Below are 144,179 nucleotides of genomic sequence, written 5' to 3' on the forward strand. Positions count from 1 at the left end.
ATATCTACACCCCCATCTGTATAAACATGGAAATATCTACACTGCCACTGTATACACATGGAAATATCTACACAGCCATCTGTATAAACATGGAAATATCTACACCGCTATCTCTATAAACATGGAAATACCTGCACCGCTATCTGTATAAACACGGAAATATCTACACCGCTATCTGTATATACTTGGAAATATCTACACCGCCATCTCTATAAACATGAAAATAAGTCCACCGCTATCTGTATAAACTTGAAAATATCTCCACCGCTAACTGTATAAACATGGAAATATCTACACCGCTATCTGTATAAACATGGAAATATCTACACCGCTATCTGTATAAACATGGAAATATCTAGACCGCTATCTGTATGAACATTCAAATATCTACATTGCTATCTGTATAAATATGGAAATATCTCCACCGCTATCTCTATAAACATGGAAATATCTACACCGCTGTCTGTATAAACATGGAAATATCTACACCGCTATCTGCATAAACATGCAAATATCTACAGCGCTATCTGTATAAACATGGAAATATCTCCACCGCTTTCTGTATAAACATGGAAATATCTACACCGCTATATATATAAACCTGGAAATATCTACACTGCAATCTCTATAAACATGGAAATATTTACAACACTATCTGTGTAAACATGGAAATACCTACATAGCTGTCTGTGTAAACATCGAAATATGTACACTGCAATCTGTATAAACAGGGAAATATCTACACTGCTATCTGTATAAACATGGAAATATCTAGACCGCTATCTGTATAAACATTCAAATATCTACATTGCTATCTGTATAAATATGGAAATATCTCCACCGCTATCTCTATAAACATGGAAATATCTACACCGCTGTCTGTATAAACATGGAAATATCTACACCGCTATCTGCATAAACATGCAAATATCTACAGCGCTATCTGTATAAACATGGAAATATCTCCACCGCTATCTGTATAAACATGAAAATATCTACACCGCTCTATATATAAACCTGGAAATATCTACACTGCAATCTCTATAAACATGGAAATATCTACAACACTATCTGTGTAAACATGGAAATACCTACACAGCTGTCTGTGTAAACATGGAAATATGTACACCGCAATCTGTATAAACAGGGAAATATCTACACTGCTGTCTGTATAAACATGGAAATATCTACACCAGTATCTGTATAAACATGGAAATATCTACACCGCTATCTGTGCAAATATGGAAATAACTACACCTCTATCTCTGTAAATATGGAAATATCTACCCGCTATCTGTATAAACATGGAAATATCTACACCGCTATCTGTATAAACATGGAAATATCTACACCATGATGTGTATAAAGATGGATATATCTCCACCGCTATCTGAATAAACATGGAAACATCTACACCGCTATCTGTATAAACATGGAAATATCTACACCGCTATCTGTATAAATATGGAAATATCTACACCGCTATCTCTATAAACATGGAAATGCCTACACTGCTGTCTGTATAAACATGGAAATATCTTCATGGCTATCTCTCTAATCATGGAAATATCTACAACGCCATATGTATAAACATGGAAGTACCTACAAAATCATCTGTATAAACATAGAAATATATACCCCACTATCTGTATAAACATGGAAATATCTACACTGCAATCTGTATAAACATGGAAATATCTACACAGCCATCTCTATGGACATGGATGTATCTACATCGCTATCTGTATAAACATGGAAATATCCACACCGCTATCTGTGTAACATGGAAATATTTACTCCGCCATCTGTAAAAAACTTGGAAATATCTACACATTCATCTGTATAAACATGGAAATATCTAGACCCCCATCTGTATAAACATGGAAATATCTACACTGCCACTGTATACACATGGAAATATCTACACAGCCATGTGTAGAAACATGGAAATATCTACACCGCTATCTCTATAAACATGGAAATACCTGCACCGCTATCTGTATAAACACGGAAATATCTACACAGCTATCTGTATATACTTGGAAATATCTACACCGCCATCTCTATAAACATGAAAATACGTCCACCGCTATCTGTTTAAACTTGAAAATATCTCCACCGCTATCTGTATAAACATGGAAATATCTACAAAGCTATCTGTATAAACATGGAAATATCTACACCGCTATCTGTATAAACATGGAAATATCTAGACCGTTATCTGTATAAACATTCAAATATCTACATTGCTATCTGTATAAATATGGAAATATCTCCACCGCTATCTCTATAAACATGGAAATATCTACACCGCTGTCTGTATAAACATGGAAATATCTACGCCGCTATCTGCATGAACATGCAAATATCTACAGCGCTATCTGTATAAACATGGAAATATCTCCACCGCTATCTGTATAAACATGGAAATATCTACATCGCTATATATATAAACCTGGAAATATCTACACTGCAATCTCTATAAACATGGAAATATCTACAACACTATCTGTGTAAACATGGAAATACCTACACAGCTGTCTGTGTAAACATGGAAATATGTACACCGCAATCTGTATAAACAGGGAAATATCTACACTGCTATCTGTATAAACATGGAAATATCTAGACCGCTATCTGTATAAACATTCAAATATCTACATTGCTATCTGTAAAAATATGGAAATATTTCCACCGCTATCTCTATAAACATGGAAATAGCTACACCGCTGTCTGTATAAACATGGAAATATCTACGCCGCTATCTGCATAAACATGCAAATATCTACAGCGCTATCTGTATAAACATGGAAATATCTCCACCGCTATCTGTATAAACATGGAAATATCTACACCGCTATATATATAAACCTGGAAATATCTACACTGCAATCTCTATAAACATGGAAATATCTACAACACTATCTGTGTAAACATGGAAATACCTACACAGCTGTCTGTGTAAACATGGAAATATGTACACCGCAATCTGTATAAACAGGGAAATATCTACACTGCTATCTGTATAAACATGGAAATATCTACACCAGTATCTGTATAAACATGGAAATATCTACACCGCTATCTGTGCAAATATGGAAATATATACACCTCTATCTCTGTAAATATGGAAATATCTACCCGCTATCTGTATAAACATGGAAATATCTACACCGCTATCTGTATAAACATGGAAATATCTACACCACGATGTGTATAAAGATGGATATATCTACACCGCTATCTGTATAAACATGGAAACATCTACACCGCTATCTGTATAAACATGGAAATATCTTCACCGCTATCTGTGTAAATATGGAAATATCTACACCGCTATCTCTATAAACATGGAAATGCCTACACTGCTGTCTGTATAAACATGGAAATATCTTCATGGCTATCTCTCTAAACATGGAAATATCTACACCGCCATATGTATAAACATGGAAGTACCTACACAATCATCTGTATAAACATAGAAATATCTACCCCACTATCTGTATAAACATGGAAATATCTACACTGCAATCTGTATAAACATGGAAATATCTACACAGCCATCTCTATGAACATGGATATATCTACATCGCTATCTGTATAAACATGGAAATATCCACACCGCTATCTGTGTAACATGGAAATATTTACTCCGCCATCTGTAAAAAACTTGGAAATATCTACACATTCATCTGTATAAACATGGAAATATCTACACCCCCATCTGTATAAACATGGAAATATCTACACTGCCACTGTATACACATGGAAATATCTACACAGCCATCTGTATAAACATGGAAATATCTACACCGCTATCTCTATAAACATGGAAATACCTGCACCGCTATCTGTATAAACACGGAAATATCTACACCGCTATCTGTATATACTTGGAAATATCTACACCGCCATCTCTATAAACATGAAAATAAGTCCACCGCTATCTGTATAAACTTGAAAATATCTCCACCGCTAACTGTATAAACATGGAAATATCTACACCGCTATCTGTATAAACATGGAAATATCTACACCGCTATCTGTATAAACATGGAAATATCTAGACCGCTATCTGTATGAACATTCAAATATCTACATTGCTATCTGTATAAATATGGAAATATCTCCACCACTATCTCTATAAACATGGAAATATCTACACCGCTGTCTGTATAAACATGGAAATATCTACGCCGCTATCTGCATAAACATGCAAATATCTACAGCGCTATCTGTATAAACATGGAAATATCTAGACCGCTATCTGTATAAACATTCAAATATCTACATTGCTATCTGTATAAATATGGAAATATCTCCACCGCTATCTCTATAAACATGGAAATACCTGCACCGCTATCTGTATAAACACGGAAATATCTACATCGCTATCTGTATGTACTTGGAAATATCTACACCGCCATCTCTATAAACATGGAAATACGTCCACCGCTATCTGTATAAACTTGAAAATATCTCCACCGCTATCTGTATAAACATGGAAATATCTACACCACTATCTGTATAAACATGGAAATATCTACACCGCTATCTCTATAAACATGGAAATATCTAGACCGCTATGTGTATAAACATTCAAATATCTACATTGCTATCTGTATGAATATGGAAATATCTCCACCGCTATCTCTATAAACATGGAAATAACTACACCGCTGTCTGTATAAACATGGAAATATCTAAAGCGCTATCTGCATAAACATGCAAATATCTACAATGCTATCTGTATAAACATGGAAATATCTCCACCGCTATCTGTATAAACATGGAAATATCTACACCGCTATATATATAAACCTGGAAATATCTACACTGCAATCTCTATAAACATGGAAATATCTACAACACTATCTGTGTAAACATGGAAATACCTACACAGCTGTCTGTGTAAACATGGAAATATGTACACCGCAATCTGTATAAACAGGGAAATATCTACACTGCTATCTGTATAAACATGGAAATATCTACACCAGTATCTGTATAAACATGGAAATATCTACACCGCTATCTGTGCAAATATGGAAATATATACACCTCTATCTCTGTAAATATGGAAATATCTACCCGCTATCTGTATAAACATGGAAATATCTACACCGCTATCTGTATAAACATGGAAATATCTACACCACGATGTGTATAAAGATGGATATATCTACACCGCTATCTGTATAAACATGGAAACATCTACACCGCTATCTGTATAAACATGGAAATATCTTCACCGCTATCTGTGTAAATATGGAAATATCTACACCGCTATCTCTATAAACATGGAAATGCCTACACTGCTGTCTGTATAAACATGGAAATATCTTCATGGCTATCTCTCTAAACATGGAAATATCTACACCGCCATATGTATAAACATGGAAGTACCTACACAATCATCTGTATAAACATAGAAATATCTACCCCACTATCTGTATAAACATGGAAATATCTACACTGCAATCTGTATAAACATGGAAATATCTACACAGCCATCTCTATGAACATGGATATATCTACATCGCTATCTGTATAAACATGGAAATATCCACACCGCTATCTGTGTAACATGGAAATATTTACTCCGCCATCTGTAAAAAACTTGGAAATATCTACACATTCATCTGTATAAACATGGAAATATCTACACCCCCATCTGTATAAACATGGAAATATCTACACTGCCACTGTATACACATGGAAATATCTACACAGCCATCTGTATAAACATGGAAATATCTACACCGCTATCTCTATAAACATGGAAATACCTGCACCGCTATCTGTATAAACACGGAAATATCTACACCGCTATCTGTATATACTTGGAAATATCTACACCGCCATCTCTATAAACATGAAAATAAGTCCACCGCTATCTGTATAAACTTGAAAATATCTCCACCGCTAACTGTATAAACATGGAAATATCTACACCGCTATCTGTATAAACATGGAAATATCTACACCGCTATCTGTATAAACATGGAAATATCTAGACCGCTATCTGTATGAACATTCAAATATCTACATTGCTATCTGTATAAATATGGAAATATCTCCACCGCTATCTCTATAAACATGGAAATATCTACACCGCTGTCTGTATAAACATGGAAATATCTACGCCGCTATCTGCATAAACATGCAAATATCTACAGCGCTATCTGTATAAACATGGAAATATCTAGACCGCTATCTGTATAAACATTCAAATATCTACATTGCTAACTGTATAAATATGGAAATATCTCCACCGCTATCTGTATAAACATGGAAATATCTACACCGCTATATATATAAACCTGGAAATATCTACACTGCAATCTCTATAAACATGGAAATATCTACAACACTATCTGTGTAAACATGGAAATACCTACACAGCTGTCTGTGTAAACATGGAAATATGTACACCGCAATCTGTATAAACAGGGAAATATCTACACTGCTATCTGTATAAACATGGAAATATCTAGACCGCTATCTGTATAAACATTCAAATATCTACATTGCTATCTGTAAAAATATGGAAATATCTCTACCGCTATCTCTACAAACATGGAAATATCTACACCGCTGTCTTTATAAACATGGAAATATCTACACCGCTATCTGCATAAACATGCAAATATCTACAGCGCTACCTCTAGAAACATGGAAATATCTCCACTGCTATCTGTATAAACATGGAAATATCTACACCGCTATCTGTGCAAATATGGAAATATCTACACCTCTATCACTGTAAATATGGAAATATCTACCCGCTATCTGTATAAACATGGAAATATCTACACCGCTATCTGTATAAACATGGAAATATCTACACCACGATGAGTATAAAGATGGATATATCTACACCACTATCTGTATAAACATGGAAACATCTACACCGCTATCTGTATAAACATGGAAATAGCTACACCGCTATCTGTATAAATATGGAAATATCTACACAGCTATCTCTATAAACATGGAAATGCCTACACTTCTGTCTGTACAAACATGGAAATATCTTCATGGCTATCTCTCTAAACATGGAAATATCTACACCGCCATATGTATACACATGGAAGTACCTACACAATCATCTGTATAAACATAGAAATATCTACCCCAACATCTGTATAAACATGGAAATATCTACACTGCAATCTGTATAAACATGGAAATATCTTCACAGCCATCTCTATAAACATGGATATATCTACATCGCTATATGTATAAACATGGAAATATCCACACCGCTATCTGTGTAACATGGAAATATTTACTCCGCCATCTGTAAAAAACTTGGAAATATCTACACATTCATCTGTATAAACATGGAAATATCTACACCCCCATCTGTATAAACATGGATATATCTACACTGCCACTGTATACACATGGAAATATCTACAAAGCCAAATGTATAAACATGGAAATATCTACACCGCTATCTCTATAAACATGGAAATACCTGCACCGCTATCTGTATAAACACGGAAATATCTACATCGCTATCTGTATGTACTTGGAAATATCTACACCGCCATCTCTATAAACATGGAAATACGTCCACCGCTATCTGTATAAACTTGAAAATATCTCCACCGCTATCTGTATAAACATGGAAATATCTACACCACTATCTGTATAAACATGGAAATATCTACACCGCTATCTCTATAAACATGGAAATATCTAGACCGCTATGTGTATAAACATTCAAATATCTACATTGCTATCTTTATGAATATGGAAATATCTCCACCGCTATCTCTATAAACATGGAAATAACTACACCGCTGTCTGTATAAACATGGAAATATCTACAGCGCTATCTGCATAAACATGCAAATATCTACAATGCTATCTGTATAAACATGGAAATATCTCCACCGCTATCTGTATAAACATGGAAATATCTACACCGATATATATATAAACCTGGAAATATCTATACTGCAATCTCTATAAACATGGAAATATCTACAACACTATCTGTGTAAACATGGAAATACCTACACAGCTGTCTGTGTAAACATGGAAATATGTACACCGCAATCTGTATAAACAGGGAAATATCTACACTCCTATCTGTATAAACATGGAAATATCTAGACCGCTATCTGTATAAACATTCAAACATCTACATTACTATCTGTAAAAATATGGAAAAATCTCCACCGCTATCTCTATAAACATGGAAATATCTACACCGCTGTCTGTATAAACATGGAAATATCTACACCGCTATCTGCATAAACATGCAAATATCTACAGCGCTATCTCTATAAACATGGAAATATCTCCACTGCTATCTGTATAAGCATGGAAATATCTACACCGCTCTATATATAAACCTGGAAATGTCTACACTGCAATCTCTATAAACATGGAAATATCTACAACATTATCTGTGTAAACATGGAAATACCTACACAGCTGTCTGTGTAAACATGGAAATATGTACACCGCAATCTCTATAAACTGGGAAATATCTACACTGCTATCTGTATAAACATGGAAATATCTACACCGCTATCTGTATAAACATTCAAATATCTACATTGCTATCTGTATAAATATGGAAATATCTCCACCGCTATCTCTATAAAAATGGAAATATCTACACCGCTGTCTGTATAAACATGGAAATATCTACACCGCTATCTGCATAAACATGCAAATATCTACAGCGCTATCTGTATAAACATGGAAATAACTCCACCGCTATCTATATTAACATGGAAATATCTACACCGCTATATATATAAACCTGGAAATATCTACACTGCAATCTCTATAAACATGGAAATATCTACAACACTATCTGTGTAAACATGGAAATACCTACACAGCTGTCTGTGTAAACATGGAAATATGTACACCGCAATCTGTATAAACAGGGAAATATCTACACTGCTATCTGTATAAACATGGAAATATCTACACCAGTATCTGTATAAACATGGAAATATCTACACCGCTATCTGTACAAATATGGAAATATCTACACCTCTATCTCTGTAAATATGGAAATATCTACCCGCTATCTGTATATACATGGAAATATCTACACCGCTATCTGTATAAACATGGAAATATCTACACCACGATGTGTATAAAGATGGATATATCTCCACCGCTATCTGTATAAACATTGAAACATCTACACCGCTACCTGTATAAACATGGAAATATCTACACCGCTATCTGTATAAATATGGAAATATTTACACCGCTATCTCTATAAACATGGAAATGCCTACAATGCTGTCTGTATAAACATGGAAATATCTTCATGGCTATCTCTCTAAACATGGAAATATCTACACCGCCATATGTATAAACATGGAAGTACCTACACAATCATCTGTATAAACTTAGAAATATCTACTCCACTATCTGTATAAACATGGAAATATCTACACTGCAATCTGTATAAACATGGAAATATCTACACAGCCATCTCTATAAACATGGATATATCTACATCGCTATCTGTATAAACATGGAAATATCCACACCGCTATCTCTGTAACATGGAAATATTTACTCTGCCATCGGTAAAAAACTTGGAAATATCTACACATTCATCTGTATAAACATGGAAATATCTACACCCCCATCTGTATAAACATGGAAATATCTACACTGCCACTGTATACACATGGAAATATCTACACAGCCATCTGTATAAACATGGAAATATCTACACCGCTATCTCTATAAACATGGAAATACCTGCACCGCTATCTGTATAAACACGGAAATATCTAAACCGCTATTTGTATATACTTGGAAATATCTACACCGCCATCTATATAAACATGAAAATACGTCCACCGCTATCTGTATAAACTTGAAAATATCTCCACCGCTATCTGTATAAACATGGAAATATCTACAGCGCTATCTGTATAAACATGGAAATATCTCCACCGCTTTCTGTATAAACATGGAAATATCTACACCGCTATATATATAAACCTGGAAATATCTACACTGCAATCTCTATAAACATGGAAATATTTACAACACTATCTGTGTAAACATGGAAATACCTACATAGCTGTCTGTGTAAACATCGAAATATGTACACTGCAATCTGTATAAACAGGGAAATATCTACACTGCTATCTGTATAAACATGGAAATATCTAGACCGCTATCTGTATAAACATTCAAATATCTACATTGCTATCTGTATAAATATGGAAATATCTCCACCGCTATCTCTATAAACATGGAAATATCTACACCGCTGTCTGTATAAACATGGAAATATCTACACCGCTATCTGCATAAACATGCAAATATCTACAGCGCTATCTGTATAAACATGGAAATATCTCCACCGCTATCTGTATAAACATGGAAATATCTACACCGCTCTATATATAAACCTGGAAATATCTACACTGCAATCTCTATAAACATGGAAATATCTACAACACTATCTGTGTAAACATGGAAATACCTACACAGCTGTCTGTGTAAACATGGAAATATGTACACCGCAATCTGTATAAACAGGGAAATATCTACACTGCTGTCTGTATAAACATGGAAATATCTACACCAGTATCTGTATAAACATGGAAATATCTACACCGCTATCTGTGCAAATATGGAAATAACTACACCTCTATCTCTGTAAATATGGAAATATCTACCCGCTATCTGTATAAACATGGAAATATCTACACCGCTATCTGTATAAACATGGAAATATCTACACCATGATGTGTATAAAGATGGATATATCTCCACCGCTATCTGAATAAACATGGAAACATCTACACCGCTATCTGTATAAACATGGAAATATCTACACCGCTATCTGTATAAATATGGAAATATCTACACCGCTATCTCTATAAACATGGAAATGCCTACACTGCTGTCTGTATAAACATGGAAATATCTTCATGGCTATCTCTCTAATCATGGAAATATCTACAACGCCATATGTATAAACATGGAAGTACCTACAAAATCATCTGTATAAACATAGAAATATATACCCCACTATCTGTATAAACATGGAAATATCTACACTGCAATCTGTATAAACATGGAAATATCTACACAGCCATCTCTATGGACATGGATGTATCTACATCGCTATCTGTATAAACATGGAAATATCCACACCGCTATCTGTGTAACATGGAAATATTTACTCCGCCATCTGTAAAAAACTTGGAAATATCTACACATTCATCTGTATAAACATGGAAATATCTAGACCCCCATCTGTATAAACATGGAAATATCTACACTGCCACTGTATACACATGGAAATATCTACACAGCCATGTGTAGAAACATGGAAATATCTACACCGCTATCTCTATAAACATGGAAATACCTGCACCGCTATCTGTATAAACACGGAAATATCTACACAGCTATCTGTATATACTTGGAAATATCTACACCGCCATCTCTATAAACATGAAAATACGTCCACCGCTATCTGTTTAAACTTGAAAATATCTCCACCGCTATCTGTATAAACATGGAAATATCTACAAAGCTATCTGTATAAACATGGAAATATCTACACCGCTATCTGTATAAACATGGAAATATCTAGACCGTTATCTGTATAAACATTCAAATATCTACATTGCTATCTGTATAAATATGGAAATATCTCCACCGCTATCTCTATAAACATGGAAATATCTACACCGCTGTCTGTATAAACATGGAAATATCTACGCCGCTATCTGCATGAACATGCAAATATCTACAGCGCTATCTGTATAAACATGGAAATATCTCCACCGCTATCTGTATAAACATGGAAATATCTACATCGCTATATATATAAACCTGGAAATATCTACACTGCAATCTCTATAAACATGGAAATATCTACAACACTATCTGTGTAAACATGGAAATACCTACACAGCTGTCTGTGTAAACATGGAAATATGTACACCGCAATCTGTATAAACAGGGAAATATCTACACTGCTATCTGTATAAACATGGAAATATCTAGACCGCTATCTGTATAAACATTCAAATATCTACATTGCTATCTGTAAAAATATGGAAATATTTCCACCGCTATCTCTATAAACATGGAAATAGCTACACCGCTGTCTGTATAAACATGGAAATATCTACGCCGCTATCTGCATAAACATGCAAATATCTACAGCGCTATCTGTATAAACATGGAAATATCTCCACCGCTATCTGTATAAACATGGAAATATCTACACCGCTATATATATAAACCTGGAAATATCTACACTGCAATCTCTATAAACATGGAAATATCTACAACACTATCTGTGTAAACATGGAAATACCTACACAGCTGTCTGTGTAAACATGGAAATATGTACACCGCAATCTGTATAAACAGGGAAATATCTACACTGCTATCTGTATAAACATGGAAATATCTACACCAGTATCTGTATAAACATGGAAATATCTACACCGCTATCTGTGCAAATATGGAAATATATACACCTCTATCTCTGTAAATATGGAAATATCTACCCGCTATCTGTATAAACATGGAAATATCTACACCGGTATCTGTATAAACATGGAAATATCTACACCACGATGTGTATAAAGATGGATATATCTACACCGCTATCTGTATAAACATGGAAACATCTACACCGCTATCTGTATAAACATGGAAATATCTTCACCGCTATCTGTGTAAATATGGAAATATCTACACCGCTATCTCTATAAACATGGAAATGCCTACACTGCTGTCTGTATAAACATGGAAATATCTTCATGGCTATCTCTCTAAACATGGAAATATCTACACCGCCATATGTATAAACATGGAAGTACCTACACAATCATCTGTATAAACATAGAAATATCTACCCCACTATCTGTATAAACATGGAAATATCTACACTGCAATCTGTATAAACATGGAAATATCTACACAGCCATCTCTATGAACATGGATATATCTACATCGCTATCTGTATAAACATGGAAATATCCACACCGCTATCTGTGTAACATGGAAATATTTACTCCGCCATCTGTAAAAAACTTGGAAATATCTACACATTCATCTGTATAAACATGGAAATATCTACACCCCCATCTGTATAAACATGGAAATATCTACACTGCCACTGTATACACATGGAAATATCTACACAGCCATCTGTATAAACATGGAAATATCTACACCGCTATCTCTATAAACATGGAAATACCTGCACCGCTATCTGTATAAACACGGAAATATCTACACCGCTATCTGTATATACTTGGAAATATCTACACCGCCATCTCTATAAACATGAAAATAAGTCCACCGCTATCTGTATAAACTTGAAAATATCTCCACCGCTAACTGTATAAACATGGAAATATCTACACCGCTATCTGTATAAACATGGAAATATCTACACCGCTATCTGTATAAACATGGAAATATCTAGACCGCTATCTGTATGAACATTCAAATATCTACATTGCTATCTGTATAAATATGGAAATATCTCCACCGCTATCTCTATAAACATGGAAATATCTACACCGCTGTCTGTATAAACATGGAAATATCTACGCCGCTATCTGCATAAACATGCAAATATCTACAGCGCTATCTGTATAAACATGGAAATATCTAGACCGCTATCTGTATAAACATTCAAATATCTACATTGCTATCTGTATAAATATGGAAATATCTCCACCGCTATCTCTATAAACATGGAAATACCTGCACCGCTATCTGTATAAACACGGAAATATCTACATCGCTATCTGTATGTACTTGGAAATATCTACACCGCCATCTCTATAAACATGGAAATACGTCCACCGCTATCTGTATAAACTTGAAAATATCTCCACCGCTATCTGTATAAACATGGAAATATCTACACCACTATCTGTATAAACATGGAAATATCTACACCGCTATCTCTATAAACATGGAAATATCTAGACCGCTATGTGTATAAACATTCAAATATCTACATTGCTATCTGTATGAATATGGAAATATCTCCACCGCTATCTCTATAAACATGGAAATAACTACACCGCTGTCTGTATAAACATGGAAATATCTAAAGCGCTATCTGCATAAACATGCAAATATCTACAATGCTATCTGTATAAACATGGAAATATCTCCACCGCTATCTGTATAAACATGGAAATATCTACACCGCTATATATATAAACCTGGAAATATCTACACTGCAATCTCTATAAACATGGAAATATCTACAACACTATCTGTGTAAACATGGAAATACCTACACAGCTGTCTGTGTAAACATGGAAATATGTACACCGCAATCTGTATAAACAGGGAAATATCTACACTGCTATCTGTATAAACATGGAAATATCTACACCAGTATCTGTATAAACATGGAAATATCTACACCGCTATCTGTGCAAATATGGAAATATATACACCTCTATCTCTGTAAATATGGAAATATCTACCCGCTATCTGTATAAACATGGAAATATCTACACCGCTATCTGTATAAACATGGAAATATCTACACCACGATGTGTATAAAGATGGATATATCTACACCGCTATCTGTATAAACATGGAAACATCTACACCGCTATCTGTATAAACATGGAAATATCTTCACCGCTATCTGTGTAAATATGGAAATATCTACACCGCTATCTCTATAAACATGGAAATGCCTACACTGCTGTCTGTATAAACATGGAAATATCTTCATGGCTATCTCTCTAAACATGGAAATATCTACACCGCCATATGTATAAACATGGAAGTACCTACACAATCATCTGTATAAACATAGAAATATCTACCCCACTATCTGTATAAACATGGAAATATCTACACTGCAATCTGTATAAACATGGAAATATCTACACAGCCATCTCTATGAACATGGATATATCTACATCGCTATCTGTATAAACATGGAAATATCCACACCGCTATCTGTGTAACATGGAAATATTTACTCCGCCATCTGTAAAAAACTTGGAAATATCTACACATTCATCTGTATAAACATGGAAATATCTACACCCCCATCTGTATAAACATGGAAATATCTACACTGCCACTGTATACACATGGAAATATCTACACAGCCATCTGTATAAACATGGAAATATCTACACCGCTATCTCTATAAACATGGAAATACCTGCACCGCTATCTGTATAAACACGGAAATATCTACACCGCTATCTGTATATACTTGGAAATATCTACACCGCCATCTCTATAAACATGAAAATAAGTCCACCGCTATCTGTATAAACTTGAAAATATCTCCACCGCTAACTGTATAAACATGGAAATATCTACACCGCTATCTGTATAAACATGGAAATATCTACACCGCTATCTGTATAAACATGGAAATATCTAGACCGCTATCTGTATGAACATTCAAATATCTACATTGCTATCTGTATAAATATGGAAATATCTCCACCGCTATCTCTATAAACATGGAAATATCTACACCGCTGTCTGTATAAACATGGAAATATCTACGCCGCTATCTGCATAAACATGCAAATATCTACAGCGCTATCTGTATAAACATGGAAATATCTAGACCGCTATCTGTATAAACATTCAAATATCTACATTGCTATCTGTATAAATATGGAAATATCTCCACCGCTATCTCTATAAACATGGAAATACCTGCACCGCTATCTGTATAAACACGGAAATATCTACATCGCTATCTGTATGTACTTGGAAATATCTACACCGCCATCTCTATAAACATGGAAATACGTCCACCGCTATCTGTATAAACTTGAAAATATCTCCACCGCTATCTGTATAAACATGGAAATATCTACACCACTATCTGTATAAACATGGAAATATCTACACCGCTATCTCTATAAACATGGAAATATCTAGACCGCTATGTGTATAAACATTCAAATATCTACATTGCTATCTGTATGAATATGGAAATATCTCCACCGCTATCTCTATAAACATGGAAATAACTACACCGCTGTCTGTATAAACATGGAAATATCTAAAGCGCTATCTGCATAAACATGCAAATATCTACAATGCTATCTGTATAAACATGGAAATATCTCCACCGCTATCTGTATAAACATGGAAATATCTACACCGCTATATATATAAACCTGGAAATATCTACACTGCAATCTCTATAAACATGGAAATATCTACAACACTATCTGTGTAAACATGGAAATACCTACACAGCTGTCTGTGTAAACATGGAAATATGTACACCGCAATCTGTATAAACAGGGAAATATCTACACTGCTATCTGTATAAACATGGAAATATCTACACCAGTATCTGTATAAACATGGAAATATCTACACCGCTATCTGTGCAAATATGGAAATATATACACCTCTATCTCTGTAAATATGGAAATATCTACCCGCTATCTGTATAAACATGGAAATATCTACACCGCTATCTGTATAAACATGGAAATATCTACACCACGATGTGTATAAAGATGGATATATCTACACCGCTATCTGTATAAACATGGAAACATCTACACCGCTATCTGTATAAACATGGAAATATCTTCACCGCTATCTGTGTAAATATGGAAATATCTACACCGCTATCTCTATAAACATGGAAATGCCTACACTGCTGTCTGTATAAACATGGAAATATCTTCATGGCTATCTCTCTAAACATGGAAATATCTACACCGCCATATGTATAAACATGGAAGTACCTACACAATCATCTGTATAAACATAGAAATATCTACCCCACTATCTGTATAAACATGGAAATATCTACACTGCAATCTGTATAAACATGGAAATATCTACACAGCCATCTCTATGAACATGGATATATCTACATCGCTATCTGTATAAACATGGAAATATCCACACCGCTATCTGTGTAACATGGAAATATTTACTCCGCCATCTGTAAAAAACTTGGAAATATCTACACATTCATCTGTATAAACATGGAAATATCTACACCCCCATCTGTATAAACATGGAAATATCTACACTGCCACTGTATACACATGGAAATATCTACACAGCCATCTGTATAAACATGGAAATATCTACACCGCTATCTCTATAAACATGGAAATACCTGCACCGCTATCTGTATAAACACGGAAATATCTACACCGCTATCTGTATATACTTGGAAATATCTACACCGCCATCTCTATAAACATGAAAATAAGTCCACCGCTATCTGTATAAACTTGAAAATATCTCCACCGCTAACTGTATAAACATGGAAATATCTACACCGCTATCTGTATAAACATGGAAATATCTACACCGCTATCTGTATAAACATGGAAATATCTAGACCGCTATCTGTATGAACATTCAAATATCTACATTGCTATCTGTATAAATATGGAAATATCTCCACCGCTATCTCTATAAACATGGAAATATCTACACCGCTGTCTGTATAAACATGGAAATATCTACGCCGCTATCTGCATAAACATGCAAATATCTACAGCGCTATCTGTATAAACATGGAAATATCTAGACCGCTATCTGTATAAACATTCAAATATCTACATTGCTAACTGTATAAATATGGAAATATCTCCACCGCTATCTGTATAAACATGGAAATATCTACACCGCTATATATATAAACCTGGAAATATCTACACTGCAATCTCTATAAACATGGAAATATCTACAACACTATCTGTGTAAACATGGAAATACCTACACAGCTGTCTGTGTAAACATGGAAATATGTACACCGCAATCTGTATAAACAGGGAAATATCTACACTGCTATCTGTATAAACATGGAAATATCTAGACCGCTATCTGTATAAACATTCAAATATCTACATTGCTATCTGTAAAAATATGGAAATATCTCTACCGCTATCTCTACAAACATGGAAATATCTACACCGCTGTCTTTATAAACATGGAAATATCTACACCGCTATCTGCATAAACATGCAAATATCTACAGCGCTACCTCTAGAAACATGGAAATATCTCCACTGCTATCTGTATAAACATGGAAATATCTACACCGCTATCTGTGCAAATATGGAAATATCTACACCTCTATCACTGTAAATATGGAAATATCTACCCGCTATCTGTATAAACATGGAAATATCTACACCGCTATCTGTATAAACATGGAAATATCTACACCACGATGAGTATAAAGATGGATATATCTACACCACTATCTGTATAAACATGGAAACATCTACACCGCTATCTGTATAAACATGGAAATAGCTACACCGCTATCTGTATAAATATGGAAGTATCTACACAGCTATCTCTATAAACATGGAAATGCCTACACTTCTGTCTGTACAAACATGGAAATATCTTCATGGCTATCTCTCTAAACATGGAAATATCTACACCGCCATATGTATACACATGGAAGTACCTACACAATCATCTGTATAAACATAGAAATATCTACCCCAACATCTGTATAAACATGGAAATATCTACACTGCAATCTGTATAAACATGGAAATATCTTCACAGCCATCTCTATAAACATGGATATATCTACATCGCTATATGTATAAACATGGAAATATCCACACCGCTATCTGTGTAACATGGAAATATTTACTCCGCCATCTGTAAAAAACTTGGAAATATCTACACATTCATCTGTATAAACATGGAAATATCTACACCCCCATCTGTATAAACATGGATATATCTACACTGCCACTGTATACACATGGAAATATCTACAAAGCCAAATGTATAAACATGGAAATATCTACACCGCTATCTCTATAAACATGGAAATACCTGCACCGCTATCTGTATAAACACGGAAATATCTACATCGCTATCTGTATGTACTTGGAAATATCTACACCGCCATCTCTATAAACATGGAAATACGTCCACCGCTATCTGTATAAACTTGAAAATATCTCCACCGCTATCTGTATAAACATGGAAATATCTACACCACTATCTGTATAAACATGGAAATATCTACACCGCTATCTCTATAAACATGGAAATATCTAGACCGCTATGTGTATAAACATTCAAATATCTACATTGCTATCTGTATGAATATGGAAATATCTCCACCGCTATCTCTATAAACATGGAAATAACTACACCGCTGTCTGTATAAACATGGAAATATCTACAGCGCTATCTGCATAAACATGCAAATATCTACAATGCTATCTGTATAAACATGGAAATATCTCCACCGCTATCTGTATAAACATGGAAATATCTACACCGATATATATATAAACCTGGAAATATCTATACTGCAATCTCTATAAACATGGAAATATCTACAACACTATCTGTGTAAACATGGAAATACCTACACAGCTGTCTGTGTAAACATGGAAATATGTACACCGCAATCTGTATAAACAGGGAAATATCTACACTCCTATCTGTATAAACATGGAAATATCTAGACCGCTATCTGTATAAACATTCAAACATCTACATTACTATCTGTAAAAATATGGAAAAATCTCCACCGCTATCTCTATAAACATGGAAATATCTACACCGCTGTCTGTATAAACATGGAAATATCTACACCGCTATCTGCATAAACATGCAAATATCTACAGCGCTATCTCTATAAACATGGAAATATCTCCACTGCTATCTGTATAAGCATGGAAATATCTACACCGCTCTATATATAAACCTGGAAATGTCTACACTGCAATCTCTATAAACATGGAAATATCTACAACATTATCTGTGTAAACATGGAAATACCTACACAGCTGTCTGTGTAAACATGGAAATATGTACACCGCAATCTCTATAAACTGGGAAATATCTACACTGCTATCTGTATAAACATGGAAATATCTACACCGCTATCTGTATAAACATTCAAATATCTACATTGCTATCTGTATAAATATGGAAATATCTCCACCGCTATCTCTATAAAAATGGAAATATCTACACCGCTGTCTGTATAAACATGGAAATATCTACACCGCTATCTGCATAAACATGCAAATATCTACAGCGCTATCTGTATAAACATGGAAATAACTCCACCGCTATCTATATTAACATGGAAATATCTACACCGCTATATATATAAACCTGGAAATATCTACACTGCAATCTCTATAAACATGGAAATATCTACAACACTATCTGTGTAAACATGGAAATACCTACACAGCTGTCTGTGTAAACATGGAAATATGTACACCGCAATCTGTATAAACAGGGAAATATCTACACTGCTATCTGTATAAACATGGAAATATCTACACCAGTATCTGTATAAACATGGAAATATCTACACCGCTATCTGTACAAATATGGAAATATCTACACCTCTATCTCTGTAAATATGGAAATATCTACCCGCTATCTGTATATACATGGAAATATCTACACCGCTATCTGTATAAACATGGAAATATCTACACCACGATGTGTATAAAGATGGATATATCTCCACCGCTATCTGTATAAACATTGAAACATCTACACCGCTACCTGTATAAACATGGAAATATCTACACCGCTATCTGTATAAATATGGAAATATTTACACCGCTATCTCTATAAACATGGAAATGCCTACAATGCTGTCTGTATAAACATGGAAATATCTTCATGGCTATCTCTCTAAACATGGAAATATCTACACCGCCATATGTATAAACATGGAAGTACCTACACAATCATCTGTATAAACATAGAAATATCTACCCCACTATCTGTATAAACATGGAAATATCTACACTGCAATCTGTATAAACATGGAAATATCTACACAGCCATCTCTATAAACATGGATATATCTACATCGCTATCTGTATAAACATGGAAATATCCACACCGCTATCTCTGTAACATGGAAATATTTACTCTGCCATCGGTAAAAAACTTGGAAATATCTACACATTCATCTGTATAAACATGGAAATATCTACACCCCCATCTGTATAAACATGGAAATATCTACACTGCCACTGTATACACATGGAAATATCTACACAGCCATCTGTATAAACATGGAAATATCTACACCGCTATCTCTATAAACATGGAAATACCTGCACCGCTATCTGTATAAACACGGAAATATCTAAACCGCTATTTGTATATACTTGGAAATATCTACACCGCCATCTATATAAACATGAAAATACGTCCACCGCTATCTGTATAAACTTGAAAATATCTCCACCGCTATCTGTATAAACATGGAAATATCTACACCGCTATCTGTATAAACATGGAAATATCTACACCGCTATCTCTATAAACATGGAAATATCTAGACCGCTATCTGTATAAACATGCAAATATCTACAGCGCTATCTGTATAAACATGGAAATATCTCCACCGCTATCTGTATAAACATGGAAATATCTACACCGCTATATATATAAACCTGGAAATATCTACACTGCAATCTCTATAAACATGGAAATATCTATAACACTATCTTTGTAAACATGGAAATACCTACACAGCTGTCTGTGTAAACATGGAAATATGTACACCGCAATCTGTGTGAAGATGGAAATATCTACAACTCTGTCTCTGTAAACATGGAAATATGTACACCAGTATCTGTATAAACAGGGAAATATCTACACGGCTTTCTGTATAAACATGGAAATATCTACACCACAGTGTGTATAAATATGGATATATCTACACAGCTTTCTGTATAAACATGGAAATATCTACACTGCTATCTGTATAAACATGGAATGTCTACTCCGCTATCTGTATAAATATGGAAATATCTACACCGCTATCTCTATAAACATGGAAATGTCAACACCGCTATCTGTATATACATGGAAATATCTACATGGCTATCACTAAAAACATGGAAATATCTTCACCATATACAGATCCACAACGCTATCTGTATGAACATAGAAATAGCTACACCGCGTTCTCTATAAACATGGATATGTCTACACCGCTATCTTTATAAATATGGAAATATCTAAACTGCCATCTGTATAAACATGGAAATACCTACACTGCCATCTGTATACACATGGAAATGTCTACAAAGTCATCTGAATAAAGATGGAAATATCTACACCGTTATTTGTGTAAACATGGAAATATCTACACCACAATCACTATAAACATGGAAATAACTTCAACACTATCTGTGTAAATATGTAAATATCTACACAGCTGTCTGTGTAAACATGGAATTATGAACACCGCAATCTCTGTGAGGATGGAAATATCTACACTGCAATCTGTGCAAATATGGAAATATCTACACATCTATCTCTGTAAACATGGAAATATCTACACCACTATCTGCATAAACACGGAAATATCCACACCACAATCTGTATAAACATGGAAATATCTGCACCGCAATCTGTATAAACATGGAAATATCTACCCTGCCATCTGTATACATATGGAAATAACTACAAAGTCATCTGTATAAAGATGGAAATATCTACACAGTTATTTGTGTAAACATGGAAATATCTACACCGCTATCTGTATAAAGGTGGAAATATCTACACCGCAATCTGTGGAAATATGGAAATATCTACACATCTATCTCTGTAAATATGGAAATATCTACTTCGCTATCTATATAAACATGGAAATATCTACACCGCTATCTCTATAAACATGGAAATATCTACACCACTATCTGTATAAAGTTGGAAATATCTACACCGCTATCGGTATAAACATGGAAATATCTACACCGCCATCTGTCTAAACATGGAAATATCTACAAAGTCATCTGTATAAAGATGGAAATATCTACACCGTTATTTGTGTAAACATGGAAATACCTACACCACTATCTGTATAAACGTGGAAATATCTACACCGCAATCTGTGGAAATATGGAAATATCTACACATCTATCTCTGTAAATATGGAAATATCTACTTCGCTATCTATATAAACATGGAAATATCTACACCGCTGTCTGTATAAACATGGAAATATCTACACCACGATCTGTATAAACATGGATATATCTACACCGCTATCTGTATAAACATGGAAACATCTTCACCGCTATCTGTATAAACATGGAAATATCTACACCACTATCTGCTTAAAGATGGAAATATCTACACCGCTATCTGAATAAACATGGAAATATCTACTCCACTATCTTTATAAACATGGAAATACCTACACCACCATCACTATAAACATGGAATTATCTACACCGCTATCTCTATAAACATAGAAATATCTACACCGCAATCTCTATAAACATGGAAATATCTACACCGCCGTCTGCATAAACGTGGAAATATCTACACCGCGATCTGTATAAACATGGAAATATCTACAACTCTACCTGTGTAAACATGCAAATATCTACATCACTATCGGTATAAACATGGAAATATCTACACCGCTATCTGTATAAACTTAGAAACATCTACACCGCCATCTGTATAAACAGGGAAATATCTCCATGACAATCTGTATAAACGTGGAAAGATCTCCACCGCTATCTGTATAAACATGGAAATATCTACAATGCTATCTGTGTAAACATGGAAATATCTGCACAGCTATCTGTGTAAACATGGAAACATGTACACCGCTATCTGTGTAAAGATGTAAATATCTACACCGCAATCTGTGCAAATTTGGAATTATCTACACTGCCATCTCTGTAAACATGTAGATATCTACACCATAATCTGTATAAACATGGAAATATCTACACCACTATCTGTATAAACATTGAAATATCTACACAAATGTCAGTATAAACATGGAAATATCTACACCATCTCTATAAACATGGAAATATATACACTGCCATCTGAATAAACATGGAAATATCTACACCGCTATCTGTATAAATATGGAAGTATCTACACCGCTATCTCCATAAACGTGGAAATATCTACACCAAGATCTGTATAAACATGGAAATATCTCCACTGCTATATGTATCAACATGGAAACATCTATACCGCTATCTGTATAAACATGGAAATATCTACACAGCTGTCTGTATAAAGATGGAAATATCTACAACACTATCTGTGTAAACATGGAAATATCTACGCCGCTATCTGTATAAACATGGAAACATATACACCACGATCTGTATAAAAATGGAAATATCGACACCGCCATCTGAATAAACATGAAAATATCTACACCGCCATCTGTATAAACATTGAAATATCTACACTGTCTTCTGTATAAACATGGAAATAGCAACACAGTTATCTGTATAAACATGGAAATATCTTCACCACTATCTGTGTAAACATGGAAATATCTACACCGCAATCTGTGTAAACATGGAAATATCTACACCGATATATTTGTAAAGATGGAAGTATCTACACCGCAATCTGTGCAAAGAGGGAAATATCTAAACCGCTATCTCTGTAAACATGGTAATATCTACACCACTGTCTGTATAAACATGGAAATATCCACACCGCTATCTGTATATACATGGAAATATCTACACAGCCATCTGTATAAACATGCAAATATCTACACAGCAATATCTATAAACATGGAAATATCTACACCACCATCTGTAAAAACATGGAAATATCTTCACAGTCATCGGTATAAACATGGAAATATCTACTCCTCCACCTGTATACACATGGAAATATCTACACTGCCATCCGAATACACATGGAAACATCTACACCGCCATCTGTGTAAACATGGAAATACATACACAGCCATCTGTATAAACATGGAAATATCTATAACACTATTTGTATAAACATGGAAATATCTACACTGCCATCTGTATAAACATGCAAATATCTACACAGCAATATCTATAAACATGGAAATATCTACACCACCATCTGTAAAAAGATGGAAATATCTTCACAGTCATCTGTATAAACATGGAAATATCTACACCTCCACCTGTATACACATGGAAATATCTACACTGCCATCCGAATACACATGGAAATATCTACACAGCCATCTGGATAAACATGGAATTATCTACACCGCTATCTCTATAAACATGGAAATACCTATAGCGCTATCGGTATAAACATGGAAATCTCTACACCGCTTTCTGAATAAACATCGAAATATATACACCACGATTTGTATAAACTTGGAAATATCTACACGGACATCTGTATAAACATGGAAATATCTCCACCGCTATCTGTATAAACATGGAAATATCTTCACCGCTATCTGCATACTCATGGAAATATGAACAGCGCTGTCTGTATAAACATGTAAATATCTACCCCACTAACTTTATAAAGATGGAAATATCTACACCGCTATCTGTATAAACCTGGATATATCTGCATCGCTCTCTGTATAAACATGGAAATGTCTGCACCGCTATCTCTATATACATGGAAATATCTACACCACTATCTGTATAAAGTTGGAAATATCTACACCGCTATCTGTATAAACATGGAAATATCTACACCGCCATCTGTCTAAACATGGAAATATCTACAAAGTCATCTGTATAAAGATGGAAATATCTACACCGTTATTTGTGTAAACATGGAAATACCTACACCACTATCTGTATAACCGTGGATATATCTACACCGCAATCTGTGGAAATATGGAAATATCTACACATCTATCTCTGTAAATATGGAAATATCTACTTCGCTATCTATATAAACATGGAAATATCTACACCGCTGTCTGTATAAACATGGAAATATCTACACCACGATCTGTATAAACATGGATATATCTACACCGCTATCTGTATAAACATGGAAACATCTTCACCGCTATCTGTATAAACATGGAAATATCTACACCACTATCTGCTTAAAGATGGAAATATCTACACCGCTATCTGAATAAACATGGAAATATCTACTCCACTATCTTTATAAACATGGAAATACCTACACCACCATCACTATAAACATGGAATTATCTGCACCGCTATCTCTATAAACATAGAAATATCTACACCGCAATCTCTATAAACATGGAAATATCTACACCGCCGTCTGCATAAACGTGGAAATATCTACACCGCGATCTGTATAAACATGGAAATATCTACAACTCTACCTGTGTAAACATGCAAATATCTACATCACTATCGGTATAAACATGGAAATATCTACACCGCTATCTGTATAAACTTAGAAACATCTACACCGCCATCTGTATAAACAGGGAAATATCTCCATGACCATCTGTATAAACGTGGAAAGATCTCCACCGCTATCTGTATAAACATGGAAATATCTACAACGCCATCTGTAATAACATGGAAATATCTAGACAGCCATCTATATAAACATGGAAATATTTAGATTTTCATCTGTATAAACATGGAAATATCTACACTGCCATCTGTATACAGCTGGAAATATCTACACAGCGATCTGCTAAACATGGAAATATCTAAACCGCTATCTGTATAAACTTGGAAATATCTACAACGCTATCTGTATAAACATGGAAATATCTACACCGCTATCTGTGTAAACATGGAAATATCTACACCGCTATCTGTATAAACTTGGAAATATCTACACCTCTATCTCTAAAACTTGGAAATGTCTACACTGCTATCTGAATAAACATGGAAATATCTACATGGCTGTCTCTATAATCATGGAAATATCTACACTGCAATCTGTATAAACATGGAAATACCTACACAGTCATCTGTATAAACATGGAAATATCTACACCACTACCTGTATAGACATGAAAATACCTACACAGTCATCCGTATAAACATGGAAATATCTACACCGCTATCTCTATTAATATGGAAATGTCTACACCGCTATCGGTGTAATCAAGGAAATATCTATATCGCTCTCTCTATAAACATGGAAATACCTACACCAACATCTGTATAAACATGGAAATACCTACACAGTCATCTGTATAAACATGGAAATATCTACACAGCCATCTCTATAAACATGGAAATATCTACATCACTATCTGTATAAACATGGAAATAGCCACACTGTTATCTGTATAAACATGGAAATAATTACACCGCCATCTGTAAAAACATGGAAATATCTACACAGTCTTCTATATAAACATGGAAATATCTACACCTCCATCTGAATAAACATGGAAATTTCTACACTGACATCTTTATACACATGGAAATATCTACACCGCTATCTATGTAAACTTGGAAATATCTACACCGCTATCTGTATAAATATGGAAATATCTTCAGCGCTATCACTATAAACAGTGAAATACCTACACCACTATCTGTATAAACATGGAAATATCTACACCGCTATCTGTATAAGCATGTAAATATCTAGACCGCTATCTGTATAAACTTGTAAGTATCTACATTGCTATCTGTATAAATATGGAAATATCTACACCGCTATCTCCATAAACTTGGAAATATCTACACCGCCATCTGTATAAACATGGAAATACCTACACAGACATGTGTATAAACATGGAAGTATATATTCCACCCTCTGTATAAACATGGAAATATCTACACTACCATCTGTATAAATATGGAAATATCTACACCGCCATCTGTAAAAACATGGAATATCCACACAGTCATCTATATGAAGATGGAAATACCTACAAAGCCATCTGTATAAACATGGAAATAACTACACATCCATCTCTATAAACATGAAAATATCTACGTCGCTCTCTGTATAAACATGGAAATAGCCACAATGCTCACAGTATAAACACGGAAATATCTACACGGCCATCTGTTAAAACACGGAAATATCTACACCGCCATCTGTATAAACATGGAAATATCTACACAGTCATCTGTATAAACATGGAAATATCTATCCTGTCATCTGTATACAGATGGAAATACCTACAAAGCCATCTGTATAAACATGGAAATATCTACACCGCTATCTCTATAAACTTCGAAATATCTACACCTGTATCTGTATAAACATGGAAATAAATCCTACGCTCTCTGTATAAACATGGAAATATCTACACCGCTATCTGTATCAACATGGAAACTTCTACACTGCTATCTGAATAAATATGGAAATATCTACACAACTATCCCTATACACATGGAAATGTCTACACGGCTACCTGTATAAATATGGATATATCTACACGGCTATCTCTATAAACATGGAAATATCTACACCGCCATCTCTATAAACATGGAAATACCTATACCGCTATCTGTATCAACATGGAAATATGTATGTCGCTATCTGTATAAACATGGAAATATCTACACCGCCATCTGTATAAACTTGGAAATATCTACACTGCCATCTCTATAAACATGGAAATATCTCCACCGCTATCTGCATAAACATGGAAATATCTCCACTGATATCTGTATAAACATGGAAATATGTACAGCGCTATCTGTATAAACATGGAAATATCTACACCACTATCTGTATAAACATGGAAATATCTCCACCGCTATCTGTATAAACATGGAAATATCTACATCGCTATCTGTATAAGCATGGAAATATCTACACTGCCATCTGAATAAACATGGAAATATCTACACCGCTATCTGTATAAATATGGAAATATCTACACCTCTATCTGTATAAACATAGAAATATCTACACTGCCATCTGTATAAACATGGAAATATCTACACAGCCATTTCTATAAACATGGAAATATCTACATCGCTATCTGTATAAACATGGAATTACCCACACCGCTATCTGTATAAACACGGAAATATCTACACCGCCATCTGTATAAACATGGTAATATCTACACAGTCATCTGTATAAACATGGAAATATCTGCACCTCCTTTTCTATAAACATGCAAATATCTACACTGTCATCGGTATATACATGGAAATACTTTCAAAGCCAACTGTATAAACATGGAAATATCTACACCGCTATCTCTATACACATGGAAATAGCTACAACGCTATCTGTATAAACATGGAAATATCTACACCGCTATCTGTTTAAGCATGGAAATAACAACACCACTGTTTGTATAACCATGGAAATATCTACACCGCTATCAGTATAAACATGGAAATATCTACACAGTCATCTGTATAAACATGGAAATATGTACACCCATATCTTTATAAACATGGAAATATCTACACCACTGTCTGTATAAATATGGAAATATCTACACCGCTATCTCTATAAACATGGAAATATCTACACCGCTATTTGTATAAACATGGAAGTACAGCGCTATCTGTATAAACCTGGAAATATCTACTCCGCCATCTGTAAAAACATGGAAATATCCACAGTCATCGGTATAAACATGGAAATATCTACACTACCATCTATACAAACTTAAAAATATCTACACTGCCATCTGTATATACATGTAAATATCTACACAGTCATCAATATATACATGGAAATATGTACACCACTATCTCTAAAAACATGGAAATACCTAAATCGGTATCTCTATAAACATGGAAATATCTACACCACTATCTCTGTAAACATGGAAATATCTACGCTGCCATCTCTATAAACATGAAAATTTCTACACTGCCATCTCCATATACATGGAGCTATGTAGAGCGCCATCTGTATAAACATGGAAATATCAACAGAACCATCTGTGTAAAAATGGAAATATCTACACCGCTATCTGAATAAACATGGAAATATCTACACTGCCATCTGTATAAAGATGTAAATATCTTCACCGCGAGCTGTATACACATGGAAATATCTACACTGCTATCTGTATAAGCATGGAAAAAACAACACCGGTATCTGTAAACATGGAAATATCTACACCGCTATCTGTATAAAGATTGAAATATCTTCACCGCTATCTCAATAAACATGGAAATATCTACACCGCTATCTTTATCAACGTGGAATTATCTACACCGCTATCTCTATAAAGATGGAAATACCTACAACGCCATCTGTATAAACTTTTAAATATCTACACAGTCATCTGTATAAACATGGAAATATATACACTGCCATCTACATAAACATGGAAATATCTACACAGCCATATGTATAAACATGGAAATATCTACGCCCATATCTGTATAAACACGGAAATATCTACACCGCTCTCTTTATAAATATGGATATATCTACACCGCAATCTCTATACACATGGAAATACCTACACCGCTATCTCTAAAAACATGGAAACACCTACACCGCGATCTGTATAAACATGGAAATATGTGGACCGCCATCTCTATAAACGTGGAAATATCTACACAGTCATCTGTATAAACATGGAAATATCTACACCGCTTTCTGTATAAATATGAAAATATCTACAGGGCTATCTCTATCAACATGGAAATATCTACATAGCCATCTGCATAAAAATCTAAATATCTACACCGCCATCTGTATAAACATGGAAATAGCTACACAGCCATCAGTATAAACATGGAAATATATACACCGCTGTCAGTATAAATATGGAAATATCTACACCGCTATCACTATAAACAGGGAACTATCAACACCGCTATCTGTATAAACATGGAAATATCTACACCGCCATCTGTATAAACATGGAAATATCTACACTGCGAACTGCTTGCACATGGAAACATCTACACCGCTATCTGTATAAACATGGAAATATCTACACTGCTATCTCTATCAACTTGGAAATATCTACCCTGCGATCTGCATTAACATGCAAATATCTACAATGCCATCTGTATAAACATGGAAATATCTACAACGCCATCTGTATAATTATGGAAGTAACCACACCGCCATCTGTATAAACATGGAAATATCTACAACGCCATCTCTAAAAACCTGGAAATATCTACACAGTCATCTGTATAAACATGGAAATATCTACACCTCCGTGAGTATAAACATGGAAATATCTACAACGCTATCTGTATAAACATGCAAATATCTACAACGCTATCTGTGTAAACATGCAAATATCTACAACGCTATCTGTGTAAACATGGAAACATCTACACAGCTATCTGTGTAAACATGGAAATATCTACAACGCTATCTGTGTAAAGATGGAAATTTCTACATCGCAATCTGTGCAAATATGGAAATATCTACACCTCTATCTCTATAAACATGGAAATACCCGCACCGCTATCTGTGTAAACAAAGAAATATCTACTACGCTATCTCTATAAACATGAAAATATCTACACCACCGTCTGTATCAACATGGAAATAACTACACAGTCATCTGTATAAACATGGAAATATCTACACCACGATCTCTGTAAAAATGGAAATATCTACACTGCCATCTGTATACACATGGAAATATCATCACAGCCATCAGTATAAACATGGAAACATCCACACCGCTATCTCCATAGACATGGAAATACCTACACCGCTATCTCTATAAACATGGAAATATGTACACTGCAATCTCTATAAACATGGAAATATCTACACCGCCACCTGTATAAACATGAAAACATATACACCACCATCTCCATAAACATGGAACTATCTACACCGCCGTTTGTGTAAACATGGAAGTATCTACAACGCTATCTGTATAAACATGGAAATATCTACACTGCCATCTCTATAAAGATGGAAATATCTACATTGCGAGCTGTATAACCACAGAAATATCTACACCGCGATCGGTATAAACATGGAAATATCTGCACCGCTATCTGTATAAGCATGGAAACATCTACACCGCTATCTGTTTAAACATGGAAATATCTGCACCGCTATCTCTATAAACATGGAAATACCTACACCGCCATCTATATAAACGTGGAAATACACAGTCATCTGTATAAACATGGAAATATCTGCACCGCTTTCTGGAAAAACATGGAAATATCTACACCGCTATCTCTGTAAACATGGGAATATCTACATCGCAATCTGCATAAACATCTAAATATCTACACCGCCATGTGTATCAACATGGAAATATCAACACCGCCATCTGTATAATCTTGGAAGTATCCACACCGCTACATCTATAAACATGGAAATATCTACATTGCCATCTGTATAAACATGGAAATATATATACAATCATCTGTATAAATATGGAAATAACAACACCGCTATCTGTATAAACATGGAAATATCTACACCGCAGTCTGTGTAAAAATGGAAATATCTACACTGCTATCTCTATAAACAGGGAAATGTCTACACTGCTATCTGTATAAACATGGAAGTATCTACATGGCTATCTCTATAAACATGGAAATATCTACACCGCCATCTGTATAGACATAGAAATACCTACACAGTCATCTGCATAAACATGGGAATATCTACACCACTATCTTTATAAACATGGAAATATCTATACTGCCATCTGTATAAACATAGAAATATCTACACAGCCATCTCTATAAACATGGAAATATCTACACAGCCATCTCTATAAACATGGAAATATCTACATCGTTATCTGTATATACATAGAAATAGGCACACCGCTATCTGTATAAACATGGAAATATCTACACCGCCATCAGTAAAAACATGGAAATATCTACACACTCATCCTTATGAACATGGAAATATCTACAACTCCATCTGTATAAACATGGAAATATCTACACTGCCATCTGTATAAACATGGAAATAGCCACACTGCTATCTGCATAAACATGGAAATATCTCCACCGCTATCTGCATAATCTTGGAAATATCTGCATTGCTATCTGTATAAACATGGAAATATCTCCACCGCTATCTCTGTAAACATGGAAATATCTACAACGCTATCTGTATAAACATGGAAATATCTACATCGCTATCTCTATAAACTTGGAAAAGCCTACACCGCTATCTGTATAAACATGGAAATATCTACATGGCTATCTCTATAAACATGGAAGTATCTACACCGCCGTCTGTATAAACTTGGAAATACCTACACAGTCATCTCTATAAACATGGAAATATATACATCGCTATCTGTATTAACATGGAAATAGCTACACCGCTATCTGTATAAACATGGAAATATTTACACTGCCATCTGTAAAAACATGGAAATATCTACACAGTCATCTGTATACACACGGAAATATCTGCACCTTCGTCTCTATAAACATGGAAATATCTACACTGCGATCTGTATTTACATGGAGATATCTACACAGGCATCTCTATAAACGTGGAAATATCTCCACCGCTATCAGTATAAACGTGGAAATATCTCCAGCGCTATCTGTATAAACATGGAAATATCTAGACCGCTATCTGTATAAGCATGGAAATATCTACACCACTATCTGTATAAACATGGAAATATCTACACCGCTATCAGTATAAACATGTTAATATTTACATCTCTATCTGTATAAACATGGAAATATCTTCAACGCCATCTGTATAAACTTGGAAATAGCCACACCGCCATCTGTATAAATATGGAAATATCTACACCGCTATTTGTATAAACAAGGAAGTACAGCGCTATCTGTATAAACCTGGAAATATCTACTCCGCCATCTGTAAAAACATGGAAATATCCACAGTCATCGGTATAAACATGGAAATATCTACACTACCATCTATACAAACTTAAAAATATCTACACTGCCATCTGTATATACATGTAAATATCTACACAGCCGTCAATATATACATGGAAATATGTACACCACTATCTCTAAAAACATGGAAATACCTAAATCGGTATCTCTATAAACATGGAAATATCTACACCACTATCTCTGTAAACATGGAAATATCTACGCTGCCATCTCTATAAACATGAAAATTTCTACACTGCCATCTCCATATACATGGAGCTATGTAGAGCGCCATCTGTATAAACATGGAAATATCAACACAACCATCTGTGTAAAAATGGAAATATCTACACCGCTATCTGAATAAACATGGAAATATCTACACTGCCATCTGTATAAAGATGTAAATATCTTCACCGCGAGCTGTATACACATGGAAATATCTACACTGCTATCTGTATAAGCATGGAAAAAACAACACCGGTATCTGTAAACATGGAAATATCTACACCGCTATCTGTATAAAGATTGAAATATCTTCACCGCTATCTCAATAAACATGGAAATATCTACACCGCTATCTTTATCAACGTGGAATTATCTACACCGCTATCTCTATAAAGATGGAAATACCTACAACGCCATCTGTATAAACTTTTAAATATCTACACAGTCATCTGTATAAACATGGAAATATCTACACTGCCATCTACATAAACATGGAAATATCTACACAGCCATCTGTATAAACATGGAAATATCTACGCCCATATCTGTATAAACACGGAAATATCTACACTGCTCTCTTTATAAATATGGAAATATCTACACCGCAATCTCTATACACATGGAAATATCTACACCGCTATCTCTAAAAACATGGAAACACCTACACCGCGATCTGTATAAACATGGAAATATGTGGACCGCCATCTCTATAAACGTGGAAATATCTACACAGTCATCTGTATAAACATGGAAATATCTACACCGCTTTCTGTATAAATATGAAAATATCTACAGGGCTATCTCTATCAACATGGAAATATCTACATAGCCATCTGCATAAAAATCTAAATATCTACACCGCCATCTGTATAAACATGGAAATAGCTACACAGCCATCAGTATAAACATGGAAATATATACACCGCTGTCTGTATAAATATGGAAATATCTACACCGCTATCACTATAAACAGGGAACTATCAACACCGCTATCTGTATAAACATGGAAATATCTACACCGCCATCTGTATAAACATGGAAATATCTACACTGCGAACTGCTTGCACATGGAAACATCTACACCGCTATCTGTATAAACATGGAAATATCTACACTGCTATCTCTATCAACTTGGAAATATCTACCCTGCCATCTGCATTAACATGCAAATATCTATAATGCCATCTGTATAAACATGGAAATATCTACAACGCCATCTGTATAATTATGGAAGTAACCACACCGCCATCTGTATAAACATGGAAATATCTACAACGCCATCTCTAAAAACCTGGAAATATCTACACAGTCATCTGTATAAACATGGAAATATCTACACCTCCGTGAGTATAAACATGGAAATATCTACAACGCTATCTGTATAAACATGCAAATATCTACAACGCTATCTGTGTAAACATGCAAATATCTACAATGCTATCTGTGTAAACATGGAAACATCTACACAGCTATCTGTGTAAACATGGAAATATCTACAACGCTATCTGTGTAAAGATTGAAATTTCTACATCGCAATCTGTGCAAATATGGAAATATCTACACCTCTATCTCTATAAACATGGAAATACCCGCACCGCTTTCTGTGTAAACAAAGAAATATCTACTACGCTATCTTTATAAACATGAAAATATCTACACCACCGTCTGTATCAACATGGAAATAACTACACAGTCATCTGTATAAACATGGAAATATCTACACCACGATCTCTGTAAAAATGGAAATATGTACACTGCCATCTGTATACACATGGAAATACCATCACAGCCAACAGTATAAACATGGAAACATCCACACCGCTATCTCCATAGACATGGAAATACCTACACCGCTATCTCTATAAACATGGAAATATGTACACCGCAATCTCTATAAACATGGAAATATCTACACCGCCACCTGTATAAACATGAAAACATATACACCACCATCTCCATAAACATGGAACTATCTACACCGCCGTTTGTGTAAACATGGAAGTATCTACAACGCTATCTGTATAAACATGGAAATATCTACACTGCCATCTCTATAAAGATGGAAATATCTACATTGCGAGCTGTATAACCACGGAAATATCTACACCGCGATCGGTATAAACATGGAAATATCTGCACCGCTATCTGTATAAGCATGGAAACATCTACACCGCTATCTGTTTAAACATGGAAATATCTGCACCGCTATCTCTATAAACATGGAAATACCTACACCGCCATCTATATAAACGTGGAAATACACAGTCATCTGTATAAACATGGAAATATCTGCACCGCTTTCTGGAAAAACATGGAAATATCTACACCGCTATCTCTGTAAACATGGGAATATCTACATCGCAATCTGCATAAACATCTAAATATCTACACCGCCATGTGTATCAACATGGAAATATCAACACCGCCATCTGTATAATCTTGGAAGTATCCACACCGCTACATCTATAAACATGGAAATATCTACATTGCCATCTGTATAAACATGGAAATATATATACAGTCATCTGTATAAATATGGAAATAACAACACCGCTATCTGTATAAACATGGAAATATCTACACCGCAGTCTGTGTAAAAATGGAAATATCTACACTGCTATCTCTATAAACAGGGAAATGTCTACACTGCTATCTGTATAAACATGGAAGTATCTACATGGCTATCTCTATAAACATGGAAATATCTACACCGCCATCTGTATAGACATAGAAATACCTACACAGTCATCTGCATAAACATGGGAATATCTACACCACTATCTTTATAAACATGGAAATATCTATACTGCCATCTGTATAAACATAGAAATATCTACACAGTCATCTCTATAAACATGGAAATATCTACACAGCCATCTCTATAAACATGGAAATATCTACATCGTTATCTGTATATACATAGAAATAGGCACACCGCTATCTGTATAAACATGGAAATATCTACACCGCCATCAGTAAAAACATGGAAATATCTACACACTCATCCTTATGAACATGGAAATATCTACAACTCCATCTGTATAAACATGGAAATATCTACACTGCCATCTGTATAAACATGGAAATAGCCACACTGCTATCTGCATAAACATGGAAATATCTCCACCGCTATCTGCATAATCTTGGAAATATCTGCATTGCTATCTGTATAAACATGGAAATATCTCCACCGCTATCTCTGTAAACATGGAAATATCTACAACGCTATCTGTGTAAAGATGGAAATTTCTACATCGCAATCTGTGCAAATATGGTAATATCTACACCTCTATCTCTATAAACATGGAAATACCCGCACCGCTATCTGTGTAAACAAAGAAATATCTACTACGCTATCTTTATAAACAAGAAAATATCTACACCAGCGTCTGTATCAACATGGAAATAACTACACAGTCATCTGTATAAACATGGAAATATCTACACCACGATCTCTGTAAAAATGGAAATATCTACACTGCCATCTGTATACACATGGAAATACCATCACAGCCAACAGTATAAACATGGAAACATCCACACCGCTATCTCCATAGACATGGAAATACCTACACCGCTATCTCTATAAACATGGAAATATGTACAACGCAATCTCTATAAACATGGAAATATCTACACCGCCACCTGTATAAACATTAAAACATATACACCACCATCTCCATAAACATGGAACTATCTACACCGCCGTTTGTGTAAACATGGAAGTATCTACAACGCTATCTGTATAAACATGGAAATATCTACACTGCCATCTCTATAAAGATGGAAATATCTACATTGCGAGCTGTATAACCACGGAAATATCTACACCGCGATCGGTATAAACATGGAAATATCTGCACCGCTATCTGTATAAGCATGGAAACATCTACACCGCTATCTGTTTAAACATGGAAATATCTGCACCGCTATCTCTATAAACATGGAAATACCTACACCGCCATCTATATAAACGTGGAAATACAGAGTCATCTTTATAAACATGGAAATATCTGCACCGCTTTCTGGAAAAACATGGAAATATCTACACCGCTATCTCTGTAAACATGGGAATATCTACATCGCAATCTGCATAAACATCTAAATATCTACACCGCCATGTGTATCAACATGGAAATATCAACACCGCCATCTGTATAATCTTGGAAGTATCCACACCGCTACATCTATAAACATGGAAATATCTACATTGCCATCTGTATAAACATGGAAATATATATACAGTCATCTGTATAAATATGGAAATAACAACACCGCTATCTGTATAAACATGGAAATATCTACACCGCAGTCTGTGTAAATATGGAAATATCTACACTGCTATCTCTATAAACAGGGAAATGTCTACACTGCTATCTGTATAAACATGGAAGTGTCTACATGGCTATCTCTATAAACATGGAAATATCTACACCGCCATCTGTATAGACATAGAAATACCTACACAGTCATCTGCATAAACATGGGAATATCTACACCACTATCTTTATAAACATGGAAATATCTATACTGCCATCTGTATAAACATAGAAATATCTACACAGCCATCTCTATGAACATGGAAATATCTACACAGCCATCTCTATAAACATGGAAATATCTACATCGTTATCTGTATATACATAGAAATAGGCACACCGCTATCTGTATAAACATGGAAATATCTACACCGCCATCAGTAAAAACATGGAAATATCTACACACTCATCCTTATGAACATGGAAATATCTACAACTCCATCTGTATAAACATGGAAATATCTACACTGCCATCTGTATAAACATGGAAATAGCCACACTGCTATCTGCATAAACATGGAAATATCTCCACCGCTATCTGCATAATCTTGGAAATATCTGCATTGCTATCTGTATAAACATGGAAATATCTCCACCGCTATCTCTGTAAACATGGAAATACCTACAACGCTATCTGTATAAACATGGAAATATCTACATCGCTATCTCTATAAACTTGGAAAAGGCTACACCGCTATCTGTATAAACATGGAAATATCTACATGGCTATCTCTATAAACATGGAAGTATCTACACCGCCGTCTGTATAAACTTGGAAATACCTACACAGTCATCTCTATAAACATGGAAATATATACGTCGCTATCTGTATAAACATGGAAATAGCTACACCGCTATCTGTATAAACATGGAAATATTTACATCTCTATCTGTATAAACATGGAAATATCTTCAACGCCATCTGTATAAACTTGGAAATAGCCACACCGCCATCTGTATAAATATGGAAATATCTACACGGCTATCTCTATAAACATTGAAATGTCTACACCGCCATCTGTATAAACATAGATATAACTACACAGTCATCTGCATAAACATGGAAATATCTACACCACTATGTGGATAAACATGGAAATATCTACACTGCCATCTGTATAAACATGGAAATATCTACATCGCTATCTGTATAAACATGGAAATAGGCACTCCCCAATCTGTATAAACATGGAAATATTTACACCGCGATCTGTAAAAACATGGAAATATCTACACAGTCATCCTAATGAACATGGAAATATCTACAACTCCATCTGTATAAACATGGAAATATCTACACAGCCATCTGTATACACATGGAAATATCTACACAGCCATTTGTATAACCATGGAAATATCTACACCGCTATCTCTATAAACGTGGAAATAGCCACACCGCTATCTGTATAAACATGGAAATATCTACACCGCCATCTGTAAAAACATGGAAATATCTACACAGTCATCTGTATAAACATGGAAATATCTACACTTCTATCTGTATAAATATGGAAATATCTACACCACTATATTTACAAACATGGAAATGTCTACTCCGCTATCTGTATAAACATTGAAATATCTACTTGACTCTCTCTATAAACTTGGAAATATCTACACTGCCATCTGTATAAACATGGAAATACCTGCACAGTCAGCTGTATAAACATGGAAATATCTACACAGCCATTTCTATAAACATGGAAATATCTACATCGCTATCTGTACAAACATGGAAATATCTACAGAGCTATATCTATAAACATGGAAATATCTACACCTCCATCTCTATAAACATGGAAATATCTACACTGCCATCTGTATACACATGGAAATATCTACACAGCCATCTGTATAAACATGGAAATATCTACACTGCCATCTGTATAAAGACGTAAACATCTGCACCGTGAGCTGTATAAACATGGAAATATCCACACCGCTATCTGTATAAGCATGGAAATAACAACACCACTATCTGTATAACCATGGAAATATCTACACCGCTGTCAGTACAAACATGGAAATATCTACACAGTCATCTGTATAAACATGGAAATATGTACACCCATATCTTTATAAACATGGAAATACTACACCACTGTCTGTATAAATATGGAAATATCTACACCACTCTCCCTATACACATGGAAATATCTACACTGCTATTTGTATAAACATGGAAGTACAGCGCTATCTGTATAAACCTGGAAATATCTACTCCGCCATCTGTAAAAACATGGAAATATCCACAGTCATCGGTATAAACATGGAAATATCTACACTACCATCTATACAAACGTAAAAATATCTACACTGCCATCTGTATACACATGTAAATATCTACACAGCCATCAGTATATACACGGAAATATCTACATCGCTATCTCTATAAACATGAAAATACCTATACCGCCATCTGTAAAAACATGGAAATCTCTACAAAGACATCTGTATAAACATGGAAATATCTACAAGGCTATCTCTATAAACATGGAAATATCTACACCTTGATCTGTATGAACATGGAAATATCTACACCGCTATCTTTATAAAGATGGAAATATCTACACCGCTATCTCTATAAAAATGGAAATATCTACACCCATATCTGTATAAACATCTAAATATCTACACCGTTATCTCTAAAAACATGGAAAACCTACAACATCATCTGTATAAACTTAGAAATATCTACACAGTCATCTGTATAAACATGGAAATATCTACACTGTCATCTGTATTTACATGGAAATATCTACAAGCCACCTACCTCTATAAACATGAAAATATCTACATCGCTATCTGTATAAACATAGAAATAGCCACACCGCTACCTGTAAAAACATGGTAATATTTACACCGCCATCTGTAAAAACATGGAAATATCCACAGAGTTCTATATAAACATGGAAATAGCTACACCTTCGTCTTTATAAACATGGAAATATCTACACTGCCATCTGTATTTACATGGAAATATCTACAAGCCATCTCTATAAACATGGAAATACTTATACCGCTATCTGTATAAACATGGAAATATCTACACCGCTATCTGTATAAACATGGATATATCTACACCGCTATCTGTATAAACTTGGAAATATCTACACCGCTATCTGTATAAACTTGGAAATAACTACACCGCTATCTGTATAAATATGGATATACCTACAACGCTATCTCTATAAACTTGCAAATGTCTACAACGCTATCTGTATAAACATGGAAATATCTACACCGCCATCTGTACAAACATGGAAATACCTACACAGTCATTTGTATAAATATGGAAATACCTACACCACTATCTGTATAAACATGGAAATATCTACCCCGCCCTCTGTATAAACATGGAAATATCTACACAGCCATCTCTATAAACATCGAAATATCTACATCGCTATCTGTATAAACATGAAAATAGCCACACTGCTGTCTGTATAAACATGGATATATCTACACCGCTATCTGTAAAAACATGGAAATATCTACACAGTCATCTGTGTAAACAGGGAAATATCTACACCTCCATCTGTATAAACATGGAAATATCTACACTGATATCTCTATACACATGGAAATACCTACGCATCCCTGTGTATAAACATGGAATTATCTACACTGCTATCTCTATAAACATGGAAATACCTACACCGCTGTCTTTATAAACATGGAAATATCTACACCGCAATTTGTATAAACATGGAAATATCTACAACACTATCTGTGTAAACATGGAAGTATCTAAACATCTGTCTGTGTAAACATGGAAATACGTATACCGCCATCTGTGTGAAGATGGACATATGGACACCGCTATCTGTGCCCATATGGAAATATCTACACCTCTATCTCTGTAAACGTGGAAATAACTATATCGCTATGTGTATAAACATGGAAATATCTACACCACGATCTGTATATACATGGATATATCTACACCGCTATCTGTATAAACATCGAAATATCTACACCGCCATCTGTATAAACATGGAAATAACTTCACCGCTATCTGTATAAATGTGGAAATACCTACACCGCTATCTCTATATACATGGAAATGTCTACACCGCTATCTGTATAAACATGGAAATATCTACATGGCTATCTGTGTATACATGGAAATATCTACTCCCCCATCTGTATAAACACGGAAATAATTACACAGTCATCTGTAAAAACATGGAAATATCTACACCACTAACTGAATAAACATTGAAATACCTCCACCGCTATCTGTATAAACATGGAAATATCTACACCACTATCTGTATAAACATGGAAATAACTACACCGCCATCTGTATAAACGTGGAAATACCTACACAGTCATCTGTATAAACATGGAAATATCTACACCACAATCTGTATAAACATGGAAATATTTACACTGCCATCTGTATAAACATGGAAATATCTACACAGCAATCTTTATAAACATGGAAATATCTACACCTCCATCAGTATAAATATTGAAATATCTACACTGCCATCTGTATACACATGGAAATATCTTCACAGCCATCAGTATAAACATGGAAATATCTACATCACCATCTGTATAAACATGGAAATATATATACAGTCATCTGTATAAACATGGAAATAACACTGCTATCTGTATAAACATGGAAATATCTACACCGCTATCTGTATAAATATGGAAATATCTACACCGCTATCTGTATAAATATGGAAATGTCTACACCGCTATCTCTATAAACATGGAAGTATCTACATGGCTATCGCTATAAACTTGGAAATATCTACACCGCCATCTGTATAAACATAGAAATATCTACACAGTCATCTGCATAAACATGGAAATACCTACACCACTATCTGTATAAACATGGAAATATCTACACTGCCATCTGTATAAACATGTAAATATCTAAACAGCCATCTGTATAAACTTGGAAATATCTACACCGCCGTCTCTATAAACATGGAAATATCTACATCGTTATCTGTATAAACATGGAAATATCTACACAGTCATCAGTATAAACATGGAAATATCTACACCTCCATCTGTATAAACATGGAAATTTCTACACAGCCATCTGTATAAACATGGAAATAGCCACACCACTATCTGTATAAACATGGAAATATCTACACCGCCATCTGTAAAAACATGGAAATATCTACACAGTCATCCTTATGAACATGGAAACATCTACAACTCCATCTGTATTATCATGAAAATATCTACACACCATCTGTATACACATGGAAATATCTACACAGCCATTTGTATAACCATGCAAATATCTACACCGCTATCTCTATAAACATGGAAATGTCTACACCGCCATCTGCATAAACATCTAAGTATCTACAGTGTCATCTGTATAAACATGGAAATATACACACCGCCATCTGTATAAACATGGAAAATGAACACCGCCATCTGTGTAGTCATGGAAATATCCACACCGCCATCTTCATAAACATGGAAGTATCTACAATGCCATCTGTAAAGACATGGAAATATCTACACAGTCATCTTTATAAGCATGGAAATAACTACACCTCCATCATTATAAACAGGGAAATATCTACACTGCCATCTGTATACACATGGAAATATCTACACAGCCATCAGTATTAACATAGAAATATCTACACCACTATCTCTATAAATATGGAAATATCTAAACCGCTATCTGTATAAACATGGAAATATTTACACCGGTATCTTTATAAACATGGAAATACCTACACCGCTATCTGTATAAACTTGGAAATATCTACACTGCTATCTGTGTGAACATGGAAATATCTACAACGCTATCTGTATAAACATGGAAATATCTACCCTGCTCTCTGTATAAATATGGAAATATCCACGCCACCATCTCCATAAGCATGGAAATACCAACACCGCCATCTCTATAAAAATGGAATTGTCTACACCGCTATCTCTATACACATAGAAATATCTACACCGCCATCTCTATAAACATGGAACTATCTACAACGCCATCTGCATAAACATGAAAATACCTACACCGCCATCTGTATAAACATGGAAATATCTACACCGCCATCTGTATAAAAATAGAAATATCTACACTGCCCTCTGTAGAACGATGGAAATCTCTACACCACGATCTGTATAAACATGGAAATATCTACACCGCTACCTGTATAAAGTAGGAAATGTCTACACTGCAATCTGTATAAACATGGAAATATCTACACCACGATCTGTATAAACATGGAAATATCTACACCGCTCTCTGTATAAATATGGAAATATCTATAACGTTGTCTCTATAAACATGAATAAGTCTACAGCACTATCTGTATAAACATGGAAATATCTACATGGCTATCTCTATAAACATGGATATATCTACAACGCCATCTGCATAAACATTAAAATATCTACACCGCCATCTGCACAAACATGGAAATATCTACACCGCCATCTGTATAAAAACAGAAATATCTACACTGCCATTAGTAAAAAGATGGAAATACCTACACCGTGATTTGTATAAACATGGAAATACCTACACCGCTACCTCTATAAACATGGAAATATCCACACCGCTATATGTATAAACATGGAAATATCTACACCACGGTCTGTATAAACATGGAAATATCTACACGGCTATCTGTATAAACATGGAAATATCTACACCGCCATATGTATAAACTTGGAAATGCCTACACAGTCATCTGTATAAACTTGGAAATATCTACACCACCATCTGTATAAACATGGAAATATCTACACCGCTTTTGGTATAAATATGGAAATATCTACACCGCTATCTCCATAAACATGGAAATATCTACACCACCATCTGCATAAACATCTAAATATCTACAGCGCCATCTGTATAAACATAGAAATATCTACACCGCCATCTGTATAAACATGGAAATATCAACACCGCCATCTGTATAATCATGGAAATATCCACACCGCCCTCTTTATAAACATGGAAATATCTACAATGCCATCTGTAAAGACATGGAAATATCTACACAGTCATCTTTATAAACATGGAAATACCTACACCTCCATCAGTATAAACAGGGAAATAACTACACTGCCATCTGTATACACATGGAAATATCTACACAGCCATCAGTATTAACATAGAAATATCTACACCACCTTCTCTATAAATAGGGAAATACCTACACCACTATCGGTATAAACATGGAAATATCTACACCGCTATCTGTATAAACATGGAAATATCTACAACGATATCTTTAAAGACATGGAAATAACTACACAGTCATCTTTATAAACATGGAAATATCTACACCTCCATCAATATAAACATGGAAATATCTACAATGCTTTATGTATAAATATGGAAATATCTATATTTCTATCTCTATAAACATGGAAATAACTAAACCACGATCTGCATAAACATCTATATATCTACACCGCCATCTCTATAAACATTGAAATATCCACAGTGTCATCTGTATAAACATGGACATATCAGCACCGCCATCTGTATAATCATGAAAATATCCACATCGCCATCTGTATGAACATTAAAATATCTACACCGCCATCTGTATAAACATGGAAATATCTGCACAGACATCTGTATAAACATGGAAATATCTACACCTCCATCAGTATAAACACGGAAATATCTACACTAACATATGTATAAACATGGAAATAACTGCATAGCCATCAGTATACACATGGAAATGCCTACACCGCTATCTCTATAAACATGGAAATATCTACACCGCAATCTCTATAAACATGGAAATATCTACACCGCCATCTCTATAAACATGAAATTATCTACACCGCCATCTCCATAAACATGGAACTATATACAGCGCCATCTGTATAAACCTGGAAATATCTACACCGCTATCTGTATAAACATGCAAATATCTACACAGCCATCTCTATAAACATGGAAATATCTACACCGCTATCGGTATAAACATGGAAATAGCCACACCGCGATCTCTATAAACATGGAAATATCTACACTGCCATCTGAAAAAACATGGAAATATCAACACAGTCATCTGCATAAACATGGAAATATCTACACCTCCATCTGTATAAACATGAAAGTGTCTACACCGCCATCTGTATACACATGGGAATATCTACACAGCCATCTGTATAAACACAGAAATATCTCCACCGCTATCTCTATAAGCATGGAAATACCTACACCGCTATGTGTATAACATGGAAATATCTACGCCGCTATCTGTATAAACTAGGAAATATCTACACCGCTATTTGTGTAAACATGGAAATAGCTCCACCGCTATCTGTATAAACATGCAAATATCTACAACGCTATCTTTGTAAACATGGAAATATCTACACAGCTATCTGTGTAAACATGGAAATATCTACACCGCTATCTGTTTCAAGATGGAAATATCTACACCGCAATCTTTGCAAGGATGGAAATATCCACACCGCTATCTCTGCAAACGTGGAGATATGTACACCGCCATGAGTATAAATATGGAAATATCTACACCGCTATCTCTATAAACATGGAAATATCTACACCGCCAACTGTAAAAACATGGAAATATCTACAGAGTCATCTGTATAAACATGGAAATATCTACACCGCCATCTGTATAAACATGGAAATATCTACACCGCTATGTCTATAAACATGGAAATAACTACACCGCTATCTGTATAAACATGGAAATATCTACACCGCTGTGTTTATAAACATGGAAATATCTACACAGTAATCTATATAAACATTGAAATATCTACAACACCATTTCTATAAACATGGAAATATCGACACTGCCATCTCTATACACATGGAAATACCAACACAGCCATCAGCATAAACATGGAAACATCTACATCGCTATCTCTATACACGTGGAAATACCTACACCGCTATCTGTATAAACATGGAAATATCTACACCGTAATCTCTATAAACGTGGAAATATCTACACCACCATCTCTATAGACATGAAAATATCTACACCGCCATCTCCATAAACCTGGAACTATCTACACCGCCTTTTCTGTAAACATGAATATATCTTCACCGCTATCTGTATAAACATGCAAATATCTACATCACTATCTCCGTAAACATGGAAATACCTACACCGCCATCTCTATAAACATGGAATTATATACACCGCTATCTCTGTAAACATAGAAATATCTACACCGCCATCTCTATAAACATGGAAATATCTACAACGCCATCTGCATAAATATGAATACATCTACATCACCATCTGAATAAACATGGAGTATCTACACCGCCATCTGTATGAAAATAGTAATATCTACACTGCTGTGTGTAAAAACATGGAAATATCTACACCTCGATCTGCAAAAACATGGAAATAACGACACCGCTACCAGTATAAACATGGAAATATGTACACTGCTATCTGTATAAATATGGAAAGATCTACACCATGATCTGTATAAACATTTAAATATCTACACGACTATCGGTATAAACATGTAAATATCTACACCGCAATCCGTACAGACGTGGAAATAACTACACCGCTATCTGTAGAAACATGGAAATATCTACACGGATATCTGTATAAACATGGAAGTATCTACACGGCTATCTGTGTAAACATGGAAATATCTACACCGCCATCTGCATAAACTTGGAAATATCTACACAGTAATCTGTATAAACATGGAAATATCTACAACACCATCTGTATAAACATGGAAATATCTACGCCGCTATCTGTAGAAACATTGAAATATATACACCGCTATCTCTATAAACATGGAAATACCTACACCGCTATCTGTAAACTTGGAAACATCTACAACGCTATCTGTATGAACATGAAAATATCTATACCGTTATCTGCATAAACATGGAAATTTCTACAACGCTATCTGTGTAAACATGGAAATGTCTACACAGCTGTCTGTGTATACATGGAAATACCTATACCGCTATCTTTGTAAAGATGGAAATTTCTACACCACAATCAGTGCAAAGATGGAAATATCTACACCACTATCTGTCTGAACATGGAAATATCTGCACCACTATCTTTATAAACATGGAAATATGTACACCGCTATCTGTAAAAACATGGAAATATCTACACCGCCATCTGTATAAACATGGAAATATCTACACAATCATCTGCATAAACATGGAAATATCTACAGCACTACCTATCTAACATGGAAATATCGGCAACGCTATCTCTATAAACATGGAAATATCTGCACCGCTATCTCTATAAACATGGAAATATCTACATGGCTATCTCTATAAACATGGAAATAACTACACCTCCTTCTGTATAAACATGGAAATATCTACACAGTCATCTGTATAAACATTGAAATATCTACACCACCATTTCTATAAACATGGAAATATCGACACTGCCATCTCTATACACATGGAAATATCAACACAGCCATCAGTATAAACATGGAAACATCTACATCGCTATCTCTATACACGTGGAAAGACCTACACCGCTATCTCTATAAACATGGAAATATCTACACCGCAATCTCTATAAACGTGGAAATATCTACACCGCCATCTCTGTAGACATGAAAATATCTACACCGCCATCTCCATAAACATGGAACTATCTACACCGCCATTTGTGTAAACATGAATATATCTTCACCGCTATCTGTATAAACATGCAAATATCTACATCACTATCTCCGTAAACATGGAAATAGATACACCGCCATCTCTATAAACATGGAATTATATACACCGCTATCTATATAAACATAGAAATATCTACACCGCCATCTCTATAAACATGGAAATATCTACAACGCCATCTGCATAAACATGAAAATATCTACACCACCATCTGTATAAACATGGAATATCTACATCGCCATCTGTATAAAAATAGTAATATCTACACTGCCGTCTGTAAAAAGATGGAAATATCTACACCTCGATATGTAAAAACATGGAAATAACTACACCGCTACCTGTATAAACATGGAAATATGTACACTGCTATCTGTATAAATATTGAAAGATCTAGACCATGATCTGTATAAACCTGGAAATATCTACACGACTATCTGTATAAACATGTAAATATCTACACCGCAATCTGTACAAACATGGAAATATCTACACCGCTATCTGTATAAATATGGAAATATCTACATCGTTATCTCTATAAACATGAAAATGTCTACAACGCTATCTGTACAAACACGGAAATATCTACAATGCTATCTCTATAAACATGGAAATATCTACACCGTGATCTGTATAAACATGGAAATACCTAAACAGTCATCTGTATAAACATGGAAATATCTACACCGCTATCTGTATAAACATTGAAATATCTACACCGCTATCTGTATAAACTTGGAAATATCTACACTGCCATCTGTATAAACATGGAAATATCTCCACCGCCATCTGTATAAACATGGAAATATCTACAACGCTGTCTGTGTAAACATGGAAATATCTACACAGCTATCTTTTTAAACATGGAAGTATATACACCGCTATCTTTTTAAAGATGGAAATATCTACACCGCAATCGGTGCAAAGATGGAAATATCTACACTGCTTTCTCTGTAAACATGGAAATATCTACACAATCATCTGTATAAACATGGAAATATATACACTGCCATCCGTATAAACATGGAAATATCTACACAGCCATCTGTATAAACATGGAAATATCTACACAGCCATCTATATAAACATGTAAATAACTACATGGCTATCTGTATAAACATGGAAATATCTACACCGGTATCTGTATAAATATGTAAATATATTAACCGCTATCTCTATACACATGGAAATATCTACACGGCCATCTGTTAAAACATGGAAATATCTACAGAGTCATCTGTACAAACATGGAAATATCTTAACCACCATCTGTATTAACACGGAAATATCTACACTGCCATCTGAATACACATGGAAATATTTCCACAGCCATATGTACAAACATGGAAATATCTACACTGCTATCTCTAAAAACATGGAAATACCTACACCGCTATCTGTATAAACATGGAAATATCTGCACCACTATCTGTATAAACATGGAAATATCTGCACCGCTATCTGTATAAACATGGTAATATCTGCACCGCTATCTGTGAGACGTTGAAATATCTACACCGCTATCTGTATAAACGTGGAAATATCTACACCGCTATCTGTGTAAACATGGAAATATCTACCACACTATCTGTATAAACATGGAAATATGTACACTGCCGTCTGTATGAACATGCAAATATCTACACAGTCATCTGTATAAACATGGAAACATCTACACCACCATCTCTATAATCATGGAAATACCTACACCGCCATCTGCATAAACATGGAAATATCTACATTCCCATCAATAGAAACAAGGAAATATCTGCAACGCTATCGTTGTAAACATGTAAATATCTACAACGCTATCTGTGTAAACATGGAAATATCTGCACAGCTATCTCTGTAAACTTGGAAATATCTACACAACAATCTGTGTAAAGAGGGAGATATCTACACCGCAATCTGTGCAAAGATAGAAATATCTACACCGCTATCTCTGTAATCATGGAATTATCTACACCGCTATCTGTATAAACAAGGAAATATCTACACCGCCATCTGTATAAACATGGAAATATTTACACCGCCATCTGTATAAACATGGAAATATCTACACAGCTATCTGTATAAATATGGAGATATCTACAACGCTATCCCTATAATCATAGAAATACCTACACTGATATCTCTATAAACATGGAAATATCTACACCGCAATCTCTGTAAACATGGAAATATCTACACCGCCATCCCTATAAACATGAAAATATCTACACCGCCATCTCCTGAAACATGAAACTATCTACAACGCCATCTGTATAAACATGGAAATATCTACACCACTATCTGTATAAACATGGAAATATCTACTCTGCCATCTGTATAAAGATGGAAATATCTACACCGTGAGCTGTATAAACATGGAAATATCTTCAATGCTATCTGTATAAAAATGGAAATACCAACACCACTATCTCTATAAACGTGGAAATATCTACACCGCTTTCTGTATAAACACAGAAATATCTACACCACTATCTCTATAAACATGGAAATACCTACACCGCAATCTCTATAAACATTGAAATATCTACTCCAACATCTGTATATACATGGAAATACCCACACAGTCATCTGTATAAACATGGAAATATCTACACCGCCATCTCCTTAAACATGGAACTATCTACACCGCCATCTGTAAAAACATAGAATTATCTACACTGCCATCTGTAGAAAGATGGAAATAACTACAACGCGTTCTGTATAAACATAGAAATATCTACACCTCCACGTGTATAAACATGGAAATATCTTCACTGTTATCTGTATAAATATGGAAATATCTACACCGCAATCCCTATAAACATGGAAATGTCTACACCACCATCTGTATAAACATGGAAACACCTACACAGTCATCTGTATAAACATGGAAATATCTACACAGCCATCTGTATAAACATGGAAATGTCTACACTGTCATCTGTATAAACATGGAAATATCTACACATCCATCTCTATCAACATGGAAATATCTACATTGCTATCTGTATAAACATGGAAACAGCCACACCGCAATCTGTTTAAACGTGGAAATATCTACACAGCCATCTGTAAAAACATGGAAATATCTACACAGTCATCTGTATAAACATGGAAATATCTACAACTCCATCTCTACAAACATGGAAATCTCTACACTGCCATCTGTATACACATGGAATTATCTACACAGCCATCTTTATAAACATGGAAATATCTACACAGCCATCTGTATAAACATGGAAATATCTACACTGCTCTCTCTATAAACTTGGAAATACCTACACCGCAATCTGTATAAACATGGAAATATCCTCACCGCTATCTTTATAAACATGGAAATATCTACACCACCAACTGTGCAAAGATGGACATATCTACACCGCTATCTGTGTAAACATGGTAATATCTACACCGCTATCTGTACAAACATGGAAATATCTACACCGCCATCTAAATAAACATGGAAATAACTACACAACTATCTGTATAAATATGGAAATATCTACACCAATATCTCTATAAACATGGAAATATAAACATTGATATCTGTATAAACATGGAAATATCTCCACCGCTGTCTGTATAAACATGGAAACATCTACACCTCTATCTGTACAAACATGGAAATATGTACATGGCTATCAGTGTAAACATGGAAATATCTACAACGCTATCTGTGTAAACATGGAAATATCTACACAGCTATCTGTGTAAACATCGAAATATATACATCGCTATCTGTGGAAAGATGGAAATATCTACACCACTATCTCTATAAACATGTAAATATCTACACCGCCATCTGTATAATCATGGAAATACCTATACAGTCATCTGTATATACATGGAAATATCTACACCACCAGCTCTATAAACATGGAAATATTTTCACTGCAATCTGTATACACACGATAATATCTACACAGCCATCAGTATAAACATGGTAACATCTGCACCGCTATCTCTATACACATGGAAATGCCTACACCACAATCTCTATAAACATGGAAATAACTACACCGCAATCTCTATAAACATGGAAATATCTACACTGACATCTCTTTTAACATGAAAATATCTTCACTGCCATCTCCATAAACATGGAACTATCTATACCGCCGTCTGTGCAAAAATGGAAATATCTACACCTCTATCTGCATTAACATGGAATTATCTATACCGCCATCTGTATAAACATGGAAATATCTACACCGCCATCTATGTAAACATAGAAATATCTACACTGCCCTCTGTAGAAAATGGAAAAATCTACAATGCGATCTGCATATACATGGAAATATCTACACCTCTACCTGTTTAAACATGGAAATATCTACACCGCTATCTTTATAAATATGGAAATATCTACACCGCTATCTCTATAAACATGGAAATGTCTACACCGCTATCTGAATAAACATGGAAATACCTACATGCCTATCTCTATAAACATGGAAATATCTACACCGCTAACTCTATCAACATGGAAATACCTAGACAGTCATCTGTATACGCATGGAAATATCTACACCGCTATCTGTATAAACATGGAAATATCTACAATGCCATCTGTATAAACATGGAAATGTCTACACAGCCATCTCTATAAACATGGACATATCTACACCGCCATCTGTATAAACATGGAAATATCTACACCACCATCTATGTAAACATAGAAATATCTACACTGCCCTCTGTAGAAAATGGAAAAATCTACAATGCGATCTGCATATACATGGAAATATCTACACCACTACCTGTATAAACATGGAAATATCTACACCGCTATCTTTATAAATATGGATATATCTACACCGCTATCTCTATAAACATGGAAATGTCTACACCGCTATCTGAATAAACATGGAAATACCTACATGGCTATCTCTATAAACATGGAAATATCTACACCGCTAACTCTATCAACATGGAAATACCTACACAGTCATCTGTATACACATGGAAATATCTACACCACTATCTGTATAAACATGGAAATATCTACAATGCCATCAGTATAAACATGGAAATGTCTACACAGCCATGTCTATAAACATGGACATATCTACACCGCTATCTGTATAAACATGGAAATAGCCACACGTCTATCTGTATAAACATGGACATATCTACATCGCCATCTGTAAAAACATGGAAATATCTACACAGTCATCTGTACAAACATGGAAATATCTTCACCTTCATGTGTATAAACATGGAAATATCTACACTGCCGTGTGTATACACATGGAAATATCTACACAGCCATCTGTGTAAACATGGAAATATCTACACTGCTATCTCTATAAACATGGAAAATCCTACACCGCTATCTTTATAAACATTGAAATATGTACACCGCTATCTGTATACACATGGAAATATCTACACCGCCATCTTTATAAACATGGAAATATCTCTGCCACTATCTGTATAAACATGGAAATATCTACACCGTCATCTGTATAAACATGGAAATAACTAAACAATCAGCTGTATAAACATGGAAATATTTACACCGCTATCTTTATAAACATGGAAATATATACACTGCCATTAGTATAAACATGGAAATATCTACACAGCCATCTGTATAAAGATGGAAATATCTCCATCGCTATCTGTATAAACATGGAAATATCTCCACCGCTATCTGTATAAACACGGAAATATCTACACCGCGATCTGTATAAACATGGAAATATCTACACCACTATCTGTATAAATATGGAAATATCTGCACCGCTGTCTCTATAAACTTGTAAATGTCTACACCGCGATCTGTACAAACATGGAAATATCTGCATGTCTATCTCTATAAACATGGAAATATCTACACCGTCATCTGTATAAACATGGAAATACCTACACAGTCATCTGTATAAACATGGAAATATCTACACCGCTATCTATATTAACATGGAAATACATACACTGCCATCAGTATAAACATAGACATATCTACAAAGCCATGTGTATAAACATGGAAATAACTTCACAGACATCTCTATAAACATGGAAATATCTACACCGCTATCTGCATAAACATGGAAATTGCCACAGCGCTATCTGTATAAACATGGAAATATCTCCACCGCTATCTGTATAAACATGGAAATATGTACACCGTAATCTGTATGAATATGGAAGTATCTACAACGCTCTCTGTGTAAACATGGAAATATCTACACAGCTATCTGTGTAAACATGGAAATACGTACACCGCTATCTCTGTAAAGATAGAAATATCTACACCGCAATCTGTGCACAGATGGAAATATCCACACCGCTATCTGTGTAAACATGGAAATATCTACACCGCTATCTGTGTATGCATGGAAATATCTACACCTCTATCTATATAAACAGGGAAGTATCTCCACCGCCATCTGTATCAACATGGAAAAATCTACAACACCATCTGAATAAACATGGAAAAATATACAAAGCTATCTGAATAAACATGGAAATGTTTACACCGCTAATACTATAAACATGGAAATATCTACACCACTATCTGTATAAACATGGAAATATCTACACCGCTATCTCTATAAACATGGAAATATCTACACCGACATCTGTATAAACGTGGAAATATCTACACAGTCATCTGTATGAAGATGGAAATATCTACACCACCATTTCTCTAAACATGGAAATATCTACACTGCCATCTGCAAACACATGGAAATATCTACACAGCCATCTGTATAAACATGGACACATCTACACCGCTATCTCTATAGACATGGAAATACCAACACTGCTATCTCTATAAACATGGAAATATCTACACTGCCATCTCTATCAAAATGGAAATATCTACACCGCCATCTCTATAAACATGAAAATACCTGCACCGCCATCTGCATTAACATGGAACTATCTACACCGCCATGTGTGTAAAGATGGAAATATCTACACCGCTATCTTTAAAAACATGGAAATATCTACACTGCCATGTGTATAAAGGTGGAAATATCTACATCGCGAGCTGTATAAATATGGAAATATCTACACCGCTGTCTGTATAAACATGGAAATATCTACACCACTATCTCTATAAACATGAAAATATCTACACCGCTATCTGTATTAACATGGAAATGTCTACACCACTATCTCTATAAACATGGAAATATCTACACCGCCATCTCCATAAACATGGAATTATCTACACCGCAATCTCTATAAACATAGAAATATCTATAACGCCATCTCTATAAACATGGAAATATCTACACCGCTATCTGCATAAACATGGAAATATCTACACTGCCATCTGTATAAACATGGAAAAATCTTTGCCGCCATCGGTATAAACATGGAAACAACTACAGAGTCATCTGTGTAAACATGGAAATACCTACTCCGCCATCTGCATAAACATGGAAATATCTACACCACCATCTGTATAAACATGGAAATATCTACACCACTATCTCTATAAACATGGAAATAACTACACCGCCATCTCTATAAACATGGAATTATCTACACCGTTATCTCTATAAACATAGAAATATCTACACCGCCATCTCTATAAACATGGAAATATCTTCACCGCCATCTGCATAAACATGGAAATATCTATACTGCCATCTGTATAAACGCGGAAATATCTACACTGCCATCTGTATAAACATAGAAATATCTACACTGCCATCTGTAGAAAGATGGAAATATCTACACCGCGATCTGCATAAACATGGAATTATCTACACGTCTACCTGTATAAACATGGAAATATGTACACTGCTATCTCTATGAATATGGAAATATCTACACCGCTATCTCTATAAACATGGAAATATCTACACCGCCATCTGTAAAACATGGAAATATCTACACAGTCATCTGTATACACCTGGAAATATCTACACCTCCTTCTGTATAAACATGGAAATATCTACACTGCCATCTGTATACACATGTAAATATCTACACAGCCATCTGTATAAACACGGAAATATCTACACCGGTATCTCTGTAAACATGGAAAAACCTACACCGCTATCTCTATAAACATGGTAATGTCTACACCGCTATCTCTATAAACATGGAAATATCTACACCGCCATCTGTATAATCATGGAAATATCTACACAGTCATCTGCATATACATGGAAATATCTACACCACCATCTCTATAAACATGGAAATATCTACACCGCCATCTGTATAAGCTTAGAAACATCTACACTGCCATCTGTAGAAAGATGGAAATATGTACACCACTATCTGCATAAACATGGAAGTATCTACACCTCTACCTGTATAAACATGGAAATATCTACACCACTATCTGTATAAATATGGAAATATCTACACCGCTATCTCTATAAACATGGAAATGTCTACACCGATATGTGTATAAACATGGAAATATCTACGTGACTACCTCTATAAACATGGAAATATCTACCCCGCCATCTGATAAAACATGCAAATATCTTCACAGTCATCTGTATAAACATGGAAATATCTACACCTCCATCTCTATAAACCTGGAAATATCTACACTGCCATCTGTATACACATGGATATATCTCCACAGCCATCTGTATTAACATGGAAATATCTTCACCGCTATCTCTATAAACATGGAAAAACCTACACCGCTATCTCTATAAACATGGAAATATCTACACCGCTATCTCCATAAACATGGAAATATCTACACCGCCATCTGTATAATCATGGAAATATCTACACAGTCTTTTGTATATACATGGAAATACCTACACCACCATCTCTATAAACATGGAAATATCTACACTGCCATCTGTATACACATGGAAATATCTACACAGCCATCAGTATAAACATGGAAACATCTGCACCGCTATCTCTATACACATGGAAATAGCTACACCGCAATCTCTATAAACTTGGGAACATCTACACCGCCATCTGTATAAACATGGAAGTATCAATACCTCCATCTGTATAAACATGGAAATATCTACAACACTATCAGTATAAACATGGAAATACCTACACCGCTATCTGTATAAACATGGAAATAACTACACAGCTATCTGTGTATATATGGAAAGATCTATACCGCTATCTCTATAAACATGGAAATATCTACACCGCCATCTTTAAAAACATGGAGATATCTACACCGCCATCTTTAAAAACATGGAAATATCTACAAACTCTTCTGTATAAACATGGATATATCTACACCACCATCTGTATAAACATGGAAATATCTACACTGCCAGGAGCTCAATAGCAGCCTGGGCAATACAGCAAGACCTCATCTCTACGAAAAAATAAGTAAAATTCGCTGGCCATGCTGGCGTGCACCTGTAGTCCCAGCTTCTTGGGAGGCTGAGTTGGGAGGTTCCACGGAGCCCAGGAGTTTAAGGCTGCAGTGAGCTTGGATAACGTCTGCACTCCAGCCTGGATGACAGAACAAGAACCTGTTTCAAAAAAGAAAAAAGAAAAAACAACCTAAATACTAAAAACTGGATGTAGTTTCCTAATAACTAAACAGCAAATTAATTGTAACATGCTTACATATCAACGATGTCTTTCTTCTTTGATCATAAACCTGCTCAGTAAGAAGCTGTTGAAGTCCATGGCAGTGACAGGTACATGTCTGTATCGTTGTCCTGACCTGCATCTTCTTTGATTGTCGCCATCTGTGTCTCCGACTGGCACTGCCGAACCGGCTTGCTACCTGATCAATGTTGTACTGAACCGAACTGCTAACTGATCAATGTTGTTGATCTCACTGCACAAAGCTGTTCTTACAAGGTAGATTTCTGTCTGGAATAGTCATACTTTCACTGTTTATATTCCTTACTCCTGACCCATCTGACGCAGCACAAGTTCTATTTATTGCCATAGAACCATAGGTCATTTGGAAACACCTCCTTCATTTCTATGGAATGTTCAAACATTTCTGACATTTTGGACTCTGTTCTAGCCTCTTGTTAAATATATCCAGAAAAGAGACAAAGCTTTATGGGGGGGCTATATGCACACATATGCTATAGAATAAGCTATCTAAATGTTTAAAAATACTTTTCATCTGGCACCGCACCTTAATAGGTAGACAGAATTTAAGTATGTGTATATCTATCTGTATAGATACGTATAAATATATATCCCCCAAACAAAAACACATTCTCTTACTTATACATAGGTAGAATATAGGTGAATATACATATACATTTATAGGTAGAACAGAAAAACCCCTCAGCCTCTTTAGGGCCATGTGTTTTCTCTGAGTAATTGTCACAATTAATTAAAATACATGTGTGTGCCTTTTTAGATAAATTCCATCAGACCAGTTTCTGTCTGGTTGGAAAATATTAACTGCCTATTTGCTACGTGCCTCTGCCCCCATACTATGTTCCAGTGAACTAAAGACCTCTGGCAATCATAGATTTACAACTCAGCAAGATTAAACACTTTATTGTTATTTATGACATCCAAGCTGGATCTTCTCTATTATATTCCACATTAGCATCTATCACTTTACATTTGGGAGATCCTGTCCAAAAAATGATTATGCCTCCTAACCAAACATTCAGCAGGGCTGCAGGAACAGGCCCCCTGAACAAACATCCTGCCAAAGTACTTTAAAGCACCGTGAGCTCCCACAGCTGTGCATTTTCAGATGACTCAGCAGATTAGCGTGGAGTCTCTTAGCCTCTGCTTGGTCTGTTCCTTTCAGTGATCTCTCACATGGCCCAGTCCATTCGGTTTGAAAATCCTCATGAAATGAGCAGATTATGATCTGGCTTCAGTAGAGGGCCATGGGGTGGGCATGGAGGGGAGAGGGTTTGCTCTTAACACAGCCTGAGCCTCAGAAAGGTTTCAGATGGAAAAGCATGGCACTGACTCAGCTCATGCTTAACAGGAAATAATGCACAGACCACACCAAAAAAGCCCTTTATGTTGTGTGAAAGTCTATGCCGGAGCAGCTGCTGCCACCTCATGTACTGTGATAGAGTGTGCATGTGTGTGTTTGTGTGTGCATGAGTGTGAGTATGCACACAAATGTGTGCTGGGAGGGGGAGGAGATCACACCTTCCACAGTCGCCACCTCAGCCTTAGCTAGCAGCATGGAGAAATGCCAAAAGTCAACAGGAAGCTGCACCAAAGCAACTGTGATCACCACATCAGCAGGCGCTTTCTGGTTAGTAAAGCTACTGGGACTGAAAAACACACACGATCTCGTCCTTCTTTTATTTTAATCAGAGCAAAATATTTTTATACTAATTGTGTTATATGAATAAATAATTCATAATGCTGTAACCCATTATCACATTCAGTCCTCCCAACAACCCTAGAAGATATGTAGACAAGTATTATTACTTTCCCTATTTTTATAAATGAGGAAATAAACCCCAGGAGGCTAGGCGACTTCCCCACGGTCATAGAAGTTGCAAACAGTAGTATCATGATTCAAATCCAAAGCTTCTCCTTTTGTCTTTATCATTTTAATTTTGAAGGTAATGCATATGCATGTATGATCTTTTAAATCCAGAGATGTATATGGAATAGATAGGAAAAGGGACTCTCCTTCCCCATTATACACCCCCTCCACCCAAGCTATATACACTGTTGACTAGAGTATGTCCTTTCAATCCTATTTTCTATGCCTACATTATATACAGAAAAGCAGGATTACATTACACACAATATTCCAGTCATTGCTGTTTTTCACCAGAAAGCTATCATTCACATCTTTTTCATACTACATATAAATTTATATCCTTTATTTTAGTGGTGTATATTGTGCAGTTGTGTCATAAATTATGTACCTGTTCTCTGTTGAACATATAGATTTTTTCTGAGTTTTTCCTTAGCAAAATGCTGCAGTGAGTGCCCTTGTACACAGATGTTTGTACATTTGTTCTAGAAAAATCTACAGTAAAGATTCTTAGATTAAGAGATTCCCAGGTTATTAGAAAACTACTCTATTAATTTAGATACATACTTCCAAATTGCCTGACCAAAAAGTTATGTCAATTTAACTTCTATGAACAGTATACAAACATGACAATTTTCCATCACCTACACCAACTCTGGGTAATTTCATCTTTTTTACAAGTTGATGGATTGTTTTAATTTATATTTCTCTGGTTATTAATAAGGTTGGCCACCTGTTCATGTCTTATTATTGATGATATTTGTATTGAATTGTTTGAATTTTCTTGATTTCAAAAAACGTTTTACATGTCATAGATATTAAATATTTGTTGTAAAACTCTCCTTCCAGTATTGTGTATGTGTTTGGTCAAGTAGAATAAACTCTCGTCCTCTGATTTCAGATTCCTTTCTCTTTCCATTAGAAATCCCTAAATGTAAAACTACATATTGATAGCTAAAAACCAGGATGTTTACTAGAGAAAAAGAATACAAAGGCAATAATTACATATTATATTTATACAAAATACCTACTAGTACAAACTTAAAAAGAGAAAGTAAAAGTCAAATGCTTCTACGACTTCAGACTAAGAAAAAGAACTTTTGAGGTTGAATGTTCCTGAAATTTTTCTTTTCATACAACTACGGACATGACTTCAAAATTTGATGTGACTAAAAATGTAAGATATGAAAGATATTTGAAGACTCAGAGAAGGTGGATTTTCATTTTAACAAGTCACATATATATTCTAGATATCCTCTTATTCGTAACTAAGAGAGTCAAATCAGATGAAAGAATCTAAAAATTTCCCTTTGACTGTGTTAAGTAGAAGTAGTAGAGGCATATTGGCCAAATCTTGAGTGTTTGCAAATTGACTCTTAAGGCTATAGGCTGGCACAGGTCATTGAAGCCCTAGCTTTTTATCTATAATTTTAAAATCCCCAAACAATTTATACTAATTTTTCTTGTCCATTATTTCCAAATAATCTTGTTTAAAGGTTATTACAGTGCTTGCTCATGTTACTGTTGTCTAACAGAAGGGTATCCGGGGCCTTAAAACTGAGAGGGTTAGGATTAATGATTCCAATACCTATGCTTGGACATCTCCAAAAGTGGGTTCCAACTTCTTGTCCTCAAGTCTGTATAGAAACTAGCAAACTTCCAGAGTTCACAAAAGGCTCAAAGAGAACAGATGTTTTATAGAAAATTCTTAGAGCAAGTTTCACGCATAATGTTGCTGATGCGTGTCTGCCTTTTCAATAAACATCACAATGCTTTATCACAAGATTTAATAAAGCAGCTTAGTTAAAAATGCCATCTGGGTCTCTGGACACATTAAACAAAGCTTAAAATAACCACCCCAGCAACTGGGAGGACCCAGCTGTTCTCATAATCTGTCCCACTCCTTTTACTTCCCCATAAAAAGAGTGAATGAAGAACACAGACTAAAAGCATCCAGAATGAACTGACACAAACAGGGAGATAGATGGAGCCAAGGGCTCCTGTAAGTTTGCTATTGCTCACATAATAGATTTGCTAATTCCACAACCTGCGGATGGTGATTCAGAACGGGAAGCAGAAAGAGGGAAGAGAGAATCATAGAAGGGCTCATTCAAGTTTTCTAATGTATCACAAACCTGTCCTCCCTAATGTCTGGATCATAGCAGCCCATTCCATTCACCTATTCTCTAGTGAACTCCAATAGAAAATACAAAGCCATCACCACCCAGTTCTTTCTCCCTTCTAGAGATGAGATATTAGCCACCCAATCCCAGATTCTCAGATCCATTCCAGGAAAGAAGCCCTAGGTATAGAAGCACAGCTTTCCCTCCCTCCCTTCTCTCTTCCACCCCAAGATTTGTTCCCCAGATAGTTCTAGTAAATGAAAACCAAGTATATTCTCATTCTTTAGAGCAACCAGCTTTTCATGGCCAACTGGAATCAAATACAACCTGCACAAACATCTATCTGGAGGACACTCCCAAGGCTCCTACTGAGCCAGCCTTCTGCATACCACTGCATTTCAGCTTCCTAGTTCACAAGACACTGAGACATTCTTGAATTCTGCAAGGTGCACTGTGTGTTAATATCTTTGCTGCTCATCATGTGGCCAATAAAGAGCATGACTAGTCAACAAATAAATTTTCTCTTGGCTAAAACTTGCAATAAAACTGTAAGCTGTTTACCAAGGGGCCCACTACAGGTTATATTCAATATATACACTCAAATCATAACTATCTGAGATCTATTCAGTTGACCATACACCTTTATATTTCAGTAAAAGGTCTTTACATTTCCCAGTGCTATTGATGTTACAAAGTGCTTTCATATGCAGTGCTTCATCTGATTTGCAGTATAATTAAATGATCCTGTCATACCTGACTTTTAGATGAGGAAACAAGTGGTTTCTGGGTATTTCAAGAGGCTAACGCATCTGCCCTCCAACTTGTATGTGAAAACCAAAAACAATATTCCAAGGCCCCTCAACCATCTGAATGGACTTTGACTCTTTTGGTCAATATATGGCAGAGCTAGGAAAAGAAGGTGAGTCTTCCAGCTGCTGATACAGGGTTTTTTCTGCCATACTCCATTACCTCCAAGGCTAAAGTCAAAAGAGGGTGTGGTTATCACATGAAAAAATCTGGTTTGGATTTCCCAAATGTGTATGTAGTATTTGGTGATTTGCCTTAATTTAACCTACAGTTCTTTTGGATTGTAACAGTCTGACTCCATTTTTGAAAACAAAACAAAATCGATTTTAAATGCTGAATTATAGATCTTTGCTGTCCAGTATGGTAGCTACTAACCACTTATGGTTATTTGCATTTCTATTTTAATTAATTAAAATTCAGTAAAATGCAAAATTCAGTTCTTCAGTTGCTCTAGCCACATTTCAAGTGTTACAGTAGTCCCATATGACTAGTGGCTGGGACAATGCAGATTATAGAACAGTTCCATCATCAAAGAAACTTCTATTGAGCAGTGCTATTATATAATGTCATCTCCAGAGAAAGAAGACTTTAGAAAAAGTCAGAAACGGCCGGGAGCAGTGGCTCACACGTGTAATCCCAGCACTTTGGGAGGCCAAGGCAGGCAGATCCCTTGAGGTCAGGAGTTCAAGACCAGCCTGGCCGACATGGTGAAACCCCGTCTCTAGTAAAAATACAAAAAATTAGCTAGGCGTGGTGGTGCATGCCTGTAACCCCAGCTACTCAGGAGGCTGAGTTGGGAGAATCACTGGAACCCAGGAGGCAGAAGTTGTAGTGAGCCAAGATTGTGCCACTGCAGTCTAGCCTGGGTGACAGAGCAAGACTCCATCTCAAAAAAAAAGAAAAAGAAAAAGAAAAAGTCAGAAACATCTTGAGGCAGGCATAGTGCTGTCATCTGTCCAATATTGAAGATGATTTAAGAATAAGAAAGAAGAAGAGAACAAAGAAGAGAAAAAGAAGTTGCCTTAGGTGTACCTACCCATAAAAGGACAAAGGCATTCTTGTAGTCATTGTGTTGTATTTTAGCTCTTAAACTTTTTAAGAGATTAGAATAATTTGACACATAGAATATCTAAACCACTGAAGAGGCTCTGAAGCAGATAAAAGTAGAAAGGAAATAAAAAAACTAATTAGTTACAAACTAAGCTTAACCACAATTCGTTTAAACGATACTATTTACTCTTCACATGATTGGTTTTTCTTTTGCTTTATAGTATGACATAGTTTATATCTTTAAAGGGGAATTAAAATATTTCTGGGAATTTTTAAAAGTAAGTTCACACAGCCACATAAAAACTACAGAAACAGATAAAACCTATCTTCTCATTTATTCCCTAATCCATTCAAATTAAATATAAAAATCCAAGCAGCCACAGTGATATTCAAAAAAGAAAAAGTGAGACAAAACAAAATTCATTTGTCACCTGTAGATGTAGTTTACTCACCTAATCTTCACTCCAAACACCAGTAATTTTTAAAAGACAGAAATAAACATATGTTCTGCCTTCCCGGAAGGAACTATGTTTCAGGGTAGCCAAATAACCCAGTTGTGAAGAAAATGGTCTGCTTATAGAAAAATGCCAGCTAAAACATGTAGATAGAATTAGAGAATTAGAAATTCACCATTTTGAAACCCCTAATGAAATAATCAACTCAAGCAAGTATCATCAATAAATGCTAAAACAATCAAGTAACTATTAATACAGAATATAACTGAATATACACATGGTACAAAGTTCACGTCACAGACTACTGGCTTGACCCAAGGGGGAATATAGCAGAGGAGATAGGCAGTGATCACCCTAACCTTGCGATCATCTCACCATCACTAATGATGGGATGTGAATACACATTATTGCCTATGAAATAGTCTTTAAAAAAAGAAGTTGAACCTGAATCTAACTAAACCTTGCAATGGGCTGAACGTGTATGTCTTCCCCAAATTAATATGTTGACATCCTAACCCCAAAGGTGCTGGTATTAAAAGGTGGGGCCTTTAGGGGGTCATTAGATCATAAGGACAGAGGCTTCATGATTGGAATTAGTGCCCTTATAAAAGAGGCCCCAGAGAGCTAGCTAGTCTCTCCCACTATGTGAGGGCCCAGCAAGAAGGCCAATCTATGAACCAGAAAGTTGGTCCTAACCAGATATCAAAACCACATGCTCCTTGATCTTAAACTTGCTAGCCTCTAGAACTATGAGAAATAAATTTCTGTTCTTTATAAGTCATCCAGTTTTTGGTATTTTGTTATAGCAGGCCTAAAAGCCTTTAGAACTAACTTCCAGTTAACCAGGAAAAAACAGAGTGAAAAGTTAAATGACACCATAAAAAGCAACCAGAAAATTCCAGAAGGGGAAATATTCTACAGGACAACTGACTAGTTTTTCAACAAGTCAATTTCACTAAATAAATACATAAACAAAGAGTATGGGTATTTTCCAGGTTAAAAAAGTCTTGAGCTAAATAATCAAATGCAATGTGTGTCCCTTGATTTGAAGAAACTAATTTGAACAAACCAGCCACAAAAGATATTTCAGGGAGACCAAGCTGGAAGGATCGCTTGAGGCCAGGAGTTTGAGACCAGCCTGGGCAACGTAGTAAGACCTCCATCTCTACAAAAACAATAAATTAGCTGTGCATGGTGGTGTGCACCTCTAGTCCTAGCTACTCAGGAAGCTGAGGCAGGAAGATCACTTGAGCCCAGGAGTTTGAGGCTGCAATGAGCTATGATTGTTTCACTGCACTTCAGGCTGTGTGAAAGAGCAAGACTTTGTCTCAAAAAATAAAAGGACATTTCATAATAATTGAGGAAATCTGAATGTGGACTGGGTAATAAATGATATAAAAAAGCCATTTTTTATTTTGTTTGAAAAGATGATTTTGTAACTATACAGGAAAATGTTCTTATTTTTTTAGAAATCTGTACTAAAGAATTTAGGGGTAAAATATCATTTTCTTTAATAGACTTTCAAACACAAGCAAAAAATAGTCATGACACAAATATAGCAAAATGTTTACAATCTTTGTTCTATGCTTGCCTGTGAGTGTCATTAATCTCATCTCTCTGCTTTCCTGAAAGTTTGAAAATTTCAAAGTTTTATAATAAATTTTTTTACATCCCATAATTTTATAATAATTTTTTTAGAGTTTGAAGCAAATCAACAACTATAGCTTCAAAAGTATCCTGACCCACAATAAACATTGAACAGGGTATATTTCTCCCATTTCCTTCAAAGTTGGCCCAGGAAGGAGTATGAGAGCTGCCATAGCTCTCCCAAGGCTCATTATTCTCCATCACTCCATGGGAAATCCCAAAATAAATTTTTTAAAAAGTTGTTTAAATTTATAATGTTTTTGATTCTATAATAATTTTATAATAAAATCATTATAAAATGTTTTTGATTTTATATTTTAATTTATAAGAATTTTTATACATGTTTATGTTTGAAATGTCTATTTCAAACTTTATGAGATATTAAAATATAAGTAATATAGTTCATCATTTTAGAAATGCCATGCTTTTCTTCTCCAGCAATTACATAATCAAAGAGTAACTGTAGTTTTTCCCAGAACATTGCTTTGTAGGCTGGGCATGGTGGTTCATGACACTTTAGGAGGCCAAGGCAGACAGATCTCTTGAGATCAGGAGTTTGAGACTAGACTGGGCAACACAGAGAAACCCTATGAGTAGTAAAAACACAAAAATCAGCTGTGCGTAGTGGTGTGCACCTATAGCCCCAGCTACTCAGGAGGCTGAGGTGGGAAGATCACCTGAATCTGGGGAGGTCAAGGCTACAGTGAGCCAAGACTGTACCATTGCACTCCAGCCTGGGCAACAAAGTGAGACCCTGTCTCAAAAAAAATGAAATTTAATTGAAAAAAAGAAAACTGCTTTGTAAAATTAACTTTTTCAATCAAAACCAAGATTTTTCAGATATAGAGAATGCAGCCCACTGGTCAGATTTGTCAGCTCAAATAGAATAAATTCTAGTTTCCTATTTTTCTAGCCTGCTTATGATTATCCAATAGGATATCAAAAAAGACCAAAGCCTTTGGGATCCATGTTCAGTATTCCTGAGTCTAACTCAGGATGCCAAATCAGGAGACAAGCACATTCTCATCAATTTTCAATCATTCGAGACCAATTTTGCTTATAATTATCCAGTTTTTTTAGACCACCTTTCTCCTGAAGCCAGCCTTATGGCTATTCACTTCACTTTAGCATAAGCCCCCAAGAAGGTGAACAAAATGAGGAAACGAGTGGTTAAAGTTGGCGTTTGAAATTCTGAAACATTTCCACCATTCCCTTCACCCATGCCTGCCCCTCTTAGAAGTAGTACTTTCAGATTATTTAAGAGTCGATGCTTCTATGTGGATTTTGTCATCTGTCCTTTATAACAGCTAGTAGGTTTAATTTGACTCTATTTTAAGCATATATTGACCTATGCTAATTATCTGTTAAAATAAATTCCACTCTTAGAGTTAATAAAGTGTGTTTGTCATGGAAGACCCATTGAAGTAAGAAGCTGAGGAGCCCTTATGGTAAAGTGGGACAAGAAATAATAAGACATAATAATTTTCCCATGCAAATCAACAACCGTAGCTTCAAAAATATCCTGACCCACAACAAGTATTGGACAGGCCATGTTTCTCTCACTCCCTAAAAAATTGGCTCGGGAAGGAGTATGAGAGCTCCCATAGCTCTCCCAAGGCTCATTATTCTCCATCACTCCACAGGAACAGCCTGTCAGAGAAGAGTGAAAGACCATTTGTCAACCTCTCTTCAACTCCCTGATTCTAGCCAAACTTCATCAATCTCAAGTGAGGAGCCAGAGAGAAATCCAACCCCATATATCCAGCATCATTGTCTACTGGAGTCAAAAATCACAATTCCACTACCCACCCCAACACCACTGGCCCTGTTTCTCCCAATTGCTTTTTATTGTGTTTTTTAAAAAATCCTCTTTCCCCATCCCTGCAACACCGAGAAGGAGGAATTATAGTAGATAAATATGAAGCATGGAGATCCTTTAAAAATGTTTTTAATAATAAATGAGAAAATGAAAAGGAGAGGGTTGGGAAGGAAGGAGGGAATTCAAATGCCAGGGAATTGTTCAGTTTCGCCTTTAAAGATGTTAACACTCATGTATACATCTGCAAGACACTCCCCTTAAAGAAAAGTTCTATGAGTGTGGGTCTGGTTGCATGAATAAGGATAAAATTACTTTTTTAGACGATGTTTCCCACATATCATTCAGAGACCCCTGAAGTTAGGTATCCCTCTTGTAGATGTCCTTGAGATGCTGCTGGACCTGGGAAAGAGGAAACTGGGATACGGGTCTATGCTAAAAGGTGCTTCTAGTTATAGGACAGAGAGGAAAGGGGCAGAGGGAGAAAAACCCGAAGTCTGAGAATCTGGATTGCAGAAGACTACCGAGGTCGTGGGAGAAGGGAGAGAAAACAAGGATGAAAAGCGAAAGGGGAAGAGGCATGAAATGTTGTCAAATGTCAAAAGGCATTTGGAGAGAAGTTGGGAATTGCATTAAGAAAACCACTGCAAATCTCGTTTCAGACCATTTAGAGATATGACCCCTGGGAACTGCGAGCTCAGGCTGTTTAGCATCAAACAAATGGATCCACTCCATCCCTACCCTAATTAAATAAATCATTCAGTAATTCCACTGGGTTAAAGAACCAAAATATTAAAAACCTTCAGGGCCTACTCTTGCCAAATATGTCAGGGATCGTGTGTGTGTGTGTGTGTGTGTGTGTGTGTGTGTGTTCTGAGACACCACTACTGCTAAATAGGCAGAGCTAAGACTTAGGGGACTGGCAGATTATTGCAAAAAGGGCACGGGGCAGAGGGACTATGTTGTGAGCCTGGAAAAGAAGTTTGTGTGGGGACTGTGGGCAGTGAACGCGTTGGGAACAATATGGAAAACTGGGAGCTGCCTTGGAATCTACAGGGCCGGGTAAGAGAATGTCCGAAAGAAAAATGAGCAGGTGCGGGATGTGTGCAGAGTCGGAAAAGAGACCAGGGCGCCCGGAGTGGCTCCAGGAACAACGGACACCCCTCAAGGCTTTTGGGGGCGGTGGGTACTAATAGAACCCAGTGTCTGGGGTGTGCCGGGGAGGCTGCGAGCACGGCGGGAGTGGGGTGCTGGAGGGTGAGGACGCGGGAGTGCGGAAGCAAAGCCGGGGCCGGGCAGGGGCCTCCCAGCTGGGCCCGGAGGCAGCAGGGGGACAAGGGCTAGGAGAGGGCGTGGCGGAAGCGCGTCGGGAAGCGAAGGGCATCCGGACACTCACCCCGTTGGCCGCGGCCATCTGCACCATGATCTCGATGGCCGTCCTGCTAAAGTACCTGCCGTCGCTGCCCACCACCGTGGTGCAGCCCCGATGGTCGCGCAGGTCGATGGACGACAGCACGCTCTGGATGAAGTTGGGCAGGTAGTTGCGCAGGCCCTCGAAGAGGCCGGTAGGTCGCTGCAGACCCCCGCCGCCAGCCGGCCGCCGGTCCTCCTAGGGCGCGGTGGGCACTCTCAGCACCGGGATGGGGCTCCCCTCCGTGGCGCCTCCTGGCCAGTCCTGCTGTGGCTCCCAGGGCTGGAGAGAATCTGCAGCCTACCCGGGGTCTCCGCCAGCCGGGCCGCGCGCTGGTACTCCGTCTCTAGCCCGGGCCCCCTCTCCGGCAGGTCGGCACCCTGTGCCCTGCGCCCGCCCAGGGACCGCCCACCCCTCCTCTCTGCGCGGCCGCTCACTGACTCCCTCAGCGGAGATTGCTTCTGCCTTCCTGTAAAGTTTTCACCCGCCCACCTTCTCCGCTGCCAGACCGCCCGAGGTGCCCTCAGTTTCTCCCCAAGTTGGACTCACTTTCGGGTGTCCCAAAAGCCTGATTCCAGGGCCTGCTAGCCCGACCCCGGTGACGCCTGCACCCGCGCCTGGCCCCAGCCTTCACGCGCGATCGCCATCCTCCGGGGCACACCCTCCGCCAGAAAACAGCCGGCCGGCGGCGAGACTTTGGGCAGAGTCCAGGTTCCTCTCCGGCGCCAGGCCCTTCTCCCTGTCTCCCTGGGAGTGGGCAGCCTACACGCACCAGTTTCTCTTTAGAACAAGCACGGGGAGGGATTTGGGAGGGGGCTGAAACCTTTTGCCATCAGCGAACAGCCTCAGCCAAAAATAACCCTGGAAAGGTGAGCTAAGAATGGTTATCTCCTGCCAGCGCTGAAATCGGAGGCTGGGCGCTGCGTTTGGGGTGTGTGTGTGTGTTTTTGTGTGTGTGTGTGTGTGTGTACCCTCCCACCCCGACCATTTGTTGAAGGGAATCACCACTGTCAGACTTCAATCCAACAGGACCCACTCGAGCCATCCACACTTTCCCCAGCCTCCTCCAAAACAGCACACTTTCCGGTATGGACAATTCTTTTTTTTTTTTTTTTTTTTTTTTTTTCACTTGTTTGTTTGTTGTGGTGGTTGCAACAGCAGCAACACAGACGACACATATTTCCCTATTCTTCTCGCCCTTCTCACCCTCCCTACCCAGCTCCTGCCTTAGAAACAGGCTTGGCCTACACTGTATCTGTTCACACTGCCTGAACTCTTCCCTGAATTAATCGTTTTCAATAGGAGGGGGCTAAATCCCTTATTAATGCCCTACCAGGAGTGAATGAATAAAGTCAAGTTAAAGGGGAACTGGGTACCACATACTGTGCTAGGTTCCTTTGCATGTATCCTTTCATTCTGCTGGAGCTAAAGATGTTCTGCCTCCTCTCCATAAAACGCACCCAAACTCCAAAACCAGGAAATTCTCCATAGAAAATAGAAGTGAAGAGAGAAAAGACTAACAGGATAAACCCCAAAGCAGGAAGAAAGTTTTGTCTCCCATTTCACTCAAGGAATTTTTGGACCCACCAAGGCTACTGTCCTGAAAGATCCTGCTGCTTCTCCTTCCCCAAATATTGTCCACTTCCTGAGAGTAAGGCTGACTTGCCGCAGGCTTATAAAGTGTTTGGTCACAGTAAGACAACTGTGAGTAATAACACACATTGTATACTGTTTTGCAATTGATAAAAGGCTTTGCATCTGTTTTTTCTTTGGAGGCTGAAGAAAAGAAGAATGGTATTCACGCAGTTCCCATTTTACAGATGAAAACAAGAGGACTTTTTCTGTGAAGTCAGGAAAGTGGTTACAATGGTACTTTCCGCCTGTCCGAATTATGTATTGCCCCTCCCCTTTCTATTAATAACATTGAAGTGTGATGGGACAACCACTGAAACCGTCAGTTGAAACCTGCTGGGACTTTTTAGCCATTCTCTTCAACATAAAGAATGGGTGTTTTTGGAGGGGGTGAGAGGAATGGGGAAATGTTGTCAAAGAGTACAATGTTTTAGTTGAGACAGGAAGAATACATTTTGTTGAGATCTACAGCACAGCATGGTGACTGTAGTTTACAATGAAGTATTGTGTATTTCAAAATTGCTAAGACAATAAATTTCAAATGTTCTCACCACAAAAAAGATAGGTTTTGAGGTGATGAATCTATTAATTCTCTGGATTTAATTATTCCACAATGTGTACGTATATCATAACATCACATTATACCTCCGTAAATACATACAATTTTAATTTGTCAATTAACATTTTTTAAAAGAATAGTGTGGCCAGTTGGGGAGGTAGTTTTTTTTTTTTTTTCCCTCTAGTCTCTACTCAGTCTCCAAGATCCCATTCCCCATAAAGCTCCTGTCACCCACGTGGAGTGCAGTGGCACAGTCATGGCTCACTGCACCCTCTCCCTCTTGGGCTCAAGCGATCCTCCCGCCTACAGGTACATGCCACCACGCCCAGCTAATTTTTGTAGTTTTTGTAAACATGGGGTTTCACCATGTTGCCTAGGCTGGTCTCGAACTCCTCAGCTCAATCAATCTGCCCACTTTAGCCTCCCACAGTGCTGGGATTACAGGTGGGAGCCACCAAGCCCAACCCATGAAGTTCCTAACTTTTTATCTCCCTGGGAGTGCACAGCCTACACACACCAGTTTCTCTTTAGAACATACTTAAGAGACTTGGCTTAGCATCCAACAGACAGAACTTTAACACTTCTATGCACCTGTCTATGGTGTGGGGTTTTTAAGATCTCTTTCTAATGACACTTTATTTTGCAAAGCAGGACAGTTTCATTCCCAGAAGAGCAGGTATGGTAAATCCTTTGTTCCAGTAACGAAGACAATGATCCAAACCCTAAGCCTCAGAGAAGCCCAGAAACCCTCCAGGCCTCCATCTCTCTGCTCCTAGCACCTGCCTCTCTCTTGACATCAACATCATTCTCCCCTCTCACAGCCCAGCTCCTTCCACAGACCCAGGGATTAGGCACCAGCACCTCAGACTAGATTTTAGAGAATTACCATTCAAGAGGCAATCCTCTTCCCTTGGTTCCAATTTCAAGGTTCTCAAAGACTGGAACAGGGCTAGTTTGAGGCAATGTGCCCCATCGCATAGCCAGAAAGAACCTTACAGTGAAAAGGAGAACAATTCTTCCAAAGTAAGGGGGTGCTGATCCCCAGAGGGAGGACAGATGGGCAAACAAACAGTAACCGGGCCACCACATGCTTCACACTCACTGATCAAGGATTTCTAAAACCACTTTTCTTTTCTCTGAATTTATATAGGACTTTGTATCACTCATAAAGGAATGTCTTATAGGCTGATAACACCTTTCTATTCATGCTTATACTTAACATTTAGGCTAGGATAACTTCCTAACCTCAGTGTCCTCACTATAAGATGGGAATTATTATAATCCCTACCTCATAAATTGTTGGGAGGATTAAAATACTTAGTAAAGTGCCTGACTAATAGAAAGGCATTCAATAAATGTTAGCTATCCATGGTGTCATCATCATTATATTTACCATTATTACTAATCTCCTGTATTGCAAGAATTACAGTTTATATTTTTGTAGACCATCACTGTAGCTAAAGGGTCTTTGGGCCATAGGTGATATTCCATAAAGGTTGGTTAAATTGATCTGTGGTTTTTGACTATGGAAACTCAGAACTCCCTCAAAATGTACAAAACAGATTTACCTGCTAAATAAATCTCTTCAAAGCTGACCCCAGGTTTAATTGAATTAATTCCAATGAATTTGTCACAATGATGGAGAAAGGAAACTTAGAGGGCCCCACAGTTGTTTGCTGGTAAAATGAGAAGTTTGGATTAGATCAATGTTTCCCAAAATATTTTCCTCAGAATGTTAGTGCCCCTCGAATCCTGCACAAAGCAAGAGTTTCATGACCAAGTAGCTTTTGAAACTCCTGTACACTCTACTCCCATTCTTCACAATGCACACTTTCATATTAAAAGTTCTGAGAGGTCCTCAACAGAAGACATCACTTAACTTTTTTTTTATTTTTTTAAGACAGATTCTCACTCTGTCACCCAGGCTGGAGTACAGTGGCCACCACTCCTGGCCTAAAAATTTTTTAACCTGGTGCTTCCCAATCTAAACTCACAGGGAACAGTTTTCTTAATGAAAGAGAATCAGACTAGCTTGTAACCATAGCTGGTAACACTCCCCTGCCCCATTCCTTGTATGTCCTCAGTGGACTAGGTCAGGAATAAATAAATTTTCCTGATTCTCAAGGGCTGGTCACTCCTTTGCACTGAGCTCAAAGCTTCTCTGTAGCATGGGTCACAGTGAATGGTAGCCCTGATAGCCTAGAGTAGCCTTTCAGCCTTCTCTGAGCCTCTAAAGACTGAGGATCCTTGGCATGAAATGGAGCAACTGATATACCCTTGCTTCCCCTGGGGACTCTCTTGCTCTGAAAAAGGCATCAGCCATCATCTCCATCTAGAGAATATACTAGCTGACTCAGCTTGACCAGCCTGTCCCAAAATGAGAATCTGGATCCAACATTGCCAAGTTTTATTTGACCATGGAAGATTTTCCCAAAACACTTACAAACAGATCAAGGACATTAATCTTTCATGAAACACTAGATCCCCAGGGTCCTCTCCAGCTACATCATTCTGTGATTTTTTTTTATTTATGATGCATTAAAAGATTAATCTCTATCAGACTTCCATTTAGAAATTCACCAGAATGTGCAAAGGCAGCAGGTAAAATTGCTGAAGGGTATTATAAAAATACCCTCCAGTGATTTTTGAAACTTAAACTGAAATATTTATATAACTATATATTTCAGTTTGTATATTATATATATACATGTATATACATACATACATATGTGTGTATATATATTGGTGTATGTATATCTATATCTATGTATATATGGCATTATATCCATTTTACAGATGCAGAAACTGAGCTTTAGAGGGGGTGAGCAATTGGTCCAAAGCCACACAGCACACAGGTAGTCATTGATAAAGGTAAAAACAAGAGTTGAAGCCTGAGGTGTAAGGACACAGAGACAAGTACACAAATGTTTACAAGTTACACATATGACACGTGCCTTTAACATGAATTTCTTGAACATTCATTTAGAGGCCTTACAATGAAGACATCAGAGTGGCAGCAAGTTCTGTTGGAATCAGGGGAGCGTGTTCTTCTATAATCCCCTGGCTAACAGGAAAGCACACTGATTTGGCCCATGGTAGTTATACACTCCCATTGAGTCAGGGGCCACTTCTATGCACACAGGAGGTGCTAAAAATATGCTGTTGACTCATTGCCTCTAAGAGCAGAAGAAATGCCAAAAGTATAGGACAAGAGGCAGAAAAGCACACGGAAAAATGTAGGGCCGTCCTCTGAGGAAGTGTTAGATCCCTTTGAAATCTGTCCAAACACTTTCTGGTGCTGGGGAAAGTCAATTACATATTTCAAGCAACCCCACATGTCATACGAGTATCTTGTACGTGTTTGTGTACTCGTGTCTGTGAACTTACATCTCAGACTTCAACTTCTCGCTCCCCACCCTTATCAATGACTGCCTGCATGGCCTTGGGCAAGTTGCTTTCCCTCTTCAAAGCTCAGTTTCTGCATCTATAAAATGGACATAATGCTACCTACCTCATGGGGTTAGTGATCACATTTAAGGAGCTAATATGTGGAAATTGCTTACACAGTACCTATCACATAATAAGGGTTTAATAAGTGTTTGATGTAATTGTTTTGATTATTACTACTATTACTAAAATAAGAATTACTACAATAATAATGATTCTTATTCTCTATATTAGTATTATCTTTGAAAATGGGCATGGATTATGTCTATGTAACACTTTTGGCACAATATCTAGCATTATATCACACACAAATTAGAGAATTCATGTTATTAAGGATGAAAAAATATTTTTACTGACCCTTAAATTCTTCGTAAGTAGCTGCAAAAGAAGCCATTATCCCAACACATGAAATAAAAAAAAAAATTCACTTCCTCTGGAGTTTGTTTTTGGAGGTAGCCACAGGATACCTAAATTTTTTTTCTTTTCAGAGAGACCGAGGGGCTCACTAGGTTGACCAGGCTGGTCTTGAACTCCTGGTCTCAAGCCATCCTCCCACCTCAGCCTCCCAAAGTGCTGGGATTACATGCATGAGCCACCACATCCAGCCTACCTAAAATATTAAATGATGTTAATAAATCTCCTCAGGCCAGCATAAGAAGGTGATGGGCAAAACTAATGCAGGTATGTTTTTCTGGCTTTTTCATGTATTGGGCCAAACTTTGAAAAGCACTTACTATTAATGGCTAACTTGCAAAATTTGTGATTTGTTAAAAGCAGATTTTAATTGTTTTACCTAAAAATAATAGGCCTCTGATCTGCCAAAGATGAAGATTTAATTTCTAGGTGTTCCCCACAATACCTAGAAACATCAGTGTAATCGATTATTAAACACTTTAGAAATATTCTCATCAAAGTTCTTTAATATATAATACAGCAAAAGAAAAGTTTCTTTTCTAAAGGCTTCTCTATACTTTTTTTAATAGTTGAATTTCATTTCTGAAGGCTCCTAAAAAGAATAGAATTTAGATCTTTATTAAAGAGGAAATATATTTTCCATGTTTAATTTAAATTACATTCCATCAGTCATTTGCAATCTTAGCCTACACGGAATTTTTTTTTTTTTGGTAGTTTTTATGTTTGGGCTTTAGGAGGGGATTCCCAATAATCTCTATATAAATATTTCTAATCTCTATATAAATATTTTAACATTTCAATGTAAATTAGTTTTTTAAAGCTATTTTATCCATAAAAATAATGAATTTGCATGGCTGAGGGTGAAATAATATGTTACCAGGACCCGTCAGTTTTGGGGGTTGTGAGTAGATCCCATCTTCATGTTCCTCCAGCCCAGTCCAAGCCTGGCTCAGGGCCTCCTCCCCCATTTGTCAGGAACCACCATCCCCAGGGATTCTATGTGCCCTGCCTGACCAGTGTTCTCCATCAGAGTTTACCAATCTTTTGTTCATTCCCTCAGAGGACAGCTAAGCAAGAGTACACTAATTTGAAAATTAACTCAAGGAAATAGAGGAACAATATCCCCAACACATTGCATTTTAACATAGGGTTTCCTGGACACACTGTTTCAACCCAAGAGTTGGGCTAATAATAGGAGTTCCATCTGCTAAAATACGGCTGTCAGCTTCAGAGGGAAATTCATGAACATCTTCGTAGTTTCTTTTTACATTTCACTTGGCACTGTTTCTAAAATTTCCTCTGAAACCAAAAAATAACTTATTTCCCAGCACACTGGGCACTTTTCATTTATCATTGGATTGATTTTTGTAACTTGCAGTAGGAGCTGAAATCGACCAGGGGGTTCTTATCCAACAGACAGCAGCAAAACTCTTTGTGTATCTGCGTTCCTTTCAACAAGCGTGACTTCCTCAATGGCATCATTCGTGAGCGTAACACAGAGCTCAGCAATAACGTTTCTTCACTAACCCTACCAGGTATCCAACATAGGATGTTACTTCCTTTCACTGTTTTCCGACTCCTGGCAGATATTAATCATTGGGATTTGGGAACAAGGAAATAGAATTTCTGAGAATGCTTGGGAATTCCCAAATTCATATGATTTTCATAACACTTCACTTACAAGTTTTTGAAAAATAATAAATGACTATAATAACAAGCAAATAGTCGTTTTTTTCTGTAACAGGATTATATGAAAAGTTTTAGTAGTCTTCTGTGTTAAAGAGATATGATAACAAATGATGATTTATTATTATTATGAGCCAACATATTGTAACAAGATTATAAAATCCAATAGCATTAATAGAGAAAACATTAAAAAGAAACGAATATTATCACAAAATAAATGCTAAAGAAAAGTCCTTTAAAGATTGAAAGGTAACACCACAAATACTTAATGCTTTACTCATTGTTTACATGACATTGTTAAACAAGGCATCAATCATCCCCTCCAATACCATTTAAATAACATAACATTCTGATCTCCTGGCAAGATGAATAGCACTAGAAAGAAGCAACTGTCAAAATTGCCGATTTAAGGGCATATTTTGTTTCTAAAACTTGGCATTTCTTAGAAAACCTCTCATAGGATTTGTAAAACATATACTATGCCTATGAACACATTAATATTTATTTGCAGGAATGGTTCACTGTTAGCAGTGGACAAGGCCATGAACACACAATTGTAACACAGCAGCAGATACAAGAAACTCTGACTGAGGCTCCTTTACTGCTCCTGTCCTGTTCACCTTAACTTTCATCTCCACATGTCAGTGCTTCCTCATCTTGCTTGACTTGAAGTCAGTGCATTTCTTCAAGCCAGTAAGTTCTCTATACTGACTATTAAGCTGTAATTTTCAAAGGAAAATTAGAACGTTCTTTCCCATTTTCCTAATTTCTCAACTGATTTTTCTCAGAATTCAGAATCCATAAATATTGAAATGCCAGGAGAGAATTTCCAAATGGAAATGCTGTTCCCTTCGTCCATTTTCAGAAGAAACCGTAGGATAGTGTTATCCTTCTCTTCTCCAATTTTTTTTTTCCTGCAAACTTATGGTTATCACCTCTTTAAGTGCGTAGTTCACAATTTTGCCTCCCCTGCAAATGGTCCCAAAACAGTGAAGTGGGTCCTCTTTAGCTGTGTCTTTAGTACATAATCCTGCATTTCTGACCATATGCAGGGAGTGTGACCCAGGGAAGGATCCCTGACTCAATGGGATTTCTCTTGCTGTCTCTAGAATTTGAACACCGGAACCCAGACGTACAGAGGCTGGGAGCCATCGTGGTGTGCTATATTGATGATGGCAGCAGTGGGTGGTGTGGGGGCAGTTAATTGACAGCTACCTGTTGCTGATATCCCAGGAACTGCCTGAACCTCCTCTTTCCCAGTCATAAGATATCTAAGATTCTGTAGTATTCTTCATTAAATCCTAGCATGGTTTAAGCTAGCCAGAATTAGGTTCTGTTGCTTTCAATCAACAGAACCTTAGCTAATACATTCTTATTTCCTGGTCTTTGTTCCTTTAATTTTCCAGGAAAAGAAGGGAAAATGGCTTACTGGTTTTAAAAAGAGACAAGGGACAACATACCATTTATGCAAAATTTAGAAGCACTCAAAGGAAACTCTGGAAAGTTCCTGAGACATATATAGGTAGGATCAGCATAAAACTTGAACAGTGTATCTAGATCATGGTTGCCATGGTTGTGTTGACACAATGAACATCTGTATCAAGATCATATTTTCTTGGTGGGACAGAGAGAAGCACAAGGCGGGACTCACATTTACAGTAATCCTTGTTTTCCAGGGACCATACAACCCAGTTTGTCCAGAGCTGTTCGTCTTTAGTTTGTTATCCCACCATAATTATAAATAGAACCTCCTTTTTCTCTCAAGAATATCCCACTTTGGATGATAATTTCTGTGACTACCCATTAAGAATATTTAATAACTATAGAAAATTGCTTCTCTATATTTTTTGTATGTTTGAAACATTTTATAACAAAAATATCTTTAAAGTTATCACCTACACAGAATATAGCTGCCAAATGCTCCTACTCTGCTATTCTAACCATGAATCCCTCTGGGGCCCCTTCCTCCTATGGCGCTTGTGAGGATGAAATGAAATAAGCTCTATGAAGTGCCCAACAGTGACTAACACTGAATAAAATACAGCCACCATAGGTGGCCTTCCCTTATGTTCACCAAACTCCTGATAAGTTATTCGGTGATGTTTTAATCTTAATATTTTATGTAGATTATACATTCATCTGATTCAAAATGCAAAAGGTACAAAAGCGTATACAGTTAAAAGTTTCCCAACCCACTACCATTTATCTCCCTGGAGGCAACTGTTTCCAGATTTTTGAATATCCTTAAAGAATATCATATGTATGGAAAAGAAAGGTTATATATTTACATGCATCTGTGTATGCATTTTCCTATGAGAGGCTCACAAAGTCTCCTTGAAGAGATATCATTATTACAAATACCCCTCAATTTACAATGGGGTTATATTCCAATAAACTTATGAAAATACTGTAAGCTGAAAATGCATTTAATACACTTAACCTACTAAACATCATAGCTTAGCTCGGCCTACCTTAAACACTCACATTAACATACAGTTAGGCAAAATCATCTAACAGAAAGCCCATTTTATAATAAAGTGGGCTTTGAATATCTCATGTAATATAATGAATACTGTACTGAAAGTGGAAAACAGAATGGTTGTATGAGTACTCAAAGTACAGCTTCTGCTGAATGTGTATTGCTTTCAAACTATCTTAAAGTTGAAAAATCATAAGTCAAAATATTCTAAGTCAGGGATTGTTTGTACTTCTACTTTACATGAGGAAATTGAGCCTTGAAAAGATTAAGTGACTCGCCCAAGGTCACACTGGCAGTTAAATAGTGAAACTTGGATCCAAATTGTTCAGTCACTACATGTATTGTCTTGAAATTTGAAAAAGAGGAAGAGGAATTAAACTACTAAATTGAAGGACTATTTTAGGCATAGAAGAAGCAGATGCCTTCATGTCCAAGTGATTGTGAAAAGCCCACTTGCCCCAAAATATGTCTCCTGGTCATATGAAATTCCACCATTTCAGATTTTTACCTGGGGATTTAGAGTAATCTGCTGTTTTCCTAGAGCTCCCCTAAAATAGAAATAGAAAATTTTGGAAGGCTAAATATATGCTAACATTGGAAAACTCATTTTCTCCCCTTCGTAAGGCAACGTACTGAAGGAGGGGGCCCTACGGGCTGTGCAGGGACACCCTGGAGGCATGGGGAGAAGAAACTGAAAGGCAAGTTTGTATGGAACAAAGAATACCGATCTCAGGATTCTCCCTTGAACCTGCCCTAACTTTGTTCAAATAGACTTAGCCACTGACCTGCTGTCAAAAGACCACAGCCAATCTGACTTGTTTTCAATATAATGATGAATATTGATTTGGTCCCTTCATCCAACATTCTCAGCTGGATCTTTTTTGACCAAGGATATACATTATTAGGTGAGTACAGGGAATTAATTCTTCCACACGGGACTTCGGAGTTTCTGAGTTAACCAGAATCACCCACCTTAACATCTGCCAGTTTATACCCCAAGTCCTGACCAGTGCCCCCTACCTGCTATGCCTCATGTTTTCAATAGAGCATAAAATCAGAAATGAAAGATGAAACATCATAGCCAATATCACAGAAATACAGAGGATCCTAAGAAACTGCTAGGTATAATTACACACTAACTAATTGGATCATCTAGAAGAAATGGATAAATTCCCAGACACATAAAACCTACCAAGATTGACTCATGAAGAAATTTAAAAATCTGAACAGACTAATAGCAAGCAAGGAGGTTGAATCAGTAAGAAAATGTCTCCTATCAATGAAAAACCCAAAACCAGATGGCTTCCCAGATTAATTCTACCAAATATTTTAAGAAGAACTAATACCAGTTCTTCTCAAACTCTTCCAAAAAGCTGAAGTGGAGGGAATACTTCCAAACTCATCTTACAGGGCCAGCATTACCCTGATTCCAAAGCCAGACAAGAACACTACAAGAAAGGAAAATGACAGGCCAATATCCTTGATCTACATAGATGCAAAAATCCTCAACAAAATCCTAGCAAACCAAATTCAATAGCACATTGAAAGAATCATTCACCATGATCATGTCATGGTTCAACATAAGCAAATCAATACATATAATATACCATATTAGAAAAATAAAGGATAGAAACTATATGGTCATCACAATAGATATAGAAAAAGCTTTTGACAAAATTCGAAACCCTTTAATGGTGAAAAAAAAAAACACCCAACAGATCACCTATTGAGGGACTGTATTCCAACAAAATAAAGGCCATATATGACAAACCCATAGCTAACACCATAATCAATGGTGAAAAGTTGAAACTTTTCCTCTACCGTCAGGAACAAGACAAGGATGCCCACAGACACCACTTCTCAGGGTAATTAGGCAAAAGAAAGAAATAAAAGGCATCCTAATAGGAAAGGAAGAAGTGAAACTGTCTCTACTGACGGCATGATCTTGTTATATATAGAAAACCCTACAAACTTCACTAAAAAAAGGTTAGAACTCAACACAAAGAAGGGAACAATAGACACTGGGGGACTCCAAAGGTGGGCGGGAAGGATGGTGGGAGCAAGGGTTGAAAAACTACCTATCAATTACTATGCTCACTGCTTGGGTGCTGGGATCATTAGAAGCCCAAACCTCAGCACCATGCAATATACCTGTTTAAGAAACCTGTACATCTACCCTCCTGACTCTAAAATGAAACATACAATATTTAAAAAACAAAAACAAATAAATACAATTTGAAAACTGTTAGAACTGAACTGATAGGTGAAATCAGTAAAGTTGTAGGATACAAAATCAACATATAGAGCCTTGAACACAGCAACATCCAGCTGTCTGACACGAAAGTCTCAGGGGCAAGAAAACCTCTATATGAACTCAGAAACAATGAGCTAAGTTGTGTTTATGTCTGAAAGGATGTTAAGAACTTCATTCATGTTACATCAGAGCCAGCAGAAAGAACCAACAGGAAACCTGTACCCAACAAACAGAAATGACAAGATGAAGGGAAAGCAGAGGTAAGGGCTTACCTTAGAAAGGGCAAGTGATTAGCTCACTATGCAATACAATGTTTGCTCCTGAGCCAAAAATTTGTACAATAATTTGGATATTACTTGCACAACCAGAAAAATCAGCCACTCATTAGGAAAATGTGTTTCTGTATAAGTCTTAGGACTCAGCTATCTATAATAACATGAAAAGACAATATTTTCATCCAAAATGAGTATTTTTGTTTGTCTTGGCTTGTTATTCTAACGTCAACAGCGTCTAAATAACCTGTTGAAGTACATGATATAACCACCTCTTTCTCCACCTTTCCCATTGCTCCCATAGGGTTTCAGTTGTGCAATTTCACCATTAGCAAAGCTTTTTGCTGAAATCTGGCTTTTCAAAGGGAGAGTATCCAGAAACAGAAGATGCTGATCTGGGAGGCTCTTCCTAATAGAACTGCTGTTTCAGTTTAACTTGAAAAAGCCCACACCCAGTTCCTAATGACAAACATCTGAACACCGGGTCTTCCCATGAGCAAGACCATGCTATGCCTCCTGCTCGCTCTGTTCTATAAGCAACCCACAGATTGCTCCCTGTGAAGAGGAGCCTGCCAGGGGAGCAGCATTCCACCAGACCCTGATTTAGCAAGATATTTCCGTATCATTCCCCCAACCAGCTGGAAGTCCTCCACTGCTCTTGTGTAAAAATCTAACTCATCTCGCTGAATTTCCTGATTTAAAAGTCTAATTCATTTCACCAAAAGTGTGACAGAAGGAAACCAAGTACACCATCTCTCTCTTACCAAACCAAAGCTATTGCATGTGCATTCTGGGGGAAAAACATGGTCCAAATATGTTATGGAGGGGGTGCCAGCCCAGTGTCATCCTCTTACTATTGCCATAGGATCTTGGCTGATGGCATCAGAGGGAAAACAAGTTTATCGATTACTTTCAACCATTAAGCTCACTCCTCCATGAAAAATAAGTCACAAGTCCAATGTCTCTTATTAAAATAAGCACTGCAAAATATAAAGGAGTCACAGTTTTAAAATGGGACACACGTTCTCTAAGCGGTGAACCACGTTAGAGGTGCACTGTTTACATTGTAAAAAGTCTCCTGGAGCCAGGGTTAGGAAGCGCATCTGTTCTTTGGTGTTCTGGGATGAAGGAGAAAGGAAAATGTGCTGCCAGAAGTGAGTGGGAAGGAGCCCATGAGATAAAGGAAGTAAATCCATTTGCTGATTGCAATAATAATGGTAATACACGAAGCTATACATACATACATACATACATACATACATGCAAACTTTCACATTTTTTAAAAAAAAGAACTTAAGGCTTCCACTCATGTAATCAGCCCTTATGAACTCTCCTGATTAGCTGCAAGGAAAATCTTCCTTTCTCCTCTTTCTTGCACCATCCTGGGCTCCCTTTTGACTTGTTTTTTTTTTAAATTATAAAAGACCAGCTCATATTCTGAAGTTTGTAGTCCCCTCCCGCCCCCTCTCTCTCTATACGGCTCATTTACATTGGCAGCTGTCGTGCTGCTGGGCATCCTCAAACCCACCAGTTTCCCTTTAATGTTTGAGCAGACAAACATGATCATGCACTAGGCATCACTGTGCCACTCAAAATGCTTTTTTGTTTTTTTTATTGCATCTGAGAGAAATCTCAAGGTTGCAAAACTGGAGTCAGAATTGTCTCCATGTGTCTCAGTGGGAAGAGTATTGTGTGAAGAAACAAGTTGATTCTACTAATCAAAAGGAATTTTTTTTGATATCAGGTCATCCTCCGAATGAATTTATATTACCGAGTGGAGGGTCACATGAAGAAAACGGTCAAACAGCACCACCTACAGCAAGAGCTGAGAAGTGCAGCGGAGCCGGGCTGTGTCAGGAAAGAAAAGCAAGCTGGGGCCTGGCTCAGCGCTCTCCCCTCTGCTCCTGTCTGCACGGAAAGATTAGGATGACAGTGGCAGGAAGCCTGTGCACCTAGTATGCATCACTTGAAGGGAACACACAGATTCCAGTAAACAGTTGGAAGGAAATGTTAATACCAGGCTCTGCTAAACAATATGAAATGACTCCTAGATGAGACAAGCGACTTTCATCAAAGTTTCCTGATACCTGAAAAGACAGCCCAGGGGATCCTGCACTACATGTGGTGTATGTAAATTAAGCGGTTTTTTTTCCCCTTTGTAATCAAGGCTCATACACAAACAAAATCACACTTTAGAAACGGCCTATTTCAACTTGTAACTAGCTTGCTTTCAGGGGCTCCAGGTCAAAAAGAAATAGAGCACAAAGACGCTTTCTCCTTAGGGATCATACACAAATTCGCTCTGTCCGTTTCTTTCCCACATGGAGCAACAAAGCCGTCAGACCTCTCCATCCACCCTTCAGGTCCTTCCTGATTAAAGTGAGATAAATCACAGCCCTCTCTCTCCAGATGGCAGGTGACAAGAGGGGGATGCTTGCCTCAAGAAGTCCTCCCCATCCCTCTGCATTCATGCAAGCCCGAGCGGAGAGATGCAAGAAATTACGGATGCATTTTAATTCCCCACACCCTGCAATTAAAAATGGAAATTTTTTGGCCACGCGTGTTGGCTCACGCCTGTAATCCCAGCACTTTCAGAGGCCGAGGTCGGCGGATCACCTGGGGTCAGGAGTTCGAGACCAGCCTGGCCAACATGGTGAAACCCTGTCTCTACTAAAAATACAAAAATTAGCTAGGAATGGTAGTGGGCGCCTGTAGTCCCAGCTACTCGGGAGGATGAGGCAGGAGAATCACTTGAACCCGGGAGGCAAAGTTTGCAGTGAGCCAAGATCGCACCACTGCACTCCACTCTGGGTGACAAAGGAAGACTTCATCTCAAAAAATGTTTTTAAAAAATGGAAGTGTTGTTCTTTCATTTGTAAATGTGTTTTGGTAAAAGAGGGGCAGTTTAAGCAACCCTTTCTATTGTCTACATTGTTAAAATTCATCAGACATGGACTCTTGACTCCGTTTTGCCTGGGCAGACCCAATTCAAGCATTTACAACAGCTATAACCTCCTCAAATCAAAAAGAGGAATCAGCATTATTGCTAAGTTCAAATAAGGTCTTGTTTTATTTCATTTTTATTTTTGAATGCAGCCATTCCTCCAGGTGCTGTCATCAGGTAAGATTGTCAGTCCTGATTAGGTAAAGGTATTATTACAAAATGCAATTCTTAAACATTCAGTGTCTAACTACACTTTTAATAAGCCTTTCCCCCTCCCCTATGTATTCTCCCTTAGACACCCCTTCTCAAATTGAAAATCACAGAAACTAAAGTATGATGCCTAAAGAGAGCCTAGCGACTGCCCAGTCCTCTAATTTGATGAGTGGGAGTACTGAAGCCCAGAGGAGGTCAAGTAATTTGTTCCCAATGTCTTAGATAAGAAGAAAATGACCAGCTGGGAAATCCCACTCATGTCAAGGCAGAGGCACAGGGCCACAGACTGTGGTTGAATTGTGCCACACTCCTACATCCTTCTTTAGGAATCACAGAACATTCCTGTGTTGAGTCGGAGTCACTGACTTCCTTTTCAGGCTGATTGAGTTCTGTCCTTACAGGCTGCGACAAGAAGTTTTGGTATTATGCTACACCAAGACCATTTATCTAGTTCAAGAAATGAGCACAGTCCTTAGAGCCCAGCAACTTTCCCCATGTCCACTAAATATAGCTTCTCCACTAGAAGCTGTCAGAATGGAGCCTTCTGGCTCATCTTGATTTTGATTTGTGCAAGAATGAATGGTTGTGCTAAGACAGATTTCCTAGCTGATAGAGAGCGAAACTTTTTTCTCATAATCTATAAAAAAATTAAATTAGAACTTTTTTCTCATAATCTGTGAAAAAATATTAAATTAAATCTGGCTCGTCTTGATTTTGATTTGTGCAAGAATGAATGGTTGTGCTAAGACAGCTTTCCTAGCTGATAGTGAGCAAAACTTTTTTCTCATAATCTATAAAAAAATATTAAATTAGAAGCATAGAGTTTATTTCATGACTTTTATCTTCCTGCAATTTTCTTGTGGGCATAAATGATTTGTTTTTATCCTGCCTGCCCCCCAATCCCTTTTCCAAGAGACTAAAAGAGTATCTAGTGCCAAGTAGAGACTCAAATATTTTTTAATAAACAGTGATCCCAGCCACCCAGTGCATGTTGCCAAATGCCAACCCCATAAATGATCAAACACATCATCTCATTCAGCCAATCAAAATCAAGTGCTACCTATTTTTTTAAGTTTTCATAGCCCTTGGGCATCTGCTTTCTCAGCATTTCCCAAACTTGAGTCATTCTCATCCTGCCTTCCTAATTTTGCTCTGTCAATTACCTCTACTATTATTTATTTCATATATTTTTAAATAGCCCCACTTTTGAAACTTAAATACATGCCTTTTAAAAGGAAGCTTTCTTACTACTATACATCAAAAGCCATTATTACTTATTCTAAGTACTCATAACAACATGGTCACAACTATTAAAATTTAGTCATGTGCATCCACATACTCTCTAAATTCATGGAGCATCTGCACACACTTTAAGAAACAATTCTGCATTACTCACTCAATTTTCTTGACATCCTTCTGAGGCAGGACAAACCTTGGGCCCAAAGAATTGAGGTAGGAGTCCAAGCAAGTTGCCAGCCACATAAAGGCAAACCTTGGCTCGGAAGTCAGGACTACCAGCCCCTAGGTTATGGTTCATGCTCTTTCCTCTGCTCTCCAGAACCTCCTATCTCCAAGTGTAGTTAGCAGCCCAGATGCAGCAGCATCCTCTAGAGACTTGTTAAAAATGCAGAAGCTCAGTCTCCACCCCAGGCCTATGCAGACTGAATCTGCATTTTAACAAGGTGCAGGTAATTCACATGCACATTAAGTTTGAAAAGGCCTGGTCTAGATCAGCGGTTCTCTAACTTAGCAGCACATTAGAACCATCTGTAGAGACTTTAAAAATACCAGTGCCTGGGCTTCACCTCCCAGAGAATCTGACTTAAGTGTCTGGGGTTTGCCCTGAGTCTAGGTATTTTTAAAAACTCCTCAGATTATACAAAGCTGGCAGGGCCGGGCACAGTGTCTCATGCCTATAATCCCAGCAGTTCGTGAGGCCAAAGTGGGCAGATTGCTTGAGTCCAGTAGTCTGAGATTAGCCTGGGCTAAAACCCCATCCCTACAAAAAAAAAAAAAATACAAAAAGTAGTTGGGCATGGGGGTGGCACATACCTGTAGTCCCGGCTACTCAGGAGGCTGAGTCCTCGCTTGAACCCAGGAGGTCACGGTCTGGTCAACAGAGCAAGACCCTGTATCAAAACAAACAAACAAACAAACAAAAATGCTAGCAGCTTACCAGCTAGGGAGGCCTGTAGAGCCAAGTTTTGCAAATGGGGCTACATTAGTTGCTCCAGAACTTTAGCTGCATCAAAACCACCTGGATGGCTTGTTCAGCTACAGAGGGTCTGGCCATGCCCCTAGAGTTTCCAGCTGAGGGTCTGGAATGAGGCCCGATGATTTGCATTTCTAACAATCTCCAGGTGATGCTGATGCTGTGGGTCCAGGGTCCACATTTTGAGAATCTATGCTAAATGAATCGGAGAAGACCAAAGCTCAAACTTATTCCAAGAACTTTTCAAGGCCCACCTGCAAGTTGTAGTGGAAGTAAGCATCTAAGGGTGCAAAAAAGTTTCACTGTAGACTAAGGCCTTTTACCTGAGCTCTCAAATGTTCCCATTTCTCTTATCAACCTAAATAACAAACAGAGAGAGGCTCTCCACAAGAAAAAGACATTCGTTTGGAAACAGAGCCTTGCAATAGAAACAGGCAAGCCAGAGTAAACTATATGCATATTCACGGAGGTAAAGGAAGACAAAAGAAAAAATGAGGAAGATTATATGATCATTTGGAAATGATTATCCTTGGCTACAAAGATCAATAACAAAGGTGATGCCAGGCCCAGGTTGGACAGGCAGTTGTTGGGCAAATATCCTTCAGAAGTATTGTTGTGTGCAAAGTTGCAATGGGCTTTGTGCAAGATTGTGTTTTTTGCAGTCTTCTGTGATAAGTTTTTGTTATCAGGCATACAAGCCCAAGAATCCTTTTTTGCATGGCCTTCCCTGGCTCTATTTATCAGGGTTTTGGTTAGGGGAGGGGTATTTTTAACACTCTCAATGTAAAAAGTGCCATAAGGTAGGTACCCCAATTGCTTGTTTCGTCTTCATAAAATAACTTTTCCACCCGAACAAAGTCTACACATAAATTGTAAAAATACCCTGGCATGCAGTCCCTGGAAAAGTCTGGAGTCATTCTCGGGGTTCCCACCCAGGTGGGCAAGCATCGCCACCACAGATAAACACAAAACAGGGGTGCCCGCTGGGGTTCGATGACAGGCAGTGGCCCTGGTTCTGATATTTGGCTGAAAACACAGCTCCTCTTTGTCACCCTCAGGACATTTCAGCTATTTCCTAGACCATAATCTCCCTTCACCCTGCACAAAACAGGCACATGACCATGTCACTCTGACCTGGTTTGAGTCCAAGGAGACTTTTGTTTTTAAAATAATTTAGGTTAGCAGTTAAAATATGAACTTTGGGCCAGGAGTGGTGGCTCATGCCTATAATCCCAGCACTTCGTGAGGCCAAAGTGGGCAGATTGCTTGAGTCTAGGAGTCTGAGACTAGCCTGGGCTAAAACCCCATCCCTACAAAAAAAAAAAAAAAAATACAAAAAGTAGTTGGGCATGGTGGTGGCACATACCTGTAGTCCCGGCTACTCAGGAGGCTGAGTCCTCGCTTGAACCCAGGAGGTCACGGTCTGGTCAACAGAGCAAGACCCTGTATCAAAACAAACAAACAAACAAACAAAAATGCTAGCAGCTTACCAGCTAGGGAGGCCTGTAGAGCCAAGTTTTCCAAATGGGGCTACGTTAGTTGCTCCAGAACTTTAGCTGCATCAAAACCACCTGGATGGCTTGTTCAGCTACAGAGGGTCTGGCCATGCCCCTAGAGTTTCCAGCTGAGGGTCTGGAATGAGGCCCGATGATTTGCATTTCTAACAATCTCCAGGTGATGCTGATGCTGTGGGTCCAGGGACCACATTTTGAGAATCTATGCTAAATGAATCGGAGAAGACCAAAGCTCAAACTTATTCCAAGAACTTTTCAAGGCCCACCTGCAAGTTGTAGTGGAAGTAAGCATCTAAGGGTGCAAAAAAGTTTCACTGTAGACTAAGGCCTTTTACCTGAGCTTTCAAATGTTCCCATTTCTCTTATCAACCTAAATAACAAACAGAGAGAGGCTCTCCACAAGAAAAAGACATTCGTTTGGAAACAGAGCCTTGCAATAGAAACAGGCAAGCCAGAGTAAACTATATGCATATTCACGGAGGTAAAGGAAGACAAAAGAAAAAATGAGGAAGATTATATGATCATTTGGAAATGATTATCCTTGGCTACAAAGATCAATAACAAAGGTGATGCCAGGCCCAGGTTGGACAGGCAGTTGTTGGGCAAATATCCTTCAGAAGCATTGTTGTGTGCAAAGTTGCAATGGGCTTTGTGCAAGATTGTGTTTTTGTAGTCTTCTGTGATAAGTTTTTGTTATCAGGCATACAAGCCCAAGAATCCTTTTGTGCATGGCCTTCCCTGGGTTTATTTGTCAGGGTTTTGGTTAGGGGAGGGGAATTTTTAACACTCTCAAAGTAAAAAATGCCATAAGGTAGGTACCCCAATTACTTGTTTCGTCTTCATAAAATAACTTTTCATAAAATCTCTGTGAACGTGGAAATATCTAAACCGCTTTCTGTATAAATGTGCAAATATCTACACAGCTATCTCTGTAAAAGTGTAAACATTTACAACGCTATCTGTATAAACATGGAACTATATACACCGCCGTCTCTATAAACATGGAAATATCTACGCCGCTATCTCTATAAACATGGAAATATTTACACCGTTATCTGTAAATATTTGGAAATATGTAAACAGCTATCTCTATAAACATGGAAATATCTACACCGCTATCTCCATAAACATGGAAATATCTACACCGCTATCTGTATAAACATGGAAATATCTACACCGCTGTCTCTATAAACATGGAAATATCTACACCTCTATCTGTATAAAATGCAAATATCTACACCACTGTCTCTATTAATATGGAAATATCTACAACGCTATCTGTATAAACATCCAAATATCTCCATCACTGTCTCTATAAACATGGAAATATCAACACGGCTATCTCTATAAACATATATATAGAGATATATATCTATCTCTATATATATATATAGAGATATATATATGTATAAACATGGAAATATCTACACCGCCATCTCTATAAACGTGGAAATATCTACAGCACAATCTGTATAAACGTGGAAATATCTATACTGCTAACTAAACTTGGAAATATCTACACCGCTATCTGTATAAACGTGGAAATATCTACACCACTGTCTCTATAAGCGTGAAAATATGTACACCGCAATCTGCATAAACGTGGAAATAACTACACCGATATTTTTGTAAACGTGGAAATACCTACGCCGCTATCCCTATAAACATGCAAATATCTACACCGCTATCTCAATAAACATTGAAATAACTACACCACTATTTCTAAAAAGATGGAAATATCTACACTGCAATCTCTATAAACATGGAAATATCTACACCGCTGTCTCTGTAAACATGGAAATATTACACCGCTATCTGTATAAACATGGAAATATTTACAAAGCTATCTCTATAAACATGGAAATATCTACACCGATATCTCTATAAACGTGGAAAGACCTACACCGCTATCTGTAAAACCTGGAAATATCTACACCGTTGTCTGTAGAAACATGGAAATAACTACACGGCTATCTGTTTAAACATGTAAATATCTAAACAACTGACTGTATAAACATGGAAATATCAACAGCGCTATCTGTATAAACATGGAAATATCTACAACGCTATCTGTATAAACATGGAATATCTACACTGCTGTCTCTAATAACTTGGAAATATCTGCACCACTATCGGTATTAATGTGGAAATATCTACACTGCTATCTGTATTGACGTGGAAATATCTACATCGCTATGTCTACAAACGTGGAAATATTTACACCGCTATCTGTATAAACATGGATTTATCTACACCGGTATGTGTATAAACGTGGAAATATCTACACAGCTATGTGTATAAACATGGAAATATCTACACCGCTATCTCTATAAATGTGGAAATATCTTCACTGCTATGTGTATAAACGTGGAAATATCTACACCGCTATCTCAAAAAACCTGGAAATAACTACATCGCTATCTGTAAAAATGTGGGAATATCTACACCGCTATCTCTATAAACGTGCAAACATTAACACGGCTATTTCTATAAACATGGAAATATCTACAACGCTATCTCTATAAACATGGAAATATCTCCACTGCTATCTCTATAAACCTGAAAATATTTACAACGCTATCAGTGTAAACATGGAAATATTTACACCGCTATCCGTATAAACATGGAAATATTTACACCACTATCTCTATAAACATGGAAATATTTACACCGTTATCTCTATAAACCTGGAAATATCTATACTGCAATCTCTATAAACAAGGAAATATCTACACCGCAATCTCTGTAAACGTGGAAATATATACACCGCTATCTCTATAAATGTGGAAATATCTACAACGCTATCAGTATAAACGTGGAAATATCTACACCGCTAGCTGTGTAAACATGGAAATATCTACATCGCTATCTCTATAAACGTGGAAATATCTACACCGCTATCTGTACAAACATGGAAATACCTACAGCACTATCTCTATAAACGTGAAAATATCTACAACGCTATCTGTATAAACGTGGAAATATCTGCACCGCTATCTGTATAAAGGTGGAAATATCTACACCGCTATCTCTGTAAACGTGGAAATATCTACATCACTTTCTGTATAAACGTGGAAACATCTACACCGCTATCTCTGTAAATGTGTAAACATTTAAACCGCTCTCTGCAAAAACATGGAAATATTTACACCGCAATCTCCATAAACATGGAAATATTTACAGCGCTATCTGTATAAACATGGAAATATATACACCGCTATCTCTATAAACATGGAAATATCTACACTGCCATCTGTATAAAGATGGAAATACCTACACCACGAACTGTATAAACATGGAAATATACACACTGTTATCTGTATAAACATGGAAATAACTACAACGCTATCTGTATAAACATGGAAATATCAACACTGCCATCTGTATAATCATGGAATTATCCACACCGCTATCTGTATAAACATGGAAATATCTACACCGCCATCTGTAAAAACATGGAAATACCTACACAGTCATCTGTGTAAACATGGGAATATCTACAGCCCCATCAGTAGAAACATGGTAATATCTACACTGCCATCTGTATAAACATGGAAATATCTACACAGCCATCAGTATAAACATGGAAATATCTACACCGCTATCTGTATAAGCATGGAAATATATACACCGCTATCTGTATAAACAGGGAAATAACTACAACGCTATCTCTATAAACATGGAAATCTCTACACCGCTATCTGTATAAACATGGAAGTCTCTACACCGCTATCTGTATAAACATGGAAATATCTCCACCGCTATCGGTATAAACATGGAAATATCTCCACCGCTATCTGTATAAACATGGAAATACCTACACCGCTATCTGTATAAATATGGAAATATCTACAACACTATCTGTGTAAACATGGAAATATCTACACAGCTATCTGTGTAAACACGGAAGGATGTACACCGCTACCTGTGTAAAGATGGAAATATCTACACCGCAATCGGTGCAAAGATGGAAATATCTACACCGCTATCTGTGTAAATATGGAAATATCTGCACCGCTGTCTGTATAAACATGGAAATATCTACACCACTATCTGTATAAACAGGGAAATATCTACACCGCGATCTGTATAAACATGGAAATATCTGCACCGCAATCTGAATAAACATGGAAATATCTACACCGCTATCTGTGTAAATATGGAAATATCTACACCACTATCTCTATAAACATGGCAATATCTACACCGCTATCTCTGTAAACGTGGAAATATCTACACCAACATCTGTATGAACTTGGAAATATCTACACAGTCATCTGTATAAACATGGAAATATCTACACCACCATCTCTATAAACATGGAAATATCTACATTGCCATCTGTATACACATGGAAATATCTACACAGCCATCTGTGTAAACGTGGAAATATCTACACTGCCATCTCTATAAACATGGAGATAAGTACACCGCCATCTCTATAAACATGAAAACATCGACATTGACATCTCCATTAACATAGAATTATCTACAGCACAATCTGTGTAAACATGGAAATATCTACACCGCTATCTGTATAAACATGGAAATATCTGCACTGCCATCCCTATAAAGATCGAAATATCTGCACCACGAGCTGTATAAACATGGAAATATCTACACCGCTATCTGTATAAACATGGAAACAACTACACCGCCATTGCTATAAACATGGAAATATCTACACCACTATCTCTATAAACATGGAAATACCTACACCGCCATCTCTATAAACACGGAAATATCTACACCACTATCTCTGTAAACGTGGAAATATCTACACTGCTCTCTGTATAAACATGGAAATAACTACACCACAATCTCTATAAACATGGAAATATTTACAATGTCATCTGAATACACATGGAAATATCTACACTGCCATCTGTGTAAACGTGGAAATATCTACACCGCCATCTCTATAAACATGGAAATAAGTACACCGCCATCACTATAAACATGAAAATATCTACACTGACATCTCCATTAACATGGAATTATCTACACCACCATCTGTGTATACATGGAAATATCTTCACCGCTATCTGTATAAACATGGAAATATCTGCACTGCCATCTCTATAAAGATGGAAATATCTGCACCAAGAGCTGTATACACATGGAAATATCTACACCGCTATCTGTATAAACCTGGAAATGTCTACACCGCTATCTCTGTAAACATGTAAACATTTACACTTCTATCTGTATAAACATGGAAATATCTACATCGCTGAACATATATCCATGGAAATATATACACCGCTGTCTGTTTAAACATGGAAATATCTACACTGCTATCTCTATAAACATGGAAATAACTACACCGTTATCCCTATAAACGTGGAAATATCTACACTGCAATCTCTATAAACATGGAAGTATATACACCGCAATCTCTGTAAACGTGGAAATATCTACACCGCTATCTCTATAAATGTGGAAATATCTACACTGCTATCAGTATAAATGTGGAAATATCTACACCACTGTCTGTGTAAACATGGAAATATCTACACCGCTATCTTTATAAACGTGGAAATATCTACACCGCTATCTGTGTAAACGTGGAAACATCTACACCGCTATCTCTGTGAATGTGTAAACCTATAAACCGCTATCTGCAAAAACATGGAAGTATTTACATCGTTATCTCTATAAACTTGGAAATATTTACAACGCTATCTGTAAACATGGAAATATGTACACCGCTATCTCTATAAACATGGAAATATCTACACTGCCATCTGTATAAAGATGGAAATATCTACACCGCGAACTGTATAAACATGGAAATATATACACCGCTATCTGTATAAACATGGAAAAACCAGCACCGTTATCTGTATAAACATGGAAATATCTACAAAGCTATCTGTATAAACATGGAAATATCAACACTGCCATCTGTATAATCATGAAAATATCCACACCGCTATGTGTATAAACATGGAAATATCTACAAATTCTTGTGTATAAAGAAGGAAATATCTACAGCACTATCGGTATAAATATGGAAATATCTACACAGGCATCTGTATAAACGTGGAAATATCTACAGAGCCATCTCTATAAACATGGAAATATCTACACTGCTATCTGTAAAAACATGGAAATAGCCACACCGCTATCTGTATAAACATGGAAATATCTAAACCACCATCTACAAAAACATGGAAATATCTACACAGTCATCTGCATAAACATGAAAATATCTACACCTCCATCTGTATAAACATGGAAATATCTACACTGCCATCTGTATAAACATGGAAATATCTACACAGCCATTTGTATACACATGGAAATGTCTACACCGCTATCTCTGTAAACATGGAAATACCTACACCGCTATCTGTATAAACATGGAAATATCTACACCGCTATCTGTATAAACTTGCAAATATCTACACCGCCATCTGTATGAACATGGAAATATCTCCACCGTTATCTGTATAAACATGGAAATATCTACACCGTTATCTGTATAAACATGTATATATCTACACCACTATCTGTATAAAAATGGAAATATCTACATGGCTATCTGTATAAACATGGAAACATCTACACCGCTGTCTGTATAAACATGGAAATATCTACAACGCTATCTGTATAAACATGCAAATATCTACAATGCTATCTGTGTAAACATGGAAATATCTACACCGCCATCTGTGTAAACATGGAAATCTCTACACCTCTGTGTAAAGATGGAAATATCTACACCGCAATCTGTGCAAAGATGGAAATGTCTCCACCGCTATCTGTGTAAACATGGTAATAGCTACACCGCTATCTATGTAAACATGGAAATATCTACACTGCCAACAGTATAACCATCGAAATATTTACAGCACCATCTGTATAAACTTGGAAATATCTACACCGCTATGTGTATAAACATGGAAATATCTACGCCACGATCTGTATAAACATGGAAAGATCTACACCGCTATCTGTAAAAACATGGAAATATCTACACGGCCTTCTGTATAAAGATGGAAATATTTACACTGCAATCTGTATAAACATGGAAATATCTACACCGCTAACTTTATAAACATGGAAATATCTACACCGCGATCTGTATAAACATGTAAATATCTGCACCGCTATCAGTATAAACATGGAAATATCTACACCGCCATTTCTATAAACATGGAAATATTTACACCGCCATCTGTATAAACATGGAAGTATCAAGACCACCATCTGTATGAACATGGAAATACCTACACTTCCATCTGTATAAACATGGAAATATCTACACCGCTATCTGTATAAATATGGAAATATCAACACTGCTATCTCTGTAAACATGGAAATGTCTACACCGCTGTCTGTATAAACATGGAAATATCTACATGGCTATCTCTTTACACATGGAAACATCTACACCGCCATCTGTATAAACATGGAAATATCTACAAATTCTTGTGTATAAAGAAGGAAATATCTACAGCACTATCGGTATAAATATGGAAATATCTACACAGGCATCTGTATAAACGTGGAAATATCTACAGAGCCATCTCTATAAACATGGAAATATCTACACTGCTATCTGTAAAAACATGGAAATAGCCACACCGCTATCTGTATAAACATGGAAATATCTAAACCGCCATCTACAAAAACATGGAAATATCTACACAGTCATCTGCATAAACATGAAAATATCTACACCTCCATCTGTATAAACATGGAAATATCTACACTGCCACCTGTATAAACATGGAAATATCTACACAGCCATTTGTATACACATGGAAATGTCTACACCGCTATCTCTGTAAACATGGAAATACCTACACCGCTATCTGTATAAACATGGAAATATCTACACCGCTATCTGTATAAACTTGCAAATATCTACACCGCCATCTGTATGAACATGGAAATATCTCCACCGTTATCTGTATAAACATGGAAATATCTACACCGTTATCTGTATAAACATGTATATATCTACACCACTAACTGTATAAAAATGGAAATATCTACATGGCTATCTGTATAAACATGGAAACATCTACACCGCTGTCTGTATAAACATGGAAATATCTACAACGCTATCTGTATAAACATGCAAATATCTACAATGCTATCTGTGTAAACATGGAAATATCTACACCGCCATCTGTGTAAACATGGAAATCTCTACACCTCTGTGTAAAGATGGAAATATCTACACCGCAATCTGTGCAAAGATGGAAATGTCTCCACCGCTGTCTGTGTAAACATGGTAATAGCTACACCGCTATCTATGTAAACATGGAAATATCTACACTGCCAACAGTATAACCATCGAAATATTTACAGCACCATCTGTATAAACTTGGAAATATCTACACCGCTATGTGTATAAACATGGAAATATCTACGCCACAATCTGTATAAACATGGAAAGATCTACACCGCTATCTGTAAAAACATGGAAATATCTACACGGCCTTCTGTATAAAGATGGAAATATTTACACTGCAATCTGTATAAACATGGAAATATCTACACCGCTAACTTTATAAACATGGAAATATCTACACCGCGATCTGTATAAACATGTAAATATCTGCACCGCTATCAGTATAAACATGGAAATATCTACACCGCCATTTCTATAAACATGGAAATATTTACACCGCCATCTGTATAAACATGGAAGTATCAAGACCATCATCTGTATGAACATGGAAATACCTACACTTCCATCTGTATAAACATGGAAATATCTACACCGCTGTGTGTATAAACATGGAAATATCTACAACACGATCTGTATAAACATGGAAAGATCTACACCGCTATCTGTAAAAACGTGGAAATATCTACACGGCCTTCTGTATAAAGATGGAAATATCTACACCGCCATCTGTATAAACATGGAAATATCTACACCGCTAACTGTATAAACATGGAAATATCTACACGGCGATCTGAATGAACATGTAAATATCTGCACCGCTATCAGTATAAACCTGGAAATATCTACACCGCCATCTCTATAAAAATGGAAATATCTACACCGCCATCTGTATAAACATGGAAGTATCAAGACCACCATCTGTATAAACATGGAACTACCTACACCGCCATCTGTATAAACATGGAAATATCTACACCGCTATGTGCATAAACATGGAAAGATCTACACCGCTATCTGTATAAACATGGAAATATCTACACGGCCTTCTGTAGAAAGATGGAAATATTTACACCGCAATCCGTGTAAACATGGATATATCTACACCGCTAACTGTATAAACATGGAAATATCTACACCGTTATCAGTATAAACATGGAAATATCCACACCGCAGTCTCTATAAACATGAAAATGTCTACACAGCTATCTCTATAAACATGGAAATATCTACACAGCCATCTCTATAAACGTGGAAATATCTACACCGTCATCTGCATATTCATGGAAATATCCACACCGCCATCTGTATAAACATGGAAATATTTACATGGCCATCGGTATAAAGATGGAAATACCAACACCGCTATCTGTATAAACATGGAAATATCTACACTGCTATCTGTATAAACATGGAAATATCTATATCGCAATCTCTATAAACATGGAAATATCTACACCGTGATCTGTATAAACATGAAAATACCTACACAGCCATCAATATATGCATGGTCATATCTACACCGCTATCTGTATAAACATGGAAATAACTACAACGCTATCTGTATAAACATGGAAATAACTACACCACTATCCATATAAACATGGAAGTATCAACACCGCTATATCTATACACTTGGAAATAACTACACCGCTATCTGGGTAAACATGGAAAAATCTGTACCGCTATCACTATAAACATGGAAATACCTACTCCGCTATCTCTATAAAAATGGAAATATCTGCACCGCTATCTCTATAATCATGGAAATACATACACCGCCATCTCTAGAAACTTCGAAATATCTGGACCGCCTTCTGCATAAACATGGAAATATCTTCACCGCTATCTGCATAAACATGGAAATATCTACACCGACAATTGTAAAAACATGGAAATATCTACACCACTAACTGTATAAACATGGAAATATCTACATCGCAATCTGTATAAACATGGAAATATCTACACCGCTACCTGTGTAAACTTGGAAATATCTACTCCGCTATCTGTGAAAACATGGAAATATCTACACCGCCATCTGTATAAACATGGAAATATTACACCAACATCTGTAAAAACATGGAAATATCTACACTGCCATCGGCATAAACATGGAAATATCTACTCTGCCATCTGCATAAATTTGGAAATACCTACACCGCGAGCTACATAAACATGGAAATATCTACACCGCTATCTGTACAAACATGGAAATAGCAACACTGCTACCTGTATAAACATAGCAATATCTAGACTGCTATCTGTATAACCATGGAAGTATCTACACTGCTATCTCTATAAACATGGAAATACCTACACCGCTATCTCTATAAACATGGAAATATCTACACCGCCATCTATATAAACATGGAAATAACTACACTGCCATCAGTATAAACATGGAAATATCTACACCGCTATCTGTATAAACATGGAAATATCTACACCGCTGTCTGTATAAACATGGAAATACCTACAACACTATCTGTATAAACATGGAAATATCTACACCGCTGTCTGTATAAACATGGAATTATCTACACTGCTATCTGTATAAACATGGAAATATCTACACCGTTATCTCTATAAACATGGAAATATCTACAATGCCATCTGAAGAAAGACGGAAAAATCTACACCGCGATCTGTGTAAAGATGGAAATATGTATACACCTCCCTGTATAAACCAGGAAATATCTACACCGCTATCTGTATAAACATGGAAATAGCTACACCACGATTTGTATAAACATAGAAAGATCTGCACCGGTGTCTGTAAAAACTTGGAAATATCTACACGGCCATTTGTATAAAGATGGAAATATCAACACCGCCATGTGTATAAACATGGAAATATCTACACCATGATCTGTATAAACATGGAAATATCTACAACGCTGTCTGTATAAACATGGAAATATCTGCACCACGATCTCAATAAACATGGAAATATCTGCACCGCTATCTGTATAAACATGGAAATATCCACATTGCTATCTCTATAAACATATAAATGTCTACAAATCTATCTCTATAAACATGGAAATATCTACACTGACATCTCTATAAACGTGGAAATATCTACACCGACATCTGTATATCCATGGAAATATCTACACCGCCATCTGTATAAACATGGAAATATCTACACGGCCATCTGTATAAAGATGGAAACCTCAACACCGCCATCTGTATAAACATGGAAATATCTACACCACGATCCATATAAACATGGAAATATCTACACCGCTATCTGTATAAATATGGAAATATCTACACCGCTATCTGTATAAACATGGAAATATCTACACAGCAATCTGTATAAATATGGAAATAACTACACCACTATCTCTATAAACATGGAAATATCTGCACCGCTATCTCTATATACATGCAAATATCTGCACCGCTATCTGTATAAACATGGAAATATCCCCACCGCTATCTCTATAACCATGGAAATGTCTACACAGCTATCTCTATAAACAGGGAAATATTTACAATGCCATCTCTATAAACGTGGAAATATCTACACCGCAATCTGCATATTCATGGAAATATCTACACCGCCATATGCATAAACACGGAAATATCTACTTGGTCATCTGTATAAAGATGGAAACATTAACACCGCCATCTGTTTAAACATGGAAATATCTAGAACGCAATCTGTATAAACATGGAAATATCTACAACGCAATCTGTATAAACATCAAAATATCTACACCGCAAACTGTATAAACATGGAAATATCTACACCACCATCTGTATAAACATGGAAATATCTACACAGCCATCTCTATATAAATGAAAATATCTTCACAGCCGTCTGTATATACATGGTAATATCTACACCGCTATCTGCATAAACATGGAAATAACTACACCGCTAACTGTATAAACATGGAAATACCTACATCGCTATCTGTATAAACATGGAAATAACTACACCGCTATCTGTATAAACATGGAAATATCTACACAGCTATCCCTATAAACTTGGAAATATCTACACCGCTATCTGAATAAACATGGAAATAACTACAATGCCATATGTACAAACATGGAAATATCTACACCGCTATCTCCATAAACATGGAAATATCTACACCGTCATCGGTATAAACATGGAAATATCTACACGGCCATCTGTATAAAGATGGAAACGTCAACACCGCCATCTGGATAAACATGGAAATATCTACACCACGATCTGTATAAACATGGAAATATCTACACCGCTATCTGTATAAATATGGAAATATCTACACCGCTACCTGTATAAACATGGAAATATCTACACCGCAATCTGAATAAATATGGAAATAACTACACCACTATTTCTATAAACATGGAAATATCTGCACCGCTATCTCTATATACATGGAAATATCTACACCGCTATCTGTATAAACATGGAAATATCCCCACCGCTATCTCTATAACCATGGAAATGTCTACACAGCTATCTCTATAAACAGGGAAATATCTACAATGCCATCTCTATGAACGTGGAAATATCTACACCGCAATCTGCATATTCATGGAAATATCTACACCGCCATCTGCCACTATCTCTATAAACATGGAAATATATACGAAGCCATCTCTATAAACATGGAAATATCTACACCGCCATCTACATAAACAAGGAAATATCTACACCGTGATCTATGTAAATATGGAAATATCTACACCGACATCTGTATAAACATGGAAATATCAACACTGACATCTGTAGAAAGATGGATATATCTAAACCACGTTCTGTGTAAACATGGAAATATCTAAAACGCTATCTGTATAAACATGGAAATAACTACATTGCCATCTGTATAAATATGGAAATATCAACACCGCCATCTGTATAAACATGGAAGTATCAATAGCGCCATCTGTATAAACATGGAAATATCTACACCGACATCTCTATAAACATGGAAATATCTACACAGCTATCTCTATAAACATGGAAATATCTACACTGCCATCTGTTTACACATGGAAATATCTACACCACGATCTGTATTAACATGGAAAGATTTACACGTCTATCTCCATAAACATGGAAATATCTACACCGCGATCTGTATTAACATGGAAATATCTACACAGCCATCTGTATATACATAGAAATATCTTCACAGCCATCTGTATAGACATGGTAATATCTACACCGCTATCAGTGTAAACATGGAAATAACTACACCGCTAACTGTATAAACATGGAAATATCTACACCGCTATCTTTATATACATGGAAATATCCACACCGCTATCACTATAAACATGGAAATACCTACACCGCTATCTCTATAAACATGGACATATCTACACCGCTATCTCTATAAACATGGAAATATCTGCACCGCCATCTCTATAAACTTCGAAATATCTGCACCACCATCTGCATAAAATTGGAAATATCTACAGCGCTATCTACATGAACATGGAAATATCTTCACCGCCAACTGTATAAACATGGAAATATCTACATCGCCAACTGTATAAACATGGAAATATCTACACCGCCATCTGTATAAACGTGGAAATACCTGCACAGCTATCTGTGTAAACTTGGAAATATCTACACCGCTATCTGTGCAAACATGGTAATATCTACACCGCAATCTGTATAAACATGGAAATATCTACACCGCCATCTCTATAAACATGGAAATATCTATACCACCATCTGTATAAACATGGAAGTATCAACACCGTCGTCTGTATAAACATGGAAATATCTGCACCGCCATCTGTGTAAACATGGAAATATCTACACGGCTATGTGTATAAACATGGAAATATCTACAGAGCCATCTGTATAAACATGGAAATATCTACACAGCTGTCTGCATAAACATGGAAATATCTACACGGCCATCTGTATAAATATGGAAATATCAACACCGCCATCTGTATAAACATGGAAGTATCAACACCGCCATCTGTATAAACATGGAAATATCTACAGAGCCATCTGTATAAACATGGAAATATCTACACCGCCATGTGCATAAACTTGGAAATACCTACACCACGATCTGTATAAACATGGCAAGATCTACACCGCTATCTGTATAAACATGGAAATATCTACACCGCCATCTACATAAACAAGGAAATATCTACCCCGTGATCTATGTAAATATGGAAGTACCTACACCGACATCTGTATAAACATGTAAATATCTCCACTGACATCTGTAGAAAGATGGATATATCTAAACCACGACCTGTGTAAACATGGAAATATGTAAAACGCTATCTGTATAAACATGGAAATATCTACACAGCCTTCTGTATAAAGATGGAAATATCAACAACGCCATCTGAATAAACATGGAAATATCTACACCATGATCTGTATAAACATGGAAATATCTACACCGCCATCTGTATAAACATGGAAATACCTTCACCGCTATCTGTATAAACTGGGAGATATCTACACCGCTATCTGTATAAATATGGTAATATCTACACGGCCATCTCTATAAACATGGAAATATCTACACAGACATTTGTAGAAAGCTGGATATATCTAAACCACGATCTGTGTAAACATGGAAATATCTAAAACGCTCTCTGTATAAGCATGGAAATATTTAACCCATGATCTGTATAAACAAATAACTACAGCCCTATCTGCATAAACATGGATGTATCTACACTGCTATCTGTCTAAAAATGGAAATATCTACACCGCTATATGTATAAATATGGAAATATCTACACCGCTATCTCTATAAAAATGGAAAACCCTACACCGCTATCTCTATAAACATGGAAAAGTCTACACAGTTATCTCTATAAACATGGAAATATCTACACTGCCATCTCTATAAACGTGGAAATATCTACACCACCATCTACATATCCATGGAAATATCTACACAGCCATCTGTATAAACATGGAAATATCAACATGGTCATCTGTATAAAGATAGAAATAATAACACCGACAGCTGTATAAACCTGGAAACATCTACAACGCTATCTGTATAAACATGGAAATATCTACACCGCAATCTGTATAAACATGGAAATATCTGCACCGCAATCTGTATAAACATGGAAATATCAACACCGCCATCTGTGTAAACATGGAAATATCTACACAGCCATCTGTATATACATGGAAATATCTTCACAGCCATCTGTATATACATGGTAAAATCTACAATGCTATCTGTATAAATATGGAAATAACTACACCATTAAATGTATAAACATGGAAATATCTACACCGCTATCTGTATAAACGTGGAAATATCTACACCGCTATCACTATAAACATGGACATACCTACACCGCTATCTCTATAAACTTCGAAATATCTGCACCCCAATCTGCATAAAAATGGAAATATCTACACCGCTATCTGCATGAACATGGAAATATCTTCACCGTCAACAGTAGAAACATGGAAATATCTACACCGCTTTCTGTGTAAACTTGGAAATATCTACACCGCTATTTGTGCAAACATGGAAATATCTACACCGCCATCTCTAAAAACATGGAAATATCTACACGGCCATCTCTATAAACATGGAATTATCTACACCGCCATCTGTATAAACATGGAAATATCTACACCGCTATCTGTGTAAACATGGAAATATCTACACGGCTATGTGTATAAAAATGGAAATATCTACACCACGATCTGTATAATCATGGAAAGAGGTACACCGCTGTCTGCATAAACTTGTAAATATCTACACGGCCATCACTATAAATATGGAAATGTCCACACCGCCATCTGTATAAACATGGAAGTATCAACACCGCCATCTGTATAAATATGGAAATACCTACACAGCCATCTGTAAAAACATGGAAATATCTTCACCGCCTACTGTATAAACATGGAAATATCTAAACTGCCAACTGTATAAATATGGAAATATCTACACCACCATCTTTATAACCGTGGAAATATCTACACCGCTATCTGTGTAAACTTGGAAATATCTACACCGTTATCTGTGCAAACATGGAAATATCTACACCGCCATCTGTATAAACATGGAAATATCTTCACCGCCATCTCTATAAACATGGAAATATCTACACCGCCATCTGTATAAACATGGAAGTATCAACAGCTCCCTCTGTATAAACATGGAAATATCTACACCACGATCTGTATAATCATGGAAAGATCTACACTGCTATCTGCATAAACTTGGAAATATCTACACGGCCATCTGTATAAATATGGAAATGACAACACCGCCAGTTGTATAAACATGGAAGTATCAACATCGCCATCTGTATAAACATGGAAATATTTACACAGCCATCTGTAAAAACATGGAAATATCTACACCGCCATCTGTATTAACATCGAAATATCTACATGGTCATCTGTATAATGATGGAAATATAAACAACGCCATCTGCATAAACATGGAAAGATCTACACCGCTCTCTGTATAAACATGGAAATATCTACACCGCAATCTGAATAAACATGGAAATATCTACACCATGATCTGTATAAACATGGAAATATGTACACCGCCATCTGTGCAAACATGGAAATATCTACACCGCCATCTGTATATACATGGAAATAACTTCACAGCCATCTGTATATACATGGAAACATATACACCGCTATCTCTATAAACATGGAAATAACTACACCACTAACTGTATAAACATGGAAATCTCTACACCGCTATCTGTATAAACATGGAAATAACTACACTGCTATCACTATAAACATGGAAATACCTACCCCGCTATATCTATAAACATGGAAATATCTATACCGCTATCTCTATAAACATGGAAAATCTACACCAACATCTCTATAAACCTCGAAATATCTGCACCGCCATCTGCATAAAAATGCAAATATCTACACCGCCAACTGTATAAACATGGAAATATCTACACCTCCATCTGTATAAACAATGAAATACCTACAGAGTCATCTGTATAAACATGGAAATATCTACACCACAATCTGTAGAAACATGAAAATATCTACACCACCTTCTGTATAAACATGGAAATATCTACATAGCCATCTGTATATACATGGAAATATCTACACTGCTATCTGTATAAACATGGAAATAACTACACTGCTGTCTGTATAAGCATGGAAATATCTACACCGGTATCCCTATAAACATGGAAATACCTACACCGCTATCTCTATAAACATGGAAATATTTACACCGCTATCTCAATAAACATGGAAATATATACACCGCCATCTCTTGACACTTCAAAATATCTGGACCGCCATCAGCATAAACATGGAAATATCTACACCGACAACTCTAAAAACATGGAAATATCTACACCACCAACTGTATAAACATGGAAATATCTATACTGCAATCTGTATAAACATGGAAATATCTAAACCACAATCGGTGTAAACTTGGAAATATCTACACCGCTATCTGTGCAAACATGGCAATATCTACACCGCCATATCTATAAACATGGAAATATCTACACCGACATCTCTATAAACATGGAAATATCTACATAGCCATCTGTATAAACATGGAAATATCTACACCGCCATCTGTATAAACATGGAAATATCTACACCGCCATCTGTATAAACATGGAAGTATCAACACCGCTATCTCTATAAACATGGAAGAATCAACAACGCCATCTGTAGAAACATGGAAATATCTACACCGCCATCTGTATAAACATGGAAACATCTACACCGCAATGTGTGTAAACATGGAAATATCTACCTCACGATCTGTATAAACATGGAAAGATCTCCATGGCAATCTGCATAAGCATGGAAATATCTACATGGCCATCAGTATAAAGATGGAAATATCAACATCGCCATCTGTATAAAAATGGAAATATCTACACTGCTATCTGTATAAACATGGAAATATCTACAATGCAGTCTGTATAAACTTCGAAATATCAACACCACTATCTGAATAAACCTGGAAAGATCTACACCACTATCTGCATAAACATGGAAATATCTACACCGCTATCTCTATAAACAAGGAAATATCTACAAAGTTATCTCTATAAACATGGAAATATCTACACCGCCATCTGTATAAACATGTAAATACCTACACAGTCATCTGTATAAACATCGAAATATCTACACCACCATTTGTATAAGCATGAAAATATCTTCACCGCCTTCTGTATAAACATGAAAATATCTACACAGCCTTCTCTATATACATGGAAATATCTACACCGCTATCTGTATAAACATGGAAATAACTACACTGCTGTCTGTATAAGCATGGAAATATCTACACCGCTATCCCTATAAACATGGAAATATCAACACCGCTATCTTTATAAACATGGTAATATCTACACCGCTATCTGTATAAACATGGAAATATCTACACCGCTATCCCTATAAATATGGAAATATCAACACCGCCACCAGTATAAACATGAAAGTATCAACACCGCCATCTGTATAAACATGGAAATATCTACACCGCTATCTGTATAAACATGGAAACATCTACACCGCTATCTGTATAAACATGGAATTATCTACACGGCCATCTGTATAAAGATGGAAATATCAACACAGCCATCTGTATAAACATGGAAATATCTTCACAGCCATCTGTGTATACATGGTAATATCTACACCGCTATCTGTATAAACATGGAAATAACTACACCGCTAACTGTATAAACATGGAAATATCTACACCGGAATCTGTATAAACATAGAAATACCTACACCGCTATCACTATAAACATGGAAATACCTACACCGCCATCTCTATAAACATGGAAATATCTACACCGCTATCTCTATAAACATGGAAATATCTACACCGCCATCTCTATAAACTTCGAAATATCTGCACCGCCATCTGCATAAAAATGGAAATATCTACACAGCTATCTGCATAAACACGGAAATATCTTCACCGCCAACTGTATAAACATGGCAATATCTAAACCGCCATCTGTATAAACATTGAAATATCTACACCGTCATGTGTATAAACGTGGAAATATCTACACCGCTATCTGTGTAAAGTTAGAAATATCTACACCGCTATCTGTGCAAACATGGAAATATCTACACCGCCATCTGAATAAACATGGAAATATCTACACCGCCATCTCTATAAGCGTGGAAATATCTACACCGCCATCTTTATAAACATGGAAGTATCAACACCGCCGTCTGTATAAACATGGAAATATGTACACAGCCATCTGTGTAAACATGGAAATATCTACACGGCTATGTGTATAAACATGGAAATATCTACACCACGATCTGTATTAACATGGAAAGAGCTACACCGCTATCTGCATAAATCTGGAAATATCTACACGGCCATCTGTATAAATATGGAAATATGAACACCGCCATCTGTATAAACATGAAAGTATCAACACCGCCATCTGTATAAACATAGAAATATCAGCACAGCCATCTGTATAAACATGGAAATATCTACACCATGATGTGTATAAACATGGAAATATCTACACCACTGTCTGTATAAACATGGAAATATCTACACCGCTGTCTGTATAAACATGGAAATATCTACACCGCTATCTGTATGAACATGGAAATATCTACACCGATATCTCTATAAACATGGACATATCTGCACAACGATGTCAATAAACATGGAAATATCTACACCATGATCTGTATAAACATGGAAATATCTACACCGCCATCTGTGTAAACTTGGAAATACCTGCACCGCTATCTGTGCAAAGGTGGAAATATCTATACCGCCATCTGTATAAACATGGAAATATCTCAACTGCCATCTGTATAAACATGAAAATATCTCCACCGCTATCTGTATAAACATGGAAATATCTACACCGCTAGCTGTATAAACATGGAAATATCTACACCGTCATCTCTATAAACATGGAAATATCTACATCGCTATATGTATAAACATGGAAGTATCAACAACGCCAACTGTATAAACATGGAACTATCTACACCGCGATCTGTATAAACATTGAAATATCTACACCACGATCTGTATAAACATGGAAAGATCTACACCGCTATCTGTATAAACATGGAAATATCTACACGGCCATCTGTATAAAGATGGAAATATCTACACCGCAATCTGTATAAACATGGAAATGTCTACACCGCTAACTGTATAAACATGGAAATATTTACACCGCGATCTGTATAAACTTGGAAATATCTGCACCGCTATCTGTATAAACAAGGAAATATCTACACCGCTATCTCTGTAAACATGGAAATGTCTACACAGCTATCTCTATAAACATGGAAATATCTACATCGCCGTCTCTATAAACGAGGAAATACCTACAACGCCATCTGCATACCCATGGAAATATCCACACCGCCATCCGTATAAACATGGAAATACTTACATGGCCATCTCCATAGAGATGGAAATATCAACACCGCCATCTGTGTAATCATGGAAATATCTACACTGCTATCTGTATAAACATGGGAATATCTACACTGCCAACTCTATAAAGATGTAAATATCTACACCGTGATCTGTATAAACATGGAAACATCTACACCACTATCTGTATAAACATGGAAATACCAACAACGCTATCAGTATAAACATGGAAATATCTACACCGCTACCTGTATAAACATGGAAATATCTACACCACTATCTCTATAAACCTGGAAAAACCTACACCGCCATCTCTATAAACATGAAAATATCTACACCGCCATCTCAATAAACATGGAAATACCTACTCTGCAATCTGTATAAACATGGAAATATCTACACTGCTATCTGTATGAATATTTAAATATCAACACCGCCATCAGTATATACATGCAAATACCTACACATTCATCAATATAAACATGGAAATATCTACACAACCATCTCTATCAACATGGAAATATCTACACTGCCATCTCTATCAACATGGAAATATCTACACTGCCATCTGTATACACATGGAAATATCTCCACAGCTATCTGTATAAACATGGAATTATCTACACTGCTATCTCTATAAACATAGAAATACCTACACCGCTATCTCTATAAACTTGGAAATATCTACCCTGCAATCTCTACAAACATGGAAATATCTTCACCGCCATCTCTATTAACATGAAAATATATACACCGCCATCTCCATAACCATGGAACTATCTACACCACCATCTGTATAAACATGGAAATATCTACACCGCCATCTGTATAAACATGGAAATATCTACACCACTATCTGTATAAACATGGAAATATCTACACCAACATCTCCATAAACATGGAAATATCTACACTGCCATCTGTATACACATGGAAATATCTACACAGACATCTGTATAAACATGGAAATATCTACACCGCTATCTCTATAAACGTGGAAATACCTACACCGCCATCTCTATAAACATGGACATATCTACACCACTATCTGTGTAAACATTTAAATATCTACACTGCCATCTCAATAAAGATGTAAATATCTACACCGCTATCTGTAGAAACATGGAAATATCTACACAGCTATCTGTATAAACATGGAAATATCTACTCAACCATGTGTATAAACATCAAATATCTTCACCGCTATCTCTATAAACATGGAAATACCTACACCGCTGTCTCTAGAAAGATGGAAATATCTACAACACTATCTCTCTAAACATGGAAATCTCTACACCCCCATCTGTATAAACATGGAAATATATACACCAATATCTCTATAAACATATAAACACCTTCAATATCATCTCTATAAACATGGAAATATCTACAACACTATCTCTGGAAACATGGAACTCTCTACACCCCCATCTGTATAAACATGGAACTCTATACACCAATATCTCTATAAACATGTAAACACCTTCACTGTCATCTCTATAAACATGGAAACATCAACACAGCCATCTGTATAATCATGGAAATATCTACACTGCCATCTATATAAAGATGGAACTATCTACACCGCGATGTGTATAAACATGGAAATTTCTACACCGCTACCTGTATAAATATGGAAATATCTACACCACTATCTGTATAAACATGGAAATGTCTACACTACGATCTGCATAAACATGTGAATAACTTCACAACAATCTGTTTAAACATGGAAATATCTACACCTCTATCTCTATAAACATGGAAATAACTACAACGCTATTTCTATAAACATGGAAATATCTACACCACTGTCTCCATAAACATGGAAATATCTACACCGCCATCTCTATAAACATGAAAATATCTACACTGCCATTCCCATAAACATGGAACTATCTACACTGCCATCTGTATAAACATGGAAATACCAACACCGCTATCTGTATATACATGGAAATCTCTACACCGCTATCTGTATGAACTTGGAAATATCTACACCGCTATCTCTATGAACATGGAAATACCTACACCGCTATCTGTATAACCATGGAAATAACTACACCGCTATCACTATAAACATGGAAATATATACACCGCCATCTCTATAAACATGGAAACACCAACACCGCCGTCCACATAAACAAGGAAATATCTACACCGCCATCTACATAAGCATGGAAATATCTACACCGCTATATATCATGGAAATATATACACCGCCATCTGTAAAAACATGGAAATATCTTCATAGTCATCTGTATAAACATGGAAATATATACACCACAATCTGTATAAACATGCAAATATCTACACTGTGGTCAGTATACACATGGAAATATCTACACAGCCATCTGTATAAACATTGAAATATCTACTCTGCTATCTCTATAAACATGTAAATACCTACACCGCTCTCTCAATACACATGGAAATATCTACACCGCTATTTCTACAAACATGGAAATACCTTCACCACCATCTCTATAATCATGAAAATATCTGCACTGCCATCTCCATAATCATGGAACTATCTACACAGCCATCTTTATAAAAATTGAAATGTCAACACCGCCATCAGTATAAACATGGAAATATCTACACTTCCATCTGTATAAAGATGTAAATATCTACACGGCGAGCTGTGAAAACATAGAAATATCTACACCGCTATCTGTATAAACATGGAAATATCTACTTGACTATCTCCATAAACATGGAAATATCTACACCGCCATCTGTATAAACATGGAAATAACTACACAGTCGTCTGTATAAAGATGGAAATATCTACACAGCCATCTCAAAAAACATGGAAATATCTACAACACTATCTGTATAAACATGGAAATATCTACACAACCATCTGTAAAAACATGGAAATATCTACACAGTCATCTGTATAAACATGGAAATATCTACACCTCCATCTGTATAAACATGGAAATATCTACACTGCCATCTGTATAAACATGGAAATACCTACACAGCCATCTGTATAAACATGGAAATATCTACACCGCTATCTCTATAAACATGGAAATACCTACACGACTATATGAATAAACATGGAAATATCTACACCGCTATCTGTATAAACATGGAAATATCTACACCGCTATCTGTATAAACTTGGAAATACCTACACCGCCATCTCTATAAACATGGAAATATCTCCACCGCTATCTGTATGAACTTGGAAATATATCCACCGCTATCTGTATAAACATGGAAATATCTACTCCGCTATCTGTATAAACATGGATATATCTACACCGCTATCCGTATAAACATGAAAATATCTACATGCCTATCTCTATATACATGGAAATATCTACTCCCCCGTCTGTATAAACACGTAAATATTTACACAGTCATCTATATAAACATGGAAATATCTACACGACTATCTGTATAAACATGGAAATATCTCCACCGCTATCTGTATAAACATGGAAATATCTACACGGCTATCTGTATAAACATGGAAATAACTACACCGCCATCTGTATAAACATGGAAATATCTACACTGTCATCTATATAAACATGGAAATATCTACACAGCAATCTTTATAAACATGGAAATACCAACATTGCTATCTGTATAAACATGGAAATACCAACACCACTCTCTGTATAAACATGGATATATGTACACCGCCATCTGTAAAAACATGGAAATATATACACAGTCATCTGTATAAACATGTAAATATCTCCACCTCCATCTGCATAAATACTGAAATATCTACACTGCCATCTGTACACATGGAAATATCTTCACAGCCATCTGTATAAACATGGAAATATCTACAAAGCCATCTGTATAAACACGGAAATAACTACACCTCCATCTGTATAAACATGGAAATACCCACACTGCCATCTGTATACACATGGAAATATCTACACTGCCATCTGTATGAACTTGGAAATATCTACACCGCCATCTGTATAAACACAGAAATATCTCCACGCTATCTGTATAAATATGGAAATAACTCCACCGCTACCTGTATAAAGATGGAAATATCTACATGTCTATCTCTATAAACATGGAAATATCTACACCGCCATCTATATAAACATAGAAATACCTGCACAGTCGTCTGTATAAACATGGAAATCTCTACACCACAATCTATATAAACATAGAAATATCTACTCTGCCATCTGTATAAACATGGAAATATCTACACAGCCATCTCTATAAACATGGAAATAACTACACAGCCATCTCTATAAACATGGAAATATCTACATCGCTATCTGTATAAACATGGAAATAGGCACACCGCTATCTGTATAAACATGTTAATATCTACACCGCCATCTGTAAAAACGTGGAAAAATATACACAGTCATCCTTATAAACATGGAAGTATCTACAACTCCATCTGTATAAACATGGAAATATCTACAAAGCCATCTGTATACACATGGAAATATCTACACAGCCATTTGTATAACCATGGAAATATCTAGACCGCTATCTCTATAAACGTGGAAACAGCCACACCGCTATCTGTATAAACATGGAAATATCTACACCGCCGTCTGTAAAAACATGGAAATGTCTACACAGCCATCCGTATAAACATGGAAATAGCCACACCGCTGTCTGCATAAACATGGAAATATCTCCGCCGCTATCTGCATAAACTTGGAAATATCTACATTGCCATCTGTATAAACATGGAAATATCTCCACCGCTATCTCTGTAAACATGGAAATATCTACAACGCTATCTGTATAAACATGGAAGTATCTACAGCACTATCTGTATAAACATGGAAATATCTCCACCGCTATCTGTATAAACATGGAAATATCTACACGGCTATCTTTATAAACATGGAAATATATACTCCGCAATCTGTATAAACATGGAAATACCTACAACACTATCTGTGCAAACATGGAAATATCTACACAGCTGTCTGTGTAAACAAAGAAATATGTACACCGCTATCTGAGCACATACGGAAATATCTACACCTCTATCTCTGTAAACATGGAAATATCTACACCGCTATCTTTATAAACAGGGAAATATCTACACCGCCAAGTGTATAAACATGGAAATATATACACAGTCATCTATATAAACATGCAAATAACTACATCGCAATCTTTATAAACATGGAAATATCTACACCGTTATCTGTAAAAACATGGAAATATCTCCACTGCTATCTGAATAAATATGGAAATATCTACACCGCTATCTCTATAAACATGGAAATGTCTACACCACTATCTGTATAAACATGGAAATATCTACTTGGCTATCTCTATAAACATAGAAAAAACTACACCGCCATCTGTATAAACATGGAAATCCCTACACAGTCATCTGTATAAACATGGAAATATCTACACCACTATCTGTATAAACATGGAAATATCTACACCGCTATCTGTATAAACTTGGAAATACCTACACCGCCATCTCTATAAACATGGAAATATCTCCACCGCTATCTGTATGAACTTGGAAATATATCCACCGCTATCTGTATAAACATGGAAATAGCTACTCCGCTATCTGTATAAACATGGATATATCTACACCGCTATCCGTATAAACATGAAAATATCTACATGCCTATCTCTATATACATGGAAATATCTACTCCCCCGTCTGTATAAACACGTAAATATTTACACAGTCATCTATATAAACATGGAAATATCTACACGACTATCTGTATAAACATGGAAATATCTCCACCGCTATCTGTATAAACATGGAAATATCTACACGGCTATCTGTATAAACATGGAAATAACTACACCGCCATCTGTATAAACATGGAAATATCTACACTGTCATCTATATAAACATGGAAATATCTACACAGCAATCTTTATAAACATGGAAATACCAACATTGCTATCTGTATAAACATGGAAATACCAACACCACTCTCTGTATAAACATGGATATATGTACACCGCCATCTGTAAAAACATGGAAATATATACACAGTCATCTGTATAAACATGTAAATATCTCCACCTCCATCTGCATAAATACTGAAATATCTACACTGCCATCTGTACACATGGAAATATCTTCACAGCCATCTGTATAAACATGGAAATATCTACAAAGCCATCTGTATAAACACGGAAATAACTACACCTCCATCTGTATAAACATGGAAATACCCACACTGCCATCTGTATACACATGGAAATATCTACACTGCCATCTGTATGAACTTGGAAATATCTACACCGCCATCTGTATAAACACAGAAATATCTCCACGCTATCTGTATAAATATGGAAATAACTCCACCGCTACCTGTATAAAGATGGAAATATCTACATGTCTATCTCTATAAACATGGAAATATCTACACCGCCATCTATATAAACATAGAAATACCTGCACAGTCGTCTGTATAAACATGGAAATCTCTACACCACAATCTATATAAACATAGAAATATCTACTCTGCCATCTGTATAAACATGGAAATATCTACACAGCCATCTCTATAAACATGGAAATAACTACACAGCCATCTCTATAAACATGGAAATATCTACATCGCTATCTGTATAAACATGGAAATAGGCACACCGCTATCTGTATAAACATGTTAATATCTACACCGCCATCTGTAAAAACGTGGAAAAATATACACAGTCATCCTTATAAACATGGAAGTATCTACAACTCCATCTGTATAAACATGGAAATATCTACAAAGCCATCTGTATACACATGGAAATATCTACACAGCCATTTGTATAACCATGGAAATATCTAGACCGCTATCTCTATAAACGTGGAAACAGCCACACCGCTATCTGTATAAACATGGAAATATCTACACCGCCGTCTGTAAAAACATGGAAATGTCTACACAGCCATCCGTATAAACATGGAAATAGCCACACCGCTGTCTGCATAAACATGGAAATATCTCCGCCGCTATCTGCATAAACTTGGAAATATCTACATTGCCATCTGTATAAACATGGAAATATCTCCACCGCTATCTCTGTAAACATGGAAATATCTACAACGCTATCTGTATAAACATGGAAGTATCTACAGCACTATCTGTATAAACATGGAAATATCTCCACCGCTATCTGTATAAACATGGAAATATCTACACGGCTATCTTTATAAACATGGAAATATATACTCCGCAATCTGTATAAACATGGAAATACCTACAACACTATCTGTGCAAACATGGAAATATCTACACAGCTGTCTGTGTAAACAAAGAAATATGTACACCGCTATCTGAGCACATACGGAAATATCTACACCTCTATCTCTGTAAACATGGAAATATCTACACCGCTATCTTTATAAACAGGGAAATATCTACACCGCCAAGTGTATAAACATGGAAATATATACACAGTCATCTATATAAACATGCAAATAACTACATCGCAATCTTTATAAACATGGAAATATCTACACCGTTATCTGTAAAAACATGGAAATATCTCCACTGCTATCTGAATAAATATGGAAATATCTACACCGCTATCTCTATAAACATGGAAATGTCTACACCACTATCTGTATAAACATGGAAATATCTACTTGGCTATCTCTATAAACATAGAAAAAACTACACCGCCATCTGTATAAACATGGAAATCCCTACACAGTCATCTGTATAAACATGGAAATATCTACACCACTATCTGTATAAACATGGAAATATCTACACCGCTATCTGTATAAACTTGGAAATACCTACACCGCCATCTCTATAAACATGGAAATATCTCCACCGCTATCTGTATGAACTTGGAAATATATCCACCGCTATCTGTATAAACATGGAAATAGCTACTCCGCTATCTGTATAAACATGGATATATCTACACCGCTATCCGTATAAACATGAAAATATCTACATGCCTATCTCTATATACATGGAAATATCTACTCCCCCGTCTGTATAAACACGTAAATATTTACACAGTCATCTATATAAACATGGAAATATCTACACGACTATCTGTATAAACATGGAAATATCTCCACCGCTATCTGTATAAACATGGAAATATCTACACGGCTATCTGTATAAACATGGAAATAACTACACCGCCATCTGTATAAACATGGAAATATCTACACTGTCATCTATATAAACATGGAAATATCTACACAGCAATCTTTATAAACATGGAAATACCAACATTGCTATCTGTATAAACATGGAAATACCAACACCACTCTCTGTATAAACATGGATATATGTACACCGCCATCTGTAAAAACATGGAAATATATACACAGTCATCTGTATAAACATGTAAATATCTCCACCTCCATCTGCATAAATACTGAAATATCTACACTGCCATCTGTACACATGGAAATATCTTCACAGCCATCTGTATAAACATGGAAATATCTACAAAGCCATCTGTATAAACACGGAAATAACTACACCTCCATCTGTATAAACATGGAAATACCCACACTGCCATCTGTATACACATGGAAATATCTACACTGCCATCTGTATGAACTTGGAAATATCTACACCGCCATCTGTATAAACACAGAAATATCTCCACGCTATCTGTATAAATATGGAAATAACTCCACCGCTACCTGTATAAAGATGGAAATATCTACATGTCTATCTCTATAAACATGGAAATATCTACACCGCCATCTATATAAACATAGAAATACCTGCACAGTCGTCTGTATAAACATGGAAATCTCTACACCACAATCTATATAAACATAGAAATATCTACTCTGCCATCTGTATAAACATGGAAATATCTACACAGCCATCTCTATAAACATGGAAATAACTACACAGCCATCTCTATAAACATGGAAATATCTACATCGCTATCTGTATAAACATGGAAATAGGCACACCGCTATCTGTATAAACATGTTAATATCTACACCGCCATCTGTAAAAACGTGGAAAAATATACACAGTCATCCTTATAAACATGGAAGTATCTACAACTCCATCTGTATAAACATGGAAATATCTACAAAGCCATCTGTATACACATGGAAATATCTACACAGCCATTTGTATAACCATGGAAATATCTAGACCGCTATCTCTATAAACGTGGAAACAGCCACACCGCTATCTGTATAAACATGGAAATATCTACACCGCCGTCTGTAAAAACATGGAAATGTCTACACAGCCATCCGTATAAACATGGAAATAGCCACACCGCTGTCTGCATAAACATGGAAATATCTCCGCCGCTATCTGCATAAACTTGGAAATATCTACATTGCCATCTGTATAAACATGGAAATATCTCCACCGCTATCTCTGTAAACATGGAAATATCTACAACGCTATCTGTATAAACATGGAAGTATCTACAGCACTATCTGTATAAACATGGAAATATCTCCACCGCTATCTGTATAAACATGGAAATATCTACACGGCTATCTTTATAAACATGGAAATATATACTCCGCAATCTGTATAAACATGGAAATACCTACAACACTATCTGTGCAAACATGGAAATATCTACACAGCTGTCTGTGTAAACAAAGAAATATGTACACCGCTATCTGAGCACATACGGAAATATCTACACCTCTATCTCTGTAAACATGGAAATATCTACACCGCTATCTTTATAAACAGGGAAATATCTACACCGCCAAGTGTATAAACATGGAAATATATACACAGTCATCTATATAAACATGCAAATAACTACATCGCAATCTTTATAAACATGGAAATATCTACACCGTTATCTGTAAAAACATGGAAATATCTCCACTGCTATCTGAATAAATATGGAAATATCTACACCGCTATCTCTATAAACATGGAAATGTCTACACCACTATCTGTATAAACATGGAAATATCTACTTGGCTATCTCTATAAACATAGAAAAAACTACACCGCCATCTGTATAAACATGGAAATCCCTACACAGTCATCTGTATAAACATGGAAATATCTACACCACTATCTGTATGAACATGGAAATATCTACATTGCCATCTGAATAAACTTGGAAATATCTACACAGCCATCTCTATAAACATGGAAATATCTACATCGCTATCTGTATAAACATGGAAATAGCCACACCGCTATCTCTATAAACACGGAAATATCCACACAGCAATCTGTGAAAACATGGAAATATCTACACAGTCATCTGTATAAACATGGAAATATCTACACCTCCATGTGTACAAACATGGAAATATCTACACTGTCATCTGTATACACATGGAAATAGCTGCAAAGCCATCTGTATAAACATGGAAATATCTACACCGTTATCTCTATAAACCTGGAAATGTCTACACAGCTATCTGTATAAACATGGAAATACCTCCAACGGTCTCTGTATAAACATGGAAATATCTAAACCGCTATCTGTATAAACATGGAAATATCTACACAGCTATCTGAAAAAAATATGGAAATATCTACACCGCTATCTCTATAAACATGGAAATGTCTACACCGCTATCTATATAAACATGGAAATATCTACATGGCTATCTCTATAAACATGGAAATACCTACACCGCCATCTGTATAAACATGGAAATACCTACACAGTCCTCTGTGTAAACATGGAAACATCTACACAGCCATCTCTATAAACATGGAAATATCTACATCGCTATCTGTATAAACATGGAAATAGACACACTGCTGTCTGTATAAACACGGAAATATCTACACCACCATCTGTAAAAACATGGAAATATCTACACAATCATCTATATAAACACGGAAATATCCACACCTCCTTCTGTATAAACATGGAAATATCTACAGTGTCATCTGTATACACATGGAAATATCTACACAGCCATCTGTATAAACATGGAAATATCTACACCGCTATCAGTATAAACTTGGAAATATGTACATCGCAATCTGTATAAATATGGATATATCTGCGGCGCTATCTCTATAAATATGGAAATATCTACACCACTATCTGTATAAACATGGAAATATCTACATCGCTATCAGTATAAAAAAGGAAATATCTACAATGATATCTGTATAAACTTGTAAATATCTAAACCGCTATCTGTATAAATATGGATATATCTACACCGCTATCTCTATAAACTTGGAAATGTCTACACCGCTATCTGTATAAACATGGAAATATGTACACCGCTATCTGTATAAACATGGAAATACCTACACCGCTATCTGTATAAACATGGAAATAGCCACACCGCTAACTGTATAAACATGGAAATATCTACACCGCCATCTGAATAAACATGGAAATATCTACACGGCTATCTGTATAAATATGGAATTATCTGCATAGCTATCTCTATTAAAATGGAAATATCTACACACCTATGCGTATAAACATGGAAATATCTACACCGCTATCTCTATAAACATGGAACTATCTACACCGCCATCTGTATAAACATGGAAATATATACACCGTCATCTGTATAACCATGGAGATACCTACACTTCTATATGTATAAACATGGAAATATCTACACCGCTATCTGTATAAACATGGAAATATCTACACTGCTATCTGTAGAAATATGGAAATATCTACACCGCTATCTCTATAAGCATGGAAATGTCTACACCACTCTCTGTATAAACATGGAAATATCTACATCGCTATCTCTATAAACATGGAAATATCTACACCGCCAACTGTATAAAGATGGAAATAACTACACAGTCATCTGTATAAACATGGAAATATCTACACAGCCAACTTTATAAACATGGAAATATCTACATCGCTATCTGTATAAACTTGGAAATAGCCACACTGCTATCTGTATAAATATGGAAATATCTACACTGCCATCTGTAAAAACATGGAAATATCTACACTGCCATCTGTATACACATGGAAATATCTACAAAGACATCTGTATAAACATGGAAATATCTACACCGCTATCTGTATAAACTTGGAAATATCTACACTGCTCTCTGTATAAACATGGATATATATACACCGCTATGTCTATAAACATGGAAAAACCTACACCACTATCTGTATAAACATGGAAGTATCTACAACGTTACCTCTATAAACACGGAAATATCTACACCGCTATCTGTATAAACTTGGAAATATCCACATGGCTATCTCTATATACATGGTAATATCTACCACGCCATCTGCATAAACATGGAAATACCTACACAGTCGTCTGTAGAAACATGGAAATTCCTACACCACTATCTGTATAAACATGGAAATATCTACACTGCCATATCTATAAACATGGAAATATCTACATCGCAATCTGTATAAACATGGAAATAGCCACACCACTATCTGTATAAACACGGAAATATCTACACCGCCATCAGTAAAAACATGGAAACATCTGCACAGTCATCTGAATAAACATGGAAATATCTACATCTCCATCTGTACAAACATGGAATTATCTACACTGTCATCTGTATACACTTGGATATACCTACCAAGCCATCTGTATAAACATGGAAATATCTACACCGCTATCTCTATAAACTTAGAAATATCTACACCGCTATCTGTATAAACATGGAAATATCTACATGGCTATCTCTATAAACATGGAAATATCTACACCGCTTCTTTATAGACATGGAAATACCTACACCGTCATCTGTATAAACATGGAAATATCTACACCACTATCTGTATAAACATGGAAATAACTACACTGCCATCTGTATAAACATGGAAATATCTACACAGCCATCTGTATAAACAAGGAAATATGTACATCGCTATCTGTATAAACATGGAATTACCCACACCGCTATATGTATAAATATGTTATATCTACACCACCATGTGCATAAACATGGAAATATCTACACAGTCATCTGTATAAACATGGAAATATCTGCAACTCCATCTATATAAACATGGAAATATCTACACTGTCATCTGTATACACATGGAAATACTTAAAAAGCCATGTGCGTAAACATGGAAATAGCTACACCGCTGTCTGTATAGGCATGGAAATATCTACACCGCTATCTATATACACATGGAAATATTTACACCGCTATCTGTATGAACCTGGAAATAACTACATCGCTATCTGTATAAACATGGAAATATCTACACTGCTATCTGTATAAACATGGAAATATCTACACAGCCATCTGTATAAACATGGAAGTATCTACACAGCCATGTGTATAAACATGGAAATATCTACACCCCTATCTGTATAAACATGGAAATATCTACACCGCACTCTGTATAAATATGGAAATATCTACAATGCTATCTCCATACACATGAAAATATCTACACCGCTATATGTATAAACATGGAAATATCTACACCACTATCTGTAAAAACATGGAAATATCTTCACCGATATCTGTATAAACATGGAAATATCTACACCGCTGTCTGTATAAACTTGGAAATATCTAAACCACCATCTGTATAAACATGGAAATATCTACACTGCCATCTGTATACACATGTAAATATCTACACAGCCATTTGTATAAACATGGAAACATCTACACTACCATCTGTATAAAGATGTAAATATCTGCACCGTGAGCTGTATAAACATGGAAATATCAACACCGCTATCTGAATAAGCATGGAAACACTAACACCGCTATCTGTATAACCATGGAAATATCTACACCGCCATCTCTATAAACATGGAAATATCTACACCGCCATCTGTAAAAACATGGAAATATCTACACAGTCATCTGTATAAACATGGAAATATCTACACCACCATCTATAAAAACATGGAAATATCTACACTGCCATCTGTATACACATGTAAATATCTACACAGCCATCAGTATATACATGGAAATATCTTCACCGCTATCTCTAAAAGCATGGAAATACCTACCCCACCATCTTTATAAACATGGAAATATCTACACCGCTGTCTCTGTAAACATGGAAATGTCTCCACTGCCATCTCTATAAACATGAAAATATCTACAATGCCATCTACATAAACATGGAGCTATCTAGAGCACCATCTGTATAAACATGGAAAAATCTACACCGCCATCGGAATAAACTTGGAAATAACTACACGGATATCTGTATAAATATGGAAATATCTACACCGCCATCTCTATAAACATGGAAACATCTACACAGCTATCTGTATAAACATGGGAATACCTACAGCGCTATCTCTATAAACAGGGTAATATCTACACCGCCAACTGTATAAACTTGGAAATATATACACAGTCATCTCTATAAACATGGAAATAACCTCAACGCTATCTGAATAAACATGGAAATATCTACACCGCTATCTGTATAAACATGGAAATATCTACACCGCTATCTGAATAAATATGGAAATATCTACACCACTATCTCTATAAACATGGAAATGTCTACACCGCTATCTGTATAAACATGGAAATATCTACTTGACTATCTCTATAAACATGGAAATATCTACACCGCCATCTGTATAAACATGGAAATACCTACACAGTCAGCTGTATAAACATGGAAATATCCACACAGCCATCTCTATAAACATGGAAATATCTACATCTCTATCTGTATAAACATGTAAATATCTAAAGAGCTATCTCTATAAACATGGAAATATCTACACCTCTATCTGTATAAACATGGAAATAGCCACACCGATATCTGTATAAACATGGAAATATCTACACTGCCATCTGTAAAAACATGGAATTATCTTCACACTCATCTGTATAAACATGGAAATATCTACACCTCCATCTGTATAAATATGGAAATATCTACACTGCCATCTGTATACACATGGAAATATCTACAAAGCCACCTGTATAAACATGTAAATATCTACACCGCTGTCTCAATAAACATGGAAATACTTACACCTCTATCTGAATAAACATTGAAATATCTACACTGCCATCTGTATACACATGGAAATATCTACACAGTCATGTGTATAAACATGGAAATATCTACACTGCCATCTGTATAAAGATGTAAATATCTGCACCGTGAGCTGTATAAACATGAAAATATCCACACCGCTATCTGTATAAGCATGGAAATAGCAACACCGCAATCTGTATAACCATGGAAATATCTACACCGCTATCAGTATAAACATGGACATATCTACACAGTCATCTGTATAAACATGGAAATATGTACACCCATATCTTTATAAACATGGAAATATCTACAACACTCTCTGTATAAATATGGAAATATCTACACCGCTATCCCTATACACATGGAAATATCCACACCGCTATTTGTATAAACATGGAAGTACACCGCTATCTGTATAAACATGGAAATATGTACACCGCCATCTGTAAAAACATGAAAATATCCACACAGTCATCTGTATAAACATGAAAATATCTACACCACCATCTATACAAACTTAAAAATATCTACACTGCCATCTGTATACACATGTAAATACCTACACAGCCATCAGTATATACACGGAAGTATCTACACCGCTATCTCTATAAACATGGAAATATCTGTACTGCCATCTGTGAAAACATGGAAATCTCTACAAAGTCATCTGTATAAACATGGATATACCTACAAGGCTATCTGTATAAACATGGAAATATCTACACCATGATCTGTATAAACATGGAAATATCTACACCGCTATGTGTTCAAAGATGGAAATACCTACACCGCTATCTCTATAAAGATGGAAATATCTTCACCCATCTCTGTATAAACATGGAAATATCTACACGGTTATCTCTATAAACATGGAAACACCTACAACATCATGTGTATAAACCTGGAAATATCTACAGAGTAATCTGTATAAACATTGAAATATTTACACTGCCATCTGTATATACATGGAAATATCTACACACCCATCTGTATAAACATGGAAATATCTACACAGCCATCTGTATAAACATGGAAATATCTACACCCCTATCTGTATAAACATGGAAATATCTACACCGTTCTCTGTATAAATATGGAAATATCCACACCGCTATCTCTATACACATGAAAATATCTACACCGCTATATGTATAAACATGGAAATATCTACACCGCCATCTCTATAAACATGGAAATATCTACACCGCCATCTGTAAGAACATGGAAATCTCTACACAGTCATCTGTAGAAACATGGATATATCTACAAGGCTATCTGTATAAACATAGAAATAACTACACCATGATCTGTATAAACATGGAAATATCTACACCGCTATCTGTACAAAGATGGAAATATCTACACTGCAATCTCTATAAAGATGGAAATATATACACCCATATCTGTATAAACATGGAAATATCTACACGGCTATCTCTATAAACATGGAAACACCAACAACGTCATGTGTATAAACCTGGAAATATTTACAGATTAATCTGTATAAACATGGAAATATCTACACTGCCATCTGTAAAAACATTGAAATATCTACACAGCCATCTGTATGAACATGGAAATATCTACACAGACATCTGTATAAACATGGAAATATCTACACAGTCGTCTGTATGAACTTGGAAATATCTACACCGCTCTCTGTATAAATATGGAAATATCTACACCGCTATCTCTATACACATGAAAATATCTACACCGCTATATGTATAAACATGGAAATATCTACACCGCCATCTCTATAAACATGGAAATATCTACACTGCCATCTGTAAAAACATGGAAATATCTACACAGTCATCTGTATAAACATGTAAATATCTACACCACCATCTATAAAAACATGGAAATATCTACACTGCCATCTGTATACACATGTAAATATCTACACAGCCATCAGTATATACATGGAAATATCTTCACCGCTATCTCTAAAAGCATGGAAATACCTACACCACCATCTCTGTAAACATGGATATATCTACACCGCTATCTCTATAAACATGGAAATGTCTACACTGCCATCTCTATAAACATGAAAATATCTACAATTCCATCTACATAAACATGGAGCTATCTAGAGCACCATCTGTATAAACATGGAAATATCTACACCGCCATTGGAATAAACATGGAAATATCTACATGGATATCTGTATAAATATGGAAATATCTACACCGCCCTCTCTATAAACATGGAAACATCTACACAGCTATCTGTATAAACATGGAAATATCTACAGCGCTATCTGTATAAACAGGGTAATATCTACACCGCCAACTGTATAAACTTGGAAATATATACACAGTCATCTCTAAAAACATGGAAATAACTTCACCGCTATCTGTATAAACATGGAAATATCTACACCGCTTTCTCTATAAAGATGGAAATATCTACACCCATATCTGTATAAACATGGAAATAACTACGCCGTTATCTCTATAAAGATGGAAACACCTACAACATCATCTCAATAAACCTGGAAATATCTCCACAGACATCTGTATAAACATGGAAATATTTACACTGCCATCTGTATAAACATGGAAATATCTACAGAGCCATTTGTTTAAACATGGAAATATCTACACAGCCATCTGTATAAACATGGAAATATATACACCCCTATCTGTATAAACATGGAAATACCTACACCGCTCTCTGTATAAATATGACAATATCCACACCGCTATCTCTATACACATGAAAATATCTACACCGCTATATGTATAAACATGGAAATATCTACACCGCCATCTCTATAAACATGGAAATATCTACACTGCTATCTCTGTATACATCGAAATATCTACACCTCCATCTCTATAAACATGAAAATATCTACACCGCCATTTTCAGAAACATGGATGTATCTACACCGCTATATGTATAAACATGGAAATATCTACACCACTATCTGTATAAACATGGAAATATCTTCACTTCCATCTGTATAAACATGGAAATATCTACACCGCCATCTGTATAAAGATGGAAATGTCTACACCGCAATCTGTATAAAGATGGAAATAACTACACCGCTTTCTCTATAGACAAGGAAATATCTACACTGCTATCTGTATAAACATGGAAATATCTACACTGCCATCTGTATAAAGATGGAAATATCTACACCGCGAGCTGTATAAACATGGAAATATCTACACTGCTATTTGTATAAACAAGGAAATATCTACACCGCCATCTGTTTAAACATGGAAATATATACACAGACATCTGTTTATACATGGAAATATCTACACCGCTGTCTGTACATACATGCTAATAACTACACCGCTATCTGTATAAATGTGGAAATATTTGCACCGGTATCCCTATAAACACGGTAATATCAACACCGCGATCTGTATAAACATGGAAATATCTACACCATGATCTGTATAAACATGGAAATATCTACACCGCGATCTGTATAAACATGGAAATATCTACACCGTGATCTGTATAAACATGGAAATATCTACACCGCCATCTCTATGAACTTGAAAATATCTACACCCCTATCTGTATAAACATGGAAATATACACACAGCTATCTCTATAAAAATGGAAATATCAACACCGCTATCTCTAATAACATGCAAATATCTACAGCGCCATCTCTATAAACATGGAAATATCTACACCGTTATCTGTATAAACATGGAAATATCTCCACTGCTATCTCTATAAACATCGAAATATCTACAACGCCATCTGTATAATTGTGGAAATATCTACACCGCTATCTGTATAAACATGGAAATATCTACACCGCTGGCTGTACAAACATGGAAATATCTACACCACTATCTGTATAAACATGGAAATATATAAACCACTATCTCTATAAACATGGAAATATCTACACCGTGATCTGTATAAATATAGAAATGTTTACACTGATATCTGTATAAACATGGAAATTTCTACACCGCTATCTGTATAAACATGGAAATATCTACAATGCGGTCTGTATAAACATGGAAATTTCTACACCGGTATCTGTATAAACATGGAAATATATACACCATGATCTGTATAAACATGGAAATATTTACACCGCTATCTGTATAAAGATGCAAATATCTACACCGCTATCTCTATCTACATGGAAATATCTACAAAGCCATCTGTATAAACATGGAAATACCAACACAATCATGTGTAGGAACATGGAAATATCTACACCGCGATTTGTATAAACATGGAAATATCTACACAGCTATCTGTACAAACATGGAATTATCTACACAGCTATCTCTATAAACAAGGAAATATCTACACCTCAATCTGTATAAACATGGAAATACCCACAAAGTCATCTGTATAAACATGAAAATATCTACACAGCCATCTGTATAAAAATGGAAATTACTACACAGCCGTCTGTATATACATGGAAATATGTACACCGCTATCTTTATAAATATGGAAATAAATAAACCGCTATTTGTATAAACAAGGAAATATCTACACCACCATCAGTTTAAACGTGGAAATATCTACATAGACATCTGTTTATACATGGAAATATCTACACCGCTATCTGTATAAACATGCTAATAACTACACCGCTATCTGTATGAATGTGGAAATATCTGCACCGCTATCCCTATAAACGTGGTAATGTCAACACCGCGATCTGTATAAACATGGAATATCTACACCATGATCTGTATAAACATGGAAATATCTACACCGTGATCTGTATAAACATGGAAATATGTACACCGCCATCTCTATAAACATGGTAATATCTACACCCCTATGTGTATAAACATGGAAATATCCACACCGCTATCTCTATAAACATGGAAAAATCAACACTGCTATCTCTATGAACATGGAAATATCTACACCGCCATCTCTATAAACATGGAAATATCTACACCGCGATCTGTATAAACATGGAAATATCTACACCGCTATCTGTATAAACATGGAAGTATCTCCACTGTTATCTCTATAAACATCGAAATATCTACACCGCCATCTGTATAAACATGGAAAAAGTTACAAAGTTATCTGTGTAAACATGGAAATATCTACTACGCCATCTGTATAAACATGGAAATATCTACACAGCCATGTGTATATAAATGGAAATATCTACACCGCTATCTATATAAACATGGAAATAACTACACCGCTATCTGTATAAACGTGGAAATATCTACACCGCCATCTACATATCCATGGTAATATCTGCGCCGCCATATGTATAAACATGGAAATATCTACATGGTCATCTGTGTATAGATGGAAATATCAACACCGCCATCTGTACAAACATGGAAATATCTGCACCGCTATCTGTATAAACATGGAAATATCTACACCGCGGTCTGTATAAACATGGAAATATCTACACCGCTATCTCTGTAAACATGGAAATATCTACACCGTGATCTGTATAGACATGGAAATATTTACACCGATATCTGTATAAACATGGAAATTTCTACACCCTTATCTGTAGAAATATGGAAATATCTACACCGCTATCTCTATAAACATGGAAATATCTGCACTGCCATTTGTAGAAAGATGGAAATATCTACACCGCCATCTGTATAATCGTGGAAATATCTACACCGCTATCTGTATAAACATGGAAATATCTACACTGCTGTCTGTATAAACATGGAAATATCTCCACCGTTATCTGTATAAACATGGAAATATCTACAGCGCCATCTCTATAAACATTGAAATATCTACACTTCCATCTGTAAAAACATGGAAATATCTACACAGTCATCTGAATAAACATTGAAATATCTACACCACCATCTGTATAAACATGGAAATATCTACAATACCATCTGTATACAAATAGAAATATCTACACAGACATCTGTATAAATATGGAAATATCTACACCGCCATCTGCATAAACATGGAAATAACTACACTGCCATCTGTAGAAAGATGGAAATATCTACACCGCTATCTCTATAAATATGGGAATATCTACACCGCCATCTCTATAAACATGGATATATCTACACTGCCATCTCCATAAAGAAGGAAGTATCTACTCCGCCATGTGTATAAACACGGAAATATCTACACCACCATCTCTGTAAACATGGAAATATCTACACCGCTATCTGTATAAACATGGAAATATCTACATCGCTATCTGTATAACCAGGGAAATATCTCCACCGCTATCTGTATAAACATGGAAATATCTACACCGCTATCTGTATAAACATGGAAATATCTACACCGCGGTCTGTATAAACATGGAAATATCTAAACCGCTATCTGTATAAACATGGAAATATATACACCGCTAACTCTCTAAACATGGAAATATCGACACCGTGATCTGTATAAACATGGAAATGTTTACACCGATATCTGTATGAACATGGAAATTTCTACATCGTTATCTGTATAAATATGGAAATATCTACACCGCTATCTCTATAAACATGGAAATATCTACACCGCCATCTGTATAAACATGGAAATACCTTTACAGTCATCTGTGTAAACATGGAAATATCTACACCACCATCTGTATAAACATGGAAATATCTACAATGCCATCTGCATACACATGGAAATACCTACATGGCAATCTGTGTATAGATGGAAACATCAACACCGCCTTCTGTAGAAACATGGAAATATCTACACTGATATCTCTATAAACATGGAAATATCTACACTGCGGTCTGTATAAACATGGAAATATCTACACCGGTATCTGTATAAACATGGAAATATCTACACCACAATCTGTATAAACATGGAAACATATACAGTTCTATCTGTATAAATATGGAAATATCTGCACCGCTATCTCTATAAACATGGAAATATCTACAAAGCCATCTGTATAAACATGGAAATGCCTACACAGTCATGTATAGGAACATGGAAATATCTACACTGCCATCTGTATAAACATAGAAATATCTACACAGCCCTCTGTATAAATATGGAAATATCTGCATAGGCATCTGTATAAACATGGAAATATCTGCACCGCTATCTGAATAAACATGGAAATACCTACACCGCTGTCTCTATAAACATGGAAATATGTACACCGCTATGTGTATAAACATGGAAATATCTACACTGCTGTCTGTATAAACATGGAAATATCTCCACCGTTATCTGTATAAACATGGAAAAATCTACAGCGCCATCTCTATAAACATTGAAATATCTACACTTCCATTTGTAAAAACATGGAAATATCTACACGGACATCTGTGTATAGATGGAAATATCAACACCGCCATCTGTACAAACATGGAAATATCTACACCGCTATCTCTATAAACTTGGAAATATCTGCACTGCCATCAGTAAAAACATGGAAATACCTATAAAGTCATCTGTATAAACATCGAAATATCTACAATGCCATCTGTATACACATGGAAATATCTTCAAGGCCATCTGCATGAACATGTAAATATCTATATTGGTATCTCTATAAACATGGAAATATCTACACCGCCATCTGTATAAACATGAAAATATCTACACTGCCATCTCCATTAACATGGAATTAACTACTCTGCCTTCTGTATAAACATGGAAACATCTACACCGCCATCTGTGTGAATAAGGAAATATCTACAATGCCATCTGTATAAAGATATAAATATCTGTAACGCGAGCTGTATAAACATGGAAATATCTACATCGCTATATGTATAAACGTTGAAATACCAACACCGCTATCGGTATAAACATGGAAATAATGACAATGCCGTCTATATAAACTACACCGCTATTTGTATAAACAAGGAAATATCTACACCGTGATCTGTATAAACATAGAAATATTTACACCGCTATCTGTATAAACATGGAAATTTCTACACCTTTATCTGTATAAATATGGAAATATCTACTCCGCTATCTCTATAAACATGGAAATATCAAAAACGCCATCTGTAAAAAGATGGAAATATCCATACAGTCATCTGTGTAAACATGGAAATATCTACACCACCATCTGTATAAACATGGAAATAGCTACAATGCCATCTGTATACACATGGAAATACCTGCACAGCAATCTGTGTATAGATGGAAGTATCAACACCGCCATCTGTACATACATGGAAATATCTACACCGCTATCTCTATAAACATGGAAATATCTGCACTGCCATCTGTAAAAACATGGAAATACCTATATAGTCAAATGTATAAACATGGAAATATCTACAATGCCATCTGTATACACATGGAAATATCTACACAGCCATCTGTATAAACATGTAAATAACTTCATTGCTATCTCTATAAACATGGAAATATCTACACCGCTATCTGTATAAACATGGAAATATCTACACCGCCATCTGCATGTCCATGGAAATATCTACACCGCCATCTGTATAAACATGGAAATATCTACACGGCCATCTGTGTATAGATAGAAATATCAACACCGCCATCTGTACAAACATGGAAATATCTACACCGCTTTCTCTATAAACATGGAAATATCTACACCGCCATCTCTATAAACATGAAAATATCTACACTGCCATCTCCATAAAGATGGAAGTATCTACTCCGCCATGTGTATAAACACGGAAATATCTACACCACCATCTGTGAAAACATGGAAATATCTACACCGCTATCTGTATAAATATGGAAATATCTACACCGCCATTTGCATGTCCATGGAAATATCTACTCCGCCATCTGTATAAACATGGAAATATCTACACGGCCATCTGTGTATAGATAGAAATATAAACACCGCCATCTCTACAAACATGGAAATATCTACACCGCTTTCTCTATAAACATGGAAATATCTGCACTGCCATCTGTAAAAACATGGAAATACCTATACAGTCATCTGTAGAAACATGGAAATATCTACAATGCTATCTGTATACACATGGAAATATCTACACAGCCATCTGTTTAAACATGTAAATATCTACATTGCTATCTCTATAAACATGGAAATATCTACACCGATATCTGTATAAACATGGAAATATCTACACCGCCATCTGCATGTCCATGGAAATAGCTATGCCGCCATCTGTATAAACATGGAAATATCTACACGGCCATCTGTGTATAGATAGAAATATCAACACCGCCATCTGTACAAACATGGAAATATCTACACCGCTTTCTCTATAAACATGGAAATATCTGCACTGCCAACTGTAAAAACATGGAAATACCTATATAGACATCTGTATAAACATGGAAATATTTTCAATGCCATCTGTATACACATGGAAATATCTACACAGCCATCTGTATAAACATGTAAATATCTACATTGCTATCTCTATAAACATGGAAATATCTACACCGCCATCTCTATAAACATGGAAATATCTACATCGCTATCTGTATAAACGTGGAAATACCAACACCGCTATCGGTATAAACATGGAAATATCTACAACGCCATCTATATAAACATGGAAATATCTACACCGCTATGTCTATAAACATGGAAATACCTACACCGCTATCTCTGTAAACATGGAAATATCTACACCGCTATCTGTATAAACATGGAAATATGTACACCGCTATATGTATAAACATGGAAATATCTACACCGCGATCTGTATAAACATGGAAATATCTACACCACCATCTATATAAGCATGGAAATATCTACACCGCAATCTGTGTAAACATGGAAATATCTACAATGTCATCAGTAGAAAGATGTAAATGTCTACACCGCAATCTTTGTAAACATGAAAATAACTACATCGATATCTGTAAAAACATGGAAATAACTACACCGCTATCTGTATAAACATGGAAATATCTACACCGCTGTCTGTATAAACATGGAAATATCTACACTACGATCTGTATAAATATTGATACATCTACACCGCTATCTGTATAAACATGGAAATATCTACACCGCTATCTCTATAAACGTGGAAATGCCAGCACCGCTATCTGTATAAACATGGAAATATCTACGTTGCTATTTCTATAAATATGGAAACATCTAAAACTCCTTCTATATAAACATGGAAATACGTACACAGTCATCTGTATAAACATAGAAATATCCAGACCACTATCTGTATAAACACGGAAATATCTACACTGCCATCTGTATAAACATGGAAATATCTACACAGCCATCTCTATAAACATGGAAATATCTACATCGCTATCAGTATATACATGGAATTAGCTAAACCGCTATCTTTATAAACGTGGAAATATCTACACTGAAATCTGTAAAAATATGGAAATATCTCCACAGTCATCTGTATAAACATGGAAATATCAACAGCGCCATCTGTGAAAACATGGAAATACCTACACCGCCATCAGTATAAACATGGTAATATCTCCAGGGCTATCTGTATAAACATGGAATTATCTCCATTGCTATCTGTATAAACATGGAAATATCTACACCACGATCTGTATAAACATGGAAATATCTCCACCGCTTTCTGTATAAACATGGAAACATCTACACTGCTATCTGAATAAACATGGGAATATACACCGCTATCTGTATACACATGCAAATATCTACAACACTATCTGTGTAAACATGGAAAGATCAACTCCGCTATCTGTGTAAACATTGAAATATCTACACTGCTATCTGTGTAAAGATGGAAATATCTACACTGCAATCTGTGCAAAGATGGAAATATCTACACCGCTATCTTTGTAAAGTAGGAAATATCTACACCGCAATCTGTGCAAAGATTTAAATATCTACACTGCTATCTGTATAAACATGGAAATATCTACACTGCTGTCTGTATAAACATGGAAATATCTACACTGTTATCTGTAAAAACGTGGAAATATCTACACCACCATCTGAATAAACATGGAAATATCTACACCGCTAACACTATAAACATGGAAATATCTACACCGGTATCTCTATAAGCATGGAAATATCTACACTGCTATCTGTATAAACAAGGAAATATCTCCACTGCTATCTGCATAAACATTGAAACATCTACACAGCTATATATATAAACATGGAATTATCTACACCGCTATCTGTTTAAACATGGAAATGTCTACAACGCTATCTGTGTAAACATGGAAATATCTACACCGCTATCTGTGTAAAGATGGAAATATCTGCTTCACAATCTGTGCAAAGATGGAAATATATACAGCGCTATCTCTATAAACATGGAAATATCTTCACCGCTATCTGTATAAACATGGAAATATCTACACTGCTATCTCTATAGTCATGGAAATATCTACACCGCCATCTGTAGAAACATGGAAATATCTACACAGTCATCTGTATATACATGGAAATATCTACAACACCATCTCTATAGACTTGGAAATATCTACACGACCACGTGTATACACGTGGAAATATCTACTCAGCCATCAGTATAAACTTGGAAACATCTGCACCGCTATCTGTGTACACATGGAAATACCTACATCCCTATCTCTAAAAACATGGAAATAACTACACCGCTATCTGTATAAAAATGGAAATATCTACACCACTATCAGCATAAACATGGAAATTACTACACAGCCATCTATATAAACATGGAAATATCTACACCGCGAGCTGTATAAACATGAAAATATCTGCACAGCTATGTGTATAAACATGGAAATACCAATACCACTATCTGTATAAACATGGAAATATCTACAGCACTGACTGTAAACGTGGAAATATCTACCCCACTATCTCTATAAACATGGAAATCCCTACACCGCCCTCTCTATAAACATGGAATTATCTACACCACTATCTCTATAAACATAGAAATATCTACAACGCAATCTCAGTAAACATGGAAATATCTACACCGCCATCTGCATAAATATGGAAATATCTACACCGCGATCTGTGTAAAAATGGAAATATCTACACCGCCATTTGTATAAACTAGAAATATCTACACTGCCATCTTTAGAAAGATGGAAATATCTACACCGTGATCTGTATAAACATGTAGATATCTACACCTCTTCCTGTATAAACGTGGAGATATCTACACCGCTATCTGAATAAATATGGAAATGTCCACACCGCTATCTCTATAAACATGGAAATGTCTACACGGCTATCTGTATAAACATGGAAATATCTACATGGCTCTCTGTATGAACTTGGAAATATCTACACTGCCTTCTGTATATACATGGAAATACCTACACAGTCATCTGTATAAACATGGAAATACCTACACCACTATCTGTATAAACGTGGAAATATCTACACTGCCATCTGTATAAACATGGAAATACCCTCACAGCCATCTCTATAAACATGGAAATATCTACACTGCTATCCCTATAAACATGGAAATATCGACACCAATATCTGTATAAACACGAAAATATCTACACCGCCATCTGTAAAAATATGGAAATATCTACACAGTCATCTGTATAAACATGGAAATATCTACACCTACATCTGTATAAAAATGGAAATATCTACACTGCCATCTGAATACACATGGAAAAGACTACACAGTCATCTGTATAAACATGGAAATATCTACACCGCTATCTCTATAAACATGGATATCCTATACCACTATCTGCATAAACATGGAAATATCTACACCGCTATCTCTATAAACATGGAAATATCTGCACCGATATCTGTATAAACATGGAAATACCTACACCGCTGTCTCTATAAACTTGGAAATATGTACACCGCTATGTGTATAAACATGGAAATATCTCCACTGCTCTCTGTATAAACATGGAAATAACTGCACAGCGATCTGTATAAACATGGATATCTCTACACTGCCATCTGCAGAAACATGGAAATATCTACACCGCTATCTCTATAAATATGGAAATATCTACACCGCTATCTCTATAACCTTGAAAATATCTACACTGCCATCTCCATAAAGATGGAAGTATCTACTCCGCCATGTGTATAAACACGGAAATATCCACACCACCATCGGTGTAAACATGGAAATATCTACACCGCTATCTGTATAAACATGGAAATATCTACAATGCCATCTGCATGTCCATGGAAATATCTACGCCGCAATCTGTATAAACATGGAAATATCTACACGGCCATCTGTGTAGAGATGGATATATCAACACCGTCATCTGTACAAACATGGAAATATCTGCACCGCTATCTGTATAAACATGGAAATATCTACACCGTGGTCTGTATAAAGATGGAAATATCCACACGGCCATCTGTGTATAGATGGAAATATCAACACCGCCATCAGTACAAACAAGGAAATACCTACACCGCTATCTCTATAAACATGGAAATATCTGCACTGCCATCTGTAAAAACATGGAAATACCTATACAGTCATCTGTATAAACATGGAAATATCGACAATGCCATCTGTATACTCATGGAAATATCTACACAGACATCTGTATAAACATGTAACTATCTACACTGCTATGTCTATAAACATTGATATATCTACACCGTCATCTCTATAAACATGAAAATATCTACACTGCCATCTCCATAAACATGGAACTAACTACTCCGCCATCTGTATAAACATGGAAACATCTACACCACTATCTGTATAAACATGGAAATATCTGCACCGCTATCTCTATAAACATGCAAATATCTACAAAGCCATCTGTATAAACATGGAAATACCTACACAGTCATGTGTATAAACATGGAAATATCTACACCGCAATCTGTATAAACATGGAAATATCTACACCGCTATCTGTATAAATATGAAATATCAAACCGCTATCTCTATAAAAATGGAAATATCTACACTGCTATCTGTATAAACATGGAAATATCCTCACTGCTATCTCTGCGAACATGGATATATCTACACCGCTATCTCTATAAACATGGAAATATCTACACCGTGATCTGTATAAACATGGAAATATTTACACAGCTATCTGTATAAACATGGAAATATCTACACCGTTATCTGTATAAACAAGGAAATACCTGCAAAGCCATCTGTATAAACATGGAAATAACTACAAAGTCATGTGTAAGAACATGGAAATATCTACACTGACATCTGTATAAACATGGAAATATCTACACAGCCCTCTGTATAAATATGGAAATATCTGCATAGGCATCTGTAAAAACATGGAAATATCCGCACCGCTATCTGTATAAACATGGAAATACTTACACTGCTGTCTCCATAAACATGGAAATATGTACACCGCTAGGTGTATAAACATGGTAATATCTCCACTGCTGTCTGTATAAACATGGAAATATCTCCACCTTTATCTGTATAAACATGGAAATATCTACAGCGGCATCTCTATAAACATTGAAATATCTACACTGTCATCTGTAAAAACATGGAAATATCTACACAGTCATCCGAATAAACATGGAAATATCTACACCACCATCTGTATAAACATGGAAATACCTACAATACCATCTGTATACACATGGAAATATCTACACAGACAACTGTATAAATATGGAAATATCTACACCGCCATCTGTATAAACATGGAAACATCTACACCGCGTTCAGTATGAACATGGAAATATCTGCACCGCTATCTGTATAAACATGGAAATATCTACACCGCGGTCTGTATAACCATGGAAATATCTACACCGCTATCTGTATAAACATGGAAATATCTACACCGCTATCTCTATAAACATGGAAATATCTACACCATGATCTGTATAAACATGGAAATATTTACACCGCTATCTGTATAAACATGGAAATATCTGCACCGCTATCTCTATGAACATGGAAATATCTACAAAGCCACCTGTATAAACATGGAAATACCTACACAGTCATGTGTATAAACATGGAAATATCTACACCGCAATCTGTATAAACATGGAAATATCCTCAATGCTATGTCTATGAACATGGATATATCTACACCGCTATCTCTATAAACATGGAAATATCTACACCGCCATCTCTATAAACATGGAAATATCTACACCGCCATCTGTATAAACATGGAAATATCTACAGAGCTATCTGTATAAACATGGAAATATCTACACCGCTATCTGTATTAACATGGAAATATCTACCCAGCGATCTGCATAAACATGGAAATATCTACACCGTGATCTGTATACACATGGAAATATCTACACCGTGATCTGTATAACTGTGGAAATATCTACACAGCTATCTCTATAAACATGGAAATATCTACACCGCCGTCTGTATAAACATGGAAATACTTACAAAGTCATCTGTATACACATGGAAATATCTACACAGCCATCTGTATATACATGGAAATATCTACACAGCCATCTGTATATATATGGAAATATCTACACCGCCATCTCTATAAACATGGAAATACCAATACAGTCATCTGTGTAAACATGGAAATATCTACACCACCATCTGTATAAACATGGAAACAACTACAATGCCATCTGAATACACATGGAAATACCTACACGGCAATCTGTGTATAGATGGAAACATCAACACCGCCGTCTGTACAAACTTGGAAATATCTACACTGCTATCTCTATAAACATGGAAATATCTACACTGCCGTCTGTATAAACATGGAAATATCTACACCGGTATCTGTATAAACATGGAAATATCTACACCACGATCTGTATAAACATGGAAATATATACACCGCTATCTGTATAAACATGGAAATATCTGCACCGCGATGTCTATAGACATGGAAATATCCACAAAGCCATCTGTATAAACATGGAAATACCTACACAGTCATGTGTAGGAACATGGAAATATCTACACTGCCATCTGTATAAACATAGAAATATCTACACAGCCCTCTGTATAAATATGGAGATATCTGCATAGGCATCTTTATAAACATGGAAATATCTATACCGCTATCTAAATAAACATGGAAATACCTACACCGCTGTCTCTATAAACATGGAAATATGTACACCGCTATGTGTATAAACATGGAAATATCTCCACTGCTGTCTGTATAAACATGGAAATATCTCCACCGTTATCTGTATAATCATGGAAATATCTACAGCGCCATCTCTATAAACATTCAAATATCTACACTGCCATCAGTAAAAACATGGAAATATCTACACAGTCATCTGAATAAACTTGGAAATATCTACACCACCATCTGTATAAACATGGAAATACCTACAATACCATCTGTTTACACGTGGAAATATCTACACAGACATCTGTATAAATATGGAAATATCTACACCGCCATCTGTATAAACATGGAAATATCTACACTGCCATCTGTAGAAAGATGGAAATATCTTCACCGCTATCTGTATAAACATGGAAATATCTACACCGCTATCTGTATAAACATGGTAATATCTACACCACCATCTACATAAACCTGGAAATATCTACACCGCCATCTGTATAAACATGGAAATATCTACAATGCCATCTGTAGAAAGATGGAAGAATCTACACCGCAATCTCTGTAAACATGGAAATATCTACACCAATATCTGTATAACATGGAAATACCTACACCTCTATCTCTATAAACATGGAAATATCTACATCGCGATCTGTATAAACATGGAAATATCTACAGTGACATCTCTATAAACATTGAAATATCTACACCACTGTCTCTATAAACGTGGAAATATCTACACTGCGTTCTGTATAAACGTGGAAATATCTATACCGTTATCTGTATAAACATGGAAATATCTACACCACGATCTGTATAAACATGGAAATATTTACACCGCTATCTGTATGAACATGGAAATATCTGCACCGCTATCTCTATAAACATGGAAATATCTACAAGGCCATCTGTAAAAACATGGAAATACCTACAGAGTCATGTGTAGGAACATGGAAATATCTACACTGCCCTCTGTATAAACATGGAAATATCTACACAGCCCTCTGTATAAATATGGAAATATCTGCATAGGCATCTGTATAAACATGGAAATATCTGCACAGCTATCTGTATAAACATGGAAATATCTACACCGCTGTCTCTATAAACATGGAAATATGTACACCGCTATGTGTATAAACATGGAAATATCTCCAATGCTGTCTGTATAAACATGGAAATATCTACACCACGATCTGTATAAACGTGGAAATATCTACACCACTATCTGTAAAAACATGGAAATATCTACACAGCTATCACTATAAACATGGAAATACCTACACCGCCATCTGTATAAACATGGAAATACCTACAAAGTCATCTGTATGAACATGGAAATATCTACACAGCCATCTCTGTAAACATGGAAATATCTACACAGCCATCTGTATATACATGGAAATATCTACACCGCTATCTGTATAAACATGAAAATAAGTACACCGCTATTTTTATAAACAGGGAAATATCTACACCGCCATCTGTTTAAACATGGAAATATATATACAGACATCTGTTTATACATGGAAATATCTAAACTGCTATCTGTATAAACATGCTAATAACTACACCGCTATCAGTATAAATGTGGAAATATTTGCACGGCTATCCCTATAAGCATAGTAATATCAACACCGCGATCTTTATAAACATGGAAATATCTACACCATGATCTGTATAAACATGGAAATCTCTACACTGCCATCTGTATAAACATGGAAATATCTACACCGTGATCTGTGTAAACATGGAAATATCTACACCGCCATCTCTATAAACATGGAAGTATCTACACCCCTATCTGTATAAACATGGAAATATCCACACAGCTATCTCTATAAACATGTAAATATCAACACCGCTATCTCTATGAACATGGAAATATCTACACCGCCATCTCTATAAACATGGAAATATCTACACCGGTATCTATATAAACATGGAAATAACTACACCGCTATTTGTATAAACATGGAAATATCTCCACTGCTATCTCTATAAACATCGAAATATCTACACCGCCATCTGTATAAACATGGAAATAATTACAAAGTTAATTGTATAAACATGAAAATATCTACACCGCCATCTGTATAAACAAGGAAATATCTACACAGCCATGTGTACATACATGGAAATATCTACACCGCTCTCTATATAAACATGGAAATAACTACACCGCTATCTGTATATACATGGAAATATCTAAACCGCCATCTCTATAAACATGGAAATATCTACACTGCCATCTGTAGAAAGATGGAAATATCTTCACCGCTATCTCTATAAATATGGAAATATCTACACCGCCATCTCTATAAACATGAAAATATCTACAATGCCATCTCCATAAAGATGGAAGTATCTACTCCACCATGTGTATAAACACGGAAATATCTACACCACCATCTGTGCAAACAAGGAAATATCTACACCGCTATCTGTATAAACATGGAAATAACTTCACCGCCATCTGCATGTCCATGGAAATATCTACGCCGCCATCAGTATAAACATGGAAATATCTACACGGCCATCTGTGTATAGATGGAAATATCAACACCGCCATCTGTACAAACATGGAAATATCTACACCTCTATCACTATAAACATGGAAATATCTGCACTGCCATGTGTAAAAACATGGAAATATCTATACAGTCATCTCTATAAACATGGAAATATCTACAATGCCATCTGTATACACATGGAACTATCTACACAGCCATGTGTATAAACATGTAAATATCTACACTGCTATCTATATAAACATGGAAATATCTACACCTCCATCTCTATAAACATGCAAATATCTACACTGCCATCTCCATAAACATGGAACTAACTACTCCGCCATCTGTATAAACATGGAAACATCTACACCGCCATCTGTGTGAATAAGGAAATATCTACAATGCCATCTGTATAAAGATATAAATATATGCACCGTGAGCTGTATAAACATGGAAATATCTACATCGCTATCTGTATAAACTTGGAAATACCAACACCGCTATCGGTATAAACATGGAAATATCTACAACGCCATCTAAATAAACATGGAAATATCTACCCCGCTATGTCAATAAACATGGAAATACCTACACCGCTATCTGTATAAACATGGAAATATCTACACCGCTATCTGTAAAAACATGGAAATATCTACACCACGATCTGTGTAAACATGGAAATATCTACACCGCGATCTGTAGAAACATGGAAATATCTACAGCGCCATCTCTATAAACATTGAAATATCTACACCGCCATCTCAATAAACATGGAAATACCTCCAAAGTCATTGGTATAAACATGGAAATACCTACACAGCCATCTGTATATACATGGAAATATCTACACAGCCATCTGTATATACATGGAAATATCTACACCGCTATCTCTATAAACATGGATATAACTGCACCGCTGTTTGTATAAACAAGGAAATATCTACACCGCCATCTGTTTAAACATGGAAATATATAGACAGACATCTGTTTATACATGGAAATATCTACACCGCTATCTGTATAAACATGCTAATAACTACACCGCAATATGTATAAATGTGGAAATATTTTCACCACTATCCCTATAAACATGGTAATATCAACACCGCGATCTGTATAAACATGGAAATATCTACACCATGATCTGTATAAACATGGAAACATCTACACCGTGATCTGTATGAACATGGAAATACCTACAACGCCATCTCTATAAACTTGGAAATATCTACACCCCTATCTGTATAAACATGGAAATATCCACACCGCTATCTCTATAAACATGGAAAAATCAAAACCGCTATCTCTATGAACATGGAAATATCTACACTGCCATC

The sequence above is a fragment of the Pan troglodytes genome, chromosome 6 (genome assembly GCF_028858775.2).
Source record: "Pan troglodytes isolate AG18354 chromosome 6, NHGRI_mPanTro3-v2.0_pri, whole genome shotgun sequence".
In the NCBI taxonomy this organism is placed as follows: domain Eukaryota; kingdom Metazoa; phylum Chordata; class Mammalia; order Primates; family Hominidae; genus Pan; species Pan troglodytes.